This window comes from Nomascus leucogenys, chromosome 14 (genome assembly GCF_006542625.1).
Source record: "Nomascus leucogenys isolate Asia chromosome 14, Asia_NLE_v1, whole genome shotgun sequence".
NCBI classification, from domain to species: Eukaryota; Metazoa; Chordata; class Mammalia; order Primates; family Hylobatidae; genus Nomascus; species Nomascus leucogenys.
Window position 1 is genome coordinate 58443393 of NC_044394.1, and position 143514 is coordinate 58586906.

At 46.2% G+C, this 143514-nt stretch overlaps 1 protein-coding gene across 1 annotated transcript; it reads left to right on the forward strand.

Annotated features, from left to right (window-relative positions):
- Positions 1-14428: 14428 nt before the first annotated feature.
- Positions 14429-121231, forward strand: TET3 (tet methylcytosine dioxygenase 3). The gene is made up of 11 exons (XM_030827703.1): positions 14429-14538; positions 14847-14903; positions 58939-61078; positions 84472-84562; positions 91432-91525; positions 98791-98999; positions 100856-101006; positions 103847-103936; positions 104474-104611; positions 112295-112631; positions 113447-121231. The coding sequence occupies exons 1-11, from the start codon at positions 14515-14517 to the stop codon at positions 115228-115230; spliced, it is 5115 nt and encodes a 1704-aa protein (XP_030683563.1). The 5' UTR covers positions 14429-14514; the 3' UTR covers positions 115231-121231.
- The last annotated feature ends 22283 nt before the right edge of the window (positions 121232-143514 follow it).

The following is a 143514-nucleotide window of genomic DNA, read 5'->3' on the forward strand; positions in this document are numbered from 1 at the left end:
CCCCTGTTTCTGGTTAAAACAGACATCTGGATCACATATGCAGCCCCCAGCCCCAGGCTGGGAGACTTCTCTTTTGCTGGTGTTGGTGGTAGTTATCGTCCTGCAGGCCCAGTGCCCCATGGGTCGCTACTGAAAGCAGGGTGTTATGAAGCGGGGGAGGCTTTACTTCTGGATGTAAGAGCTGGTGCTTTGGTGTAGGGAGAAGCTGCTGAGTCTACTTTGCAAAGCTTGATTCCTTTGCACCTTTCCTTCTAGCATTCCTTTTCTTCCCCAGCCCCCATTATCTTACTCGATTTCTCCCATTATTAACGGGAGGGATGATGAGGATGCTGAGCTTCCTGGGCTACATGTTCTTGGAAGCAGTGGCCCTTGTGAACTAAGTTGAAGTGCTGCTTTTGGCAACAACAGAACATAACCTGAGTGAAAGGGGCTGGGAGTGAGGCCAGGGCCTTGTCATCCTGTGTGTAAGCTGTCGGCCCAGGCTGCCGGGTGGTCTTGGTTAAGATATCGTGGATCTGGGGTGGCTGAGGCTTAGAGACAACCCTGCTGAGAGATGTCTGCATCCCTGTTGACCTTGCCATGGCCAACTGCCTCTCTAAGCCCCAGGGTCAGGTAAGGTGAGGCTGGACGGCCTTGGGTGTCCGAGGACAGAGGGTCTGCATGCTGATCTGTGGATCAGTGGAGTTCTCTGTTTCTAGAGAAACAAAACGGGACAGTGGAATGAGTTTTTTCATAAAGCTAACTTTCTGTGACTCAATGAGCAGTACTTTTTTTCTAAGGATAGGTCCTTTCTACTTCTCGATGTTTAAAATACGCTTTCTTAAAATGTGCTTTATGAAGTGAAGGTATGATAGAAATTAGACCTTTTTTTTTTTTTAAGTCTTTGCTTGGTAAAATACAAAATGGCAACCTCTGGAACAAAAAAGTTGTGTGTGTGTGTGTGTGTGTTTTTTTTTTGGTCTGTGAAGGCTGAATGCCAGAGAGTCACTGTCTAGGGTATACCGCATTTAACGGGCATATCTGTGGCATAATTAATTGAAAAGCTGAGATGTTCCTGAGAGACTGCCAGAGTGGATGAGACCCCAAGACCAGCCCAGCATTTAGCAGATGCTGGGGACTGCTGGGACCATAACCATTAGATCTTAGCAGCCGTGTGGCAGAGGGAACATGTCCTGGGATTGGGGAGGTCATTTTGGCTGTGACTGTTCAGGTGGGGTGGGACGCAGTATCCTAGGAGCCTCTGGAACATCAGACCATCTACCTGCATTCCTGCTGCGTGGCACTTCCTCCTCTAGCTGTGAGAGTGCTGTGCTCCTCTGGGCACTCTTCCTTACTTCCCATCTGTCTCCATCTCTCATAGCTGACTTTGGGGCTTCCTTTGAATTGTCTGTCTGCAGTTACTTTATATCATCCTGTAAGGAGGAGATTATCTTGGGTTTTCCCTCTTCTTTCTCTGCTCCTCACTCTTTTTCTCTGGGCTTTGTGGGTGGGGAGAAGGATGCAGGGGAATCCCTCAGAAAAGAAGTTCAGCATTTTAGGACTAGAGACAGGTCCCCCAGGGATGGGCCTTCCTGCCCTAGGGGGAGGTGACTACTTCTCTGGGTCCTAATGTGAGGTTGGGGCAGGTTGGTAGTAGCTGTGGTCTTCCTTCCTAGTTCCAGGGAGACTTTAGAGGAGGCTGTTTGATTTCATATTCTTTTTAACTGAGTGGTGGGTTGGTAGTACAATGAAGATGACTGATTAGAAAAGTAGGGTTTGGTGAGTATGGAAGCACAGTAGATAGGGCTGAGAACCCAGAGTAAGTGCTGTACCCTTACTCTCTTGGGCAACCAGTGCTCCATCCCTTCTGTGTCCATTTTCTCAATTGTAAGATGGGAGTAACCCTTCTTTGTAGGGTTGTCATGAGGGTTAAATGAGATAAAATATGCATAATGTCTGGCACATAGTAGGTAATCAATGCATGATGACAAAACATTCCTAAACATCTAGAAAATGATGAATCTTTATGCCTAAACAACTGTGCATTAGTCTTTGAGCTGTAAAGATGCAATACAAGGGCTAGGTATGGTGGCTTACTCCTGTAATCCCAGAGCTTTGGGAGGCTGAGGCAGGATGATCACTTGAGACCAGGCTGGGCAATGTAGCAAGACCCCATTGCTAAAAAAAAAAAAAAATTAGCCAGGCTTGGTGGCGTTTGCCAGTAGTCCTAGCTCCTGGAAAGACTGAGGTGGGAGAATCGCCTGAGCCCACAGTGGGCAATATTTGAGCCACTGCACTCCAGCCTGCATACGACTCCAGATGCAATACAAATTAAGTGTTTATCTCAAGGCATTCCCCTCACTTCCTCATAGAAGAACTGTGGGGCAGAACTGTAGAGCCAGGCAGAGGGAGGGAGGAGTTTGCCAGCCTCTGTGCTGGGGGGAGGAGGCTAGACACCAAGGAGTCACTATGGTCCTAGGCCTGACTGAAAAGTTGACCATGAATGAGGGAAGTAAATAACTATTAGAGTAGGAGAATGACCCTTGAAAAAAAATGCATAGAAAAATGTATACATAAGTTTGGAAGCATGACTGAGAATATTATGGGTGAAAATGAGAGAAATGGAAAGATATATGTGATGAGAATACTTTCTAGCCCTCAACCAGGTGGATTTACAGCTTGAAACAGATCTCTGCCAGATTTGTGTCAAGATACCTTGGAATTGGGAATCTTTCAATATCAAACACCTGATGAATCCTTGCCCATCCTGCTGGTAGTTCTATCTTCCTGAAGATGGAGGCTGTGGAGAGGAATGTGTTCAGGCTGGTCTCAGCATCAAAGGGAGAATTGACTAGAGAAGTGGAAGTGATGAGAATCTTTAGAGAAAGGGACCGCATCTGAACATTTGTCAAGCCTGAAAGAAGCTTGGACAGGGAGAAGTGTTTGTATTTTTAGTAGAGATGGGGTTTCACCATGTTGGCCAGGCTGGTGTTGAACTCCTGACCTCAGGTGATCCACCCACCTTGGCCTCCCAAAGTGCTGGGATTACAGGTATGAGTCACTGCACCCGGCCCTATTGTTTTTTTTAAATAGAGACAGGGTCTCGCTATTTGCCCAGGCTGGTCTTGAACTCCTGGTGAATTACAATTTTTATGGATAGTCTTTAGAATATCATCTTTCAAATGCAAGCAGTTTTTAACTCCACGGCCACAGATTCTAAATGAAAATTAGCTGCAGGGATAGAATTGCTTGTTAAAAAGCAAACTCTGGCCGGGCATGGTGGCTCACACCTGTAATCCCAGCACTTTGGGAGACCAAGGCAGGCAGATCACCTGAGGTCAGGAATTCAAGACCAGCCTGACCAACATGGAGAAACCCCGTCTCTACTAAAAATACAAAATTAGCCAGGCATGGTGGTGGGTGCCTGTAATCCCAGCTCCTCGGTAGGCTGAGGCAGGAGAATCCCTTGAACCCAGGAGGCAGAGGTTGCAGTGAGCTGAAATTGCGCCATTGCACTCCAACCTGGGCAACAAGAGTGAAACTTTGTCTCAAAAAAAAAAAAGAAGGAAACGCTGATAGAACATTCGTGAATGATAGCTTCAGGACAAAGGTGTTGGTGGGACTGGGGAAGGACTGAGCCATCTGCCTGGCTGTATGGGCTGTTCTCTAGTGAGTGAGGGGGTAAAAGGCCAAGCACATTATGTGGAAAGTGGGGACATGGCACTGAAGCAGAGTCAGGAGTGTGGTCTGAGCCCCTAAGAGGAGCATCAGGGAGTCCAGTGGCCAGAATGTGCTAAGGCTGGTGGAAAATGCTGATAACAATGTCTTGTATATGGTTCCAGCAAGAGTGAGAAGGAAGAGGTAGGCTTGCAACTTTCTAGGGATGGAGAGAGTGGACAGACACTGGGTCCCTGTGGTGTCAGAAGATATAACCTGGGGAAAACAGAGCCAGCCAGCTACCCTACCCAAGTCTGAGTCATTCGCTTCCTACTGAACACCTGCAGATGTGCTGGCAAAATCACAATCTTTTTTTCTTTTCTTTTCTTTTTTTTTTTTTTTTTTTTGTTTGAGATGGAGTCTCGCTCTGTTGACCAGGCTGGACTGCAATGGCATGATCTTAGCTCACTGCAACCTCCACCTCCCCGGTTCAAGCGATTTTCCTGTCTCAGCCTCCCAAGTAGCTGGGATTACAGGCATGTGCCATCACGCCTGGCTAATTTTTGTATTTTTAGTAAAGATGGGGTTTCACCATGTTGGCCAGGCTGGTGTTGAACTCCTGACCTCAGGTGATCTGCCCACCTTGGCCTCCCAAAGTGCTGGGATTACAGGCGTGAGCCACCATGCCCGGCCCTTGTTGTTTTTTTAAATAGAGACAGAGTCTCGCTATTTTGCACAGGCTGGTGAACTCCTGGTGAATTACAATTTTTATGGAATTATGATGATTGAAAGAGGGCCAAAAGACCAGAGATGGGCTAAAAGTCCAATTTCTCAAAGAGATTTTGAAAATTGTAAATATATAATCTTAATGTCAGTTTTTGACAGTTCTAGAACAGATTGTTTAAAAGGTGTTTTGTGAAACTTTAGAAAGGCAAGTGATAAACTTTGAGGGTGCCTGCGGTTCTTTTCAAAGCAGCTGAGGCAAATGAACAGATCTAGATTTCTGTAAATAAATGATGGCATCTCCTGCCAGCTTGGACAGATGAGAAGTCCAGTTTTTGACTTAAAGTCATCTTGGAGGGCACTGATATGACTGCCCTGTTCAGTCTGTCAACCATGTAGATCAGGGGTTCCACATTGGGATCACCTGGGAAACGTAGTAAAACATGGTGCCTGGGCCCCACTCCCAAGGGATTCTGACTTAATTGATCCAGGGTGGACCAAACTGGTCTGGGGCTCCCAGGTGTACCTAATGTGTAGTTAGCATGGAAACCCTCTGATGCAGATGAGAGACTGTGAGGTGATGGGCATCTACCTGGACTCTTCTATGGCAAATTGCTCACCTGAGACACTTGCATGTTCCACAGCCTCACTTCCACCTTGCTGCTCAGTGGACCAGCAGCATTGGCATCACCTGCAAGTTTGATAGAACTGCAGAATGTCCAGCCCTACCCCAGACCTGCTGAATTGAAATCTGCACTTTAACCAGATCCCCAGGTGATTTGTATGTCTATGAAAGTTTGAGGAGCTGTCTACAGCATTTCTATGATCAGAAGGGCATGGGACACGGAGCGAGTGGGGTGGAGGGTGGGGGCGGTGACAAATAAGCTGTGATGAACAGGCAAAGAATTCCAAGTGCCAGCAGCAAGGGTAAAGAGGATGACCCAACCCATTTCCTGACCCTCCAAGCTGGGAGACAAGGACCTCTTGAGATTTACTGCATGTTTCTGCTTGTTCTTCTGGCATTTGTTTCCTTGTAGTTTAGTGAGTTATCAGTAAAACCTATCAATAAAACTGATCTACAGAGTTATCAGAGAACTCCTGTATTTGTTCTGACAACAGTCAGGAAAGGGCTCTCAGAAGATGTTTGCTGCTCAGCAGCCTGATTCAGGAGGTTGGAGCTCCATGACCCAGTAGTAGATGGTGGTGGTTGTGCAGAGGAAGGGGTGTGTCCATAGAATCTTAGGTCTCATGGAATGATCTGGAAGCTTATGAAGCAGAATCAATGTGTGCCCTTTTCACAAGATGAGGTAGTAGGCGAGTCAGATCTGTGGGTATGGTGGGTAGGTGGGTGGCAGTGATGATGCAGTTATTACGTTGAGTGATAGAACAAGGGGCTAAGGAGGTTGGGGCAGTCAGGTACAGTGAGTCCCAGTAAGACTCAATGGGATTTAATCAGGGCAAATGCAAAGGCCTGTACTTGTTTTAAAAAAGAAATGTATGAACTCTGGCTTCCTAGCAGGTAGAAATAACTGAAACTCTAAAAAAGAATGTTGACAGTCTGCCTTGAAATCTGTCAGAGTGGTCACATGCAGGACAGTTGAAGGAAGCAGGGCTGTTCAGCTGCTGATGAGTAGAGGAACACAGGCTCAGGCAAAGCTTGTATGAAGAGGAGGTCAGTTCCCTCACTGGAGGGAGTATGCAGGAGTTTTATTAGTGGGTGAAAGTTATTAGACAGACTGAACCCACATTAGAAAAAAGAATTGTCTAGCATTTATGACTATTCCAGCACTGAGGAAATAGCTCTGAGAGGTCCTGTGTGACCAGTGCCTGCATGAGTTTGGGTGCTGCCTAGCAGGGAAGTTATGAGGATGTCCTGTGGGTTGCGGGAAGGTTGGGAGGGAGATTCACATTTGGTGGTCTCTTGCTAAGATTATGTGAAGTATATTATCAGGTCTATTTTTTTTTCTTTTTTTTTTTTTTTTTTTGGTTTGTTTTTGATACGGAGTCTCGCTCTGTCCTCCAGGCTGGAGTGCAGTGGTGTGATCTCGGCTCACTCAACCTCCGCCTCCCAGGTTCGAGCAATTCTCCTGCCTCACTCTCCCAGGTAGCTGAGATTACAGGCACATGTCACCATGCCTGACTTATTTTGTATTTTTAGTAGAGACAGGGTTTCACCATGTTGGCCAGGCTGGTCTCGAACTCCTGACCTCAGGTGATCCACTCGCCTTGGCCTCCCAAAGCACTGGGATTACAGGCATGAGCCACTGCACCCGGCCTATCAGGTCTATTTTCATGTTTCTTTTTTTTCGTCTGTTTTGACAGAGTCTCGCTCTGTTGCCCAGGCTGGAGTACAGTGGCATGATCTCAGCTCACTGCAACCTCTGCCTCATGATTCAAGTGATTCTCCTGCCTCAGCCTCCCAAGTAGCTGGGACTGCAGGCGTGCACCACCACGTCTGGCTAATTTTTGTATTTTTAGTAGAGACAGGGTTTCGCCATGTTGGCCAGTCTGATCTTGAACTCCTGACCTTAGGCGATCCGCCCACCTTGGCCTCCCAAAGTGCTGAGATTATAGGCATGAGCCACTGCACTCGGCCTATTTTCATGTTTTTTAGATGACTACATGCAAGAGAGGTATGTATCTTAGACTGCAGCATTTTGGTCACCTTTTAGACTTAATCTTAGACCTAGACCTAATCTCAGACCTCAGTTGGGGTAAGGTCTGTGAACTGTTTTGAAAATTTCAGCCAAATGTTATGTGAGTGTGCAGGCGTGTGTTTTCTCACGGGAGAGGTCCGTGGTTTTTAGCAGATTGTCAAGAGTATTCAGGACCTCCCCAGATTTAAGAAGCGTGCCCTACCTGAGCCATCTAATATAGTTGCCATCGGCCACAGGTAGCTATTTAAATTTAAATTAGTTGAGATTAAATTCAGTGACTCAGTCATACTAGTCGACTTTCAAATGCTTATTAGCCACATGTGGCTAGTGGTTTGTGGCTCATGTATTGGACAGTGCAGATAGCATTTCTGCCATCACAGGAGGTTCTGTAGGACAGTGCTGGGAGCCAGCCTTAGAGTGACCCTGTGTGGTCTCTGAACCCTCACCAAGGGCTCTTTTTAGGTTGGGGAAATAGCTCTCTGAATTGGCAGCTCTCAGGGTTTGAGATCCCAGCCCCCACCCCCAAGGTAAGTGGTGAGGTCTCTGGACAGTACTTTCCTGGGTTCTAACCCACTGCACAGTCCACTGCTTCTCCTTGAAGGCACGAGCATGCTTTACTTGTCTGCTATGGGAGAGCACAGGGACAGGAGTGAGGTGGTGTGTGCCACCCAGAGGCTCTCTGTGGATCCCTAGTGGGGAAAAGGACTCCTCCCCACCTACAGTCTTGGTCAGCAGCCCCACTGAGCTGTGTTCATGTTGACTTCCAGCTCCAAACTTATCTCCTGGGTCCTGCCAGAGTTGTCCTCTCTGTTGTGGGTTTTCTTGTTCTGGAAAAGGCAGTGTGGTGACTGGGCAGGCCGAAAGACCAGGTCCAGGGTCTCAGGAGTTGTCACTAATTTCCCACTCCATTCTCCTTCACTTCTTTACAGCTCCTTTTTGGAATGAGGGGATGATGCTCAGGAAGAGAGGAGGTATTGGAAAGGAAAGAGACTCCTTCATCTTCCTTTTGAGCCCTGCTGCAACCTGGCTGGCTATTTCTGGGAGAGCCCTTTAGAGTTGCTATGGGCCTCTGCCTATGTCTGTGCAGGGCATAAGCACTGCACAGACAGTTGCCACACCCAGGGTGGACAAATCCCTTGGTGGCCTTGTCTCCTGTCATTTGCATAGGAAATCTGATAACCTAAGATTTTTTTTTTATTTATTTTGAGACAGAGTCTTGCTCTGTCCCCCAGGCTGGAGTGCAGTGGCATGATCTTGGCTCACTGCTACCTCCAGTCCTGGATTTGAGCGATTCTCGTGCCTTAGCCTCCTGAGTAGCTGGGATTACAGGCATGCACCACCACATCTGAATAATTTTTGTATTTTTAGTAGAGACAGGGTTTCACCATGTTGGCCAGGCTGGTCTTGACCTCCTGGACCTCAGGTGATCTGCTTGCCTTGGCCTCCCAAAGTGCTGGGATTACAGGCGTGCGCCACCATGACCGGCTTGATAACCTAAGTTTTTATTAACCACTGAGGGAGGGATCGAAAAGAAGGCCGGCAGCCCATTGTGGGATAACTGGCTGGCCTTCAGGTGGCCACAGGTATGGGGGTTTGTTGCCTGCTTGCTTCAGGTAGCACCAGCATGCAGCTGGGGTGCTGTTGATGGCTGTTCCTGCACTGCTGGCTGTGACTTGTACGAATTTTAGCTCTGTTGTGTCCTACCTCTACCACACCTAACGAGGGTGTTAGTGGACAAAATAAGGCATCTCTTACTGCTGCTAGAGCAGCAATTCCAGATTCTCAGAATGGATGGGGAGTTGCATTGGATGGAATTATTTGGTGGTATCGGCCAGACTGTGGGTCCCCCATGCCTCCTGCCCCTCCTAATTACTGCTGGGTGGAGGAAGTCTCAGGAAAGGAGTACAGAGATGCTGGGTCAAAAAGAAGTAACAAAATATTAGACTAGAGTCTGCTCCACTACTGAGTTTTTCTTGTGGGGAGGACATGGGTGGCTCTTTCCTGTCTTATTTTTTATTGATTGATCTGCCATTTAAGGTAAGCTCTGTGTGCCGCAGTTCCCTTAATGATGCTGGGAATGATCCTGAAGCCCTAGAAGAGAGAGGGACGGCAGACTCTTACTGTGAGGGCTGGGTCCCGCCTGTACTGCGTTCATGCTGCAGGATGGGGTGGGTGCAGTGAGGGGAGAGGGGGTTGTGAGGGCCAGTGAGAGAAGAACTGCTGCCAGGAGGACAAGGAGAGAGAGACACCTTCCTGGTGTAACCTGGATCCCAGGATCTACAAGGTCCCTTGTGCTGGAGGCAGCCAGCCCCTCTCTCTGGTGCTGCTTCAGCTTCCCGAGGCAGGACATCATCTGCTTTGACCTATAGACAGGCAGGCAGCCCTCCTGGCCCCATTCAGCAAACCTCGCCTAGGACTAGCTGTTTGCTGGGTGCCGCACTGAGTCTGAGCGGTGGGTAAAGGGAGGCACATTAACTCTGTGTGTCCTTAATGATCTTGCTGTCTGGGGAGGGAGACAAGCATAGAAACAAATAACTACAGTACATTCTGATAGGGCTAAAAGGGAGGGATGCCTTGAGGGCAGAGACTGGCCTTAGTCACCTTTGGGCCCATAGAGCCCAGCCAGGAAGGGAAGGAACATGTCTTGAGAGTGTAGTGACATGTGAAGGATGAGGAGGAGAAGGACTTCCAGGAGGGGGAAGCACCTCCCTGATCTTGCAGTGTGTAGAGATGCTACTTGATGCTGGCGGCAGGGGTGTGGAAGGATGAGGACAAATTGCTGGGTACCACGTGAGAATCCTAGAGGTGGAAGGTTAGACGCTTTGTGTTAATTCCTCTTGGAAGTCTTCTGCTGGGGTGTCCCTGGGTTTCTAGCTCAGCATTCGTGCCCCACCTTCTCAACAGCATCATACAGTCCTTTGTTATTTGCTTAGGTCCTTGAAATATTTGGTGGTTCAAGGCTGTTGAATTTGGGGCGAGGAGACCCTGACGAGGTTCACAGACTATAAGACCTTTTCACAAGCATCTGGAAGGGCATGTAGGGTACAGGCAGAGTGTCACCTGCTACCTATCAGCCTGGGAGGCCCTGGATGCGTGCTGTTTGCTGGTAGGAAGCACGAAGATGGAGTTGTTGGCTGGCCCCGACTTGTTTCCCTCGAGTGTTGCTGGGTGCCTTGGTTCAGTCTGGTTCTGCCGCATCTCCAAGGAGAGAAGCATCTTTTCTTCTTCTGTTGCTGCTGCTGCTGCTCCTCCTCCTCAGCCTCCTCCTCCCTGTGATTGTCGTTGACACAGACTTCCGCTGCCAAAGCTAATTGTGAGGCCTGATCAGTGAATGAAGGCAAAGGCAGTTCCCATGACAACCGCAAAGAGTTTCAAATATAGGGGATGATGTGTGTGTGATGGGCGGCAATTACTTGGGTGGAAATTGATGCGTGGACACCGGGGACTTCAAACATAGGCTCTGAAGGTGGAGGGGGTGTTGGGTTTTTTTTTTGGCAGGATCCTTTGTGTGATGGAGAGAAAAGGAGGTCACAGACTTCCCTCATAGTCAATTCCAAGTGCCTTCAGTGTGTGGAACGTAGGCATAGCCCTGCAGGGGCTTTGGAGAGGCACAACTCCAGTCATTCTGGTTGGAGATGCAGGACACACAGAGAGACAGATAACAGTACCAGGGGTCAGATGAGAAATGTTAGAAGCGCTGTTGGTTGGCAGAAGACTGGAATAATCAGAGAAGGCTTCCTGGAGGAAGCAGGGCTTAAACAGAGCTTTGAAGTAAAGCCCTGTGAAGAGTGACCTCATTCAGGACACAGCCATGGTGAGGGAGGATGAGAAGCCTGTCTCCCTCTACCCTCTACCAGCTCTAGAAGAGGTAGGTGGATATGAAAATCATAGAGCAACACAGAGCAGCCTTGGCTGTGCTGCTGCAAGTGAGGGGGTGGCAAGAACCCTGTGCATTCATTTTCTGGCTGTGTGACCTTGGGCAAGATACTTAGCCTCTCTGTATCCCAATTCTTCGTCTGTAAAATGGGCACAAATATTTCCTGTCTCATTGGTTTGTTTAGAGAGTTAAAAAAGATATAGTATATCATGCTCTATGGGGCCTGACATGGGGTTGGTGCTTGGTTGATTTCTTGTAAATTCCCCCAAGAATGGGTCTGGTTGTGTCTGTGTTCCTTCGTCTTTGAATATCTGTGTGGAATCTGACCTGTGGGTATCCATGTTCCTGAGGTTCTCAGTGTTAGGGCATTTTGTGTGTCCTGAAAGCGAGTAAATCCATTCACCTCTCCAGTGGGGAGGGCTGTGGCTCCATTCCTCCTGCTGGGAGCACAGTAGGGTCTGGGGGTTGTGATGGTAGGTGGGGAGGGGAGGGACCCTTGGCCCCCATGCAGAGGGGTTCCAAGTACCTGTGAGTGGTCACTATGAAGTGCAAAATTTAGAAAAGGGGGCAGATAGAGATGGGAGGAGGATCAAGAGGGGAGTGAAGAGCATACCGGCTGGAGGCACAGTGGCCCTGGCATGCACCTCTGTGACTCCCTTGAGCCCTGGCATTCCACGAGCCTCAGAAGAGGGAATGAGGCCAGGGTGAGATGGGGATGGGAGCAGATGGACTGCCTGGGGGACTATGGGCTCCTCCTCTGGGCTACTTCTCTGGTATAGCCGAGGATTGCTGGAAGGCAGGGTGGGGACCTGTGTTTGGGGTAGGGCTGAATTACCACCGGGAGATGTGTGGAGCCAGGAGTTGGGATGGGAACTTGGCTCTGTAGCTCCTTCAGGCTGCTGAGGAAGATAGGTGCCGGTTGAGCAAGTCTGGGAGTAGATCACAGTTCAGTTCTGGCAGGTCCTGCCCTCCCAGGACAGCAGGTGTCTCTCAGATCCTTGAGGACCTCAGGGAGAAGGCTGACCAGAAGAGGGGCCTTTACATCTCAGTGCCCAGCCCCCTGCCTCTCCACCCTCCTGCCTCTCCACCCTCCTTGTGTAGAAACTTGGCTCAGCACATTCCAGCTCTGTGCAGAGCCTAGGAAAGTAAGGAAGACAGGGCCCCCGCCCACGTGGGAGGACTGCCGTGTAAATAAATAACTGCACTTCATTGTGACTGGTGCCCTGGAAGAGGCAGTACACTGCTCTGTCAGGACCCGGGAGGAGCAGATGTTGCTCATGGGAGCTTAGTGATCTGAGAAACTGGCAGGGGGAGGCAATGTTTAAACTAAGTCTTGTACCACATTAGCTTGCCAGATCGGGGGAGGTGGAGAGGGATCCAGGCAGAAGGAGCAGCACCGGAAAGTCTCTGAGGCATGAAAACATTACTAGATCCATAGCTTAAAGGGAAGTGATTGGGTTCAAGTGACCTTGGTCTTCTTTGTATCTCCCTGGGGTTGGCAGAGACAGACAGAACTTAGAGAATTGGAAAGAGAAGGACCTAGATTTGAATTCCAGCCCACCACTCACCAGCTGTGTTGACAGGTAAGTAAGTTAACATCGCAAAGTCCTTCCGTTGCCCTGTTAGAGATGAGGTTGTATGTGGAGTAAGGCAAATGAGATGATCCTACAACGTGGTTGGCACAGGGCCTGGCATGTAGCAGGGGCTTGATAAACTGTGGCAGCTGCTGCAGCAACCGTACTAGTTGTTACTGTCCAAGCATTGTTTGTCTCTCCTATCCAGCAGCAGACTGTATGGGGGGTAGGTGTGAGGGCAGGGGTTTTGGGGACCAGGATAAAGGAGGGACTCCACTTGGCCTGGTCATTGTCAAAGTTGAGGGGCACAGAAACCCATTGTTCCACCTGAGCCGTGCTTAGGACACTGTTCCTTGCCATGCTTTGCCACCTGCCTCCCTCCCTGCCCTGGGAGGAGCCCAGGAGGGCTGCCCTGTGTTCCCAGGGGGAGGCAGGTGTGGGCCCTGATGCCTCCTGGAGTCTCCTCACTGGAGGCCAGCTTTGCTCTCTCTCCAAAGGCAGCTCATCCTGTTCTGAGTACCCCCTTTGGGCCCCCGGGGAGGGGACAGCAATTAGGCATCTGTGGTGTAGTGGGCAGGAGAGCGAATCACTGGGTCAGGGGCTCTCAAACATCCTAACTAATCCTGTGAGTCACTTCCCCCTGGCCTCAGCTTATTCATCTGTGAGAATGAGAAGGAGCACCCAGTGAGCTCTTCCAGAAATTGATTCACCTGCAGTGAATCTTCACAACTGGATGAGGTAGCTGCTATTTGTAGTTCAGTTTTATAAGATGAGCAAAGAGAGGCTACGAGAGGTAAGTTACAACCAGCTAGGTAGTGATGGAGCCTGGAGTTTGTGGGTACCAAAGTGTGTGGAAGTCACTTCCTGGGAGGTAGAAGCTCTGGGGTGCTCAGCTACAGGGAGGGATTGGGGTAGGGAACGATGTGCCCCTGGTGGCCCAGGAAGTAAATCTAGGAGTGGATTGCAGGGTCTGCCTCTCCCCTCTCTGTTCTTTCTCATCCTGCCCTCCTTTCAGTCTTCTGATGCAGCTTTCAAAGGCTGAGTCTGGAAACTGGAAGGCCAGAGCTCTTGGGGTCTGGGCTACCTCCCCTCCTCTGCCTTTCCAGGAGATGGGAAGCCCTGAGGTCTGGGGACCCTTGGGATCTTGGGGGTTACCTCCTGTAGCCTCTCTAAGAGTGGAGAACCCATTGTGGGGTGTTGGTGGAGAGGCTGTCCTGGATAGGTATGTTCTGGTGGGGCTGGGGGGTGATCCTAAAATGAGGTGTGGGTGTTTGTGTGTGTGGAGGAGGGCAGGGTTGACACAGGAGGTGTGGGCTCCGAGGAGCCTGTTTTCTGAGGTGGGCGCTGGAGCAGGGAGGAGCAGAGAGCCTGCATAGCTGTTAAGAGTATGGTCTTCAGAGCCGACAGACCTGGCTCAGAGTCCCGGCTCTGCTATTTCCTAGCTGCGTCACCTTGGGTAAGTTGTTTCACTTATTTTATCACCTCATTTGCAGAATGGAGTAAAGGTTTGTGCTGCCTGGGCTTTTTCTTCTTTTTTGAGGATGAAGGGGCTATTGCACCTCATGCCCTTGTGACAGGGCCCGGTGCCGTCCTAGCTGCTGCCAGGATGATGCTGGGGTTAGAGAGTGGCGAAGCGGGAATCCCCCCGGCGTCTGGTCCGCTCTGCTCCGCCCGGAGGCGCAGTCTGTCATCTTTGATCCTGGAGGTGCAGAGGACGCCTTCTGGGTTATTACCTTCGGGGTCCCCGCGGGAGGAGGCCGGGGGTGCCCTGGGATGCCCCAGCCTGCCGGGGAGCGGCACGGCGGGCCTGGGAAGCAGCCAGCGCGGCTCAGCAGCACCCTCGGCGGCGCCCCCGCCTCCCGGCTGGGCAGGTCCGCCAGGCGGGGGCAGGGCCGGCTACGGGGATTGGCTGGCGAGCGCGCCGCCCCCTCGCACACCAGCCCCGCGGCGGGGAGGGGAGCGCAGCCGGCAGCTGGCCGCCGCCTCCTCTGCAGTGCCTCCCTCCGTGCGCTCCCTCCGGCGGGGATAATGGGAGGCCCGCCGGCCGATGCACCAGAGGAGGCCGGCCGAGGTAGAGCGCGCGGGGCCGGGGATGGCCGGGCGGACGCGGGCCGGGGGTCGCCGTCCTCTCGGATCTCAGGGGGATTCTCAGAGGAGAAATGAAAACAAAAACACACTGCAAGGCGGAGGAGCCCGTCTGCCGTGATCCGGGCGGCAGCTGGAGGCAGGAAGATGGTCCCTGATAGCCTTTCTTTCCCAGGCTGTATCCCCTCCCGTTCGCCTTCTTCCCCTCCGGCCGGGCTGGGGGCTGTAGCAGGAGGACTTTGCTGCCTTCCCGGTACCCGCCTGGCTCACACGTCCCTCTGGCTTCTTTTGCAGGTGGAAATAAAGGCTGGTGAAGGAGCCGGGCCGTGGGGACAAGGAGCGGCTGTCAAGGTACCTTGTGTATGTGCGTGCGTGTGTGTGCGTGTGTGTGGTGGCGGTGAAGTGTTTGACCGGATTGGATAAAAATAAAGGGTCTCCTCTGGTGATCCCTTAATCTCCCACTGTGTGTGTAGCAGCAGCTGAGGGGGAGGGGCGGCGGGGGTGTGGGCGGCCAATGAATTCTCAGGCCTGTGTGGGTTTTGTTTGGATTCTTTTTGCTTTCTCAGCTGGATGGTTTTGGGTGCAGTTGGGGTTTGGTTTGTTGAACTGTTTTTTTTTTTTTTTTTTAAGACATGCAACCCACTCCCCACCCCTGCCTCTGGAAATCTCTCGAGAATGTCCCTGGCACTGTTGGTTTGCATCCAATCTGCAGAAATCCCGGGGGGGGGGGGGGACGGTGTGCGGGGGGGGGGGGGTGTGGGGGGGCGTAAGAGGGAGGGAGAATTGCGCTCCTGAGTCTGAAGCTGATAGGATGTCATTAGTCATGCTGCTGTCACCATGGAGATGGCTGGAGAGGAGAGGAGGTGGTGGGGGTGAGGATATTTTGGGTAGGGTGGGGGCTGATGCAACATCATGACTGGGAATCCGGCGGGCGTCTGCTGTTACTCTGTGTGACTTGGTGTCTAGGGGACTGGGAAGAGAGTGTTCCCAGGTGCGTGGGAAGCAGAGAAGGGGGCACTGAGCTCCTTGTGGTTGTCTGGGGGCGGGGGAGCTGGGGTATTTGGGGCAGGGGAGGGGAGAGTCCAGTAGAGTATCAACCATTACTAGGAAACCACAGATATTCCTCCCACGTTGGCATGGACCCGATCAGTAGGTTTCCTTGAGCTTGTCCCCCTTTTCAGGGCTAAGGAGCCACCGTGAGTTTGGGATTACTCAGCAGTATCCTCTGCTGGCCCAGGGCGGAGAAAACAGATTGGGAGGTGGCTCTGTGTGGCTGCTTCTCAAGTCCAAGAGCAGAGAGGCTGGAAGGGAGCATGGGGCAGGTGGGCAGGGTCAGGGCTTATAGGACTCTTCCTAGCGGAGAGGAGGCGCGTTCCTGCCCCTGCCTCAGCCCACCTACCCCCTCAGCCGCTGGAGTCTTCAGGGAGCTGGGATCTTGGTTGCTTGGGTAGCAGGTGGGTGAGCTGCGAGTGTCCCCAGATGCCCTTAGTTTCCTCACTGGAAATTCTCTTCCCGCCCCCTGGGAAAGCTGTGGGAAGCTCCATGGAGGTGCTGGAAGTGGCATCCTGCCACCTCACTGACTGGATAGGGATGCTGGTAGGGAGGGGCTGTGCTTCCCACGTGGGGGATAGGGGCTTCTAGGTGAGGCTGCAGGGTGTATCAGGAGGCCTGGATAGTTCCCTGGCTTTGTCCCAAGGAACTTGAGGCAAGGAAGTGCTTGGGGAAGGGTGTGAATTTTGCTTCTGGAGCAGCTTCTGGGAAGGAGAAGAGCCAGGGGGCATCGGCTCCCCTGTCTATTGGGTGTGCTTTGGTGAGACTGGGAGTAGTGGATGATCACCTGGGATGAGGGGGTGGGAGGCCGGGAGGTGACAGAGGGCAGTTGATACGGGCGATACTGTGGGTGGGGAGGAGAGAGCTGAGCTCACCTCAAGTTGGCTCTCACTACACACTCTTTTCTACACTCTTCTCCGGAGCAGAACCCCCAGGTTCCACCTCTGCTTCCTCCCCTCGCCTCCCGCTGCTGGCTGGAGGAGTTGTAATCACCTCATGTGCTGTTGGAGGGGTGTGGGCACAGAGATCGTAGAGTAGACCTGCTCTGTCTCCCAGCCTGGGTAAAGCAGGCCAAGGGGATGAGGACAGATGGACCCAGGGAGGGGGCAGGCCCCTCTCTCCTCTGTATCTCCAGCCTTGTCAGCCTAGAGCTTCCCTCTCTGCTGGGAGAAAGGACGGGCTGGCAGGTTTGTTTACTCCCGAAAGCACCCCCTTCCGCTGTAGTGATGGCTTTCCCTGGCAGACCCGCTTCTCTTCAGCTCTTTCCAAGTGTGTTCTCCGTGTCTCCCTGCCTGCTGGCCCCAGATGGAGGCTGGTTTTCCGCAGTCCTGCTGGAAGCTCCCAGCCTAATACCCCAGCCTTAGTGTTGTGGACATGTGGCAGGGGCTACTTGAAAATCCAGAGGAAGCCTTCCTAACAAGTCTTCCTCCTTCCACCTTCTCAAGAGTAGGCCTGAGCTGGCTGAGTTTTTAGAACTCTGAGGTTGTATCTATGCTTGTTTTTATTGTTCAGTTGTCTGAGAATCATATGCAGCTCAGGCACTGCCAGCAAACACTCAGGTCTGAGTCTTCTGTCCTTGGTGCCACCTCCATACATAGAGTTTCCTTGGGTGGCCAGTTGGCTGCAGTGTCCCACATACCCAGGGTGAGGCAGTTTTGCCAGAGGCCCTCCCATTTTCAGGTCGTGGTGTAAGAAGGATATGTCTGATGTGTGAGCTCATCTTGGTCTGGTGTGAGATCAGACCAAGACTCTGGGACACAGGACAAAGGGGGTGTCACAAGATGGGTGCTGGCTGAGGAAGCCCCGTGGGAGAATGGTATCTAGTAGCCAGTGGGAATAGACACATATACGGTGTGCTAAGTCCTGCCAGGGTTTCCAGAATACCTATGATGTATGTATGAGTCCACATAGTGCCTAGCACGGGCACAGAGCTGAGCTTGATAAATGTAAGTTGACATTTTATTGTTTGATGCATTACATGTCTACCCATGGTATCTCAAGGAACATGCTATAGCAGACACTGTTGCTACCACCTCCTCGTTGGCAGCCTAGAGAGGAGTGAGTGCCCAGTGCCGAGAACACCGGGCCACCCTGCTTTCAAGGCTCCTACACGGCTCCCACACTCTGCCCCATGGGAACCCTTGACTGGCTGAGGATGTCTGGAAACTATTTTGGGATTGTGCCCAGGATCTCTGCCTTCTGTCTCTCCTTTTGACCACTGCAAAAAAAAAAATGCCCTGTTCTCAAGGACCTGTGATCCTGGACTTTCTATACACTCTGGGTCCTTCCCACTAGTTGTTTCTTACCTGCTCTTCCTACTTCCAGCCACTTCTCTCTCAGGTATGTTTATAAGCAGCAGCCAGCTTGGGAAGATATGGAAGCAGGTGAGCATGTCAAGCTAGAGAAGTGAAGGAACTAAGCAAGAGATTTTCAGAGTTGAGTTTGAGGATGGAGAGAAAGAGGGGACTTTCCCCATCCATGATAAGAACTGGAGTTAGAGTCCCAGAGCTCAGCTCCATCTCCTTGGTGACCCTCACCCTTTTTGAATGTCATGGGAGAGGGAGAGAGCCTTGCAAGATATACACATGAGTGAGCTGAAGGGAGAGCCCTCCTGTCCACAGTGGTGCAGGGGCCCTGGAGCTGCCCTCAGGGACCACTGTGGGGATGACTACAGCCCTTTCGCTAGGCTTGGTGAGGAGGGGCCTGGGCACTGGGCTCCCTCCAGCTGCAGATGGAGGTTTCTGCTAGAAATGGGCTTTGTGGTCTTGCCAAGTCCCCTCCCATACCCTGGAGGCTGCAGCAAATGGTTTGGGTGGATGGGGGTGGGGGCAGGGAGTATGGGAGGGGCTATGGTTTGGCTCAGCTTTTGGGTCTCACAATCCTCTTAAGTCCTCTTTCCTACCCTTGACCTCTTGGGCTTTCGGCCTCATTTCCTCTCACACCCGGGCATCTGGCAGTTAGCTGAGGACTCCCCCTCGTTCTCAGCATCTCTACAGCTTCCGAGAAGGAGCTAGATTAGGAAGCCTTTGGGCAAATAGAAGGCAGGGAAAGCTTGGAGGATTAAAACCTGTAGATTATTGTATACTCTAGGACTATTACCCCCATCTCTATCTATTTTCTCCCCCTTTCTTCTTCCCTTTGTTTTTCAACATCCACGAAACATTTATCATGTTCTAGGTACAACATTAGGTCCTGAAAAATAAGAGCAATCATTATTATTTGATTCTCACAAAACCATTGGAAGTAAGAGACATTGACTAAACTGTTACCTAAAATTATAACTCTTGAGTGGGAAAGCCAGCACTGGAAGCTTTTGTGTTTTATATATTGAATACTTTTGACTTCAGCGTTGTGTTTGGGGCTGTGAACTTGCACATGGCAGACAGAATCCTCACCCCAGATGCACCCAGCACTTTACATTTGCTTTCTCTCTGGCTCAGAGAACCTCGAGGGACTTCGAAGGAAGACTCAACGTGCCAAGTTTGTTTTCAATAAGTCATTGTTTCCGGGATCTAGCAATGACAGAGGAGGGCAGTGGGGTCAGAAATGGACTAGCTGGGAAGGGAGCTTAGTTTTGAAAGGCACATGTTGGCGTTAGATGTTTGGGATTTGAGATTCTGAAAGCTGGATGGAAATACTGTGCCTGAGCAATCTACCATGAACCTGAAATTGCCTTAGACTCATTTAGAGTGTGGGTCCCGCAGCCCTTACTGCTTCAGGGGGCTTCAGTGAGACCCAGTGACTGAGAGGAGGAGGGTGAGAAGTACAGTTGTTAGTTTCCTTCCACTCTGTTTTCTACTCTACTCCTACTCTTGGGTTCTGTCATTAGCCATGGGGAGGTCACTTACGGTCTTTGGACTTCAGCTTTCTGGGTAAAGTGAGGGGATTGCCTTCCAAAGTTAAGTTTTTCTCAGACTAAATCTGGGGAAGGACCAGTTTTTGTGTTTTTTTTTTTTTTTTCAGTGTTCCCAAAAGGTTGCAGAACTAAAACATGGTCCCACTTATTTTGTACAGCGAGTTTGCAGCTGCTACACGTGTGGCCCAGCACCATCCAAAGTGGTCTGTGAGCCGTTCAGTGAGGCGAGCCAAGTGATCATGCCCTTGGATGTCGTGGTAGCTTTAAATTGCTATAAAGGTTCCTAAAGGCTTCCTCTTGGTTCCTGTATTTATGTTGTGGTGGATTGGTGTTAAGCAGTTTACGGGCCATATCCTGAATAGCACTGCTTTTGAACTTTTATCTGGGACAGCACAGGGTCTCTGTTTTGATGCCTCCCCACCCCTTCTGGACATGACTTTTCCACTCTTCTATACCCTCCATCTTGGGGACAAAGCCTCCGCTTGAAAGAGTAGAGATCTTTTTGTCCCAGAAGTTCTCTGAGTGCCCCAAAAGATTTACTTGCATCTCAGCTTCTGTAGATAAGGATGCCTCCTGCCTTCTCTTTCACTTCTGCAAGTCTGGGAGTCTGATGGAGGCCCATCAGAGCCCTTGGAGCCCCTGGACTGTGTGTGTGTGAATTGCATGCCTTGGAGGAAGAGAACAGTTGGGGAGGAGGCCAAGTCTCCTGTAGATGCTGGGGTGGACTTGGACCCAGCAAGAGACTAAGGCTCCATTGCCACAGGCAGGGCACCTTGAATTTTGAGCTTTTTCCATGTAGTGGCTCTTAATAACCTAGAGGTATACATACCCTTTTTCCCCTGGGGGTTGATTGCAAATTCTACCCTGATTTCTATAAACACAGACATCTTAATATTTCTGACAGTATGAGTTTGACTATCTCTCCCCTACTTTCTCTTGCTGAGGATCTATGGCCTTTTTATTTGAGATGCTAAAGATTAGACAAAAAGTAAAAATGACTTACTTTCTTCTATTCTGGCTGCCTTAGCTAGAGGAGAGTAGGAAGGGAGGGGTAGGGGAGAGGTAACAGTATCTTGCCACAGAAATATTCCTTAAGAGGCAAACATTCCAAGGATAGGAAGATTAGGGTCTAAAGAAATCTTAGTTACCTCCGTGGCCTGGAACTCTTACGCCCTTGGTGCTTAAGTAATTGGATTTCTCAGCCCCACCTCCAGGCATTTTTTCGCCTGTGTAATCCTAACCTCATGGGCTTTGCAAAGGAAACAAAGGCGTTGAAAGGGTTTGCAACTTGTCCCTGACACTGAGCTCCTGAGCTGTGAGCCCTGCCAACTGAGTTTTCCTCCTTTGCCTCCTCTGCAGCATCCACCGTCTCTCTCAAAATCCTTGTCCCCAGGAGTCTGTTTTTCTAGCCTGCAGGCCTTGGTTCCTAGCCCTGCTAAGCAGATGGAATTTACAGAAGGAGCCATTTCCTGCCAGTCCACCTTCCTGTACCTCAGGGAGGTTCCATCTCTGACCCTGCTGGCCACTCTGCAGATGGGGAAGAGCCAAGGGAGGCTGGTAACTCCTGTAGGAGACAGAGAGAGGCCCTGGAAAGGGATTCTGAGCTGAGAACCCTGCCTGGATCCATAGACCAACTTTCTCTGCTGCATGTTCTCCCTTGAGTGTGACCCTTTGGCCAAGTCATCCTTCTGATGGCTTGAATAGGCTCAGGCTGGGGTACAGAGGGCTGTCCCTACTGCATCAGGCCCTGCTGGACCCAGAGAGAGGAGACTGTGCCTTCACCACATGGATCATTGTTGCCTTACACCCTAGTTCTAGGGGAGGAATATAGAAATGGGTTTTCAGGGGAACCCTGGAGGTGGTGTCCAAGAGACGTCCACCATATTTTTCCTAGCACTGTGGATCTCTCTGCTGCTGTCCTCTCCATCCTAGGACACTCTTCATGGCTTCAGTCCATCCCTAGTCCTGCCCCTTGTGCTTTGATCTCAGCTCTAAGACCTAGACTGAGCAGAGAGGACCTCTAAGGACATGCTTTGTGAAGCATGGGCCCAGGGCTCCATGTCAATCATCCAGGGAACGTGTAAGATGCCAGGGGGCTGCCCAGCCAGGACAGCTGTCTGCTAGAGTCAAACCCATGGGCTCCTGCTGCACAGTTAGGTAGAATGGGCTCAAGATAAGGGTGGCATAGGGGCCTCAGGTATGAGGGCTGGAAGCTCTGGGCAGGTGGGCCGTGTGGTATCCCCCTCTTCACTAACCCTGCCACTTGTTCCTGAGCCAGGTGCTACCTGATGGTTGAGCTGTATGGGGACCTCTGCCCTGTGGCCTTTCCTCCCACTGTTATTTCTCCTTGGTTTCCTGTTTTCCAGCTGTGGGTTCCCAGAGGCGTCATTTGGACCCTGGGTAGTAGTTAGGGCTGAGCTCTGGGGTTGTGTGGTTGGAGCGGCGTGTGTCTTAGGGCTGTACTGGCAAGTGGGCCAAAGCAGTCTTAACACCCTGGCTAGGAGCCAGAAGCCGGGGCTCCGTGTCCAACCCAGGAAGCCTGGGAAGCTCCTCCCCATCACCTTCCAGATGCTGCCGCCTCCATATAGGGGGCGTTGCTCCCTGCTGGGTCTTTGCCCGAGGTCTAGGGGAAGCCGGATGTGGAGGAGGACCTGGGTGGGTGCCAGAGCACTTCATCCCTAAGCTCACCTCACCTAAATGCTCCCACCCGCACAGCCACCACTGAGACAGGCAGGACCATGCTTCAACTTGCCAAGAGTGTTTCCAAGGGCCGGTCCCTCTGGTTCAACGAGTTTGGTGGTTCTCAGCACCAACTGCATATTAGAATCATCTGAGGAGGTTTCAGAAAAGAAACTATCAATGCCTGGTTCCAGCCCCCGAGAGTCTGCTGTTATTGGTCTCGAGTGGAACCTGGGCCCCAGCATTTTTCAAAGCTCCCCAGGTAATTTGAATGTGCAGTCAGAGTTGAAAGCAGCTGCCATATCCAGTTTGGGTCTCCCTGCCTCTCCCATGTCCCTGGGTTGCCCCAGAAATTTTTTCTCATTCATTGATAATTTTAATGATCAATACAGAGTTTGCAAAAGTGATGACAGACATGTCAGACAAAACACTGGATTCAGTGTTCTTTTCCATGAGAGTGTTCCATGAGTCCATAGTTATTAAAACCAGAACTTAAGCGGGAAACTATAGCAAATGATAGAAACTGAATTTTCTCCTCAGTTTTTAATTTTTAAAAACTTTTAAGGCCGGGTGCGGTGGCTCATGCCTGTAATCCCAGCGCTTTGGGAGGCTGAGGCGGCCAGATCATGAGGTCAGGAGTTGAAAACCAGCCTGGCCAACATGGAGAAACCCCGTCTCTACTAAAAATTAGCTGGGCGTGGTGGTGGGTGCCCATAATCCCAGCTACTCAGGAGACTGAGGCAGGAGAATCGCTTGAACCTGGGAGGCGGAGATTGCAGTGAGCCAAGATCGCGCCACTGCACTCCAGCCTGGGTGACAGAGAGAGACTCTGTTTCAAAAAAAAAAAAACACTTTAAAAATTGAAGTATAGTATACACACAGAAAGGCATATGCTGTGTACAGTTTGGTGAATTTTCAGAGTAAATGCCTGTATAATCAGCACCTGGATCAAGAAATAAGTACCCTCACCCCATTCTCATTGCCCAGAATTTCTACGGCATTTGGACAAAGGTCAGGCCAGGCCATAGTACAGTAGTATGTGGTGGCTTTGGGCCTGGAGGGCTTCAGCTTGGCCTCCACTGGAATACCTTTAAATACTTTTCACACCTATATGGGTGCTCCTGAAACTGAGTGGGTTCCCCCTGTGATAGGGCACAGGGTAGGGGCACCCTTCCAGCCCCTCCCCGGTGTTGCTCTCTCCCTTATCACCCTTAGTTTCTTTTCCACCTGGGCCTTAGATGTCCCAGTCCCCTATCTTCAGTGAATCCAAAAATCCATATCCTTTTTTTGCCTCGTATTCTGTTTTTTGATTGTGTAAGTAATACATATTCTTTGGAAAAATTAGAAAATAGAAATAGGGCTGGGTGTAGTGGCTCATGCCATAATCCCAGCACTTTGGGAGGCCAAAGTGGGAGGATCACTTGAGGTCAGGAATTCGAGATCAGCCTGGGCAACATAGCGAGACCCTCATCTCTACCAAAAGGAAAAAAAAATAGAAAGGGAGCAAAAGAGAGGAATTTGTCCATAATTTCACAGTCCAGTTAGTCATTTTTTGTTTGTTTGTTTTTTGTTTTTTGTGAGACAGGATCTGGCCCTGCCGCCCAGGTTGGAGTGCAGTGGTTCGATCTCGGCTCACTGCAGCCTCCACTTCCCAGGCTCAAGCCATCCTCCTGCCTCAGCCTCCTGAGTAGCTAGGACTACAGGCACATGCCACCAGGCCCAGCTAATTTTTGTATTTTTGGTAGAGACAGGGTTTTACCATGTTGCCCAGGCTGGTCTCAAACTCCTGAGCTCAAGGGATCCCACCCCTCCTTGGCCTCCCAAAGTGTTAGAATTACAGGCATGAGCCACCTCCTAGGGCCCCATTAGTCATTGTTAACCGGAGTATCCCTCCAGACTTTATTCTATGTGTATTACATATCTGTTTAGTGTTGTTCATAGAGATGGAGTCATGCTGCATTGTAGCACACTTTCCTCTATGTAATAACTAGCAGTCATTTATTGAGCATTTACCATGTGTGGGGCAGGCACACAGGGATAAAGTTTTCATAGTTCTCTCTTAGTTTTCAGGACAGCTCTGAGGCAGGTGGTAGTAGCCCCACCTTTCAGAAAGGAAACTGAGATTCAGGCCAGGAGCTTGACCAGAGGTTGATGTTTCACAAGGGATGAAGCTGGAATCCAAGCCAAGGATATCTGACTTTAGAGCTGATGCTTGTGTCTGTAGACTGCTGCCTCCCTCCTAGGACCGTCTTTGCATGTTGAATTCATTTACCAAATATGTATTGAGTAGAGGACATCTTTTTCCTTAGTATTTTTTCCTTTCCACTTTAATGTGAATGACTCGTATTTTACGTTTAAGTGTGGGTATTGCTGATTGAGGTCTTCTTGTTGTTGGTTTGAATCCTTCTATATCATGTTTGAAGAAATGGTTTAATTGCATTTTATTAAGAAGTCTTTTTTTCCAATTAGTAGTGGATGTTTGCTTTTGTCATGTCTGTTTAGCATGGTTTGAAGATCAAATGATATTTCTCCTATTGAATTGTCTTTGCATTCTTTGAATATACTATATGTGGTAATGGGGTATTTTTTTTTTTTTTAATTTTTTTTGAAGATAGAGTCTTGCTCTATTGCCAGGCTGGAGCACAATGGTATGATCTCGGCTCACTACAACCTCTGACTCCCTGGTTCAAGGGATTCTCCCACCTGAGCCTCCTGAGTAGCTGGGATTACAGGCACACGCCACCATGCCCAGCTAATTTTTTGTATTTTTAGTAGAGATGGGGTTTCACCATGTTGGCCAGGATGGTCTCGATCTCCTGACCTCGTGATCTGCCCACCTCGGCCTCCCAAAGTGCTGGGATTACAGGCATGAGCCACTGCGCCCGGCCTGATGGGGTATTTTTTTAACATGTTGTTTGATTTGATTTATTAACATAGGCGTTTTGCATCTATATTTATGAATCAGATTGACCTATAATTTTCCTTTTGTGTTTTTGTTGTCAGATGTTAGTATTAGAATAATAGTAACTTCATATAATAGACCGTGAAGGCTTTTTTTCTTTATTCTTTGGTATAATTTAAATAGTACTGCTTAAATAATTTGATTCTTTTTATTGGGGCTGGGCGCAGTGGCTCATGCCTGTAATGCCAGCACTTTGGGAGGCCGAGGTGGGTGGATCACGAGGTCAGGAGATCGAGACCATCCTGGCTAACACAGTGAAACCCCGTCTCTACTGAAAATACAAAAAAAATTAGCCGGATGTAGTGGTAGGTGCCTGTATTGCCAGCTACTTGGGAGGCTGAGGCAGGAGAATGGCGTGAGCTCAGGAGGCGGAGCTTGCAGTGAGCCGAGATCGCACCACTGCACTCCAGCCTGGGCGACAGAGCGAGACTCCATCTCAAAAAAAAATAGTAATAATAATTCCATTCTTTTATGAGGGATGGGTCTTTGCAGCTTTCTGATCTCCCCTCTACTCCCCATAACTAATGTTATCAAATGTTTACTTTGTATTTTCCATAAAAGTGATCCTTTTCAAATTTATTAGCATAATATGTCTACAGTTACTGCTTTTCAGTTCCCTCAGTAGCTGTGATTTTTTTTTTAACTTTCTTCATTTCTAATATTGTATGTTTTTTCTTTTTCTTCCATAGCTTTGCTGGAGTTTTATGTAATTTAAAAGCACACAGATCTGTCTGTTGTGCTGTTTTCTAAAGTATTAATTTCTACTGTAGTCTTATATAAATTGTCATCTTTTCCTTAGGTTTATTTGGTATGTCCTTTTTCTGGGTTCTCAGTTGGATCCTTAGCACATTTTTTCTATTTTTTTCTTCTTTGATAACAAATACATTTAAAAATATGACTTTCTCTAAGTTCCACTGTGGCCTAATTCTCTTGGTTTTGATATTTTATGTCTGGAGTTCTTGGAGAGGTTTCGATGGTATACCCAGCATGAGAATTCTGAGCCCCGATTTAGCCTGACCACCCTTCGCTCCCAGTAAGGGCCCTGAGGAGAGTCCCTGCGCATGGCTTGGTGGCACAGCTAGGCAGTGCAGCACTTGGTGACTCCCTTGGGCTCTGTCTCTAAACCCCCAAGTAGGGACCCTAGTAATAGCTTACCAGCTTAGCCATCAGGACCTGTGGAATTTTTTTTTCTTTTTTTTTTTTACCCTAAGCAAAATCAGTTTGAATTTATTGCCTAGGATGAGAGCATATCCTAGGCCCAAATGGAAGTTTTGGTAGTATTTAGAAAAGCCTCATACATTAGCACCAGAAGAAATGAAGCTATATGCCAGGGGCAGTGAGAGAAAAAAAACTGAGACTTTGACCCAGAGTTGATGGCCTTGCTGAGCTGGTCTAGGCTGCAGGCTAAAGGCTTGCTCCCTGCATCTTTCATGAGCCTCTAGAAAATATGGTCCAATTGGGATCCTTCAGTCCATGAACAGTGTCCCAGGATGGAGAGAACAGAAGAAAGGGATCCACAGTGCCAGGAAAAATATGGTGGACATCTCTTAGACACCACGTCCTGGGCTCCACTGAAAACCCATTTCTGGATTTCTCCCTTAGAGTGCAGAGTATAGGGTAACGGTGATCATGTGGTGAAGGCACAGTCTCCCCTCTCTGGGTCCAGCAGGGCCTAGTGCAGTAGGGACAGCCCTCTGTGTCCCAGTCTGAACCTGTTGAAGCCATCAGAGGAATGACTTGGCCCAAGGGTCGCACCCCCAAGCGAGAAGGTGCAGTGCTTTGGGGGAAGATATTCTTACCCTTTGTCCTAACTCCTTAGAGAGCCATGATGGTCAGGAGAAGGGGATGGGCAGGGAGAGGAAGAAAGGATGGACTTTTGAGTTCAACCTAAAAACCAATGGTAGCGGATTGTTTTTTCCAAACTGCAGAAAGTTTTGAATTTTAAATGAGAATAATATATGCCCATTTAAATAAATCAATATAAAAGTACATAATTAGAAACTGAGAATCCCTATTTCTTCTCCACCCCAGTATAATCACTATTAACAATTTATATATATCTTTCCAGACTTAAAAATGAGTACATGAACTTACTGCCTTCCTGCAGTAATGTGTTTGTACCCTACTTATTTTTGAGTAGTCTTTTATTTGCTCATAAATATGTTGAAGACACCTTTCCATGGCAATACATCTGTCTTTGCCTTTTACATGACTATTGAATATTTCATTTTGTGGCTGTATTGTAATTTAACTTCTTATTGATGGACATTTACAGTTCTAATTTTTTTGCAATTATAAATGATGAGGTTATCAATATATTTGTATATGGATTTTTTTGGTTACTTAAGTGTTTGTATAGAACAAAATCATACAAATGAAATTTTAATTGACATTACCAAGTTACTCTCCCCAAAGGTAATTTGATAACATCTATCAAATTTACCTTCCCACCAACACTGAGTGAGGAATTATCAGTCCTTAATTTTTGTCATTTGGCTAGGTAAAATATCTCATTTTAATATCTTCTATTAGTAAAGTTGAGAATGTTTTAAAAGTTAGCCATTTTGCATTTATTCTGTATATTACCTATGTCCATGACCTATTACATCCATATTACTCTTAGATTGTCTTTTTATTGATCCACAAAAGTTCTTAATATATTATCAGTATATTAAGATATATTATCAGTATTAATTTCTTTAAAAAAAAAAATTCAGGCTGGGCGTGGTGGCTCATGCTTATAGTCCCAGTGCTTTGGCAGGCCAAGACAGGAGAATTGCTTGAGGCCGAGAGTTCGAGATCAGTGGGGGCAACATAGTGAGACCCCATCTGTACAAAAAATGAACTTGCTTGAGCCCAGGAGTTGGACACTATAGTGAGCTATGATCAGGCCACTGCACTCCAGTCTGGGCTACAGAGCAAGACGCTGTCTCTTAAAAAAAAAAAAAAAAAAAAAAAAAAAAAAAAATTCAATGAACTGTTACTTACTCATGTATGCCAGGCATTGTGCTATTAGGTAGGGATAAAGAAAAAAGAGTGACATGATTCTTACATGCATTATGATAAACATTATCCAAAAATGTAGGCCAGGCACAGTGGCTCTCACACCTGTAATCCTAGCACTTTGGGAAGCTGAGGCAGGAGGATCACTTGAGGTCAGGAGTTCCAGCCCAGCCTGGCCAACATGGTGAAACTTTGTCTCTACTAAAAATACAAAAATTAGCCAGGCGTGGTGGTGCATGTCTGTAGTTCCAGCTACTTGGGAGGCTGAGGCAGGAGAATCGCTTGAGCCTGGGAGGCGGAGGTTGCAGTGACCCAAGATGGTGCCACTGCACTCCTGCCTGGAGAACAGAGTGAGACTCTGTCTCAAAAACAAACAAACAAAAAAACAAAACCCACAAACCCAATAAAAATGTATAGGTTCTTCTGTTTTTTTGTTTTTTTTTTGCTTTTACTATTTAATTGATACATAATTATACATATTTGTGGGGTACAATATGATGTTTCAATGCATGTATATAATATATAATCATTAAATCAGGGTAATGAGAATATCCATCACCTCAAACATTTATTAATATTATTTTGTGTGTGTGTTGAAAATATTCAAAATTTACTCTTCCAGCTATTTGAAAATATACAATAAACCAAGCACAGTGGCACACTTTATAATCTCAGCTACTTGGGAAGCTGAGGCAGCAGAATTGCTTGAGGCCAGAAGTTCAAGACCAGCCTATGCAACAAAGCTAGACCCCTTTCTGTATGGCAAAAAATTTAAAATTAGCCCCGCACAACGTTGTATGCCTGTAGTCCCAGCTACTTGGGAGGCTGACGTGGGAGGATTGCTTGAGCTTAGGAGTTTGAGGCTGTAGTGAGCTATGTTCACACCGCTGCACTCCACTCCGCACACATACAACCAAACAATAAATTGTGAATTATAGTCGCCCTACAGCGCTATAGAACACCGGAACTTAGTCCTTCTATCTGGCTGTACTGTTTAATGTGTTAACCAACCTTTGGGTATTTCCCCCACACCCCTACCCTACCCAGCCTCTGATGACCACTGTTCTTCTCTCTGCTTCTATGAGATCAACTTTTTTTAGCTTCCACATTTGAGTGAGAACATGTGGTATTTATCTTTCTGTCCCTGGCTTATTTCACTTAATACATCCTCCAAGCTCATCCACGTTGCCACAAATGACAGTATTTTGTTTGTTTTTTTTTTTTAATTGCTAACTAGTATTCCATTATGTGCATGTACCATGTGTTCTTTATCCATTGACTGATACTTCGATCGATTCCATATCTTGGACATTGTCAATACTGCCGCAGTAAACATGGGAGGGAGTACAGACATCTCTTTGACACACCTATTTCAATTCTTTTGGACGTATACCCAGAAGTGAGATTGCTGGATCATACGGTAGTTCTAGTTTTAGTTTTTTTGAGAAACCTCCATGCTGTTTTCCATAATGGCTGTACTAATTTACATTCCCACCAACGGTCTGTAAGAGTTCCCCTTTCTCCGCATCCTCACCAGCATTTATTTTTTGTCTTTTGCTTAACAGCCTTTTTAACTGGGATGAGATGATACCTCTTCTGTCTCTTTTTTTTTTTTTTGAGACAGAGTTTCACTCTTGTCGCCCAGGCTGGAGTGCAGTGGCGCAGTCTCGGCTCACTGCAACCTCCGTCTCCCAGATTCAAGCAATTCTCCTGCCTCAGCCTCCCGCGTAGCTGGGATTACAGGCATGCGCCACCGTGCCCGATTAATTTTGTATTTTTAGTAGAGACAGGGCTTCTCCATGTTGGTCAGCCTGTTTTCGAACTCCTGACCTCAAGTGATCGGCCTGCCTTGGCCTCCCAGAGTGCTGGGATTACAGGTGTGAGCCACCGTGCCCAGCCTTCTTCTGTCATCTTAAGTGAGAAAATATAGTATAGCTTTCATCATTATGAGAGTTTTGATACTACTGTTACATTTTGAAAAAAATTTTGGCCTATTTGTCTTTCATTGTGTCTATCATAAAAATTTGATTTTTATACAACCAGAATTCATCAGTATTTTGGCTTGTTTTTACTTGTTTTATTTTAGATGTTCAGATTTCTAAGGTGAGATTTATTTTTGCATGTGATATAAGATAGGGATTGAACTTTTCCTAAATAGAAAGCCTATTATCCCCAATGTATGTATTGGGTATTTGTAGTTTCCCTTGTAATGTATGAATTCTACCTTAAGCATTTCATAAATACTCTTAGTCATGGGTGTTTTAAGGCCTCTTTTCACTCCATTGGCATAGTTGTCTGATTCTGTGTATTTCATTGTTTTAATTACCACCATTTTTATATAATACTTTGGTTTAAAACATACTTTTTCTTGCTTTTTTTTTTTTTTTGGCATTTCTTTCTCCAAATAAGCTTATAAACAACTTACCATGTTCTGTGAAAAATACTGGGATTTTTCAGTTGGAATCACATGAAACTTACAGGTTGTTTTGGGGAGAATAAATAACTTTACAATGAATCTTCCTAACCAAGGAAAGGGAATAGACCTTTCCGTTTATTCTAGTCTTTTTTTGTGTGTTCATCAAAGTTTTAAGGCCAGGTGTGGTGGCTCATGCCCCATAATGCCAGTGCTTTGGGAGGCTGAGGCGGGAAGACCGCCTGAAGCCAGGAGTTTGAGATCAGCCAGGATAACATAGTGAGACCCTGCCACCCCTCATCTCTACTAAAAATAAAACAAAACTAGCTGGGTGTGGTGGCGCATGCCTATAGTCCCAGCTACTTGGGAGGCAGATGTGGGAGGATCGCTGTAGCCCAGGAGTTGGAGGCTGCAGTGAGCTATGATCTGGCCACCGCACTCCAGTCTGGGCGACAGAAGGAGACTCTGTCTCTAATAAAAACCAAACAAACAAAATAAATGAAACGTTTTAAGGTTTTCTTCTTACACATTTCTTGTGAAGTTTCTTCCTAGATATGCTGTAGCTGCTGTTGTTGCTGTTGGGAATGGGATCTTTTCTGTTATACTTTGTATCCCATCTTTGCCAGCATATTAGAAATGCAGCTGCTCTGTGCTGCCTCCTCTGACACTTCTGTGCCTTTCTCCCTCAAGTCCTCGTGGTGCATTGTCTGTACCTCCGTGGCAATACTGTGTGCCTGAATGTGAGTTCCTAGTGGTGGGGTGCTCATCTCACTCCATTTCATGTCCCCAGTGCCTGGCACAAAGCCTAGCATGCAGTAAATCCTTTTAATAAATGCCGTGGCATCAGATTGATGAGAGAGACAGTGAGCTTCACCTCTTCAAAGTGTGACAGCCTGGGCCAATGTGAGCAGCAGAATCTCAAGCAGCCCTGGCTCCAAGCCTTCAGGCTGTGATCTGGATAACAGATTGGGCACCCGCCTTGTCCCCACAGGAAAAAGGAGGTCCTGGGCCATTTTCCCACGTGCAGACATCAGGGAGGAGCCCTCTGAGCCTCTATCTCATTATTATTCTGAGACCCACAGCCCATTTGTCATTAACCCTCATTAGTGCTAACTAGTTGGGAGAACTGCTTTCTTAGCTTCCAATCATTTCAAGGTAGCACAAACAAACTTATCTGCAACTTCCCTTAGGGGATGAGGACTCATCAAGGCTGGAAGCAGAGCTTGTACAGACCATTGTGAAAAGGGTTCACACCTATGTGCCCAGTCACCTTCTCTCATATGGTAGTGCCTTTCTTTTTTCTTCTACTGTTCTCCTCCAGAGTATATGCATCCCCCCAACCCAATATGTCCTACGTGAAGTTTATTCCTATCCATGTGCTAATCTTTACCATAGCATTTGCATTTGTTTTTCCCTTGAGACAGAGTCTCACTCTGTCACCAAACCTGGAATGCAGTGGCATGATCTTAGCTTACTGCAATCTCTGCCTCTGGGTTCAAGTGATCCTCCCACCTCAGCCTCCCTAGTAGTTGGGACTACAGGTGCATACCACCACACCCAGCTATTCTTTGTATATTTTTTAGAGATGGGGTTTCACCATATTGCCCAGGCTGGTCTTGATTTCTGGGGCATAAGTGGTCTGCCTGCCCAAAGTGTTGGGATTACAGGCGTGAGCCACAGTGCCCAGCCTTGGTGTTTGCATTTTATATGTAAGCTTTTATTTGTAGTTGGGGAATGGCAGGCACTAGTCCTTGATGGAGCTGTCTGGGGCATGCCAATTCACTCTGTACTCTTGGCAGTGGTTCCAGACCCTCAGGTCCCTGCCCCCACCAGTGTCTGCTGCCCCGGGAGCGAGGATGGTGATGTCTACCCGCCTTTGAGGGACCCAGGAACAAGGGAACTCCCACCTCTTGTTCAAGGGCTCGAGGGCTATGCCCTTGGAGAGAAGGGAATCCTTGCTGTTGTTAAGCAGGGGTCAGGATTTCTGCCTCTCAACATGCATAAAAAGAAGGTGGGAGTGAGGACGTGAGCTGATTTCCAATCCCTCTCTAGCAGTTGTGCATCTGGTTCAGCGTGTCCCGGGGTTTCCCTGGGTTTTGCTTGACCACAGCAGTGAGCTGTTACTCATTTATCCCGTGGTCTGTGCTCACCCTCCCCTTCCCACTCACTCATCTCCCATGCTCAGGGTGGCAGAGGACATAGAAATGCTTCTCTGGCTCCTCTGCTGGTTTGTTTTAATCCCTGGGTAACATTGGAACCAAGAGGACACTCAAGAAATGCTGTATCGGGGAAAAGATCTGGAAGTATTGCTCTGTCTGCCACCATCCCCTGCCGTTGGTTTCTTACTTCATCTCCCAGTGCCCACCTGGGGCCTGTGAGTCTCCCCAGCCAGGTGGCCCTGAGGCTCCCCAAGAGGCCCCGGCTGCATCCACAGCTGCATGTCTGCCAGCTCTGGAGGAGCTGCTTTCTCGGGGTGCTGAGCAGCGACTCTGACAGATGGACCTCCATGAACCCATGGAGCTGTTCCAGATGCCTCCTCCCAGAGCAGAGCGCATTCTGGCAGTGAGGCCGCGATGCAGGGCTGCCTAGGGCTTTAGCTCACCTGTTGGACAAAGTCTGTTTCTACATTGCCACCTCCATCCATGTTTTGGCGTTTCAAAGAGCATCAGCGCTGACCACTGAATGGCCAGGCCTGCATGTGCGTATGGGAGGTGGAAAGAGACTACTGTCCCTGGTCAGCCTGTAAGAACCTCAGTTCACCTGGTTTCTGAACCAGCTGAGGCCTTCCCCTCATCTGCACTCACCCTCAACCCCATAGGATTATGGGAAGGGGTTCTCAAAAGGTCGTTCAGGGGCCACCTGGGTCAGAATCCCTTCCATGGTCAGGCAGGGTTGATCTCTGGTGGGACCTGGGAATCTGCATCCATAACCAGCTTCCTACAGGTGATTCCCACGCCCACTGGAGTTTGAGAACTGCTGGCCTGTGAACTAATGTAACAAAAGAGGCTGCCTGTTTGGGGCTTCCAGTACTTGATCAGGACTGAAAAGACATGCCTTTAAATGCCATGATGGTTTGTGAAAAGGCCAGGTGCTATGCAAACACTTGTGGAAACACAGGAAGACATTTCAGATATGATCAAACTCTAGGAAATAGTTAAAACTTTTTTTTGCCATTGTCTATTACAAAGAATAAAAATTCACTGTAGAAAAATCAGAAAGTTCAGATAAGCAGATAGAGAAAAATAAAAAAGTCCATAATTTTTCTACTCAGAGAGAACTCCTGTTACTATTTCAGTCTTTCTAGGACACCTTTTTTTTTTTTTTCATTTTAAATATTTTTGGTCTTTTCCTTCCATGATTATCAAAATAATACATGTTTATTATAAAACTATTTCTTTTCTGATTGGCATAAAAATGAGTGCAAAATGTTTGATTTGCAACTCTTTCCTTGCTATGTTTAGTTGTGATCTTTTTTTCTTTGTGAATATATTTTTATTTCCTTTATTTTTTTGTGTATGCTTTTTTTATGAATGGTAAGACAGCTTCATATATTAGTGGTATTAACTCTTTATCATGCTTTGGCAAGTATTGCAAATTTCTTTTAATGTACGTTTGGAGTTTTTTTTTTTTTTTTGAGACGGAGTCTCGCCCTGTCGCCCAGGCTGGAGTGCAGTGGTGCAATCTCAGCTCACTGCACGCTCTGCCTCCCGGGTTCACGCCATTCTCCTGCCTCAGCCTCCTGAGTAGCTGGGACTACAGGCACCCGCCACCATGCCCGGCTAATTTTTTGTATTTTTAGTAGAGACGGGGTTTGACCGTGGTCTCGATCTGCTGACCTCGGGATCCACCCGCCTCGGCCTCCCAAAGTGCTGGGATTACAGGCGTGAGCCACCGCGCCCAGCTGAGGTTTTTTTTTATTTGTTTTTTGTTTTTTTGTTTCTTGAGACGGAGTCTCACTCTGTTGCCCCGGCTGGAGGGTTTTTTTTTTTTTTTACCAAACTTTTTTTTTTACATGCTTGTGTGATCAAATCTAGCTCCAGTAGTTAATTGGTTTATTATTATTTTTTTCTTTTGGTTGTGCCAGACAGAACACAGAACAGGCACTGCTTTTGCAAATTAAGAGGAATTGAGGGGTAATTAGGCAGGTATAGGCCAGACCAGTGCTTCTCCACTTTATCTTCTTCATCCAGATAACCTGGGATTCTTACTACAATGCATTTTCAAATTCAGTGAGTCTGGGGTGAGGCTGAGAGTCTGCTTTTTTTTTTTTTTTTTTTTTTTTGAGATAAGGGTCTTGCTCTGTCGCCTAGGCTGGAGTGCATTGGCATGATCTCGGCTCACCGTGACCTCCACCTCCCAGTTCAAGCGATTCTCATGCCTCAGCCTCCCAAGTAGCTGGGACCACAGGCACTCGCCATCACGCCTGGCAAATTTTTGTATTTTTTGTGGAGACGGAGTTTCACCGAATTGACCAGGCTGGTCTTGAACTCCTGACCTCGCTGGTCTTGAACTCCTGACCTCAAGTGATCTGCCCTCCTCTGCCTCCCAAAGTGCTGGGATTACAAGCGTGAGCCACTGCGCGCAGCCTTATTCTGCATTTTTAACATACTCTGAGGTCATGTTGATGCTGCTGTTCCTTGGACCACATTTTTGAGTAGCAAGGGGCCAGCAGTTTCCAAACCTGGGTGACCATCAGAGGTACCTCATAAGCATTGATATTAATTAATTTTCAGATATGTAGTTGTGATTTATTTTTATTTTTATTTAATTTCGAGACAAGGTCTCACTGTGTCACGTAGGCTGGAGTGCAGCAGTGCTGCGATCATGGTTTACTGCAGCCTCCGCCTCCTGGGCCCAATCACTCCTCCTGCCTCAGCCTCCTGAGTAGCTGGGACTACAGGTGTGCACCATCACACCCAGCTAATTTTTCTATTTTTCGTAATGATGAGGTCTCACTATGTTGCCTGAGCTGGTTTTAAACTCCTGGACTCAAGTGATCCTCCTGCCTCGGCCTCCCAAAGTGCTGAGATTACAGGTGTGAGCCACAGCGCACAGTTTAGTTATGATTTTGAGGAGCATTTTGGAACTCAAGAGTTTTTCTGCGCCTTAATCCAGAGACTTTAGGCTGTGGGACTGAGCCTAGCTTGGCCACATCTGGTTGGTGACTTCGAGACGGTGGCTCCCAGTGGCTCTGGTGATTGATATTATCAGTATTTCTATGACTTCTTGAATATGTTTTCCTAGAAAATTGTTCTTTAATTGATGTTTTCAAAGTTTTTAGTAAAGCATTTCACAGGTGGTGGTTATATTCCTTTTATATTTCTAATATTTGTTTTTTTCTTTTTAAAATAACCAGTCTTGTCAGAGATTTGTTTGTTTTATTGGTTTTCAGGAGAGTCATCTCTTGGATTCATTTATAAATACCACTACATTTTGTTTTCTAATCCACTATTTCTGTCTTTATCCCTCCTGATTCAGTTTTTCCTACCTTTCTTTGATTTTATTTTCTAGCTTCTTGGATTGAAGCCTCAATTACTTGTTTCTCATTTAGTAAAAGTATTTATGAAAACATGAATTTTTCTAATAGATACTGTTCTCACTGATATTTAATCTTTAGATATGTAGTTGTGTGTGACTTTGATTATTTTTTTCCTTCATCCTGGAGTTATTTAGGAGACTTGCTTAGGATTTCCAGATGTTGTATTCCTTTTAGTTAGCAAGGGTTTGAAGGCTGTCTTCTCAGGGCCCTACTTGTTTGCAGACCAGGCTATGAGTCTGTGCTCTGCATGGTCTTGTATGCTCATGGTTGGAACTTGTGCAGGTGTGTTGCTGAAGCTTTGAGTTGGCCCTCTGGCATGCACGTGACAGGGGCTGTCTGTGCCCTCTGTGTGTGGAGGGAAGGGGTCTTGGGAGGAGAGTGGGTGGACCCTGTTCCCAGGCTCTCCGTTTCTCCTATCAGCCTTGCCTCTTCAGGCTGTTGCCCAGCCTGGAGACCATCCAGGCGGCTGCCTTCTTCCTTGCCCTCTGATCTGCGGTGGTCATCCGGTACCCAGGGTGGTGTCTGGGGCTCAGTGTCCCTCAGTGTTAGATGAGCTGAGGGCTGGTGGAGTGGGGATGGGATTAAGTCAGAGAACTTGACTTGAGTTCTGGAGCCCCTCCTGCCTCCGACCAGCCATTTGTCAGTGACTGCTTGTTTCACCGTTTCCTGTTCCTCGTTGTAAGATTTGGGGAATGTTACCTTTTCACAGAAACTGGAAGAGCCATAGATACCATACAGTAAACATCACTCTTTTAAAAAATATTTTTTATTTTGGCATAATTTCAGTTTTACAAAAGTTGCAGGAATAGTACACAGAATTCTCTTCACTTGGATACCCAAATGTTAATATTTTACTACATTTGCTTTATCCTTTTCTTTCTCTGTAATTTGTATTTGAACCATTTGAAAGTAAGTAGCAGGCCAGGCGCGGTGGCTCACGCCTGTAATCCCAGCACTTTGGGAGGCCGAGGCGGGCGGATCATGAAGTCAGGAGATCAAGACCATCCTGGCTAACACAGTGAAACCCCATCTCTACTAAAAATACAAAAAAAATTAGCCGGGCGTGGTGGTGGGCACCTGTAGTCCCAGCTGCTGGGAAGGCTGAGGCAGGAGAATGGTGTGAACCCAGGAGGCGGAGCTTGCAGTGAGCTGAGATTGTGCCACTGCACTCCAGCCTGGGTGACAAAGCAAGACTCCGTCTCAAAAAAAAAAAAAGAAAGTAAGTAGCAAATGTGATGTCCTTTACTACTAAAGACTCAAATGTAGGTTTTCTTTTTTTCTTTTTTTTTTTTTTTTGAGGCAGAGTCTCGCTCTGTGGCCCAGGCTGGAGTGCAGTGGTGTGATCTCGGCTCACTGCAAGCTCCGCCTCCCGACTTCACGCCATTCTCCTGCCTCAGCCTCAGAGTAGCTGGGACTACAGGCGCCCACCACCACGCCTGGCTAGTTTTTTGTATTTTCAGTAGAGACGGGGTTTCACCTTGTTAGCCAGGGTGGTCTCCATTTCCTGATGTCGTGATCTGCCCGCCTCGGCCTCCCAAAGTGCTGGGATTACAGGTGTGAGCCACCACACCCGGCCCGAATGTAGGTTTTCTAAAACCATCTCAATAACCACAAAGGAGCCATCAAAATCAGGAAGTTAATGTGGATACAGCATTATTATACCAGCTAACCTAGGCTTACTTAAATTTTACCAATCGTCACAACCTCTCTTGTGAGAGAAACCCCCCAGATCACATGCTGTGTCCAGTGGTCAGTTTGTTTGTTTAAGTCTCCTTTAATCTGGAGCAGATTCTCAGTTTTTCCTGATATTTTTAAAGAATCGTTTTTGGCCAGGCACTGTGGCTCATGCCTGTAATCCCAGTGCTTTGGGAGGCCAAGGTAGGAGGATCACCTGAGGCCAGGAGTTTGAGAGCAGCTTGGGCGGCAGAGTGAGACCTCATCTCAAAAATAAATAAATAAATAAATAAAAATAATTGTTTTTAAGCACATGAGGAAGCTGACTCCTTGTCCTCATAGCTCCCAGTGAACACTCAGCTCCTAGGTGTGTGTCATCAGCAAAGCCTAAGGCAGAGAGGTGAGGCAGGGCCCAGCTCCCCACGAAGCTGCCTTCTGCTCTCCCCTTTGCCCCTCTGTCTTTGTCATACCAGGCCACAGCACCCCACCCCACCCTACTCCACCCATTCCCTGGCTGGTTTGGTGTTAGCCTAGGACGGAGGCCATCACTGGGGGGAGAGAGGGACTTTGACACTGGTCTGCCACTGCCTCTCCCTGAGATCAGGGCTGAGGAACAGAGATCACTGCCTTGGGTAGGGCCCAGCTGCTTCTTTCTAAAGAGTAACACCCTCGGTTTGGGGATGTGGGTTTTAACACCCCTGTCACCCCCCTCTCCCCCACCCCACAACTTTGAGGCCAGTGGCCGGGGATTGTTAATCCCCAGTCAGAGTTGTGTGTCCCAACTGAGGTATGTCCCGAGGGTGAGCCAGAGGGAGCAGGTCGCTTTTTCCCAGACCTCCATGCCATGGAATACCTAACGAGGTTCCAGAGTGGTTATTTGCATTACAAGGGCAGTGCTTAACAGATAATTGACTGTTAGGTTATCTTTTAGTAGCAGAACTCCCTTGTATAATAGATACTAAAAACATGATTTGTTTTTTTAACAAATGATTTGCATTTAGCTTTTTAAGGGCATGCTTATTGCATATTATACATTCTTTGTCTCACTTTATTTTATTGAATCGCTCGCAAACTCTTCCCCTCCAACTTTTTTTTTTTTAATTCTAAGGGCCTTTGAACCAAGTTCCATTTCCTGTTTTCTAGTTATCTGTGACTCTACCCAGGGGATCAGCTGGTTTTAAGTCAGTGGTTCTCGTTTGCAGGCCCCCTGCCCGTGCACTTCTAGAGCTCATCTCTCTCTTCCCCAACCCAGAGCTCAGGGCTGCCCCAGCTTGCTTTCCTCCCCACTCAAGAGTTGTCACCACTCCTGCTGTCCCCTGCAGTGACGTGGGAGGTGTTCTTCCCACCTTTCTTTGATGGAAAAGGGACCACCACTACTTTCCCTGAGATAAGACCCTCCTGTTTTCACTTTCACTTGTAACCCAGTAGGGAAGTAAAAGGAGAGAGAAATGCTGATGAATGAGTTGCAGAGAATGAGTTGCAGAGAACGAGTTGCACCACACTCTTGCCTTTCCCTTTCCTCTGTCCCTGTCTCCCAACCATTGTTTAAGGGTGAGCTCACCAGCTCACCCACCCTCCTTGAGCTTGTGTTCAGTTTCTGCTTTTGCTTCAAAGCTGCTTATGGAGATGCAGGTGAAGGATCAATATGTGCTTTCTCGTTTTCTTAGCCATTTAGACTTTTGGGGTAGAAGGTGGGTGATGAGAAGTGACTTTTTTTTTTGAAATTACAGTTTTATTGGGATATAAATCATATACAGTTCACCCATTGCGAGTGTACAATTCAGTGGTTTTAGTATAGTCAAGATTGTGCAACCAACACCACTCTCTTAGTTCACAAAATTTTTATCTATCCCTAGAAGAAACCCTGTGGCAAATAGCATTCACCCCTCTTTGTTCACCTAACCCCTCAGCCCCTGGCACCCACTTATCTTTCTGTCTCTGTGGATTTACCCAATCCATGCATTTCATATAAATGGAATGTTATAGTATATATCTTTAGTGTCTGGCTGACTTAGCATAACATTTTCAAGGTTCATCCATGTTGTAGCCTGTGTCAATACTTTATTCCTTTTCATGACTGCATAATATTCCGTTGAATGCACAGACCACATTTTGTTTATCCATTCTTTAGTCACTGGACATGTAGGTTATTTTCACTTTGGGCTGTTATGAATAATGCTGCTATGAACATTTGTATACACGTTTTTGTGTGAACATGCCCATTTTAAAATTGGGGTTTTTGGTTAAGGGGTTGTAAGAGTTTTTTATCTCTTCTATATGAATTCCTTGAATATGATTTTATATATATATGTATATGATTTATAAATTTTTTTCCCCATTGTGTGGGTTTTTTTCACTTTTTTTTTTTTTAAGAGACGGTCTTACTCTGTCATCTGGGCTAGAGTGCAGTGGAGTGATCGTGGCTCACTGCACCTGGAACCCCTGGGCTCAAGGGATCCTCCTGCCTCAGCCTCCGAAGTAGCTAGGACTACAGATGTGTGCCACCACCATGCTTGCCTAATTAAAAAAAAAAAAAAATTGTGTAGAATGGGGGTCTTGCTTTGTTGCCCGGGCTGGTCTCAGACTCCTGGCATCAAGCAATCCTTCAGCCTCCCAAAGTGCTGGAATTGCAGATTTGAGTTACCATGCCTAGCCATTTTTTTCACTTTCTTGATTGTGTCCTTTGGAACTCAAAAGGTTTTAATTTTGATGATGTACAGTTTATCTTTTTTCTTTTGGTCTCATATCTAAGAAAGTTCTGTCTAATCCAAGGTAATAAAGATTTATGTCTGTTTTCTTTTAGAGTTTTATAGTTTTAGTTCTTACACTTAGGTCTTTGATCTATTTTGAGTGAGTTTTTATATATGGTATGAGGCAGGGGTTCACATTCATTCTGTTGCAACTGGATATCCAGTTGTCCCAATTAAAATACTGTTCTTTTCCATTTAATTATCTTAGTGTCTTCTGTTTTGTAGATGTTTATAGTAGATGAGATAGCTAGATTGGTCTTTATAGCTTTTTTATTGGTTACTTGCATGTATTGTTTCGTATTAACATTTACATGATGTACATCTTCAAAATTTCTGGTGAAGGACTAAGTTTTAAAAATTTCTAATTCATCATGGACTGATAATTTTGTAAAAATAAGAATGAATTACTAGAAAAATGATCATGTGCTTAGATGCCATGACAATGTGAAATTGTGATACAAGTTTCTAAAGTTAACACTTACTCTTAGCTTTTGTATTTACCTTGTCACGGACTAATGGAGATTGCAGAATAGTGCTAGTCCATAGATCACACTTACAGGAGTCCTGGCCAAGACTCAGCTGGCCATGCTCAATCTGCTTATCTCTTGCTGGGCATGTCTTCAACCAGTGTTTGTAGAACCATGGGCCTTAGGGGTCTCATCATTGTTACCTTGGGGTACTAGAACAGCAAATACTAGTGTTACTACTGCTTCTCCTCCAATCTTGAAAGGGGCAGTTGTCCCCAAAGGCTTACTAGACACGTACCTTTTATATTTGTAGTCACCCAAAGAAGATGAAACCCTTGTGCTAATATGAGTAAAATCCTACCCCTACCTGTTGTTATCAAGGTTGTTTCCTACAGCCCTCAAGGTTGAGTAGAATCCATCCATTCAGCCTTTAGTGCCAAGTTGCCATCCCTGTTCTCAAGGGAATAATAAGCCCAAATAGACATGGAAGGAGGAGGAAAGACACTACTCCAACAGTCAATATGTCCCTTGGGAATATGGCAAACAGGAGAAAACCTAGAGATTCAGCCTCTGGGGCCCTGTGTATGCTATATACATGCCAGAGAAAACAGGACAGCTATTAAAAATGAAATTCTTGAAGAATAGTTAACAATATAGGAAAATGTTTATACAGTTAGGGAAGAAATTAGCGTATGAGAAAAAACCACTGATATACTCAGTCATCCCAGTTTTGTAAATTAAGTGTATGTTGCATAGTTAAAAAAGATACCAAATATAAACTATAGTCATCTTTGGGCAGTGGGAGATTTTTACATCTTTTTTATTTTCCACAGTGAAAAGAACCTCTTGTTCGTCTTTCTCTCTCAGCAACTTCTACTGAAGCTGTCCTTTCTTTTCCTTATTCTATGCCTGTGACCTCTCTTTATTCTCTTGGATCATCCACCAGGGTTTTCTCTGGCTTTATAATGAGTTTGTAGTATGCCTTTGATATCCTATCAGTAACTACACTAGAGGCAGCTTCACTTGGAGATAAAGTCACAGTTAATATCGGTTTTCATTGCTTTCATCACATACTCAAAACCACAGAGTATGTATGTAACATGGGTTTATGTTGCCGTGCACATGTTAGTGATAGTGGTACAGTATCAGTTCCTAAAGGAACTTGCCTTTGAATAGGATCTAAGGCAAATTCAAACATCTAAAAAGTCCCTATCCAAGAGAAAGGACTCTGCTTGTTCACTAGTCTATCCACAAAGAAGTGATGCTGAATATATATTTGTTTGAGAGATAAATGAACGAATACATAATTATGTATGCATATAGGAAAGGAATGGTTGTTGTGCTGATAGCATCAGTGGGTGATGTCTCATAATTCTGTGGGCTACAAATACTTACTTTCACTTTTTTAAAAAGCTACCTAGTTTTCTCATTTGTGTGCTTGGTTTTACATAGTTGCAGTCTAAGCTTCATACAGTGTGGTGTTCTGCTGTTCTTCCTATTTCATCCAGCTTTTTTCCTTAGTGTTTATAATTACAGGTTTAGATGAGTGTATAATACTCTGTTGAATTGTATCATAGTTTACCAAACCAAGCCCCTCATACTGAGTTTTCAGCTTTCACTATTGTGTGGAAAGATTTCTTTTAATGCAAACATAAGCTCAAGTTTCTAGGGCCGGGCGCGGTGGCTCAAGCCTGTAATCCCAGCACTTTGGGAGGCCAAGGTGGGCGGATCACGAGGTCAGGAGATCGAGACCATCCTGGCTAACACGGTGAAACCCCGTCTCTACTAAAAATACAAAAAATTAGCCGGACGTGTTGGCGGGCGCCTGTAGTCCCAGCTACTCGGGAGGCTGAGGCAGGAGAATGGTGCGAACCTGGGAGGCGGAGCTTGCAGTGAGCCGAGATCGCGCCACTGCACTCCAGCCTGGGAGACAGAGCAAGACTCCATCTCAAAAAAAAAAAAAAAAAGTTTCTGGGAACAGCACTGCTTGATGGAAGTAGTCTTTATTGCTCTTGATAACATTTGTTTGTGTGTTCATTTATTTGCTTATCCACAGATTTATTTACTCATTTATTTTTACTGTTTGAACCAAGACGGAAGATGGAAGTTGTGAATTAGAAGGCACCCTGGCCTGGGAGCTGGGTGATGGGGGTTCAAGGCTCAGTGGGTTGAATATGAGTCCAACAGTAGTGTTCTGGGGTAGAAGCAGAGGCAGGTGGCCAGTCAAGGAGCCACCTCCTGAGTTTGTCCTTGTGAGAGATAAATGAGGAGAAAACAAAAAGAAGGCAGATCTGAAATGCTCTACAGGAGCAGTTGGCAGGACTAGAGTTTGCTTGCATATGGAAACATCAAGAGGACATCAGAGGGGATGGAAGGCTTTAGCCAGGATGCCCAGGGGAATGGATCTTAACATGAATTTCTTTTTTTTTTTTAAAGGGATGTCCAAGGGAGGAGTTGCTGAGGAAAAGGAGGCAGGCGCTGAGTTAAGTTTTAAATGTGATGGGCTTAAGTTGCATCCAAGTGGAAGTGTGTCGGGTAGCTGGAAAGCAGTCAAGGAAAAAGGAAACTTTGGGGCTGTTGGTGCAGGCTGAGCTGTGGGGCCTTGATTGGAGGGGAGGCTTCTGAGGGGAGCATGGGGCGATGGAGAGCAGTGAGGGCAAGAGAGTGGAGAACAGCTCTGTTGAGGGGACAGAGGAGGAAAAGGAGAATGGAGGAGGACCAGTAACCGGCAGGGTCACGGAAACCCAGGGTGGGCAGGTGAGTGGGTGATCTGCTGCCACAGACAGGCCAGAGAGACGAGGGACCCCTGTGGCCTTCCTCATCACCCCGACCCTCAGAAACGATAACGGCTGTGCAGATGCCGAGGTTCCTGTTCTGTTTCTCCAGCATTGCACACAGGCCTTTCAGATGAACATGTGCAAACCCAGATTACTGGCATCTTTCAGTTATCTGGGCTAATAAACGAGTAGTGACTGTGGATAATGAAGCTTTACACACTAAGATGAGTTGTGTGACATTTCCAGGAGTTGAAGTTTAGGATAAAGAGAATTAATTTGTGCTCCCCAATTTCCTGCCTTTTGGACAGCAGCAGGCTTCCCTAAATGGCATTTCCTAGCCTACTCTGTGAAGTTGATATTGTGGCTGATAGGTGGATACCCTCTGCCAAAAATTATTTTTCCTCTAGATTTTTGGGTGGTTGCTTAAAGCTTTATTTCTTTGAATGAAAAACTTAGGTCTTAAGTCCTTGAGAAAGGATTGAGTGGGGGCAAACACACAGGGGTTCCTGTGAAAAGCTGAAATCCATGAATAATTATTGAGGCACATGTGGGAGCTCATTCTCCAAAAGAATGATTAGAACCTTGGTACCTGGGAGGCCATGGGCATCCACTATTGACTCTGATGTTGGATTCTACTTTGCCACTCACCAATTCTGAGCTTTGGAGTATGTTAGTTATCTTCTCTGTACCTCATCTACTAAGATGGATGTGGAGTTGTTGGAAGAATAGAAAGGTTACATTTAAACATAAAGGTGCTTATTTAAAGTTTGCACTCAGCACTCAAAACTGTGGGCTGCTGTCCTCCTTCTCTAAACCTGGCCCCTTTGACACACCTGAGCTGTCAGTGGGTTTTGAGGGATTGGGGGCTTCTTTAGGGAAAGTGCATGGAGCCTTTAGTGAAGGACTGGCTCTGCGGGGGACTGTGGTGTTAGCAATGCATGCTTTCTGTTTCTTTAGCCTATTAGACTTTTGGAGTAGGAGGTGGGTGATGAGAAGTAGATCTGTGCTGTTGGGTGGGAGGAGTTGTGGGAATGCCCTGCCTCGCTGGGAACTGATGGGGGCTTTTCTGGCCATGGGACGTGCACTGCAGGGCTTGGGCGATGGCCCCAGTGGCTGCAAGAGCTGTGTGTGTGTGTGTGTGTGTGTGTGTGTGTGTGTGTGTGTGTGTGTGTGTGTGTGTGTGTGTGTTTTAGGGGAGTTCAGGCCCTTGCTGGGTCTGGCTGAGGAGCTGCCTCCGCGTCATGACCTGGTTCTTGTGTGCTGGCAGCTTCAGAGCAGCTGCTGCTGCTTTTTGCCAGGCCTCAGATGTGGTTAGGCTCGATTTCCTCCCGGCTGGCCTCTGGCCGGGCCGCCACCGGCTGCTGGAGGCAGGGGCTTCCGTCAGGAGAGCTGGATCCTGCTCTGGGCTGCAGATCAAGAGGCTGGGGGTGGGGCATGTGGAGCCTGCAGAGCAGCCTTCAGCTCCCCCTTCACCCCCACCTGCTGCAGGGGAGTGTGTGCTGCCCAGGCGAGAACTTTGCATAGGTCAGAGTTGCAGAGCTGTAGTTTGGAGTTCTGGTCCTAGAACAGCAACTTACATAGAACTTTTAATGGGTGGGAGTTTCAGGCTTGGCACCCCATCTCAACTAGGCTCATCTTCACCTTCCAGTGCATCTCATCTCTTAGAAATTTTCTTCATTTTCTTTCTGCATTATGTGTGATCTGCCTCTGTGTTATAACTGCATACGACTCTCTAGCAACAGAAATAGCACAAAAAATACCCAGAAATTTTCCCTGACTGCTCCCTTATCGTCTCATTCACAGACATGTGTAGTTTGCAGTTTCAGGTGTTTTATAGGTGTTCTATTCTTAAATATTTTTCCCCTAAATAAAAATGAAAATACCTATGATAAATTTTGGAAACTATAAACAAGAAAGTTACTCATCCTCTATCACGCAGAGGATAAGCACTGTTAACATTTCTGTATGATTCCCCTTGCTGTTTTGTGTATGTACACAGGCATGCATTGTGATTGAATTGAATTGTTAAATTGGGCAATATTTTGAATCCCATTTTTTCCCCACTTCAAATAGTATGTACTTCCCCCATCATAAAAACCCTCTGAAAGCATTCATTTAGTAAGTACATTCTCAAGTTTCACTTTTTCATTTAATACATTTAGTTTTATGTTCTTATTCCATATAATTTTAAGCAGTTGTGTACATCTACTGATTAAATATTATAAATAGGCATACATTGGAGATACTGCAGGTCCAGCTCTAAACCACTGCAATAAAGTGAATATGGCAGTACAGCTGGTCATGTGAATTTTTTGGTTTCCTAGTGCATATAAAAGTTGTGTTTACATTATATTGTAGTCTAGCAAGTATGTGATAGTATTATGGCTAAAAAAATGTGTACATACCTTAATTTTAAAATACTTTTTTGCCAAAAAATGCTAACAAAGTAAGCACATGCTATTGAAAATGACACCAGTAAGATTTGCCCAATGTGGCTGGGCACGGTGGCTCACTCCTGTAATCCCAGCACTTTGGGAGGCCGAGGCGGGCGGGATCACCTGAGGTCAGGAATTCGAGTCCAGTCTGTCCAACATGGCAAAACCCCATCTCTACTAAAAATACAAAAATTAGCCAGGCATAGTGGCGGGCACCTGTAATCCCAGCTACTCGGGAAGCTGAGGCGGGAGAATCGCTTGAACCCGGGAGGCGGAGGTTGCAGTGAGCCGAGATTGTGCCGTTGCACTTTAGTCAGGGCAACAAGAGCAACACTCTGTCTCAAAAAAAAAAGAAAAAAAAAGAGACTTGCCCAATGTGAGGTTGCCACAAACCTTAAATTCATCATTAAAAAAAAAAAAAAACCACCCCCAATATCTGCGAAACACGATAGAATGAAGCACAATAAAACGAGGTATGGCTGTATTATAGTTTTTATTTTTTTATGTATTACTTGAACCATACTTGACCCTAGTATTTTATATATGTTAAACAGATAAAGCATAATAATAAACACATGCCCGTTCCCCAAGTTAGCTGGAATATTGCCAACATCATTGAAATTACCTGGGTGTTTTCCCCCAGCCCTATCTCCCTTCTTCACCTCCAGAGGTAACCATTACCTTGAATTTTGTTCTTATCATTCCCTTGCTTTTTAAAGCCTTCATTATATAAGTTTGCGTTCCTGTACAATACACTTAATTTTGCTTGCTTGTTTGAGGTTTGTAGACTCAGTAGGACATATGTAGTCCTCGAGCGTTGATTTAAAAAAATAAACAAACCCCGTTGTAGTCTCTGGGATTCATTTATGTTCCTGTGGCTCATTCATTGACACTGCTCTATAATACTCCATTGTCCATTCTGTAGTTTATGGGCCCTTAGAAATATTTCCATGATGTGGTTTTTATGAGTAATGCTGCTATGAAAATTTATGTACATGTCTCCTGATGCATGTATACAAAGCTTTCCTAGGAGTCGGATTGCAGGGCTGTAGGAGATGTGCATGTTTGACATTAAAAGATAGCACCACAAACCTTTTCAAAGTTATTTGTTCTGTTTTGCCTTCCTGCTAGTGAGGTATAAGAAGTGGTTATTGGGGGCTGGGTGCAGTGGCTCATGCCTGTAATCCCAGCACTTTAGGAGGCTGAGGCGGGCAGATCACGAGGTCAATAGACCAAGACCATCATGGTTAACATGGTGAAACCTCGTCTCTACTAAAAAATACAAAAAAAAAAAAAAAAAAAATCAGCCAGGTGTGGTGGCAGGCAACTGTAGTCCCAGCTACTCGGGAGGCTGAGGCAGGAGAATGGCATGAACCTGGGAGGCAGAGCTTGCAGTGAGCCGAGATTGCGCCACCGCACTCCAGCCTGGGCGACAGAATGAGACTCCGTCTCAAAAAAAAAAAAAAAAAAAGTCATTGGGGCTGGGCACAGTGGTTTGAGGTCAGGAGTTCGAAACCAGCCTGGCCAACATGGTGAAACCCTGTCTCTACTAAAAATACAAAAATGAGTTGGGCATGGTGGTGGGTGCCTGTAATGCCAGCTACTCAGGAGGCTGAGGCAGGAGAATGGCATGAACCTAGGAGGCAGAGCTTGCAATGAGCGGAGATCGCGCCACTGCACTCCAGCCTGGGCAACAGAGCGAGACTCCATCTCAAAAAAAAAAAAAAGTAGTTATTGGGGCCAGGCACGGTGGTTTGAGGTCAGGAGTTCGAAAGCAGCCTGGCCAACATGGTGAAACCCTGTCTCTACTAAAAATACAAAAATTAGCTGGGCATGGTGGTGGGCGCCTGTAATCCCAGCTACTCGGGAGGCTGAGGCAAGAGAATCACTTGAGCCCAGGAGGCGGAGGTTGCAGTGAGCCGAGGTTGTGCCATTGCACTCCAGCCTGGGCAACAGAGTGAGACTCTGTCTCAAAAAAAGTGTGTGGTGGCTCCCGCCTGTAATCCCAACACTTTGGGAGGCCGAGGTGGGTGGATCCCTTGAGGCCAGGAGTTCGAGACTAGCCTGACCAACATAATGAAACCCCTTCTCTACTAAATAAATAAATAAGCAAGCAAGCTGGGTGTGATGTTGTGCGCCTGTAGTCCCAGCTACTTGGGAGACTGAGGTACAAGAATCATTGAGCCCCGGAGGCGGAGGTTTCAGTGAGCCAAGATCCCACCACTGCACTCCAGCCTGGGTGACAGAGTGAGACTCTGTCTCAAAAAAAAACACTTCTTACTAAACCCTGTTGGCACTTGGTATTAAACTAAAATACCCTCTCGCGGTGCTTACTGTGTACCTGGTACTGTTATAAATGCTCTTCATATGTTGTTTAATTTTCATAATAATCTTGTGAGGTAGGTACTGTTACTCATCCCCAATTTACAGGTGACAAAACAGAGGCACAGAGAGATTAGCTAACTTGCTTATGGTCACACAGCTAGTAAGTGGTGGGGCCACGATTCAAACTAAATGTTCTTCCTCTTCAGTCCTACGTAATAGGTATAAAATGGAATCTTCTTGTGATCTTATTTTGTATTTTTCTGATTACTGATGATATTGAGTATTTTTTAATATGTTTATTCCCTTTTCATGAAGAAGAAATATAAAATTTAAAACCATCTCCCTACTGTTGGGGCACTCAGGTAGTTTGTAATTCTCTGTTGTTCATGCTTGAGGGAAAATCATTGGCACATGTAGCTTTTTTATGTCTTCTGTTGGCTTGTTTACTTTTACATTTCCAGTGAAATTAAGAGTACTTAGTGGTTAAAATGGCTGTGCTCTTCCACATTGCCTTGTGATCTTGAGGCAATTACTTCCCCTCTCTGTGTTTAGTGTCCTTATCTCTGATCTCCACCTTGGAGGAGCATGTGGTGATTAAATGAGATAAGTGAATGTGCGACAATTCGCATGATACTCCGCCTGTCATAAGAGGGTTCCATCAGAGTCACGTAGAGACTTTTCCTGGTTCCTTCTTTTCGTTTCTTCCTCGAACCCACATTAATTACTGTTAGGTCAGAGGACATGAACAAAGTCCTGTGCTTCTGCCAGATATGGTGACCTCAGGGAATTAGGCCCATTTCAGCTTTTTCCTAAGTATCACCCCAGCCACTGACAGATTTGCTGTATCTGCCCATTTTGTAGTAGGAAAAAAAATTAGATTTTAAAGTGTTTTACTGATATGCATGTAGTAACCACAAAAACAACTGCCTCCCCCCACCTCATATAAGAATACCCTCTGCCAATGTATAATGCTCTCAAGAAGTTAGACATAATCCTGGAGTTGCTGTCTGCAGAGATGGCCAGTTTGGGTATGGAGGGTGCAGACATGGGACTGGGCTAGCCAGTGTGCCCATGGGCACACACTCACTTCTGCAAGAACAGGCAGATGTGCACATCCTCTGCAAGGGTTCCCCTAAAACTCTCTTTTTGCACTCGCTGATTAGTTTTATCAATAAATCTTCCAAAGCGAGAATCCTCTTAAGAAATGAATAATTCATCAACCCTAGACAGAACATGCCATAAATACAACCCATTTGCTATTAGAGAGAGTGGGGCCATCCATTTGGTGGCAAGGAAGAAGGAATTAGCTTTGTAAGGAGGTGGATTCTGAACTCTAGGACTGAGATAAAGGATGAGGCTGGAATGAGCAGCCTTGAACAGCTGCTGTGGATCAGAGTAGCTGAGCTGGTGGTATGTGTGGTTGGGAAAGTACTGGGTGGAGTTTACTGGCTAGCAGGGTGGGGCGCTGCCACCACTATCTTGGAGTCCCATGAGAATTCGCTTCAGGAGATTCCTCTGCAGAGAATGGGCTACTGGGCTCTGAAGGTTGACTACAGGCTAGTTCATTCTGGCCAAAAACACCTTCTTGGACATGGTTCTTCTAATACGGTGTGTAACTGCTGACAGTAAGCAAAACAGCCCTCCAGACTCTGTTCCTCTTGTAACTTCCCCTTTCTTAGAGGCCTTAAGAAGGTATAGCCAATCAGGACTTTGCTCTTTCAAGATAACATTCTTCATCTTCTCTCTTCCCTATTTTCCTTTAATAGAGAATTGTTGATCTGGTTTTGATGTGTTGAGAGTAAGGAAGGATTTGGGAAACCTAGTGCCATATCTGTATCCTTCACTGTGTTGTTGACTGAATGAGGTGTTTGGGGAGTGGCATTCCACACTTTTCCAGCCTTGCCTGGCATCTGAGGGGCTCTGGAGTCCCCTGGGTGGGGAGAGCAGGGTGCTGCTGTTGAATGCCTGCAGAAGTCAGGAGGACCAGCTCTGGGGATTTGGGAGTCTAAGAAGGGAGTGCACTGTAGAGGAGGAGGCAGGGGGCCTTGTGAGCTAGCCAGGCGGGGTGCAGGGTCACCTTCAGCACAGGGTCCCCAGCTCTCTGAAGGTGGGAAATGTGACTGGGGTTGGCGATGCTGTATGCACATATGAACTCTTCATGGAGTATAGTGAAGAGTTATGTCTCTTCTTGGATCTGAGAAGGGCATTTTCTCTGCCTGAGTAATGTTTCCTGCCTCTCAGTCTCCTAGTAACAAATCCTTGCTGCCCCTAGGTGATGGGAACACACCTCCAACTTGGGGAAGACTTAGCCTGGGATGGGCATACCCTCTTTCAGTGATATTGTGAAGCAGGGAAGAAACCTGATGGGGTTGGGTGTGAGGACCCAGCGAGGGCAGGGAAAAGGGGTTTGCACCTGGAAGTTGGCAGTAAGATGTGCAGCACCAGCACCTTGGGCTTCTCTGGAGGCCCCCTACAGCCTTTGCAGACCTCTACCATGTGTGCGTTGTAATGGGTGCCATAATAGCAGAGATCACCAACTCTGCCTAGAGCTTCCATGGGTCATCTCAAAGTATGGGGGTGATGAGGCTTGCACCAGCCAGATCCTTGGGGAGGAAGAAGCGACAGAGCTTTTTGAATGAATTCTAGAGACTCCAGTAGGTTTTGAAGGTGTGGCAGATGCCTGGTTCCCTAGGAGCAAATGGTGTAGTTGACCATACACTCTGATGAAAAGATCCCTAACAGAATGTGGCTATGCACGGTAACTGTAGACTCTGGGGCAGCCTGTGGCGGACAGGACTGGTCAAGGAGGACTTTCTCAGGGAGGGACTGATTCTGTTCCTTGTCTCACTGCTAAATTTAATCACTTACCTCCATAACCACGTTTCATCCCCATCTGTCTGCTAGTGCCTTAGTTCAGGTCCTTATTGTTACTAATCTGGACAGTTGCATAGTCTCCTAACTGGTCTTTGGGTCACCAGCCTGGAACCCTGCAGTCTGTCTTCTGCAGGATGCCTGAATGCCCCTCCTGAGACGTAAATCTGCTCTCTGTAGCATTCAGGCTGTGGTCCACACACCTGCCTCCCCTGCCTTTGCAATCAAGATACACTCAACAGCTTACGCATCTCCAAGCCTGCCAGGGCTTATGATTCTGTGCCTTTGCACATGGTATTCCTTCCATCTGGAACTCCTGCAGAATTCTTCCCCTTCTTCCAAAATACCTGCTACTCTCTCTAGCCTCTCTGAGATTTCTTTGAGATAAAACCTTCCTGGACACCCACCTGCCCACCTGCCCAGATAGCTGTATATACTGAGCCCCCACAGGCCCCTGTAGATACTGCTTTCACAGCACTGATATGATTTAGGGCATTGACTTATAGGCCTTTTTCTTCCTTTTCATCTTAAAACTTCTTGGGGTTCCTGAAATACATAGTCTGGTCTATTGTCAGGTAACAAATCACCCCAAAACACAGTAGTATGAAACAGTAATCATTTTGTTATGCCCAGGGATTCTGTGGATTGGGAAGTCAGAAGTGATAACAGCATAGGTAGCTTCTATATGTTCGTTAATATTTAGGGTCGGCCGGGCGCAGTGGCTCACACTTGTAATCCCAGCACTTTGGGAGGCTGAGGCGGGCGGATCCAGGAGGTCAGGAGATTGAGACCACAGTGAAACCCCGTCTCTGCTAAAAATACAAAAAAATTAGCCGGGCGTGGTGGCGGGCGCCTGTAGTCCCAGCTACTCAGAGAGGCTGAGGCAGGAGAATGGCGTGAACCCAGGAGGCGGAGCTTGCAGTGAGCCGAGATTGCGCCACTGCACTCCAGCCTGGGCGACAGAATGAGACTCTGTCTCAAAAAAAAAAAAAAAAAAAAATTTTAGGGTCTCAGCTGGGAAGGCATAAAAGCTGGAGGTAACTTGATGACTGGGCTGGAATCCTCGAAGGTCTCCTTCACTCACACATTTGGCAGATGATGGCAGCTGTTGGCTGGGACCTCAGCTGGGAATGTCAGCTGACTCCTCCATGTGGCCTCTCCACATGGCCTGGGCTTCCTCACAGCATGGTGGCTGGGCTCCAAGAGTGAGAGTCCCAAGAGAACCAGGCAGAAGCTGAATTGCCTTTTATGATCTAGCTTTGAAAGTCATGTAGCATCACTTCCATTGTCACAAGCCTACCCAGATTGAAGAGGAGGGAACGTAGACCCCACCTCTCCGTGGGGGAAGTGTCCAAGTCACGCAGTAAGAAGAGCATGTGGAATGGAGGGAATGTTGTGGCTATCTTTGGAACACACAGTATGTCACACATATTAAGCACTTGATGCATACGAATGGCATTCTTAAACTGAAGATTGAAGCCAGGGTGGACGATGAGGAAAAGTTATGAAGTTGGTGGCTGGGAATCATAAAAGAGGGTATGTTCAAGAGATTGTAGAGTGGAGAAGAGTGTGTGTGTGTGTGTGCATGCACACGTATGTGTGGTCAGGGAGGGGGCTTGGGGATACACAGAGTTGCTTAAAGGACCCACTGTCAGGTGAGACAATTAAAACGTACACACAGAAAGACCCAGATTGGGAAGGCAGGGATGGAAAGGGAGGAGATAAAATTGAGAGACAGTTCACATTTAGAATTGTTTGGATCCAATGACTGCACACATTGGAAGAATATGGGTAACATTTGGGTTGGGAATGTTGGTGAATGCAAAAATAGGAAAGTTGGGAAAGTTGCTCTCCGGAGGGAGAGTTCAGTTCTATTTTAGACAAGCTGACTCTCAGTGGGCTTACAGCATGGTCTAGGGGTTGGAGCTAGCTGGAGGGTAGTTGAGAAGTCCAGACAGAAAGCAGACATTTAGATGGGGCATGGGGGCTCACGCCTGTAATCCCAGCACTTTTGGGAGGCCAGGGCAGGAAAATTGCTTGAGCTCAGCAGTTTGACACCAACCTGGACAACATAACAAGACCTTGTCTCTACTAAAAATAAAATCAGCTGGGCATGGTGGTGCATACCTGTGCTCCCAGGTACTTGGGAGGCTGAGGTGGGAGAATCAGTTGAGGCTGCATTAAGCCATGATCGCACAACTGCACTCCATCATGGGCAACAGAGCAGCAAGACCCTGTCTCAAAAAAAGGAGCATCTCACAGTGATGTTTGCTGGAGCCCAGAAGGGAATGAGAATTGAGGGGAAAAGCAGAGGGTTTCTGAGCTGGGATGGGTCTGAGCTGAGGCTTCGAAAGGGCTAAACCTTATTATCCTCCCTGCCAATAATTGCCAAATAGCTGCTTGCTTTTCTTTTCCGCATCTCCATTGATAAGAACTTGTTTCCTCTGGTTGTTAGGGGGACTGGTTTCAGTGCGTTTTCTAGTCTGTCTAAGTATTAAGCAAATTCTTCCCTAGATGGAGCCTAAGCTTTTCTCTCTCTTTACACATTTTCTAATTCCATCCCTTAAGGCCACTCAAAACAAGTCTAATTCTTTTCCCAAACGGTAGGCCTTCAGATGTTTAAAGACTTTCTGGAGTTTTATCTTGTTCAGAACCAAAAGGGAGCTGTTCTTCTTGTGGTTTTGAACCCTCATGCTCGCCTTCCTCTCTGCCCAGAGGGTGCAGCCCCACAGGGAAGCCTGCATTCAGGTGAGGACTGTCTGGGTCACAAGCAGGGCTGTCATTGCCTGTGCTGTAGTCCTGTTCAGGTAGGTCATAGCTGTGTGTGTCAGACTGGGTCAGAACCCATTAGTAGATCCCGAAATCAACTTAGAAGGTTGCAACCTGCATTTAAAAATAAAGAAGAAAGATACATTAAGGTATCTGTTAAGGCGAAGTACTGTTTTACAAAACTTGTATATAAGTAGCTAATGGATCATAGTGTAAAATGTATTTCTTACTGTGAATTGTAGTGAAAATTTTTGAAAAAAACTGGGTTATAAGACCCTTTGAAGCTGCCACATCACATCATACTGGGTGTGCCATCAGTTAGCTCTCAGGGTTTTACCTCTTCTGATTCCTAAGACATTTTTATGGGTACCGCTGCTGCTATTATGTGCTTCTCCCATCTTTAATTTATTTGCACAGATGTGGCTTAGGGCCTAAGTATGAGACCCTGTTTAACCCTTTTAGATTTTTTTTCTCTCTAGTCTGTTGACCTTTTGGCACCTGGTTCTGTCACTCAACATAGCTTTATCCCTTCTATTTTCAACATCTACTTATTTATTAAGTGAGCCTTCTCTATCATTATTGATAAATACATTGAACAGGATAGTTCCAAGAACAGAGCCCTGTGGCAGACCACTAAAGACCCTCCTCCCAGTTGATACACCTCTTGTACCCTCTGAGCATGGTCATTTAACCAGTGGTGAACCAGCCCTTTCAGCCTGTAGTTCTCTGTAGCTGGCCTCAAAAGGGTCATGGCAGACCTTGTGAAACTTGAACATCCACAGCCGAAGTTGCAAAGTCGAAGGCCTACAGGGGGTTGGCAGGTAACACAAGTGAGTGAAGTGATAATTAATTCAAGCAATTAATAAGTAATTCCTGACCCCAGCCTTGGTTTCAAGAAGACAGTGTGGAGTGGGGAAGCTGGGGGTGAGTTGGAGTAGTTATATTCTATGTAAGGAGTAGCCACTGCTCAGTTACAGACAAATTTGCCCATAGAAGCATGGATCTTCAAGAAAATCCAGGTTTCATGTGGAATTTGATTTTTGAATGTTGGCAAAACAAAAACATTAACACCATATAGGCAAGTAAAACAAACTTGTGGCAGATTTGGCCCGAAGCTCTCGGCCTTGTGACCTGTCAGCCACAGTGTCTCCCCATTTGCTGTCCAATGACCCCATGACTCAAAGCACTAAGATTGTTTGGATGTTGGTAGGTTAATGGCCTTCCGTGGAACCTGACTCCTTGTGGTTCTTACCTGGACTGTTCTTAAACGCAGCAGACAGAGTTGGGAAGGGCGCTTCTCCTTCTCTTGCCTGTTGGCCCCGTCTCCTGCTGGCAGGTTTCCTCCAGCATCACTGACAGGTGTTGAGAAAGGTATCAGTGGGATCTCTTGGTTGGGAAATGGGAATTTAGAGTTTCTTAAGATCTCCCTATCCATACTGGCTTCACTTAACTCATATCTACATCTACTTTTCCCTTTCTCCTCTTTTTGGTCCAAGGAGCATTTTCCTTCCCAGGGAATTCCGAGGCACAAGAGCCATCCTAGCCCTTCGTTGTTTTTATTCACACACCAAAAATAACTTTTTAAATCCCTTTTAGTTGTCTTGACCATTTGGGGGAAGCCTCCACTCATGTAGCATTAGTCTTCCTGACACTATTTTTGTAAACCTGTGCTACTCTCGGGTGTTTCTTCTTGGTTATGCATGCTCCTTCCGTCTTCCTACATAAGCATGTAAGATTTGACCACTTCAGATTGTATAGCCTTGTTAGCCACATTAGTTTAGGCTTCTAAGAGAGAAGAGAGTGCTGGGTGATCCGCCACATTCCTAGACTTCTGAAAGGTAGTCTCCCACTGGGGTCAGGAAAAAGCTGATATATTCCGTGGTGTGGGCCTTTCATTTGCTTGAGTGTTACTGCTCCAGCTGTGGGCAGGAAGCACAGGAGTCATTGAGATTTGGACCCTGCCTGGCAGGAGCCACCATCTAGTCGGGGAGGAAGGCAGCTGCTTGAACAAGTAACAGTAGTGGCATGTGATAAGTGCTAATGAAGGTGCCCTGGGAACCCGGGGAAGGAGCCACAGATAATTCTGTGAAGTAGGTAGGGGAAGAGGTGACACTGAGCTGATGCTTGAAGGATAAGCCAGAGAGGCCGCTCTAAGAGGCTGAGAAGGGCATTCCAGGCAATGAGAACTACGTGTACAAAGCCTGGTGACGTCAGAGAACATGGCCTGTTAGAAAAGCATGAGGGTCTTTTGTGGCCAGAATGGGGGCAAGGGTGAGGATGAGGCAGGAGCTGCAGGCTGGGGCCTCTGATAACCTCCCGCAGAGCTCATCCCAAACCCTAGTTTCCCACCACACTTAGGAGCCCATGATGGCCTTGTCTGACAGTGTTAGGACTGGCATCATTTTAGCCACCTACTTAAAACACTTTGAGGCCAGACACAGTGTCTCACACCTATAATCCCAACACATTAGGAGGCTAGGGCCAGAGGATCATTTGAGGCCAGAAGTTAGAGAGCAGCCTGGGCAAAATAGCAAGACTCAGGCTCTAAAATAAAAAAAATTCTAAAAAAATTAGCTGGGCGTGGTACATGCATCAAGTCCTAGCTACTTGATAGGCTGAGGTGGAAGGATCGGTTGAGTCCACGAGTTCTAGGCTGCAGTGAACTGTGATCATGCCACTGAACTCCAGCCTGGGTGAGAGTGTGTCTGTAAAATAAATAAATAAAACACTTTGTGTTATACTTGAGGGACTGATTTCTTATTTAGCTTTTTATTTTCACAGAATTTAAAAATTTATAGAAAAATAGCAGGGATCATACTTGGGACTTCACATACCCCAAATGTGTAAGTTTTGCCTCATGTATTTATCATTTTGTCTGTAGAGACATATTTTTCCATATGCATATAGTTTTTTTCTGAATCATTTGAGATTAAATTGAGTACACGATGTTCCTCGACTTATGACTGAGTTACGTCCCAATAAACTAATCATAAATTGACAGTATTGTAAGTCAAAAATGGGCATTTTATAGACATGATGGGATGCTAAAACACGGTACACAATATCCAGAAAGCCCTAACAGCATGGAACACTGTGGAGCCTCAGTCGTTTACCTTGGTGATTGCGTGGTTGACCAGGGGATCTGGCTTGCTGCCACTGCCCAGCATCGCGAAAGTGTTGCTAGCCTCAGAAAAGATCAAAATTCAAAGTATGGTTTCTATTGAATGCCTGTCGCAAAGTCAGAATCTTAAGTGGAACCATCGTAAGTTGGGGACTGTCTGTACTGTCCCTTTACTCCTAAATACTTCAGTATGTGTATCCTGAGAACAAGGGCATTCTCTTACATAACCCATTGTCTAATGATCCAAGTCAAGATTAGGAATGACAGAATATTATCTTATCCACATCCACATTCAGATTTCATGACTTGTCCCAAGTAAAAATAGTATGTTTTTCCCCAGTCTAAGGTCTAACCCATGAACACACATTTAGCTGTTCTTTTTAAGGGAAGAGATTGTTCTCTTCAAAAAATTTCAAAGTCAAGAAAAACAAGCCAGGTACTTTCTAGAACGCCCTTCAATTTGGGTTTATCTGATGTTTACTTGTGAATAGATTCAGGTTATACATTTTGGCAGGAGTTCTGTGTGAGTGGTGTTAAGTCATCCGCAATGTCTTACATCAAGAGGCACATGGTGTTGTTTTGTCTCAGTATTGGTGATGATTATAACTTTGGTCTTTTGGGTTAAGGTGGTGTCTGTCTACCAGATCTGTCCACTACAGTTACTATTGTAATTATGTAATTTTAGAGGAGATGCTTTGAGGCTCTGCATACATCCTGTACCTCATCATGCTTTCACCTGCTGCCACAGATGGCCTTTTTAAATCCATCAGTCCTTCTGTGTTTTCTCTTAGCATTCTACAGTAAGGAAGAGCTTTGCTTTCCTAAGGGATGGGTCTGCAAACTCAATTTCACATCTTTGTATTCACTTTTCACTTGCTGGGCCAGGTCCTCCTGGCCCTCTTCCTCTCATCCTTCCCCTTTGGTGTGCTTTTGGGGATGTGAGGTATATAATGGTGGTTCTTGTGCTTGGGGAGAGGCCTGAATCCTTCTCTAAGCAGCAACTTGCTTGTCTTTGGCAGGACTGACCCGGCATGGGGCTAAAAGCATGCTGTGTCAGACCATTGGCGTTTCCCTCAGGCCTGGGGCTGTGTGTGGGAATGTGGTCTGTTGCCAGCTTTCTGTGCTCAGCCTGGGCTTAAGTGAGGACAGTTTTAGGGGGGTAAAAGAACTATGGGTCCCCACTAGGAAGCCATGGCTGACCCATGGTCCAGGCTGAATTTGTTCATCAAAGCTCCTCTTTCCCTACCCCTACAAACCCACACTTCACTCTTAGAGCACGTGTGTACACACAGGCTTGGTTGGATTTCTTTCCATCTTGACAAAAAACAAAATAAAGTCCTAGTGTGACTTTGATCATTGTGAATTAAGGACCTTTTTGTGTGTCTCTGGTTTTAGGAGAGCCTCATTCATGTGATTGATCTGAGGCTCTAAAAGTTTCTGAGCAACATTAAGAATGTCTCATTAGGATCTTCTCTTTAAAAATACCTTAAAGATCTTCTTTTTATTTCTGCTGGTGAAGCTCGCTAGGGAACCAGAGACATGGGAAGATGAATTGGAGGCTCAAGAAGTACCAGAGAGAGGATTTGCAGGAAAAGTTGGGGGTCAGATATGCACCTGAGTGGTATGAAGCAGGGAAATGCTTTTCAAATAGTGTGGTTCATTTTTTTCCTTTTTCCCCCTTCTCTCTCTCTTTAGACAGGCTCAGAGCTCAGCCCAGTTGATGGACCTGTTCCAGGTCAGATGGACTCAGGGCCAGTGTACCATGGGGACTCACGGCAGCTAAGCGCCTCAGGGGTGCCGGTCAATGGTGCTAGAGAGCCCGCTGGACCCAGTCTGCTGGGGACTGGGGGTCCTTGGCGGGTAGACCAAAAGCCCGACTGGGAGGCTGCCCCAGGCCCAGCTCATACTGCTCGCCTGGAAGATGCCCACGATCTGGTGGCCTTTTCGGCTGTGGCCGAAGCTGTGTCCTCTTATGGGGCCCTTAGCACCCGACTCTATGAAACCTTCAACCGTGAGATGAGTCGTGAGGCTGGGAACAACAGCAGGGGACCCCGGCCAGGGCCCGAGGGCTGCTCTGCTGGCAGCGAAGACCTTGACACACTGCAGACGGCCCTGGCCCTCGCACGGCATGGTATGAAACCACCCAACTGCAACTGCGATGGCCCAGAATGCCCTGACTACCTCGAGTGGCTGGAGGGGAAGATCAAGTCTGTGGTCATGGAAGGAGGGGAGGAGCGGCCCAGGCTCCCAGGGCCTCTGCCTCCTGGTGAGGCTGGCCTCCCAGCACCAAGCACCAGGCCACTCCTCAGCTCAGAGGTGCCCCAGATCTCTCCCCAAGAGGGCCTGCCCCTGTCCCAGAGTGCCCTGAGCATTGCCAAGGAAAAAAACATCAGCTTGCAGACCGCCATTGCCATTGAGGCCCTCACACAGCTCTCCTCCGCCCTCCCGCAGCCTTCTCATTCCACCCCCCAGGCTTCTTGCCCCCTTCCTGAGGCCTTGTCACCTCCTGCCCCTTTCAGATCTCCCCAGTCTTACCTCCGGGCTCCCTCATGGCCTGTGGTTCCTCCTGAAGAGCACTCATCTTTTGCTCCTGATAGCTCTGCCTTCCCTCCAGCAACTCCTAGAACTGAGTTCCCTGAAGCCTGGGGTACCGACACCCCTCCAGCAACGCCCCGGAGCTCCTGGCCCATGCCTCGCCCAAGCCCCGACCCCATGGCTGAACTGGAGCAATTGTTGGGCAGCGCCAGTGATTACATCCAGTCAGTATTCAAGCGGCCTGAGGCCCTGCCTACCAAGCCCAAGGTCAAGGTGGAGGCACCCTCTTCCTCCCCAGCCCCGGCCCCGGCCCCATCCCCTGTACTTCAGAGGGAGGCTCCCACGCCATCCTCGGAGCCCGACACCCACCAGAAGGCCCAGACCGCCCTGCAGCAGCACCTCCATCACAAGCGCAGCCTCTTCCTAGAACAGGTGCACGACACCTCCTTCCCTGCTCCTTCGGAGCCTTCTGCTCCTGGCTGGTGGCCCCCACCAAGCTCACCTGCCCCACGGCTTCCAGACAGACCACCCAAGGAGAAGAAGAAGAAGCTCCCAACACCAGCTGGAGGTCCCGTGGGAATGGAGAAAGCTGCCCCTGGGATCAAGCCCAGTGTCCGAAAGCCCATTCAGATCAAAAAGTCCAGGCCCCGGGAAGCACAGCCCCTCTTCCCACCTGTCCGACAGATTGTCCTGGAAGGGCTTAGGTCCCCGGCCTCCCAGGAAGTGCAGGCTCATCCACCGGCCCCTCTGCCTGCCTCACAGGGCTCTGCTGTGCCCCTGCCCCCAGAACCTTCTCTTGCGCTATTTGCACCTAGTCCCTCCAGGGACAGCCTGCTGCCCCCTACTCAGGAAATGAGGTCCCCCAGCCCCATGACAACCTTGCAGCCAGGCTCCACTGGCCCTCTTCCCCCTGCCGATGACAAGCTGGAAGAGCTCATCCGGCAGTTTGAGGCTGAATTTGGAGATAGCTTTGGGCTTCCCGGCCCCCCTTCTGTGCCCATTCAGGACCCCGAGAACCAGCAAACATGTCTCCCAGCCCCTGAGAGCCCCTTTGCTACCCGTTCCCCCAAGCAAATCAAGATTGAATCTTCGGGGGCTGTGACTGTGCTCTCAACCACCTGCTTCCATTCAGAGGAGGGAGGCCAGGAGGCCACACCCACCAAGGCTGAGAACCCACTCACACCCACCCTCAGTGGCTTCTTGGAGTCACCTCTTAAGTACCTGGACACACCCACCAAGAGTCTGCTGGACACACCTGCCAAGAGAGCCCAGGCCGAGTTCCCCACCTGCGATTGCGTCGGTAAGTCCGCCTGGGTATCAGGGAAGGGCAGAGAAAGGGCTGTGGCCTGGTGAGCTAGGATTTCTAGGCCCTGTCTTTCATTTGGCAAACATTTACTGTGTGCCAACTGCCACACTTGGTTCTGGGAACACAGAAATGAGCTCATAGCCTAGTGGAAAAGACATTGAAAGAAATTGACGTGATACTGTTGGTGTATGCCACGTCGGCTGAGATGGGCATAGGTGCTTTAATACACAAATGGAGTTGAAGGCATAATAGAGGCCTTCTTGTAGGAGGTAGTACTTGTGCCGAGCCCTACAGAGCCATCAGGTAGAACGGACACATTCTAGAGTAGCTTGGGCAACAGCTTAGTGGCTATGAGGGAGTGGAACTTACTTGGACTATTCTTGGTTCAGGCAGGAGCAAAAGGGCTTGGGTATATGTGGGGATGAACAAAAGGTGGTTTGGTGGGTGAGGAGGATGGTGTCAGGGGCTAGATTGTGTAGGGCCCAGGGAGCCAAGGCCAAGAGTTTGACTTGACCCCATAGGTAAATAGTGAGCTCCTGAGGATTTTAAAGCAAGGAATGCCCTGTTACCTCGTGCTTTTGAATGACTTCTGGCTTATGGTGGGGAGGGAAGCTTGAGGGCGCTGAGGAGGCATAGCTGTAAGAAAGGTGTTGTCATGAGCCAGGCAAGAAATGACAAGGGTCTGGCCTGAAAGAGCCGGTGGCAGAGGGAGGGGTTGGAAGGTCTCCAGAGGAAGGCTTGTGGGAGGAGGGGATGAGACACTGCAGGTCTCTGCCTGGGGTGGTGGTGTTCACTGATAACTCAGATTGGGAGGACAGGAAGTGAGTTCCCATTGGACAAGCCACATCTGAAGTGGCCAGAAGACCAGGTTAGGGTCTGAGTTACACGTTTGGATGTAGTTAGCATGCAAGTCATGGTTGAAGCTGTGCCGTGCATGAGAACGCATTGAGGAGTTGAGTCCACTTCTAAGCCTTGCCTTCTGGAATGAGAGCAGGGTGCAGGGCCGCTGAGGACCACTCCCCAGTAAGCGTACTGTCTCTGGGAAGTTCTGGAGGCAGTGGTAAGCTTCAGGTCCACTCGACCCCCACGCTCTGTTTAGGGAGTGTTCTGTACAAGATATGTGTGTTTCAGATGTTGACAGAAAACACAGTGATGCTGGCGGTGAGCATATTGAATTCTTGTGATTTTATGATAACACAGACGGGTCTTGGGAAAAGGCTGTCTTCCCTACTTGTGAAAAATACGTAAATATCAAGTAAGTCATGTGCTTGCTGGGATGTTGTCTCCCGGTCAGTGGGGAGGAGCTGGGCTGTTCTGCCTCCTCCAGCTACCCCTCCCTGACTCCTGGGGTACGAGGCAGAGGAGTGGGTGACAAAGAGTCACATGCAGAGCAAGGATAACCTGGCCCCAGGGCTCTTATCTGGGGGTGAACAGATATGCTGCCAGGCACTCAGAGACACGCTCCTAGATGGTGGTTCCCACTGGCCCTGTCCATTCTTAGATATGACTAGTAATGACATGACTTCTAGGGCCCTCTTATTTACCAGCATATGGGGGAAACTTGTTTTGATCATGGGGTCCGCCTACCTTTTCTCCGTGCGTGTATGTGTGTGTCCCATCCGCCTGTGTTTAGCACCTCGTTTCTCCTTCTACAACGTGGGAAATATACTTACCTAGTGTTTTAAGACATAATTGATCCTTAGCCAATATTTTAATTGTTGAATTTAATTATATGGATATTATGTGTGGTCAAACTAGTTTTTAAATTTGCATCCCAACTCCATCACTTACTAGCTGGGAGTGCTTGGGCACTTTACATAACCCATCACGGTTTCTGCTTCCTCATATGTAGAATGAAAACGATAATAGTACCGGCCTCACCGGGGCTGTTGTGAGGATGAAATTCGTTACTATGTGTAAAGCACTTAGTGCTGTGTTGGCACAAGAGTGTCAGCTGTTATCAAGCCTATCAAGTCCAATAGGGCAAGAAAAGTAAAACCATACCTTTGTAAAGGAAAGAAAAAGTTGGCTGTTCCTTTAGTTATCATATATTAATTACCTAGCCATGTATAACTACCAATAAGGATAAAATTAACAGAAATGGTTCATCACTGAAGGACTTTGCGGTTTCCTTTTTTAATTTTTAGGCAGGGTCTCACTCTGTTGCTGGGGCTGGAATGCAGTGGCATGATCTCCGCTCACTGCAGCCTCCACTTCCTGGGCTCAAGCAATCCTTCCACCTCAGTCTCCCGAGTAACTGGAATTACAGGCGCATGCCACCATACTTGGCTAATTTTTAAAAATTTTTTGTGGAGACGAGGTCTCACTATATTGCCCAGGCTTGTCTCAAACTCCTGGGCTAAAGCGATCCTGTCATCTCAGCCTTCCAAAGTGCTGGGATTATAGTCGTGAACCACTGCGCCCAGCCTATGGTTTACTTAAGGAAAAAATAAATAAACAATAAAATATTTAGTCACCCACTCAACCAGTGTGTGCTGAGTGCCTTTTACCTCCGAGGCCCATGCTGTTGTATGGAAGTGGCTGCATCGCAGGAGTACCCTGTAGCACAGACTTGGTTGTCATTGTGGGAGGTCATGTTTTATCTAGGAAACTCTTGTTTAGAGCTGGGTTTTGAAAACTCTAGTGAACACAGATGAGGAGAAGCAGAAAGGCTTTCCAGACTGAGTAGTGCATAAACACAGTCTTGGGGCAGAAGGAGCAAACTTGTAGGATGGGATGTTGCAAGGGTGACCTGAAACCTCTGTTCTCCTGCATTCCTCGGATGAGGAGCCTCCACCAGAGAGGATACATCTTCCCTTGTAGGCAGTGAGCAAAAACGCAGGCATCTGTCAGCATCAGAGAAACCAGACCTTCAGGAACTGGGAGCTAACAACACTTTGTATTGTTAAATTAGAGGAAAATACTTAGGTGAAAACAGCAGAAACAAATTTGAACGATCATCTCAGTTAAGTTTTAGAAAACGGAAAAAAGACTAGAAGGAAATATATCAACAGTGGATTGTCTCTGTGGTTGGAGTATGGATGACCTTTCCCTCATGTGTTTTTTGAATTTTCTACGATGAAATTTGTATTGTATAACCCAGAAATATTTGTGAAAGTGCATGCTAGCAGTAGCATGGAAGGTGGATTGGTGAAAGGTGATAACCCTGTGGTAGGAGACCCGTTAGGAAGCTTTTGAGAGTAAAAGTGTTTATGAAGCACCTGCTCTGGTCTAGGCACCCTGCCAAGTACTTTATAGTCACCACCTCACTTAATCCTCATAGCAGCTCTATGAGGTAAGTACTGTCAGTGGCTCCATTTTAGCCATGAGGAAACAGATTAAGTAATTTACCAAGGTCATACAAACTAATGAAAGTGAGATTTGAACCTCGGCAGTTGGACTCAACCACCATGTCATATTGTGATTGAAACTGGTCAGTTGGGAAACAAGTCCTCACTAAAACAATGGTAGTAGAATGAAGAGAACCAACGAAGAGATTTGCTCTGAAACAGCTTCTGGAGGGCCTGAGATTCGTGTTAGGAAAACCTATTCTGTTTTCCAGAATTGTCTGGCCACATGCTTCTCACTCTGTTGCCCATACTGGAGTGCAGTGGCATGATCTTGGCTCACTGCAACCCCTGCCTCCTGGGTTTAAGCAGTTCTCATGCCTTGACCTCCCGAGTAGCTGGGATTACAGGCACCTGCCACCATGCCTGGCTAATAACTTCTTGTATTTTAGTAGAGACAAGGTTTCACCATGTTGCCCAGGCTGGTCTCAAACTCCTGAGCTCAGGCAGTCCACCTGCCTCAGCCTCCCAAAGTGCTAGGATTACAGGTGTAAGCCACCACGCCTGAACAGGTGCTTCTTCAGTTGATATGGTAGAATTTGTCTTTGTGAATTCAGGCTCAGAACAAGGCTTAGAAATCAAGGTGCTCACTCTGGGATGACAATGGGAAAATCCCATACTCCAGAAATTCATCCCCTCACCAGTGGTAGGTAGAGAGTTATAGGTTAATATAAGGAAGAATTTTCCATAGAAGTGGGGGTGAAATATGGAAACTCCATGAAGCCACCTAATAGCTGATAACAGAATATGGGAACAACTTTATAAAAGCATACAAGTTCCTATAGCCAAAAAAAAAAAAAAAAAAAAAAAAAAAGGCGTGGGGGAGGGGCCCGGGCGCTGTGGCTCATGCCTGTAATCCCAGCACTTTGGGAGGCCAAGGCGGGCAGATCATGAGGCCAGGAATTCGAGACCACCCTGGCCAGTATGGTGAAACTCTATCTCTACTAAAAATACAAAAATTAGCCAGGCATGGTGGCGGGTGACTGTAATTCCAGTTACTCTGGAGGCTGAAGCAGAAGAATCACTTGAACCTGGGAGGCTGAGGTTGCAGTGAGCTGAGATCATGCCACTGCACTCCAGCCTGGGTGAAAGAGCAAGACTGTGTCTCAAAAAACAAAACAAAACAAAAAAACCTTCTATTATTCAAGTTATTTGGTAATTTTGCCAAATAAGCAATTTAGCCAATATGGGCATCACCACGTAACCAAAGTCCCCAACCCGTTTATATAAAAATGATGGGTTTCTGAAGGTCTGGATGGGACTCATATGGATTTTTTTATCTGAATCTTGAAGTTCTAGAATTAAAGGCACCCCTTAAAGCTTCAAAGAAGTAAACTTATAAGCTATGAAAGGAAATGCCATTCTCTAAAAGGTAATATGATGTTTACAGCTTTGAGAATATTTATCACAAGTTGAATTTCTATGTTGAATTATTGCAAGTGACTTGTGGATGTGGATATTTAAAAATACTCATTGGAGAGTCCCCCCACAACCATCCTATAACACCATTGTCAGAAACAGGACAAGGAGCTATAGAGACTGTTGTTCCCTTCGCCTTTGTGTATTTTGTCTATTTTCAGTAACAGGGAAATTCCCAAGAGGAGCCAGTTTAGGACAGAGAATGAATGCAAATGACTTTTTAGTGGGAAAAGCATCCTTTGTGCTCATCTAGTCACCATCTTAGAGATGAGGAAGCAATCTGTGTTAGTTTGTAAGTGTTGTCCTGATGTCTCCGGGGAGCAGCCAACAGGAAGCTGCAGAGACTAAACCACAGCAAAAGCAAGAAGTTAGGAGGTGTAGATGCTAGTGGTTGCCTTCATAGAAATATGTTGTATTTTTAATCAGTTGATTGTTCTTCCCTGAAGAAGTGGCCACAGGGAAAATATCTCCTTTGCCTGGAGCATGGTGAAAGTCTGGGTGAGGGAGTGGCATTGTCCAGCGAATGTAGCCGGTGGCATGTCTGTCAGAGAATTTCAAATGGGACATATTCCTGAATGGAGGACACAAAGTTATTTGTTTACAGTCGTGTAAAGTCTGTTTTCTACAGTTTTTATTTCTATGAGAATGTATCACACAAACCCCTCACCCCACTGCATTGAGATGAAGAGAAACTTCATATCTTTTAAATATTTTTTGAAACAATGACTATTTGGACACCATATAAAGGATGGGGAATCTGACGGTGAGTAGGAGGGTATCAGAGAAAACTTCCTGCAGGAGAGGATGTCTTACTGAGTTTTAAAGGATAAATAGAAGTTTAATAGAGGAACAGGGAGAAGGGACGTGAAGTTTATGCAGATGAAAGACGTGTGGAAAGACACATGAAGATGTGAAAGATGAGAGAACGTGGGGAAATACAGGTCATGCCGGTGTGACGGGTGTGGAAGATGAAAGATTGGGAGTGGCTGGAGAGGAGAGTTTCAGGGGAAGAGGGGATGATACCAAAGCTAGAGAAACCAGTTTGTAGGCTCAGATGTAGTTCAGGCAAGAAATAATGCGCCTCTGAACTAGAGTGACCTTGAGTAGAAAGGAGGAGGGGAGGGGGCAGATAAAAGAATAAGAAAAGAATTAACTGCTCCAGTGACTGGTTGGATATAGGAGTAAGGGAGGAGGAGTGGTCACAGGTGACTCCTGAGGTTTCAGGCTGGGCGACCGGGTTGATGGTGCTGCCTTTCACCAAGGTTAGAAATACTGCGGGGGCGGGGGGGGGTGGGGCAGCCAGTCTGGGTACCTGGCTTTTGAGATGTCTGTGGGACCTGGCAGTGTCAATCTGGTCAGATCTGTGAACTGGTAGTTCTTTGGCAGACTGATGGTAACTGAAATGTTCAGTCCTGGTCATTTCACCAGGCTGATTGTGTAGATCAAAAAAAAAAAAAGACCAAGAATGGAAGTTACCACCGTTTAGGGGAGAGGAGCTCAAACAGGAGGCTTCGAAGAAAGTGTGGAAAAGATGTGGGAAGAAATTGAGGAGAGGCTGGGTTAAAGAACCAATGGATAGTTTCAAGGTTGGGAGGGCTAACAGCATCAGAAAAGAAGGGTTAGGATTTAATGCTGGATTCTTTCTTGTCTTACATTATTTGTTCTGTGTGCACCAGTCTTTGCAGTTAAAGCCCAGGTTCCTTAAGCACAAGGACTGCATGGTTTTTTTTTTTTTTTTTTTTTTTTTTGAGGTGGGGTCTCACTCTGTCACTCAGGCTGGAGAGCAGTGGCACACTCACAGCTCACTGCAGCCTTGACCTCCTAGGCTTGAGCGATCCTCCTGCCTCAGCCTCCCAAGTAGCCAGGACTACAGGCATGCACCACTATGCCTGGCTAATTTTTTAAATTTTTTGTAGAGGAGATGGGGTCTTGCCATGTTGCCCAGGCTGATCTTGAACTCCTGGGCTCAAGCGATCCACCCATCTTGGCCTCCCAGAGTGCTAGGATTACAGGAGTGAGCCACCGTGCCTGGCCGCGTGTTGTATTTATAAAGCATCTAGACTGGTGTTAAGCCTATGGCAAGTACCCTTCATATTTTTTGGTCAACTGGTCAGCCTTATTCTACCTCCATATTTATACTCTGCGAAGGTGTCAGATGGGTTTAGGAATGATCTCCTTACCTGTAATGTTTATGGTCTTGAATATGCCCATTTTTATAAAGGCCCAGCATGCTGTACATGGTTTCACAGGCAGCTGACCTGAGATTTTAGTGTTAAAAAATTCATCCAGCACACCTGATCCAGAGTAGGACCTAACATTCTACCTGCCCATGGCTGTGGCTTTGTAACTATCAGGAGGCATCATGCTAGCAGTCATTGACTGTCATTAAAATGGAATCTAATTATCTGTATAATCTTAACGCTCTTCAGCGTTAAGTCCACTAAAATTATATCAGGAAACTGAGTTCTGTGGTTTGAATGTTTTTGTTTCCCCAAACTTACGTTGAAACTTAATCCCCTAAAGTCAGTATTGAGAGGAGTGGCCTTTAAGAGGTGATTGGGTGATGCAGGCTTTATCCTCATGAATGGATTAATTCATTCATGGATTAGTGGGTTAATGGATTAACAGGTTAGCATGGCAGTGGGACTGGTAGCTCTATTCAGAAAGGGAAGAGAGACCTGGCACACCCAGCCCCTCACCATGTGCCCTGCACCACCTGAGACTCTGCAGAGTCCCCATCAACATGAAGGGCCTCAACAGGTGTGGCCCCTTGACCTTGGACTTCTCAGACTCCAGAACTATAAGAGATAGATTCCTTTCCTTTATAAATTACCCAGTTTCAGGTATTCTGTTATAAACAACAGAAAATGGACTAAGAAACTGGGGCAATTATATAGGATTGTTTGGAAAGAGTAGATAGGTATAAATGGAACCTTTGTGTTATCTTGACATCTGTACATTAATTGCATACTGTCTCTCTGTACTAATGTCATAAAAAAGAAATGCCTCAGCTGTGCTCCTGTGTATATTCCTGGCCATTGATTCCCCACTGGAAAAATGTGGATGGCTTAGTTTGTGTGTAGAGAGTGCAGAAAGGTGGAAGGTTCTTTTAGAAATTAAACATCTCTCTTTCTGTTAGGTAGTAATGAGTGGTTTCTTGTGTTAAGTGTCTCTTGCTGATAGCAGAAATATATTCATTCTCTCCCCAGCCTAGAGCAGAAATGGAACAGAACATATTTTTCTATTTTAATGAGTATAGAATTAAGTGCACAGGGTTAAGAAAAACACCTAAAGCCGTATAACGAGCATTTTCTCAAAAATTGGATTTTGCTCTCCTGAGCTCTCCCCCAGAGCTTTCTGCCGTGTATTTTAGAAAGGGGGAAAAAAAAGAACCACCTTCACTTCTTCTCTCAGTGATCAAAACAAGACATAAAATAGGTTTTTCTTTAAGAAGAGTTGAGCCATTTCCCAGCGATGCCACTTTACCTTTATGGAGAAGGAAGAAATATTACCCTGGGGACTACAAGGTAAAACAGTGACTTAACAGCAAGATGGTAAAATACTCCTTTCCTGAAACCTGGTGAAAGGAACCAAATCAATAAAAACAGAGGAAAAGCTTTCATCAGCTGAAATTTGGGAATAGCCCCAATCTTCAACCATGAATTCCAAGGGCTGTCTGCCACTTTGAGATCAAATTGAATTAAAGAATGACACACTGAGTATACAACTCCCAGTGTTGGGAATAATAACAGAGGGACCCCACAACTTGGAGAAATGGGCTGGAAGATGGAAGACCACCGTCTAGAAGCCATGCTCTTTGGAAACCAGGGAATGCAGGCAGAGCATGCTCCCCATTTGCTCCAGCTTTTGAAGGGGATAAGGTCTGGGCTGAGGATGGTGGGCTGGAGAGATGGGAAATCATATCCTAAGAGCTGGCTTTGTAGCTGAGGGCCAACAGTACCGAAAAGGCTATTGTGCAAAGAAAAAATATTTGCTGAACCACCAAACAAAAATCCTGTCAACTGTGGGGCTTTATTTTAACTTGACATCTTATCAGAGTGACCAGCTCAGTCCCTTTTGAGGGAATGAACCAAAATCCCAAGAGTGTCTCTCCCCATCAGGACAGAGTACAACCCAACCCTCAACATACACATAAAAATTTAGAGGCATTGGCTCCAACAGACAAAGGGCTTGGAGATGAAATTTCCCAGTCGCAATTGTCCACAGCCAGCCCCAGTTCTCCTATCCCCTCTCAGCCTGCTGAACTTTCAAACTAATAATTGAAACCTCTACAGCATCTAGTTATCTAGCTGAATTTTTAAGGGAAGAATTTGAGCACTGTCCAGGTAAACAGGAGTAAGGAAATTCTGCCCACTCTATTTTTGGGCAAATGAGTATAGACCAGTGGCTTTCAACTGGAGGCTTTCCATTCCTTGCCCCCAGGGGACATTTGGCAATATCTGAGGACATTTGTGGTCATCACAAGTGATGGGGTACTACTGGCATCTAGAAGCTAGGGGTGCTGCTAAGCCTTCTAACAGCCCCTACAGTAAAGAACTAGTTGATCCAAAATGTCAGTTCTGCCAAGGAGGAGAAACTAGAGATCAGCTTCCCCTGTGAGAAGATTGATTAACAAACAAACGAAATCAACATGGTAGCCATTCAAATTCTGTAGGAAAAGCGGAGGGATTAATATAACATTTAATATGAAAATTTATAATTCTTTGTACATTTTCATTAGTGTTAATAAGCTTAGTTGCAAACAAATACTTAAGCTAAAAAAAGAAAATTTACATGAGAAAATACAGGAATTGTTTAAACTGCTGACTTATATCTTCAGGGAAGTTGAAGAAAACAGTCGCTATGAAATAAAAAATGAAAGATGAGGTGCTAAGTTATAAAGAAGTCGTGAGAGTTACGGATTAAATTCCAGAAGAACCATGCCATTACAAAGCACATAAAAAGTGCATTAAGAAGCTACAAAAAGCAGAATCAGAGTTAACAGAAAAAGCAGATTGGTGAGGAAGAGGCATGGTCTTGAAAGTTTACCCCAAAACGGGAAAATGTAGAAATGAACAGTATAGCTGTGGCGTACAGTGAGGGAAGCAGAAGAGAGGGACAGTAGGGACCCCACACACAGATTCATTCTGGTGGGAATCTTGGGAACACTCGGTGTTCTCGGCGAACAGCGTGGAGCAAACTGAACAAACGTGAGAGTCAAAGGTAGAACAGAAAACATTTTTGAAGTGAAAAGGTGTTATAATAAGTTATCATATCCCAGGGAAAATTAGGGAAATTTGACAGATAACAATGCTGATTAACTTATTAAATTTCAAGGGTGAAGAATCACCTACAAGTTTAAAAAAAAAAAAAAAAGTTGGTCACATACATTAGGTTTTTGTAGACAAATGTTTTTTAATTTTTAAATTTTTTTCTTTTTTAAAAGCACTTTCAAAAAACATTTTGTATTGAAATACACATACAGGAAGGTATGTAAATCACAAGTGTACAGCTCAGTACAGTTTTATAAAAGACACACACTCATGTAAACAGCAGAACAGAATTTTACTAGCACCTCAGAAGCCTCCGAAGTCCACCCCTCCAGGCATGTGCCACCCAATCCCCTGAAGCATAGGCTGGCAGCCTGCAGACCAAACCTGGCCCACATTCATGTATAAAAGGGGTTTTTATGTTTTTAAATGATTGAAAAAAAAAGTCCGTTGAAGAATAACATTTCATGACTCATGAAAATAATATGAAATCCAAATACTAGAGTCTGTAAAGTTTTATTAAAACATGGCCATGCTCATGTGTTGATCTGTTGTCTATAACCGCTTTTGCACTACAACAACACAGTTGAGTAGTTGCCCCTGAGATTGCAGAGCCTAAGATGCGTACTGTCTGGTGCTTAACAGAGTAAGTTTGCTGACCCGTCTTAAGGTAACTGTTCTATTCTAACTTCTTACCACACTGATCAGTTTTGCCTGTTCTTGAACTTCATACAATGGAATCATGAATATGTATCATATGCTCTTTCATATTTTGGCTTTTGCTCAATGATGTGTTTGTGAGATTCATCTATATTGTGTTTTTTTTTTTATTTAATTTTTATTTATTTTTTTGAGACGGAGTCTCGCTGTGTTGACCAGACTGGAGCATAGTGATACAATATCAGCTTACTGCAACCTTCGCCTCCCCGATTCAGGTGATTCTCCTGGCTCAGACTCCAGAGTAGCTGGTACTACAGGCATGCACCACCACACCTGGCTAACTTTTGTGTTTTTTTAGTAGAGACAGGGTTTTGCCAGGTTGGCCAGGCTGGTCTTGAACTCCTGACCTCAGGTGATCTGCCTGCCTTGGCCTCCCAAAGTGCTGGGATTACAGGTGTGAGCCACCATGCCTGACCTATTTATTTATTTTTAGAGAGACAGGATGTCACTGTTGTCCAAGCCAGAGTGCAGTGATGTGATCATAGCTCACTGCAACCACGAACTCCTTGGCTCAAGCGATCCCCATACCTCCCACGTAGCTGGGACTACAGGCACATGCCACTGTGCCTGGCTAATTTTTAAATTTTTTTTAGAGACGAGGTCTCTCTTTGTTGCCCAGGCTAATCTCTCACCTTGGCCTCCTAGCGTGCTGGGATTGCAGGTGTGAGCCACTGTGCCTGGCCCTGTGTTATCTGTATGTATGTACATTTGTCATCTGCCCCGTCGTTCATTCTCATAGCTGTACAGTATTCCATTTTTTGAATACACCACGGTGTATCCAGTAGGTCGCTGATGGTCTTTTGGGTTGTTTCCAACTTGGGGTTATTATGAATCGTGCTAATATGAGACATTCTTGTACCTGTCTCTTGGTGCATTTATGTATACATGTGTATACTTAGGTATTTACCTAGGACTGAAATTGTGTATGTTCAGCTTTAGTAGGTACGATTGGTCTTCCAAAGTGGTCGTTACAGTTTAAGCTCCCACCAGCATTGCTCCACATTCTCACAAGCAAATGGTGCCATCCAGTCTTTGCCATTTTGGTAGATGTATAATAGTATCTCACTGTGGTTTTAATTTGAATTTCCCTGATGCCTAATGAGGGTGAGCAGTTTTTCATATGCCATCTTTTGTAGAGTTCCTGTTCAAGTCATTCAAGTTGCTGTTCAAGCCCATTTCTCTATTGTTTTTCTTATTGAGTGGTAAGGCTTCTTTATTTTGGATATATGGGTCCTTTGTTGGATATGTGTATTGCAGTTCTCAGAGTAGAGTATTGAGATTAAAAAGTTTGATCCAAGTTCGACTTACTTAAGTCACCATCCATATGTAAAGTCTTCATAAAAACATTTTTAAATATGTGAGAACTCAAATTTTCTAGAGATGAATCAAAATAATAATAGATGGGGAAGTTGTAGTATGGAGAGGCTGGCAATGAACACTAAATCTGTTCAAATGTTAAGTCTAACTTTAAATGACAGTTATTTTTGTAAAACAAAAGATATTTACTTAAACCCTACTTAAGATATATTTTTATGTTAAACATCTTAATATGTAGCAGAGGGAAATATGTTCCTGAGGATACCAGTGAAAAGCAGAAGTAAAGGAGGAGGTGGGAGAAATTATAGAGGTGCTAACTTTTCTCTTTAGAAGTACCGTTAGCATTTTTAAAAACATACTATAGATTTTCCAGATTACCAGGGGTGGTGCTGGTGGGGGAAATAGAAAATACAAAATCTGCAGCAAACGAAGAAGACAAGGAAGCATTAAACATGGAAAACATAAAATGCCAGAAATATATGTTATAACAATGAATGTAAGTAGGATAAAGTCACCTGTTGAATTTAAGATTGAATAGTATTAAACGGCACCAAGAAGGTTAGTAAACCTTGTCTCACTGTGAGAAAAAAGAAAACCATGTGCTGAAGGATCTAAATACTTGGTTAAGTTCAGGTGAAACTTTTTTTTTTTTTTTTTTTTTTTGAGACAGAGTATCACTCTGTCACCCAGGCTGGAGTGCAGTGGCGTGATCTCGTCTCATTGCAACCTCCGCCTCCTGGGTTCAAGCCATACTCCTGCCTCAGACTTCCGAGTAGCTGGGGTTACAGGTGTGCACCACCACGCCCGGCTAATTTTTGTATTTTTAGTAGAGATGAGGTTTCACCATGTTGACCAGGCTGGTCTCTAACTCCTGACCTCAAGTGATCTACCTGCCTCAGCTTCCCAGAGTGTTGGGATTACAGGCCTGAGCCACCATGCCTGGCCTAAAACTTTTATTTTTTTTAATAGAGTATGCCAGGCTTCTCATGTAAGATCACTTTGAGAAGTCTAATTGTCCCACCGTTGGTGAAGCCCAGTTGTCACTAGGTTATGGTGGTAAGAGCAAGAGCCAGGTCTTGCTATTATATAGTTATGTTTTCCCCCTTGTGTCCAGCAAATAATTTGTCAGGCAATACTTCACTACCATGTGATTATCCAGTTCCCTATCAATCTTTAGTCATATCATGTCTACTGATGATCCTTGTGTAAGTTAATTTTTCATTAGGGATTGCAAACTGATGATATTCTAATTCTGTCCATCCTTTTTTTACATGTAATACCTTACAAAACCTGAAAGATGCTCAGTAATTCAGTCACAGAAGGACAAATGCTGCATGATTCCACTTATATGAGTTTTTGTAAAATAGACTTATAGAAGTAGCAAATAGAATGTGATTGCTAAGGGATGGGGGAGGGGGAGATGAGTTGTTCAGTGGGTATAAAGTTACAGTTATGCAAGATGCATAAGTTCTAGAGATCTGCTGTACAACATACTAAACATACCGTATTGTGCAGTTGAAAGTTTAAGAGGGCAGATCTGGCCTGGTACAATACCTCTGCCTGCAATCCCAGCACTTTGGGAGGCCAAAGTGGGAGGATCACTTGAACCCAGGAGTTTGAGACCAACCTGGGCAACAAAGCCCATCTCTACAGACAAAAAAAAAAAAAAAAATAAGTAAAATAGATTCTAAAAGAAGGGTAGATCTTATCTTTAGAGTTCTTACCAAAAAAAAGTGCTGTTCTTCATTTGATTGCTTTCTAAGTAAGAAAGCCAGGATAATGCACAATTTTCCCCTTAATTACCAGTTGTCAGAATATAAGAGTTGGCTTAATATCACATTTCATCAGTTGGAAGAAGTGTGAGCATATGTGGCTTTATGCCACTTAAAAAACATCTCGAAGCTCTATGAAGTCGGGATATAGCTTATAATCAATGATGTCTTATACTAGTTGTTGGCCAGGCAGCCATTATGGCACCCGTATACACGCATGAATTTGGTCATAGCTTTTCATATTGTTATCTCGGTGAGTTATGAATGTTGTTAGTATTATGTGTGTCAAAATTAAATACTGTTTAAATTGTCTTCAGAAAGAGTACAGTGTGATTCAGTATTGAAACAAAGTTATTGTGTGTAGAAACATGGAAACTAAGCTTCTGAGCATTCCTTTATTATTTTTTTTTGAGACAAGGTCTTACTCTGTCTCCCAGGCTGGAGTGCAGTGGTGTGATCCCCACTCACTACAAACTCTGCCTCCCAGGCTCAAGTGATCCTCCCACCTCAGCCGTTTGAGTAGCTGGGACTACAGGCGTGCGTGCCACCACGCCTGCCTAATTTTTGTTTGTTTATTTGTTTTTCGGTAGAGGTGGAGTTTCACCATGTTGCCCAGGCTGGGCTCAAGCAATCTGCCCACCGCAGCCTCCCAAAGTGCTGAGATTATAGGCATGAGCCACCACAGCTGGCCCAGATTTTTTTTTCAATAAATATACTGGAACATTTTTTGGAGATTTGTAAAAAATTTGAAAAAACTGACGAACAAAATGCATAGCCTAGAAATATTGAAAAAATTTCTTAATAAATGGTAAATATGTCACAAATGCATAAAATATATGTAGATACTAGGCTATGTGTTATCTGTTATCACTAAGACTTCCAGTCAACAGTAGGCTATTAGTAAAGTCTCAGGGAAGTCAACAGATATATACAGGTTTTCAACCACACTGGGAGTTGGTGCCCCTAACCTCCGTGTTGTTCAAGAGTCAACTGTATTCTTGTACAACATGCAACTCATTTACTGTATTTAGCTTGTATTTTCTTTTTATGTGTATATAGTGATAGATAGACCCATCTAAGCAAGTCTAAAAGCTTTTTCAATGAATATGAGATAAAAAGTGAAAGTGATTATGTATAGTATTGCCATGGTTTAAGTGACAAGGTTTATTTTTTAATGGTAACTCATAGAAATTATGCATATTATAGCAGTTGAAATGAAAATGAAGTGAATAGTCACCTTCAAGGACAAAGGAGTGTTTGTTATTTTTTCCTCTTTTCTCTTTTTTGAGCATCATTATGGACTAATGAATATTTATATATTTAATGTGTTTTAGTTACAGTCATTCTTTTTGCTCAGATTGTCCCAAATTTGGCCAGTGGGATGCCCCTTCAGGCCAGCTCCTGTGGTCTTTGGACATACCTCACCCCAGATCATCCTTTGATCATTTCTTTGCTTTTTGTTCAAGAAATATCCAGGGAACATCATACTTTTCCTGCCTCAGACCTTGAATTTAACCATTTCTCCAAGGCCACCTGGTTTCTTTTTTTTTTTTTTTTGGCTTGGTCACCTGGTTCGTCCGTCCTTCCTTCCTTCCTTCCTTCCCTTTCTCTTTTCTTTCTTTCTTTCCTTCCTTCTTTTTCTTTCTTTCTCTTTCTTTCCTTCTTTACTTTTCTTTCCCTTTCTTTCCTTTCCTCTTCTCTTTTCTTTTTTCTTTTCTTAGACAGAGGCTTGCTGTGTCTCAAGGCTGGAGTGCAGTGGCACGATCTCAGCTCACTGCAACTCTGCCTCCCAGGTTCAAGTGATTCTCCTGCCTCAGCCTCCTGAGTAGCTGGGACTACAGGCACCTGCCACCATGCCAGCTAATTTTTTGTATTTTTAGTAGAGATGGGGTTTCACTGTGTTAGCCAAAATGGTCTCGATCTCCTGACCTCGTGATCCGCCTGCCTTGGCCTCCCAAAGTCCTGGGATTTCAGGTGTGAGCCACCGTGCCCGGCCCACCTGGTTCTTTTTAAAGGATAATGGTGTTTAGAAATCAAAACCAGAGAGCCAGAGAGCTAGGGGTACTTAGAGCTACTAGAATGTCATTGCTCTTATGTTTCTCCAGTGGACAGGACCCGAATTCATAATGATATTTATAATTCAGACTTAACAGTACAGAGGTTTTACTTCTTTGATTTTTATATTTGTATCTCCTTTATCTTATACTTAATAAGATACTTAATATCTTCGTTCCTAGCTCAGGATCCTTTAAGTACCGTATATAACATTTATTTGATATATAAAATGAAAACTGTATGAAAATGAGACATTTACATAACAAGAAATCGATGGTGGTAGTGTGTATATATATGTTACACATATGCATGCACAGAAGATAATATATATAATGATATCTATAATATATATCCTCATATAACATATATGAGGATAATTAAATTTGTACATGTATACTAGTTTTATAATTTTGTTGTAAGTCAGCAACTTTGTTGTCTGATTTCTTTTCTAGAATATCTTTTCCCTTATACTCAAGGGAGGAGACATAAGTAAAAGAAACAATGCTTTTAAGAGACTCCTTGGGCTGCCCTGTAAACTGCTGAAAGTGGCTTTGGTTTTGTTTGGCACTTGGAGCTTTCTCTGCCCTTTGTGTTTTAGTGGCCTTCCCAGAGAAACCTGACCAGCCAGTTCTAGGTTGTCTTGGTTTTAGATCTTCGTATCTTGTTTTCCAGCTATTGGGATGGAGTTGCTAAGATTTAGTTTGTGCCTTCTCCTTGAAAATTTCCTTTCTCTGTCCTTAACCATGTAAGTTTTGAGTTTTTGTGACTTAGGGCAGAAGGTCGTCACCAAAAGCTACATGATGTTTCTCTTCCCAGCATAAGACCCTGCAGTCAATTTGTTACTTTGAATTTTCTCCAGACAATAGAAACTGGAACAGAGCCCAGAAGTTCTGGCATATTCTTATGTTCTATTTTCTGTATACCGTGTGGTCTCCTAGCACCTATAAAGAGCTTTCAGACCACTGCCTCCAGCACCCACATTCTCATATTCTCTTTCTCTTCCTCTCCCTCCCCACTCCCCCCTGCTCTCCCTTGGCCTTCTCCTCTCCCCACCTCTACACATGCACCCTTCTGTAATTCTATTCTGTGGTTCAAAATAGTGCCCATTTGGAATGAGTCATTTCTAACTCTTTAGTTGAAAATACTCATTCATGAAATGTTTAAGCACTGGTACCTTGCATCTCATCTAATCTTCAACAATTCTATTAAGTAAAAACATTATTTTAACTACGTTGAGGCTCATAAAGGTTGTGTAATTTGCCCACAGTCACATAATTTGTTTGGCGGAGCCTGGACAACACCTACCTATTGAGCTTATGTTATGTGCCAAATACTGTGCTAAGCCCTTTGTGTATTTTACACATAGAGGCATGAGGATTAGAGAGGTTGGGAAGGTAACTCATTGTAGTTGCCCAGGTTTCCGTCTACAAGATCAGTAGTTGTTATTCTGTGCTACATTAATAATTATGTAACAATTATGTAATATGTATATACATGCCTCGATAATTGACATTGTATACAAGATGCTTTAGAAGTCCAGAGGGAAAACAGCCTGAGAAAGTTCAATAGGGCTTCACAGAAAAAGTGGCATTTAAACTAGGCCCTTTCTTAGAGCTGGAGCTGCGAGGAAAGAAAGGAAAAGAAAATGAGTTTTTCCAAAAAAGATCCAGAAAGGCACTGTTGTCAATGAGAAAACATATTTAGAGAAAACATATTTAAGGACATGGGATACCGAGTGGTTGTGTGGCAGAGCCCTTGGTGGCTGGGACAGGTTGCAAGGCAGGGAGGTGTGTGGAGATGGTGTGGCGGGGACTTTGTGGACCACGTTCTGAAATTTGGATTCTGTCTTCTGTCCAGCGTGGCATCATCAATGGAAAGTGATGTAAACAGATTTCTGTTTGGGGACTATAACTGGTGGTATTGGGTAGGATGACTCAGGAGGGCTCAGACCAACTGTTAGGAGATCATGGCGATAATTGAGGCAAGAGCCTGACCCAGGACAGTAGGGAGGGGTGAGGAGCCTCCATGAGTAGACGCCGTCAGTGGCAAGCTACTTTGATCAGGTCAGGTCATCTGCTTGGCTGCACACTCCGTGGCTAACCGTTTTTTTGTTTGTTTGTTTTACTGGAACACAACTGAACTCAGTTTAAACTTGCTTTTACTCTGCTATTCTTAAGAGTTCGTAATGACATATGTATATACCTTTATGCTTGTACGTGTGTGTATGTACAAATGTATGTGTGGTTGTACACGAACTGTAGCATCTTACACATGCTGTACTGAAATTTTTTTTTCTCCCACTTAAAATATCTTGGAGGTCATTTTCTGTCAGTAAATCTGAAGCTGCTTAATTCCTTTTGACAACTGCTCAATATTTCATTATATGGATATGCTGTAATGCATTTAACTAGTCCATAATAATGGACATTTAGGTTATTTCTGATATTTTTCCATTACAAACAATGATATAATGAGTATTCTTGTTACATAGGTCATTTTTTACATACACAATTATAACCAAATTCCTAGAAATAAATTTTTTGAGTAATTTGAAATTCTTTGAAATTGCTAATTCAAACAGATTATGCATTTGTCATTTTAATGTATTGCTAAATTATTCTTTATACTGCCTGTATCCTCACCAACACAATGACTTATCAGACTTTTTGATAGGGACTCCTCTGAAAGAGGGAAAATGACATCTCATTGTAGCTTTATGCGTGTTTGAGCCATTTGCATTTTTCAAGAACCATTGGTATCTTTTTTTCATTTTTCTCTTGTGTTGTTGACCTTGTTCAGCTATAGTAGCTCTTGATATATTAAGGAAATTAGCCTTTTGACTGATGTGAGTTCCAGATCTCTCTTCCCAGTGTGATGTTTGTCTTTAAGCTTGACTTTCAATAGTTATTACAAAGTTTTTCTTTAGTCGATTTATCAAGGTTTTATTTATTTATTTTTGGGAGTGGCTTTGGAATTTTATGTCATATTTAGAGAAGACCCTTCTTCATGATTATTTTTTAAAACTTCCATTTTTTTCCTTCTAGCACGTGTATAGTTTAATTTTTTTTGTATTTTAATCTTTCAGCCATTTGGAATGGATTTGGGGGATAAGGTATTAAGTATGGATCAAACTTTTTTCCCCCAGTTGTCCTAACACTATACATTGAAAGTTTTATCTTTCCCTATTAATAGGAAATGCCATTAGGTGTCTTATGTGTAGGTCTTGTCTGCCTGGCTAGATCATACAGTTTTTAAAGGCAACAGTCAGGTATTATTCTATCTCGTATGCCCCATAAAGCTGAGCATAATGATCTGGATAAAATAGGTATTAAATTAATTTTTTACATTTAAAAAATTGTGATTTATATAACATAGGAAAGTACCAGAAACATTCACGTAGAGTTTAATAAAATTTTATAAAATGAACCTGTGTGACCACCACCTGGATCAAGAAATAGACCACTTCTAGCCCCCCCAGGAGTCGTCTCTATGCCCTTTCTTTTTTTTTTTTTTTTTCCCTGATGCAGGGTCTTGCTCTGTCACCCAGGCAAGAGTGCAGTGGTGCAATCATAGCTCACTGAAGCCTTGAACTCCTGGTATCAAGTGATCCTCCTGCCTCACCTTTCCAAGTAGCTGGGACTATAGGCACATACCAACAAGCCTGGCTAGGTTTTTATTGTTGTTATTTGTTTGTTTGTATTGACAGGGTCTCACTATGTTGCCCAGCCTGGTCTCAAACTCCTGGACTCAAGTGATCCTCCCCTCGGTCTCCTAAAGTGCTGGGATTACAGGTGTGAGCCACCGTGCCCAGACCTGTATGCCTTTCTAATCACATTCCTCTTCCATCCCCTAGAAGTAACCATTCTCTTAACTTTTGTGACAATGATTTCCTTGCTTTTCTTTTCATTAAGTTGAACCATATAAAATTATCATTTTTTGATAGGTCAAAAATCATTGACTGCAATTTCATATTTCAGCCTAGTAGTTTTTACTCACTATGGATCTCTAAGCAGTATAGTTTGAGTCTGTTATTGAATATCATTTAAATGGAATCTTAACAGTATTCTGCTGTATTAGTCCATTTTCACGCTGCTGATAAAGACATACCTGAAACTGGGTAATTTATAAAGAAAAAGAGGTTTAATGGACTCACAGTTCCACATGGCTGGGGAGGCCTCACAATCATGGTGAGAGGCACGTCTTACATGGCAGCAGACGGGAGAATGAGAGCCAAGTGAAAGGGGTTTCCCCTTATCAAACCATCAGATCTCATGAGACTTATTCACTACCATGAGAACAGTATGGGGGAAACTGCCTCCATGATTCACTCAGTTATCTCTCACTGGGTCCCTCCCACAACATGGAATTATGGGAGCTACAATTCAAGATGAGATTTGGGTGGGGACACAGCTAGACAGTATCATCTGCGTTGTGCTGCTTTTACTCACTGTGCTGTTGTAGTCAACCGTGCTGTTGCAGGTTTCTGATTTTCATTGCTGAATATATTCCATAATATGACTACTGCATTTCAAGAGAAATCCATTCCACTGTTGCTGAATTATGGGTTGTGTCTTTATTTGGACTATTTTAACAAAAATACCAGCCGGTTCCAGTGTCTCAAGCCTGTAATCCTAGCACTTTGGGAGGCCGAGGCAGGCAGATAGCTTGAGCCCGGGAGTTGGAGACTAGCCTGGGCAACATGGCAAAACCCTGCCTCTACAAAAAAAATACAAAAATTTTCCAGGCGTGGTGGTGCACACCTGTAGTCCCAGCTACTCAGGAGGCTGAGGTGGGAGGATCACTTGACCCTAGTAGGTCGAAGCTGCAGTGAGCTGTGATCGGGCCATTGCACTCCAGCCTGGGCACTAGAGTGAGACCCTGTCTCTAGAAAAAAAATCCCATAGTCTAGGTGGTTTAAACAATGAACATTGATTTCTCACAGCTGTAGAGGCTGAGAATTCTGAGATCAAGGCACCAGCAGATCTGGTGTCCATTGAGGGCCCTCTCCCAGCATGTAGACAGCCACCTCCTCGCTATATCCTCACATAGTCAGGAGGGGAGAGGGAAGGGAAGCAAGCTCTCTGGTATCCCTTCCTATAAGGACACTAGTCCCATTCAGGAGGGTGCCACCCTCTTGACCTAATTACCTCCCCAAAGCCCTGCCTCCAAATGCTATCCCATTGGGGATTAGGCTTCAACATACAAATTTGGGAGGGACACAAACAGTCAGTCCACAGCAGGCTGTCTGCAGCTTTGACTCTTGCAGACAGTGTTGCTGTGAAAACCTTTGTATGTGGGTTTTAATGTGTGTGACTAAGATTTCTAAGGATCAGGAAATTATGGCTCACTGTCGGTTTTTTTCTTTTACTTTTTTAATACTTTATTTTGAAATAATTTTACATTTATGGGAGAGTTACGAAGTTAGTGTAGAGAGTTCCTGTATACCCTTTATATACCTCCTCTTTCTTGTAAATGTCTTACGTAATTATGGTATATTTAAAACGAAGAAATTAATGTTGATACAATACTGTTAACTACAGACTTTTTGGATTTCATCAATTTTTCCACCAATGGTCCTTTTTCTGTGATAGGACTCAATGTAGGATACTCTATTACATTTAATTGTCATGTCTTCTTAGATATGAAGCAAACTTACCAACTGTAGTACAGTAGATGCACACTGTGTGTATAGTTTTTTTGTTTTTAGCCTCCTAATATCCAGCCAAATCACTGTTTTCCAAAGCTGCTACTATGTAGCCTTTTGGGTCTGTTTTCTTTCACTTAGAAAAACTCATTTAAAATTCATCCATGTTGTTACATGAATGGTTTGTTCCTTTTTACAGATTGAGTTGAGCTTCACGTAAAATTAACCATCTTAAAGTGAACAATTCAGTGGCATTTAGTACATTCACAATGTTGTTACAACCACATCTCCCTCCAGTTTTAAAACATTTTCATGACTCCAAAAAAACACCCTGTTACCCATTAAGCAGTTACTCCTCATTCCTACCCATCCCCACTCCCCCAGCCCCCAGCCTCTGGCAACAACCACCAGTTTGCTTTTTTGTTTCTATAGATTTACCTTTTCTGAGTATTTCATATAAATGGAATCATACAATGTGTGACCTGTTTTGTATCTGGCTTCTTTCACTTAACAAAATGTTTTTGGCGGGGCACAGCCGTTTATGCCTGTAATCCCAGGACTTTGGGAGGCCGAGGCAAGTGGATCACCTGAGGTCAGGAGTTCGAGACCAGCCTGGCCAACATGGTGAAACTCTGTCTCTACTAAAAATACAAAATTAGCTGGGTGTGGTGGCGCATGCCTATAATCCAAGCTACTTGGGAGGCTGAGGCATGAGAATCACTTGAACCTGGGAGGCGGAGGTTGCAGTGAGCCAAGATCACCCCATTGCACTCCAGCCTAGGCAACAAGAGCAAAACTCCATCTCAAAAAAAAAAAAAAATATATATCTTCAAGGTTCATCCATATTGTAGCATGTATCAGAACTTCTTTTATTTAAATTGTGGTAAAGTATGTATAACTTAAATTTGCCATTTTAATCATGTTTATGTGTACAGTTTAGTGGCATTAATTACATTCACAATATTGTGCAACTGACACCACTATCTGTTTCCAAAACTTCATCAGCCTAAACAGAAACTCTGTCCCATTAAGCAATAACCCCTCATTTCCTGCTCCTCCCAGCCCCTGCAAACCTCTCATCTACTTTCTGTCTCTAGGAATCTGCCTCTTCTGGATAATTCATATCAGGGAAATCCTACAGTATTTATCCTTTGTGTCTGGTTCATTTTACTTGGCATAATGTTCTCAAGGTTCATCCTTGTAATAGCATGTATCAAAACTTCATTCCTTTTTTGGCTGAGTAATATTCTGTCATGGGGACATACACATTTTATGTATCCATCCACCTGCTGATGGATGATTATGTTGTTTTCACCTTTTAGTTGTGGTGAATAAATGCTGCTCTGAACATTGGCATACAAGTATCTGTTTGAGCCTCTGTCTTCAGTCTGATTGGGTATTTACCCAGGAGGGCTTCTTTCACTTAACAAAATGTTTTTGGCTGGGTGTGTTGGCTCACTGGAGGGAAGTAGCTTGCTGACCCCTGGTCTTGAGTGTGTATCTAGAAATGGAATTACTGGGTCAGGCAGGATGCAAGTGTTTAGCTTTATTGGATAATGGTAGGCGGAATCCCAAAGTGCTAGATCACAGCTTTGACAACACTTGGTTTTATCAGATTGTTTAATTTTTGCCAATTTGGTCCATATGTGATGGTGTTTTATTGTGATTTTAATTTGTGTTTCCTGATTTCTAATGGAGTTGAACACCTTTTCACATGTTCATAAGCCATGTGGGTTTCCTGTTTTCTAGCATGCCTATTAACTTTTCTGTTGGTGGTTTGCCTTTCTAAATTAATATTGGCTAATTGATATTCTAAAAATGTTTACTCTCTGTGTTTCTGCAGAACAAATAGTGGAGAAAGATGAAGGTCCATATTATACTCACCTGGGATCTGGCCCCACGGTCGCCTCTATCCGGGAACTCATGGAGGAGCGGTGAGTGATACACAGATGTCCAAGGAGAAATGGGTGTGCTGTTAATGAAATATGGATATTAAGCACCTCTCATTTTTCATTGCCTTGTAATAGACAATATACAGAAAGGAAACCCTGATAGCGGGGTTAGGGAAGGCTGACTGTGGGATCCTCACTTCCATTGTTTCTGGGTTTCTTTCATTCTGTAGGTCTGCCCAATTCATGTCCCCCTGCTTCTCTCTGTCTTGAAATGTTTTTATGGTTATATGGCTCTATGTCCTGTAGAGTTAGTTTCCTGCATCTGAATTTTGCTGATAGCTTTTGCTGATAGCTTTCCCGTGGTATTGTGGTATCATTGAAAGTGTTTAACATGCCTCTGTGTCCTATAAATTGGTAGTTAGACCGAAAGCCCTGATTGAGATCAGGTTATTTTTCCTTTTTTTCCAAAACTACCTCATAGTTGGAATTGTTTACCCCCCCGAAGAGGAATGTAATGTCTCACTCCTGGCCAGTGGAAACCTACTCAGGTTGTCCCCTAAATCCTTTGGACAGGATCGTAGGATTCTTTCACAGCTTTCTTGATTTCTCATATGACAAGATATCCTGGGTTCACAAAGTACGTTTATCCAAGAAGTCCTGGTTCCTTTTATTGGAGGAAAAAGTATTTAGAAAACAGACTCTGTCTACTAGGGGCACTCATGACTACACGGGGTTGTTCATTGTTTTTAGGCTGCTTAAGTAGAAAGAGCTATGTTGAATCTGGATTTTTCATTTTTGTTACTGCATAGTGATTACATACATCATGAGTTTATATTGACACTCCCAATTCAAATTCAGGACTCTAGGGTTTCTGTTTACTAGTTGTGGTTTTTGAGCAGTTCATACAGATACAGACTTGGAAACCCATGTGCGTGTCCACGGCAGGTAGTAAACACTCTAAGTTCGAGTCTGTGGCTCAGGGGCTGAGAGCAGGGACTTGAGCCAGACTGAGGCCCAGTCTTGGCCCTGCCACTCACTGCTGAGTCCCTAGCAAGTTCTGCTCTTCTGTGACTCAGTTTTCTTATCTGCAAAATAGAGATGATGATAAAAACACACTGTAGGAGTGTTGTGAGGATAAACTGAATTGATGTATGGAAACACTTAGTGCTTGTCATGAGTACTACGGAAAAGGTAGATAGTCGTTAACTACCTGACAGACAAATGCACTGATTGCATTTTTTAGAACAAGCATTAGTTTTGTTTTGTTTTGTTTTGTTTTTTGTTTTTTGTTTTTTTTTTTTGAGATGGAGTCGTGCTGTCACCCAGGCTGTATGTAGTACAGTGGCACAATCTCGGCTCACTGCAAGCACCGCCTCCGGGTTCATGCCATTCTCCTGCCTCAGACTCCCAAGTAGCTGGGACTATAGGCGCCTGCCACCACGCCTGGCTAATTTTTTGTATTTTTAGTAGAGATGGGGTTTCACTGTGTTAGCCAGGATGGTGTTGATCTCCTGACCTTGTGATCTGCCTGCCTCGGCCTCCCAAAGTGTTGGGATTACAGGCGTGAGCCACCACGCCCAGCCACATTAGTATTTTTATAATGAAAGCTAAGATGATGTAGACATAAGCATATGCTTGCCCATACATATACATACAGATAAGTGGAAAGCTGCGTGGCTTAGAGTTGTCGCAAATTTGGGAACCAGATTTTGTCTGACCATGGGAGCCAAATACTTTCTTGTTTTTTTTTTTTTTTTTTTTTTTTTTTTGAGACTGAATCTGCTCTGTCCTCCAGTCTGGAGTGCAGTGGTGTGGTCTCGGCTCGCTGCAATCTCTGCCTCTCAGGTTCAAGCAATTTTCCTGTCTCAGCCTCCCAAGTAGCTGCTGAGACTACAGGTACGTGCCACCACTCCCGGCTGATTTTTGTATTTTTAGTAGAGACGGGGTTTCACCATGTTGGCCAGGCTGGTCTCAAACTCCTGACCACAGGTAATCTGCCTGCCTTGGCCCCCCAAAGTGCTGGGATTACAGGTGTGAGTCACCGTGCCTGGCAAGGAGCCAGATACTCTTGTCTGTGTAGCAGGGAACATGATTTTGAGCTGAATAACAGCTTCTCTGAATAAATAAAAGGTAAGATACATGGAGGACAGTGATCTGCAGTCATCACTCTTAATTTCCTAGACCATCTGGGAACATTTATATTCACCAATCTGTAAATTCCAGCCTGGTAAGAGGGCACTTCTGAGTCCATGAGCATGAGACAGATTTGAAGCTGTGTATAGTGTTGTCGTGCTTGCCTGCATGTGCTCACATGCCTGTGTGTTGTAGTTTGCAGATTAGACCAGGCAGCTTCTGGGCCGGTGATTTTTGTAAGGAATCCTGACACTATCATTTGCTGCAGGGGAGTCAAACGTACAAGTTTGATCTGGGGCAGGTTTTTTGTTCTGGGGTATTTTGGAGTAACAATTTTATAAGATTTCCAGACAGCTCTCTTAAACAACTTTTCATTATAGAAAAGTATTTTGAAACAAGGATCAAGAGATCTTTGAAATTTGGTAAGATAAGGTTGAAATATGTCTTTTTTTTCCCCCTGATTGCTTTAAAAATAACAGCCAGCTGTAGATTCTTCAGAAACTGATCCAAGGGAGGAATTCCTCTCAAGACCAGGAATACTTGTGTTTTTCCTTAGCAACTGGTTTATTTTTATCTTAAGGACCTTGCACATCATGTAACAGATTGCAGTTCCATCTTTACGTTGCCTGCTAGTAAACTTGGAGCCAGATTTGTGTACCCCATCAGGAGGAAGATAATTTCTCATCTTTGGCCCATAGAACCTATTCAGGTTCATTCCTCTGGGTTTTTTTGTTTGTTTGTTTTATTTTGTTTTGTTTTTGACATGATCCTAACAAGCCTTTTTTGAATTTCTCATATAACAAGATATTCCAGGCTTATCTCTCAAAAATACACACAAAACCCCACTGATTGTATTTTGTGTACCAGCATACCTTTTTTTTGCCCTTTACTCTGATTTCATCACCTGTTAGTTTTATCTTATAGACATCTTCATAAGATCCTTTCTGGAACAAGGAGAGTAATGAGTGGTTGATGCAGATCCCCTGGGTAGGGGTCTAGTTTGTGAATGGTAGGTCTAGGCTGTCTCTTTTCCTAGACTCTTCCTCAACCCTTTCTCTTCAGGACTGCTCTGCTGTCAGGAGTTGGCTGAAGGCAGGGAGGGGAAATAAACTGAAATCAGGGAAACCTGGTTCTCTTAGCTTTTCCAGTAAAGATTTGGAGAAAGGAGGGGAAGGTTGAAAGCAAATCCTAAAATGTCCCAACTTATTTATGAGCGTCATACTTTGTGGGTACCGAGGTCCTTATCTTCATAGGTAAGTGGAGTCAGTTGTCAAACCCATATCTGACATGTGCACAGCACAGATCCTTGTGTGTTCTGTCTGGGAAGGAGATTCTCTGCAGCCTAGGAGTTCATTAAATGCTTGTTCTAGAAACAAAGAACCAACACTGCGCTAGCAGGTTCTCTGAGATTTGGGGGAACTGGTCTCGTTACTGTGTGATAGAGACAATCCTGAAAAGGCAAAGCCTCACAGCAGTGGTTGCAGACTTCAGTGGGCCTCAGAGTCTCCAGAGGGTTTGTTAAAGCACAGATGACTGGGCCCCACCTGAGTTTCAGACCCATCAGGTCTGGGATGGGACCTGAGAATCTATATTCCATTCCTGCCAAATTTCCAGGGGATGCTGATGCTGCTGGCCCTGGGACCACCCTTGGAGAGCCAGTTATCCTTTAGAATAAGATGATTGGCTTGGATGATTAGTTATCCTTTAGAATAAGATTTCAGGCTATCTATGCAGACTTAGTCGAGGGTCTAATAGTTAATCTGAATACTAGAAGGGCCTCTTCATGATAGGGCAAAAAGTAAGGCACTTAAGAAGAAAGAGCTAAAGTGAGAATTGATTGGCTGTCTTTAAACACAAAGAGACAGTCAGTTCTGTTTTTGTTTTTGTGTGTGTGTGTGTGTGTGTGTGTTTTTTTTTTTTTAAGTCTAGCTGATCAGACAGTGCTTGCCCCTTTTATTTGTCTAATGCGAGGTTCACTGCAGGACATGTTTCTCACAGGGGCGGGATGGTGGGGAAGGACCTGGTTGGAAAGTGGTGGCAGTGTCCTCAGCTCACCCTCCTGCGAGGAATGCGATAGTGCTTCCGTCTCAGCGAGAGGAGTGTGGTCACCTCAGGCTGTTCTCCCAACAGGGATCTCCAGGACACACCAGGGGCCCAGGCCCTGCCCTTATAGGTGGCTTCCTGATAAATGCTTGTTGAAATGAAAGTTGTCCAGGAACCAGACAAAAGCAGCATTATGTGATCTTTTCCTCTTCATCCAGACCACGCTATATAAACCTCTGAGTCCTGTCTCCAAACGCTTTCTATAAGAGATGAACAGAGCCTTAGAATTTTAATGTTGTAATTATCAGAAACACTTTTCACCCTTTTGCTAAGATCTTGAGTGAAATAGAGAACATGGAACTCAGAGGAACCTTAGATCAGCATTTAAAAAAAATCTTCGTGGCCTGACAAGAGCTTGTTTTAAAAAATTAATTCATTAATTAAAAAAAATTTATAAACTCTGTTCTCTTTTTCAATTATAAAAATGAAACAAAGGCTTTAAAAGTCTAAAGAATGAATAAAGCTCTAAAGTTTGATGCTTATTTTTCAATATTTTCTAAGCATTTACAAAGATATTTGTATATATACAGAGATAAATGTATTAATATGTATATAGAGAAGTTTTAAACCCAATGTGGTCCATTATACCCACTGTCTATAGCTTGCTTTTTCCCCCCACTTAATTTCTTTCCATGTCAGTACATACAATTCTACCTAATCATTTTTGATGGGACATGGTTTTTCATCGCATGAAAATTGATATTTTTTTGTGAAATTTATTATAATGTATTTAACCAGTCTCATGTTAGACATATAAGTTGTTTCATTTTTCTATTGTTGATGAGACAGTGAATTATCTTGTTCCTAAAGCTTGGTGCATTTGTACAGTTATTTCTGGGGTGGAGATTCCTAGAAGTGGAGTGGATAAGATAAAGAATATGTGTATTCTGAACTGTAGAAGCTATGATAACATTCATGCTCTATGAAACAGTATATTAAAATAACATGCCATGATCAAATTGAATTTATTACAGAAATACAAGGATAGTTATAGTATGCTGTGTTAATTGCTCGAATAAAAAACATTCAATCATCTGTCTCCTTATGTGTTAAAAATATATTTTATAAAAATAATTCTTGATTAAAAATCCTTAGGACAGGAGACTCTTAGTAGCACCCTTCAAAGTAAGGAAATCTGTCTCTTTCCCGAAGTTAGCCAGTTTCATGCTCAGTGATGAATCGTTGGAAACATTTTCAGTAAAGTCGGGAAGTAAGCAGAGATGCCCACAAGCCCTTCAGAAACTTGGCCAGGCCTGGCATGCGTGGCTCACACCTGTAATCCCAGCACTTCGGGAGGCTGAGGCAGGTGGATCATGAGATCAGGAGTTCAAGAACAGCCTGGCCAACATGGTGAAACCCCGTCTCTACTAAAAATACAAAAATTAGCTGGGCATGGTGGTGGGCCCCTGTAATCCCAGCTACTCGGGAGGCTGAGGCAGAGAATTGCATGAACCTGGGAGGCGGAGGTTGCAATGAGCCGAGATTGCACCACTGCATTCCAGCCTGGGCGACAGTGAGACTCCGTCTCAAAAAGAAAAAAAGAAAGCACCTGGCCATCTCAGAGAGACAAGAGTCAGGCTAGAGCTATAAAGAATAGAAAGGAATAGGTGGCAAATGACCATTATCTGCAGGTGATATGGCATTGCACTTGAAACTAAAAAACTGTTAAAAATAAGAAGATTCTGTAAGATGGCTTTTACATTATTAAAAATAATTACAGTTTACTGGACTGTTCCCTCATGCCAGGAACTTCAAAGCACTTTAAATAATATACTCCCTGTGGACTATTGTTTGATCTTTACCAAGCCCAGGAGGTGGGGACCATTTTAATCTCCATTTTACAGATGAGAAAACTGAGGCTTAGAGAAGTTTAGTAATTTGGCCACAGTTATATAGCAAGACAGTGGCAGGGCTGGCACTCACACCCAAGTCTGTCTGATGTCCAGGGCTGTGCTTAGACCACTTGCTGCCTCTTTGTAGTTGTGCGGCCTTGGATAAGTCAGTTCAACTCCAGGGGCCATAGTTGCACCATCTCTGAATATAGTGTGGTTGATTAGACAGTCCTAGAGAGCTGGGGTTCTGAAGACCTGAGTGTGTGGGGGAGCCAGGGCAGGTGACGTGTGCAGGAACCAGATGTGTTTACTGTCAGGGGAACCTCAGAGCTGGCGTTTGTGCTTAGTAGAGCCGCTTCTCCCCAACCTCAGCTGTTTGTCATCATCATGGTCAAATGTCAGCTGGGGATTATTCAAAGAGAATAAGAAGGGTTCCGCCATTTATTTTATTTATTATATTTATAAATAGTTAACTCTCAGGGTGACTCAGCTAACAGGGCTGGATACAAATGCCCGTGTTTAGCCTTTGGTTTCAGTTCCCTTCTGGAGTTCGGAGGTAATGATCAGGGACATTCTGCTCAGCTGTCCTTCTGCCCTGGATCAGAGGGGGCCCAATGGGCAGGAGCAGAGAAGGGGCAGGTGAACCTGGAAGCCTGGAAGTGGCCGCTGTGTCTTCAGAGCCTTTAGGTACCAAATAACATTTAAACCTTTCTCTTTCTTCTCTGTTGCCCCCGACAGTAACCAGAAACTCAAACAAACGCACACTGAGGCTGCCTTCTAACCAAAAGTTGTTCTCCTTTGGGGTTCTGCTGTGCTAATGGTGGCTTCTGTCTCCCTCTTCAGGTATGGAGAGAAGGGGAAAGCCATCCGGATTGAGAAGGTCATCTACACGGGGAAGGAGGGAAAGAGCTCCCGCGGCTGTCCCATTGCAAAGTGGGTGAGTGTTGAGCCCACTCAAGAGCCACGGCTGTGCCTGGTTCCCCTTGCTGCATGGCCACGGCTGTGCCTGGTTCCCCTTGCTGCATGTAGCTGAGCAGGCGGGGGCGGGGGCCAGGTGGGTGTGTAGGAGACAACATGTTGACTGTCCAGGGGAGCCTTAGAGCTGGAATCTGGCTCAGGGTTAGGGTCATTTCCCCCAGCCTCAGCTGTTTGTCCTCATCTTGTTTAAATGCCAGTCCCCGAGTCTTGGGTTAGGCTTGGAACTGTGTTAGTCTTCACACTCGGCTCATCCTGTCCCCGTGGCTCAGGGCTGGAGGGGTAGGAAAGGGGAAGCTGGGGATGCTGTCATGACCCGATGCTGGGCTCCACTGTGGACTGTCAGACTCCTTGTCCCCTTCCATGTGCCCTGGAGTTGCCAGTGCTTTTGTCTGCTGCCTGGAAGCCAGAGACAAACCTGAAGGCTGGCATGCTGAGATCCAACCTGAGGGAAGAAGCCAGGGCTCCGGGCAGCACTGTGGGCCAGTCTTGCCTCTGCCTTGCTTCTAAGCAATTTCCTACCAGGCAGCCTAGACATCTCCGCAGGGAGAACATCAGTGACTCAGACCCCAAGTCACCAGAGTCCTTCTGACCTTGCCCTCCCAGTCCACAGGGAGATCTTTAAATAGCAGAGCATCTGCCTCTGCAGAACAAGTGCTGAGGAGGAGCAGCCAGGTTCCTCGGGTGCCTGCAAGCTCAGCCTCACGCTGTGCTGGGCAGTGGGTATGGGTGTAAGACGAGGGCTCGGTCCCTGTGTTCAAGCTGTTTGTGCTCTAGAGACATATGAAAAAAAGTCGTGGAGACTGGGGTCATTGAGAGGCAGACTTGATGCTGTGGTTCAGAGGAGGAGGAATGCTCAGGCTAGGTTTCCCGAGATGAGCGTGCCAGGGGCCATGAATACTGGCCCGTTACTAGTCAGGCTGAGGAGAGGAAGGAAGCATTCCCAGTGAGGAGAATCATGTGGGCAAAGGCAGAGAGGCTGGGTGGACAGACCCGTGGCTGACTGTGAGGGAGGCGGGTAAGATAACCCCTGTCAGCATATGTCCATCTGTGCGTGTTGTAGGAAATTCTAACATATGCTACAACATGCATAGGATATATGTGCCTGTTTTTACCTGGTATACACCCTGTGCCTTTGTGTCTTTGTGTTTGGTGAAAATAAAAGGTGTCTGAACTTGAACTACCAAGTTTACTATTTTTAGCAATTTTTAGTCAGCATTGCAGAATTATATACAACCAAAGAATCTGGAATCACTTAGTGTATTCATAAGTATGAAGAAGCAGGCTGCCCCCACCCTCATAAGAGGTGGTCATTGCAGTGAGAAGTCTGATGTGGCTTATCATGGTAGGGTGTTACCTCCCCAGAGAACCCATCAGAGAAAGCTGACAGACGTCAGCTATAGAGTGACAGCTGCCCCTTTCTCCTGCTAATTCATGCAGTCATTGAGGAATTCCAAAGTCTTGGACATAAAAATGAAGATCTTGGAGCATAGGTAGAGTTAGAGACTTTTCCAGCTTCAAGAAAGTTGGCCCCTTAAAGAATAGCTGGTCCTGTGGGTGGCTTAAAGAAGATGCATTTCTAGACCCCGGATACAGTGGTAAAGCGATAAGCCCTGGCCAGGGCTCGTGTGGCCCTGCTGAGGGCTGGGAAGAGCACGTTTGCCTGCAGACCGGGGCCAGTTCCTGGGGCTGGGGAGGAAGGCAGGAGGATGGAGGGGCAGGAACGTTGTCCTCAGTATGCCATTGCTCTGGGGTCTGTGGACGGATGCCCAGAGCAGGGCACATGGGCACAGTGAACTGGAGGTTACATTCAAGGAGGGAACAACTCGTGGGTGTCACTGAGCCCTGGTGGGTGAGCATAGAAGGTGCTGATAGTGTTTGCAGAGGGTGGGACTTCCCATGTCTGATGAGTGAAGAGAAAAGGAGAGGAAATACATTTTTTTATGGGAGGAGCAAATGGGTGGTCAGTCACAGAACTATTGTAGTGGCAAGAAAACGGCAGTGCTGAGGGCTTTTTGTTTTCTGGCCATCTCCTTTAGTGTGGTGGATTTCTGGGGTTTTCTTTTTGCTACACAACTGTCAAATACCCTATGTTTTGGTAAGAGGGCTTGGTTTAAAAAGTTCCACCTTCTTTGGAAGTTGAAGAGGGGTTGAGTGCTCCTTCTCCCTGCCCTGCAGGGAAAGTGACCCACGGATGCTTAGAAGGCGGATTATTCTTGGTGGCAGTGTAGTGTCAGGAGCCCAGAGCCGGTTCTGTGGCCACGGGTGAGTGTAGGCATCCAGTGCCTCCTGTGCATGTCCCCACCCCGCCTGGTCTGGTGTCCAGAGCCTGGCTTTTGTTTTCCAACCAAGATTCGTGCCTGTGTTTCAGCCGCTCCCTAGTCCCCAGCCATACCTTCAGCTTAAAGCAGTGTGCCTCACATGTTCTGCACTTGACTGGCCAGGATGCGGGGACACAGTCAAGGTACATCATGGGTTCCCAGCAAATGTGTATTGAGAGGATGACCTAGGAAGCAGTGGTTCAGCCCAGAGAGCCCTCTGGTCATCTGTGATTTTAAGGTGGCCCGTACAAAATATGGAAGATTCCAGGCATGCCCTGGTTGCACTCTGAAGGCCCAAAACAACAGAGGCATGCCAAAGGCAACGCCTGGCAGCAAGATGGGCTCTGGGAAAGAACTCCAGAGATGCTGCCCGTACCGGTGTGTAAAGGCCACAGAGGTCGGAAGGCAGGTACTTGTAGGCTCATTAGGGACACAGTGAAACAGACTTAGGAAGCCGCAGGTGTTAGAACCAAGCACCGTGGTGGGAGCTGTGGGAAGACAGGGCTGGGGTTCTGCTGGGGGTTGTGTTACTCTTGGTCTGGTGCTCAGGGAATTCTGCCTAGAAGCTGGATGAGCTGTTGAGGATCCTGTGGCTGAGTTGGAGCCGTCTCTCTTGCTCTGCTCAGGTATGGATGTGTTTGTGCCTCTGTCAGCCTTTGACTTTGACATGTTTGTGTGTTTCACCCTGCCAGGCTCCTTCATAGGAGTGTGGGTAGGGAACTCCTCTGTGCTGTTTTTCTTAGGTTTTTTTAGTGCACCCACGGGCCTGCGAGGATGGGCCACAGATAGCTGTCTGCTTGTGTCTAATGACATTGCATGTTTGCCATTTGGGAAACCAGAATGGCATGGCCTCAGTCACAGCCATGACTGGTTGGGTGACTTGAGTGCTCCGAATGTCTCTTCCATGAGTGTGATTGGCTGCGTTTCCCCGGCCAGGAGCAGAAGTTGACCATAGTGCCTCACAAACCCTAGTCACAGAGACCTCGGCCTTATCAGTGTCCACAGATGTGCGTCGATGCCCATGATGCACTCAGCCTAATCTGCAAGAAGCCAGGCAATCACACAGAGAGTTCTAACTCAGTATCTGATTTAATACCGTGTTCAGGTGTTACTGATATCCAAAATACACATTTCAAAAGAGTAATACAATTGATGCTTTAGTGGGGAAGCAACCTTCTTGCTGTGCCTCAGAGCAGGAATTCCTGGCCAGAGGTTGTTTTGTTCAGCATGCAAAGTATCCTTTCAAAGTCTGAAGGAAATTCCAGCACATGCTACAACATGGTTACGACATTACATTAAGTGAAATAAGCAAGTCATAAAAGGATAAATACTGTATGATTCCACTTACATGAGGTACCTAGAACAGTTAAATTCACATGCAGAAAGTAGGCTGGGCATGGTGGCTCACGCCTGTAATCCCAGCACTTAGGGAGACCAAGTGGGCAGATCACCTGAGGTCAGGAGTTCAAGACGAGCCTGGTAAGACCCTGTTTCTTTTTTTTTTTTTCTTTTTTTTTTTTGAGATGGAGTCTCACCCCGTCGCCCAGGCTAGAGTGCAGTGGTGCGATCTCAGCTCACTGCAAGCTCCGCCTCCTGGGTTCACACCATTCTCCTGCCTCAGCCTCCCAAGTAGCTGAGACTACAGGTGCCCATTACCATGCTCGGCTAATTTTTTGTATTTTTTAGTAGAGACGGGGTTTCACTGTGTTAGCCAGGATGGTCTTGATCTCCTGACCTCGTGATCCGCCTGCCTCGACCTCCCAAAGTGCTGGGATTACAGGCGTGAGCCACCGCACCTGGCCTGGTGAGACCCTGTCTCTACTAAAAATACAAAAAATTAGCCAGGCGTGGTAGCACGCGCCTGTAGTCCCAGCTACTCTGGAGACAGTGGGGAGAATCGCTTGAGCCCAGGAGGCAGAGGTTTTAGTGAGCTGAGATCACGCCACTGCACTCCAGCCTGGGCAACAGAGCAAGACTCGGTCTCAAAAAAAAGAGAAACAGAGGCAGAAAGTAGAACAGTGGTTTCAGGAGGGGAGAATGGAGAGTTCCTTAATGAACAGAGTTTGTTGTGCAAGATGAAAAAATTTTAGAGATGGGTGGTTGTAATGGTTGCACAGCAATATGAATATACCTAATGTCACTAAACTGTGTACTTCGAAGTGATTAAAATGGTAAATTGTTTGTATATTTTTCCACAGTAAAAAAATAAAAAGAAAATTGGAGCACTCATGTTTTTGGAGAGGGATTTTATGTAAAACTGGATTTCCATTTTTTTCTTGCAAAATTGGAAGAATTAGCCTCACTGGGCTGGAATTTGCCCCAGGCGGTAGTTGATGGCAATAAGGCCTGGCTTCCCGCTGTTGATGGGGCAGATGCTTTTCACTTTGCCTCGGTCCACACCACCCACTAGTCTTGGATCCAGCCCACCTTCTTCATCCAGCCCACTTTCCTCATTTGTATTGCCTGCCTGGCTACCCCTTTCAGGGTCTCCCAGCACGACCCACTCGTGACCAGGTCTGTCTGCAACCCAGCATCTCCTGACCTCCAAACCCACTCTGGGGGGTATCCTTAGAGACCACTGAGGTGCTCTAAGGCAGTGGTCCCCAACCTTTTTGGCACCAGGGACTGGTTTCCTGGAAGACCATTCAGGCATTAGATTCTCAAAAGGAGTGCACTACCTAGGTCTCTCACATGCGCAGTTCACATAGGGTTTGTGCTCCTATGATAATCTAATGCCGCTGCCGATCTGACAGGAGGTGGAGCTCAGGCGGTAACGCCCGCTCACCTGCTGCTCACCTCCTGCTGTGCAGCCCAGTTAATAACCGGCCACAGACCCAGTACAGGTCCGCACCCTGGGGGTCAGAGACCCCTGCTCTAAGGTACCTCAGCCTCAGGATGCTCCCAGTTAACTCACCAGTAAACCATACCCATGCCCACTCAGTCTCCTGAGCTACAAAGTGTGGAAGTCACTCAGGGTTCTTCCTTGTCCCTCAGCCTCAGGAATCCATTCTTCTCCTGTTTCCTTACCCCCTGCCGTAGTTAGGACTTTATTCATTTTGCTTGCATTATGTCAATGGTGTTCCAGCTGGTCTCCCCGTCTTGCCCTTCTCCCGATTTTCTGTCCCCCCTTTCTAAAGCATGAAACTCTTTATGTAAGCTCCCTGCTCACCATCCTGCATGGAGTCCCCACCTCAAGGCCCTGCCCCTGGGCCTGACACTCAGAGCCCTTTCCAGTCTACCCTCATACTTCCCCTGCCCACAGGCCCTCACATCTTATCTGGTCATGGAATTATCTGGCATTCTCTGGCAATTTTCAGCCACCTCCTTCCCCAGCTCCCAGGCCTCTTGGCCCTGACATCTTTTTATAAACCAGGACAGTGTTTGGGAGTGAATGAGAACCTAGACCTCAGACCTGGATCCTGAGCAGCAGAGCAGTTGATGCTCAGGGCTCTTGCTTAAAAAAAAAAAAAAAAAAAAAAAGTAGCTTTATTGAGATATAATTCTCATACCATACAGTTCACACACTTGAAGCATATAATTCAATGGTTTTTGGTGTAGTACATTTTTAAAATTGTGGTAATGCAGTGGCTCATGTCTGTAATCCCAGCACTTTGGAAGGCTGAGGCAGGAGGATCACGTGAGCCCCAGCAGTTCAAGACCAGCCTGGGCAACATAGTGAGACCCTGTCTCTTAAAAAATTTTTAACAATTAGCTGGGCATGGTGGCGTGTGTCTGTAGTCCTAGGTACTCAAGAAGGCTGAAGTGGGAGGATTGCTTAAGCCCAGGAGTTCGAAGCTGCAGTGAGCTATGATCATGCCACTGCACTCCAGCCTGGGCAACAGAGTAAGACCCTGACTCTAAAAAAAAAAAAAAAAAAAAAAAAAAAAAAAAAAAGTTTGTGTAGAAATAAAATCTAACATTTTAACCATTTTTCAGTGTACAGGTTGGTGGCATTAAGTACATTCACATTGTTGTACAAGCGTCAACATAGTCTATTTTCAGAACTTTTTCAACATCCTATACTGAAACTCTGCACCCGTTAACAGTAATTCCCCATTCTCCCCTCTCCCAGGCCCTGGTAAGCTCTAATCTACTTTCTGTCTCTCTGAATGGAACTGTTCTGGGTGTCTCATATCAGTGGAATCATGCACTATGTGTCCTTTTGTGTCTGGCTTATTTCATTTAGCATGTTTTTGGAGTTCATCCATGTTGTAACATGGATCAGAATTTTGTTTCTCTTAAAGGCTGAGTAATACTTGGTTGTCTGTCTATACCACGTCGTACTTACCTATTCATCAACCAATGGACCCTGGGGGTGCCTCCGCCTTTTGGCTGTTGCGAATAATGCTGTAGTGAACGTGTGTATTCAGGGATCTACCTGAGTCCTGCTCTCAGTCCCTTGAGTGTATTCCTAGGCATGGAATTGCTGGATCATATGGTAATCCTACGTTTAGCTTTTGGAGGCATTGCCAGACTGTTTTCCACAGTGCCAAGCCCCTTGCCTGTTAACTAAAAACACACAGGTATGCAGCATTTTCTCTGCAAATGTTGTAGGATAACATAAAAATCTGACTGTATTTTGGCTTACAATTTTTATATGTATATTTTTACTCCTAAGCCTATGTAAGTCATCAGCAACTTAGATTTTGTGGTAATTATTTTTTATTTCACTCTCAAAATAACTTTTATGTTTTTGTTCCCTAACAAAACATTTGTTCCTAATAATGTTCCCTATTTGTTCCCTATGGCCTCTTAGCTTGTGAGGTTGCTGTCGTCAGGGCATGACATCCCTAGAACCCTGCGCTTAAGACCTGCACCCTGGGTCTGTGTGACAGAGGGAGGGGCGGCACCATGCAGAGGAGCACAGGTACCTGGCTCCTGCCCCTCACACCCTGCGTCCCTGCAGGTGATCCGCAGGCACACGCTGGAGGAGAAGCTGCTCTGCCTGGTGCGGCACCGGACAGGCCACCACTGCCAGAATGCTGTGATCGTCATCCTCATCCTGGCCTGGGAGGGCATTCCCCGTAGCCTCGGAGACACCCTCTACCAGGAGCTCACCGACACCCTCCGGAAGTATGGGAACCCCACCAGCCGGAGATGCGGCCTCAACGATGAGTATGTAGCAGGGGGCTGCAGGGCCAGGGCCCACCTATAGGGTCCTGGGCAGCAAATACAGGAGACTGCGGGCAACCCTGGGGAAGGCTCCTAGGGGCCCTCTCTGCGGCACTGTTTGTCCTGCACAGTTAGGACTGTGGTTGAGGAAGGCATATCCACAGATCTTGCTTGAGCTAGGTTCTAGCTGTGGCTCCAGAGGGTCTGCTAATTTGACCTCACCGTTAAACCCCAGGTCGATATACTGGCACTAATGATGTTAGCGAGTGTGAAGTACCTGTGCCCCACAAATAGAAGGTATCGAAGATATTTACAAAACCTGCCCTTGGCCGGGCGTGGTGACCCATGCCTATAATCCCAGCACTTTGGGAGGCCGAAGTGGGTGGATCACAAGGTCAGGAGTTTGAGACCAGCCTGGCCAATATGGTGAAACCCCATCTCTACTAAAAATAAAAAAATTAGTCGGGCGTGGTGGCACACGCCTGTAGTCCCAGGTACTTGGGAGGCTGAGACAGAAGAATTGCTTGAACTCGGGGGGCGGAGGTTGCAGTGAGCCGAGATTGCACCACTGCACTCCAGCCTGGGCGACATAAGACTCCATCTCAAAAATAAAACAAGAAAACCCTGCCCTTATTAGAGTTTTTCCCATGTTTAAAAATGAAGGTATATTTATTTACAATAAAATTCATCCTCTTAGGTATATAGTTTTGACAAATGTTTACAGTCACGTACCTGCCACCACTACAATCAAGATATACAACAGGGCTGGGCATGGTGGCTCATGCCTGTAGTCGTAGCACTTTGGGAGGCCAAGGCGGGTGGATCGCCTGAGACCAGGAATTCGAGACCAGCCTGGCCATCATGGCGAAACCCTGTCTTTACTAAAAATACAAAAATTAGCCAGGCGTGGTGACTCATTCCTGTAATCCCAGCTACTCAGGAGGCTGAGGCATGAGAATCACTTTCACCTGGGAGGCGGAGGTTGCAGTGAGCCAAGATCGTGTCATTGCACTCCAGCCTGAGCAACAGAACAGAATTCCGTCTCAAAAAAAAAAAAAAAAAAAAAAAAGATATAGAACAGTTCCATCTTCCCCCTCCAACTGCCCCATGCCCTTTATAAGCAAGCCCTCCCCTAGCCCTGGGCAGCCACCGGTCTTGTTTCCTGTTCCTGTAGGTTTGCCTCTGTGAGAATGTCACATAAATGGGATCATACAGGGTGTAGCTTTCTGAGTCTGGCTTCTTCCATTGAACATAGTGTTTTCAGTGTTCATCTGTGTTGATGTGTGTGTCAGTAGCTCGTTCCTTTTTATCACTGAGTCTTAATCCACTGTGTGGATCTATCACAGTTTGCTTATCCATTCCCCGGTTAGGGGCACTTGGGTTGTTTCCAGATTGTATTAAGCATTAATTTTCATCTCAGTATACTTTGTTGAAAGGCCTGTTAGCATCTGGGCTATAGGAAATAGGCACGTTCAAACCCTGGGGCTCACATCATTTCCCTGTTCATATGGTCTGTGCTGGAGCTGGTTAAGATATTAGAGTTAAGGGAAAGTATAAACCTTAATGGGTTTTTACCAGATTCTTCCCCCTTACTTCCGTAAACCCATGTGCTGCTCCCAGCAACAGACTCAGTGTTAGACCTGCAGGCTCGCAGTGGTGCAGGCAGAAGAGGCTGCTTAGATCTGGCTTTCTACTCAAGGAAACTTGAGAAAGGGTTTGGGGGCGGGGAAGGATGAGTCTCAGTCACTGGGAGGCTGATGGGTGCCAGGGCTCAGCAGGGCCACCCCTTGAGGGAGGAGGAATACTCCAGAACGAAGGGATATTGCATCTGTATCCCTGACCTGTGCTGTGTGTTGCAGCCGGACCTGCGCTTGCCAAGGCAAAGACCCCAACACCTGCGGTGCCTCCTTCTCCTTTGGTTGTTCCTGGAGCATGTACTTCAATGGCTGCAAGTATGCTCGGAGCAAGACACCTCGCAAGTTCCGCCTCGCAGGGGACAATCCCAAAGAGGTGAGCAGAGCTGGGCGGAGACCCTGCCTCCCACCCTTTCTCGCCTGGCGTCCTTCATAGTCCAGCGGGAGGTGGGACTGGCACGCCATGACTCAGATGCGCAGGAAGTGGAACTTGTTTTCGTTTTTTTAAAAGCTGACCTTATCTTGCTGTGAAATAAGGGGTGTGTGGAGGGCACCAAATGTGAAAAATTAGACCTAGCAGTTATGGGTGCCCCAGGCTCTTCCAATTTAAACCATCTCTTTTAGGTAAATATTCCAAATATCGAAGATAGACATATTCAAATTGCTTGTCAGAATTTGGCCCTCTCAGAGGTCATTTCTTCCCCCCATCTTCCCAGGACACCTTTCTGGGTGTGAGGTTTAGCAGGAAAGGCAGTCACCCGCGTGTGGGCCATCCTCTGGGCCTTTGCTGTACTTCCCAAGGTATCTCCCACCCTGCCTGGCTGCCGGACAGACGTCTCTGGGCAGTTGTCCGGGCCCTTGCAGTCTCTATGCTGGAGGCCTGGCCTGATCCCTGGGCTCTGGACTGGTGTCCATACAGTACGACCACTAGGCACGGCACCTTCTCTCTGCAGGCTCCTCACCTAGACCCCTTCCCTGCAGAGCCTCCCCCAGCCCCAAGACAACAGGGGAAGGTGCCCTCAGGCCGTGGGGGCCAGAGCATCTGCTCAGGCCGCCTCCCCTCTGTTGTTTGTCCTCTGATGCCTGCATGGCAAAGGCCCTCCCGAGAGGCGGTCTCCACTCAGCTCCAAATGCAAGGAAGGCACAAGCCTATCCAGGCTGTCTGCCATTTTACCTTCCTCCTGCCTGGGCTCCTGAGCGGGTGGAGTGCTGGCTTCCTTTGCTAGGATACAGACAAATATCCAAATATGTGAACTCAAGTCACAACCTTCCAAATCTCTCCAAGCTCCTAGTACCAGAAGGGCTTCCCACTTCCCATGGTGCAGGGACACCCTCTCTACACCAAAGCCTGTGTCACCTTCTGTGCTCTGACTGCCAAGCTTGGGTCCTCATAAGCAAAAGGAAGCATTTTCAAATTCAGAACTCTTTGTTTACCCCAGACCTGGCTTTTAGACTTAAATAGTCTAATAGACCTGCATGCAAATAGTCTAATTTGTTATTAGATTTTTATTTATGGTAAGATTCACCCTCCCCTACAAGCAGCAGATGTGGTTGCTTCAATGAATGGAGCCCTGGGGCCACCAGGTCCTAAGAACTACCAGGAATGGAAAGACATTGGCTTAATTTCTCTCAAATTCTTTCCCTCTTCTACCAGCCGCCACTTCCTGTGCTCTTACGATGTGCTAAGCACTGTGCCAAGCCCCTCACAGGTTTCTCAGATGATTTCATGACCCCTCCACCCCAGTGATCTAGGCAGTGTTACCTGTCACTTTACAGATGAGGCAGATGGCTTCCTTAAGCCCATGTGGCTAGTTCATGGTGAAGGCAGGTTTGAAACTCAGGCCTGTGTGTCCCTAGAGCTCACAAGCCTCACCCCCTGCTGTGCTGGTGGCAGCATCTGGACAGCAGGCAGGGAGGTGGCCCGGCCTCACTGGCCGAGGCTGGCTTGGTCAAGAGTGGCTGGCAGCCCTGGCGACCCCACTGGATGTACAGCTGAGCTGTGGGTCTCCACCTTCCATTTCTCATGCTGTGTGCTTGGTTCTTTTTCTCTTTCCTCTCTTCCTGCTTTCTTCTTCATAAACCCTTTGTGCCTGTGCTCATGGTGTCCTAGGAGCCCTTCAAGCCCTGCTTGTTTTTGGAGGGCCAGACAGAGGCTGTAGATACCTGGAACTCTCTGCCACATGTCACCAGGGGCTGCTGCTTCACGTAGAGCAGTGCTGTCCCACAGTACTTTCTGTGATGGTGGAAACATTCTCTGCTGTCCATACAGGAGCCCACGTGTAGCTGCTGAGTATTTAAAATGGGACTAGTGCAACTGAGGGACTGAATTTCTTTAATTTTTATTAGAATTCAGGCCGGGCATGGTGGCTCACGCCTGTAATCCTAGCATTTTGGGAGGCCAAGGCGGGTGGATCACCTGAGGTCAGGAGTTTGAGACCAGCCTGGCCAACATGGCAAAACCCCGTCTCTACTAAAAATATAAAAGAAATTAGCCAGGTGTGGGCACCTGTAATCCCAGCTACTCGGGAGGCTGAGACAGGAGAATTGCTTGAACCCAGGAGGTTGCAGTGAGCCAAGATCGTGCCACTGTACTCCAGCCTGGGTGACAGAGTGAGCCTCTGTCTCAGAGAAAAAAAAAATAGAATTCATCTGTATATCTGTAGCTGCATGTGGTTTGTGAATAACATTACGTAGTACGAGTCTAGCAGCTGGAGCTTTGAAGTCTGTCCGTATCCCTGTCTTATGACAGGCTCTGGGCTGGGCTGGGCTGGGCTGGCTATGGAATTTCTAGCATGGATCCTGCCTCTCTCTTCCTGTCTGTAGCCTGGGGGGAAGGATCCACAGTTGTTGCTCTTGGCTTTTTCATTCCCACTATGCCACACCTCTGACCTAGGGTGTTCAGCACTCGAAAGCAAGAAACTGTTTGATATGTTCTGGGCTGAACTGGGCGGGAGCCTGAAGGAGCAGTAGTTTAGCAGGCAGGATGACTAGACCTTCAGGCCATGGCTTCCACAGCTTTTCCTGGGAGCCTCAGTGTCCCCAGCTGTGAAGTAGACACAGCACCACAGCCCTTCTGAAGGAAAGGCCAGAAAGACACCTGATGACACCTCCCTCCCAGCCTCCCCCACGATGCTTCAGGAATGCCAATCCACTTTCAGGGTGCAGGGTCTGCCAGGCAGGGCTGCTCTGCATGTGTGACTGCTCCTCTCTCTGCAGGAAGAAGTGCTCCGGAAGAGTTTCCAGGACCTGGCCACCGAAGTCGCTCCCCTGTACAAGCGGCTGGCCCCTCAGGCCTATCAGAACCAGGTAACAGGCCCTGGGCCTTTTGCTGCCCACATGTCACCGTCCACATCTCTGCTCAGGCTCTGAAGGTGGGAAGTGGGAGAGTGGGCTCTTTTGCTCTCTTATGGGAAGAGCCCAGTCCAGAAGTAAAGCAATACGATGTAGTTCTTTGATAAAAACCCCTTTTTTACGCCTGGCTGCCTGCATCCCACACCGTCCCTCTTCTATCCTGGTCTTCTCCCTTCGCCTGGTAACCCATCCACCTCCTCTGCTCTGGTATCCACTGGTGAGGCCTGAGTTTCTCTCACCTGTCACCCTTGTGTCTCCTAGACAAAGCAAGGGGACTTGGGATAACCCAGAAGGAAGTAATTCCTACAGGAGCCTGAAAGTAACTTTTTTGTAGCTGGGGCCTCTCAGCCAGAAAACCTCCCTCCTGCAGTCGAAGGGCAAGGTGACTATCATCCTTAACATCCCTCCTTCCAAGACCTGGCCTCCCCAGGTGCAGAATCGGGGCCACTCACCTCAGGTCATGTGAGCACCTCTCCTTGGCTGTCTACACAGGTGACCAACGAGGAAATAGCGATTGACTGCCGTCTGGGGCTGAAGGAAGGACGGCCCTTCGCGGGGGTTACGGCCTGCATGGACTTCTGTGCCCACGCCCACAAGGACCAGCATAACCTCTACAATGGGTGCACCGTGGTAAGCCTGTGCCCTGTCATAGCCCCACCTGTGGGGCAACTGTGGGAGGGAGTCCACCGTGGTCTTTTCAGAAAGGCAGGATGAGGGTAGGGAGGGACCTGGAGACAGGATCCTCAGAACTCTGGAAGGTTCCCTGCAAGACGGCCTGCCCTTACCCACCTCCCAGAGAAAACCTCACCAGAAAACTCTTGAACAGACAAGGCTGGCTTTGTGTCTGTGTCTTAGGGGGATGCTGCAGGATGTAGCCCCTCAAGCACCTGGAGTGCCCAGTTATCTAAAGCGTGGGCCCTGGTCTCTGTGGACACTTGGATTTAAATGCAAACAAACCCTTGATTCATTCTTTGGACAAATGTGTATTGAGTACCAGCTGTGCCCAGGCACTGCTCTGCACGCTGCGGGATGAAACGGACAAAGTTCCTGCCCAAGTGTGTGTGGGAATGTCCTGTAGCAATGAAGGCCAAGAGGGAAAAATGAAGTAGGGTGAGGGATAAAGCAACAGGAGATGCTATTTTAGATGAGGGGCTGCTCTGAGGAGGGGACATTTGAGTTGAGATGTGAATGGCGCAAGAGAGTGAGAGAGCTACTATGTAGGGGTAGAGTGCTCCAGGCAGAGGGACCAGCATGCGTGCAGACTCCAAGCGGGGAGCAGGCTGGGTGTGTGTTCAGGGAACAACAGGAAGGGAGTAACTTACTGCAAGGGGCAGGGAGAGTGGGGTTGGAGAGGCCGGCAGGGACCAGCTCACAGGGAGCCTTGAGGGCCAGGGGAGGGTTGCAGGGTTTGCTCTAAGTATGATGGAAAGCTGTTGAGGGCTTCTCAGCTGGGCAGCAGTAAGTTTGCATTGTAAAGTTAGACGCACTCCTGCTGCTGCAGTTAGAGAATGAGTTGTGTGATGGTAGGGGCAGAGTGAGGTGAACGGGAGGGAATAATAGGAAGGAGGCAAAGGAGGAGGCTGGGGCAGCCGTCCAGGCCAGAGGAGACACGGCTTGGGCAGGAGTTGGGGGAGGTGCTGATGGGACAGATTTTGGATGATGTGGAAGGGACTGCCCAGAGGATTTGCAGATGGGCTGGATTGTTATGTGAGCAGGACTTGAGGAGCACTCCAAGGCTTTTTGCTTGAGCATCTGGGTGACTGTTGGTAACATGGACCGAGATGTACAGTAACAGGGGAAGGCTGAATTTAGGAGTAAGAAATCAAGAGTCCTGTTTCAAGAGGCCTGCTAGACATGCAGGTGGAGATGTGGAGTAGGCAGGGGGCAAGGAGGGTCTGGAGAGCACATCGTTTATAGTTAGAGCTGTGAGGCCGACGCCATCACCAGGGGAGTAAGTGCAGATGGAGAAGAGAGGTTTGGACTTGGGTAGGGGCTTCCTTGAAGGGATGATGCTGGCTGTCTGCTCTGCCTTTTAGCCAGGTTCTGGGCAGACAGGGCTTCCAGGGGCTGAGGACGAGGCAAGGGCACCAGCACATCTGCCTGGAAAGAGGGCTCCCAGATTCCAAGTGTAGCTTATGCCCCCTGGGGACTGATGGACCCACCTCAGGATTTCATTTCTCCACTTGTTTTCTATCACTGCATCCAAGACTGAGAAGCAAGAAGGGGCAGCTCCTGCTGGCACTCTGTTGTGAGGATTTCTAGGTGAAATACACAGAAAGGGCATGCCCACAGTGTTAGAGAGACGAAGGAGCCGGGGAGCCCTGGAAGGTGGGTGAGAGCAAGAGCACCATGAGGTGATCTGGATCACAGAGCTTCTAGAGTTTGGGGTTGAAAAAAGGAGTATTTTCTTCCAAAATGAAAAGTATTGTTTTTTCCTAAACAATACTCATTTTTAAAAAATTTAAATAATATTAAAAAGGTTGCCTGAAATCTCAGAGATAACCAGTTAGCAGTTTGATAACCATCCATTCAGACACCCAAATGTGTATGTGTGCACGAATGGTTCTATGAAATTTTACCCAAATGGGGTCACATTATACATACATGCTGTTCTATGACCTGCTTTTCTTAAGCTTTCTATGTCAGTGGACTTCATTTTCTGAGGCTGTATGTATGGCTCTGCCATCATTTATTTAACCAGTCCCCTATCAATGGACAGTAAGTGCTTTCAGACATTTCCCTTCTGTAAACCACAGGGAGAGGCCATTCTTCTCACATATTTGTGCAGTGGCGCAGTAACCTCCTTGAGATTGCATTGATGTTTACTTTTACAGGCTTGGGGCACTAATTCTCCTACTTACTTGGCAACACTGGATTTTGTCAGTCTCTTTCATCTTTGCCTGCTGCCTGAGTGGGAAACATACAGGCAAACATACGATCTTATTTTAATTTGTGTTTATTTTATTACTAGAGAGGTTGAACATTTTTTCCTATTTCTTCTTACACATTTGAATTTCATCTTTGCGACTATCCTATTTATGTACTTTACTTATTTTTTTAATCAGGCTGCCCTTACCTTTTGATATTTGTAAAGTATCTCTTGTAGGAAATACAGCTTCTGCCACATCTCATCCTTTGAATTTTCCCTTTGGTCTGTTGTTTATAGCATTGGTCTGACAGACTGGTAGGAAGCAGGGCTGGGGCTGGCCAGTCCAACCCAGAAAGTACACAGGAGGTTGGTCAGAGCAGAGGAAGTCGTAGATCCACACATAGTCTGGGAAGAAACAAGCTGAGTAGGGCATGACACCAAACTCGGAGTGCCTCTAAGTGAAAGGGTTAATAAAGTTAGTGCCATAAAAATATAAGGCTTCTGTTCAGTGTAATAAAACACCATAATAACAATTGAAAGGCCAATACAAACTGGATGCCTTGAGTTATCCTTGAGTTAAGAAAAGCAGGTAAGGCCGGGCGCGGTGGCTGACGCCTGTAATCCCAGCACTTTGGGAGGCTGAGGTGGGTGGATCACCTGAGGTCAGGAGTTTGTGACCAGCCTGGTCAACATAGTGAAACCCCGTTTCTTCTAAAAATGCAAAAAATTAGCTAAGCATGGTGGCAGGAGCCTGTAATCCCAGCTACTCGGGAGGCTGAGGCAGGAGAATCGCTTGAACCCGGGAGGCAGAGGTTGCAGTGAGCCGAGATGGCGCCATTGCACTCCAGCCTGTGCAATAAGAGCAAAACTCTATCTCAAAAAAAAAAAAAAAAAAGAAAAGCAGGTCAGGCTGGGCACGGTGGCTCACATGTGTAATGCCAGCACTTTGGGAGGCTGAGGTGGGAGGCTCACTTGAGCCCAGGAGTTTGAGACCAGCCTGAGGAATATGGCAAAACCCCGTCTCTACAAAAAATACCAAAAATTTGCTGGGCGTGGTTGTGCATGCTTGTAGTCCCATCTACTCAGGAGGCTGAGATGGGAGGATCACTTGAGCCCAGGAGGTTGAGACTGCAGTGAGCCGTGTCACACCACTGCACTGCAGCCTGGGCAATAGACTAAGACCTTATCTCAAAAAGAAAAAGAAAAAGAAAAGCTGGTCACAGAATAGCATGTATATATAATGTGATCCAATTTGTAGTTTTATATAGCCATACATGCACATACACACACACATACATACATTCAGATGTCTGCGTAGTCATCTAAACACTAACAATGGCTAATAATTCACAGAGCTCCAACTGCTACAATATTTGTAACAAGTGATAAAGAAATTATAACTTTAATATGCAAAGATGACTTCGTGATTTAAAAAGTGACAAGTCATATATAGTAGTGGGCAAAAGTCATAATACTCACAAAAGAAGGAAGACAGTGAGAGAATTGTGTTAAAATGGGCCAAGGATTTATTTTAATTGGTTATGGTAAGACATGCAGACCTGGATAATTGTCAGGAAAGAACTTTATACTCAGATCCTAGAAACAGGAGGGCAGGTCATGCTCTGGGGCCACTTGGGGGAGCACCGGGCCGGTCAGGAGGCAGAAGAGGAAGAGTGAGGAGCATGGCCCAGAGTCTTTAGTGGGGTTTTGCAGGGAAGAATGGGTGATGCAGGGTAGTTACACTGGGGAAGTTTAGGATTGGACAGTTTGAATACTTTAGCAGGCTCTGAGCTATGGGGTGGTTCCTCATGCGCAGCCCTCTATAAGGCCAGGGAAATACTGGCTTGGTGTGTGAGTTTGATAAAGGAGATGGCTGGGGCTGTGAGCTCTGGATTTGTTGGTTCATATATCAGAGGCACACTCGCAGGGAGCCATTTGCTATCTCTGGGAATTAAGTAGCCCTGGGAGGGGCAGCCTCTCTGGGATCAAGACCTCAAAGGCCAGAGCATCAAAAATATAGAAAATAAGAAAATATAGTCAACACAAGAGTAGAGAGTAAACTTGAATAAAAAAGCAAATCTTGTGAGAAATGTACACCAACAACGAGATTGATTTTAACAGTGAGCAAAAAGTTTTTAAAGAAACTAGTGGAAAAAATATAGGAAAGTTGAAACAGATTCTGCTGGTATGAGTGAAAAACCGAATCATTTTTGAGGGTAGTCTGGCAGTATGTGGCAGTTTTACTTAACATTCATTCTAAGGAATTAAGAATCTTACAAAATTTAGCTAAAAGGGTATTTCAAAAAGTATTATCGTATAAAAAAATTGGAAACAAGTTGAAATATTTGATAATGATATTAACACACTGATGCAGTAGAATAATATTACACAGCTCTAATCATAAATGCACAGGAAAATATACTGTGTTAAGAAAAAAAGAAGCTATTATATGACCATATGCATAATATCCCCTTTAATTACCAAAAAGTAATTGTGTACTTGTGTATGTACACAATTAGGTGACCGTGATATTTAAAGTGATTACTTCTGGGTGGTGGGATGGGAGATTTTGTTAACTTTTTGCTTGCCTAAATTTTCTACAATCAGCACATAGAGTTTATAATAAAAAGAAAACTTTTTTTTTTTTTTTTTTTGAGACGGAGTTTCACTCTTGTTGCCCAGGCTGGAGTGTAGTGGCATGATCTTGGCTCACTGCAACCTCCATCTCCGGGTTCAAGCAATTCTCCTGTCTCAGCCTCCCAAGTAGCTGGGATTACAGGCTCATGCCACCACGCCTGGCTAATTTTTATATTTTTGGTAGAGACAGGGTTTCATCATATTGGTCAGGCTGGTCTCGACCTCCTGACCTCAGGTGATGCGCCTGCCTTGGCCTCCCAAAAGGAAACATATTTTAAGAGCAAAAGGAGGCTGAGTGTTTAGAACAAGGAAGATAATGGCGGACGGTCCGAGCTTCACTGGACAACGTGGTGCCGTGGCGTCAGTGCTATGCCAGAGGGCAGAGCAAGCCTCCAGGTCCTGGCCAGGCCCCTTGCCAGGTATCTCATCTCTTCTCAGCCTTCTTAGGATCATAGGAGATAATGTGCCTTGATGAGTGGCTCCCTCCCCCTCCCCCTCCCCCTCCCCCTCCCCCTCCCCCTCCCCTCTCCTCTCCTCCCCCTCCCCTTTCCTTTCCTTTTCTTTCCTTTCCTTCCCTTCTTCCCTCTGTTGCCCGGGCTGGAGTATAGTCGGCACGCTGCAGACTCCCTGCCTCCGGCTCCCGTGATTCTCCTGCCTCGGCCTGCGGGCTGCCTGGGATTGCGGGCGCGCGCCACCACCTCTGCCTGGTTTTTGTCCTTTGGCTGGAGGCACGGTTTCGCCATGTTGGCCAGGCTGCTCTCCAGCTCCTGACCTCGAGTGGTCTGCCCGCCTCGGCCTCCCGAGGTGCTGGGACTGCAGACGGAGTCTTGCTCACTTGGTGCTCGGTGTTGCCCGGGCTGGAGTGCGGTGGCGTGGTCTTGGCTCGCTGCAGCCTCCGCCTCCCAGCCACCTGCCTTGGCCTCCCAGGGTGCTGGGATTGCAGGCTCTGCCCGGCCGCCCATCGTCTGGGAAGTGAGGAGCGCCTCTGCCCGGCCACCCATGGTCTGGGAAGAAGTGAGGAGCTTCTCTGCCCGGCCCCCCGTCGTCTGGGAAGTGAGGAGTGCCTCTACCCGGCCCCCCTTCGTCTGGGAAGTGAGGAGCACCTCTGCCCAGCCACCCATAGTCTGGGATGTGAGGAGCTCCTCTGCCTGGCCGCCCTGTCTGAGAAGTGAGGAGCGCCTCTGCCCGGCCGCCCCGTTTGGGAAGAAGTGAGGAGCACCTCTGCCCGGCCGCCCATCGCCTGGGAAGTGAGGAGCACCTCTGCCCAGCCACCCATTGTCTGGGATGTGAGGAGCGCCTCTGCCCGGCCGCCCCGTCTGGGAAGTGAGGAGCGCCTTTGCCCGGCCGCCCCGTCTGGGAAGTGAGGAGCGCCTCTGCCCGGCCCCCCATCGTCTGGGAAGTGAGGAGCGCCTCTGCCCGGCCCCCCATCGTCTGGGATATGAGGACCGCCTCTGCCCGGCCGCCCCGTCTGGGATGTGAGGAGCGCCTCTGCCCGGCCACCCCATCTGGGAAGTGAGCGCCTCTGCCTGGCCACCCCGTCTGGGAAGTGAGGAGCGCCTCTGCCCGGCTGCCCCGTCTGGGAAGAAGTGAGGAGCGCCTCTGCCCGGCCACCCCGTCTGAGAAGAAGTAAGGAGCACCTCTGCCCGGCCCCCCATCGTCTGGGAAGTGAGGAGCACCTCTGCCCGGCCGCCCATCGTCTAGGATGTGAGGAGCGCCTCTGCCCGGCCGCCCTGTCTGGGAAGAAGTGAGGAGCGCCTCTGCCCGGCCGCCCGTCGTCTGGGAAGAAGTGAGGAGCACCTCTGCCCAGCCGCCCACTGTCTGGGAAGTGAGGAGCCCCTCTGCCTGGCCGCCCTGTCTGGGAAGAAGTGAGGAGCGCCTCTGCCCGGCCACCAGTGAGGAGTGCCTCTGCCTGGCCACCCAGTCTGGGAAGTGAGGAGCGCCTCTGCCCAGCCCCCCATCGTCTGGGAAGTGAGGAGCACCTCTGCCCGGCCGCCCATCGTCTGGGATGTGAGGAGCGCCTCTGCCTGGCCACCCCGTCTGGGAAGTGAGGAGCGCCTCTGCCCGGCCATCCCGTCTGGGATGTGGGGAGCGCCTCTGCCCGGCCGCCCCGTCTGGGAGGTCTACCATGGAGGCCAGACGCAATGTGGGGGCTAGACGTGGTGGCTCATGCCTGTAGTCCCAGCACTCTGGGAGGCCGAGGCGGGTTGATCACTTGAGGCTAGGAGTTCGAGACCAGCCTGGCCAACATGGCGAAACGTGAAAAATACAACAGATCAACCAACCCAGCGACAACAAAACAGGTCTACCCTGGAGTCATACTCTAATTTTTTCCATTTTCCTCCCTTTCTGATCCTTTATCCCACTTGCTTTTTCTTCCTCTTCCTTCTCCTTCTTCTTTGTCAAATAGAGGATTGAGTTATTATCATTGATCCATACAAAGTCCCTCATTTATTTTCTTTAATTCCCACCCCCCATTTCTATTCCCCGTCTTCCCATGTGCAACCTTCCTAATATGTTTGATATGTATCTTTTTGTTTGTATGTATTTTTAGAAAATGTTTATTGTTTTGTGTGCAAAAAAAAATTAATTAAAAAAAAAAAGTTGATGAATGGACTGTAAATGCTAGTGATACTGTTGCCCCGTGAACCAAGATCAATGTGCTTTCCAGAAACTCTCGGAAGTAGTAGTGGCTGGTATTGGGATTGTGTGGGGAAAGATGAGGTCACGTGTTTTGGGTGCTCAGACCCCTCTCTCCCAGCACTCGGTCCCCCAACCCCATGTCCTCTCTCCCCCACTGCTTGGGGCAGGTCTGCACCCTGACCAAGGAAGACAATCGCTGCGTGGGCAAGATTCCTGAGGATGAGCAGCTGCACGTTCTCCCCCTGTACAAGATGGCCAACACGGATGAATTTGGTAGCGAGGAGAACCAGAATGCAAAGGTGGGCAGCGGAGCCATCCAGGTGCTCACCGCCTTCCCCCGCGAGGTCCGACGCTTGCCCGAGCCTGCCAAGTCCTGCCGCCAGCGGCAGCTTGAAGCCAGAAAGGCAGCAGCCGAGAAGAAGAAGATTCAGAAGGAGAAGCTGAGCACTCCGGAGAAGATCAAGCAGGAGGCCCTGGAGCTGGCGGGCATTACGTCAGACCCAGGTGTGTGGGGGGAGGGTGCCCGCTGGGAGTCGCATTGGCACTGTCCTCATGGGGGCCCCTGCTCTTCCACGCACCCTCCTGCATCACACTGGAACTGGGGCCTCTGCTTAATTGTCAGAAGGGTATCTGCAGCAGCCACAGACAGCCAGCCTGATAGGAGGCTGTGGGGACGCAAGTACAGCAGGACTTGTTATCTGCTTGGAACTGAGCTTGGTAGAGGGGAAGCACTGGGTTTCTCCTCTAGTTTGCATCCCTCAGAGAATCAGAGGCTCCCCTCTGAGCTCTAGTTTGCTCCCCTCTGAGATACTGAGGTGAGTAGCAGCACTTCAGGGCATGTGGGTGTGTGCCAGGGCGGCAGGGCTTATGGGCGGAGACGGTTGCTGGCAGGCATCTGAGTTCTCATTCTCCTGGCCCTGGTCCCTGCAGTGATCCCGACTGGGCTGGGCACAGAGTGGGTGGTGGTGGTTCAGTACAACTTCTGGAGTTCTCTAGGGTGAGAAGAGGAGTTGGTGGGGATACTGTGGACCCCGCATGAGCTGCTTCTCACCAGGGATCGCCTCCTCCCACCCGCAATGGGGCTGGGGCTGGGGCTGGGGCCTGTGCTGAGCAGGGGCTGGAGCTGGGGCCTGTGCTGAGCAGGGCCCAGGGAGTACGACCTGGTCTGGGCTGGACATGCCTCAGCACCTCACCTGCCTGTCCCAAAAGAGGAAACATCCCTGGGAAAGAGGGAGGGTCCATCCCCAGTCCCCCACCCAGGGCCTCTCCAGGCTGTGGTGGTGTCTGCCCCTCTGCCATCTTGCCTTCTGTTTCCCCAGGCCTGTCTCTGAAGGGTGGATTGTCCCAGCAAGGCCTGAAGCCTTCCCTCAAGGTGGAGCCACAGAACCACTTCAGCTCCTTCAAGTACAGTGGCAACGCGGTGGTGGAGAGCTACTCGGTGCTGGGCAACTGCCGGCCCTCCGACCCTTACAGCATGAACAGCGTGTACTCCTACCACTCCTACTATGCACAGCCCAGCCTGACCTCCGTCAATGGCTTCCACTCCAAGTACGCTCTCCCATCTTTTAGCTACTATGGCTTTCCATCCAGCAACCCTGTCTTCCCCTCTCAGTTCCTGGGTCCTGGTGCCTGGGGGCACAGTGGCAGCAGTGGCAGTTTTGAGAAGAAGCCAGACCTCCACGCTCTGCATAACAGCCTGAGCCCGGCCTACGGTGGTGCTGAGTTTGCCGAGCTGCCTAGCCAGGCTGTTCCCACAGACGCCCGCCACCCCACTCCTCACCACCAGCAGCCTGCGTACCCAGGCCCCAAGGAGTATCTGCTTCCCAAGGCCCCCCCAATCCACTCAGTGTCCAGGGACCCCTCCCCCTTTGCCCAGAGCTCCAACTGCTACAACAGATCCATCAAGCAAGAGCCAGTAGACCCGCTGACCCAGGCTGAGCCTGTGCCCAGAGACGCTGGCAAGATGGGCAAGACACCTCTGCCCGAGGTGTCTCAGAATGGAGGACCCAGTCACCTTTGGGGACAGTACTCAGGAGGCCCAAGCATGTCCCCCAAGAGGACTAACAGTGTGGGTGGCAGCTGGGGTGTGTTCTCGTCTGGGGAGAGTCCTGCCATCGTCCCCGACAAGCTCAGTTCCTTTGGGGCCAGCTGCCTGGGTCCTTCCCACTTCACAGATGGCCAGTGGGGGCTGTTCCCCAGTGAGGGGCAGCAGGCGGCTTCCCACTCTGGAGGACGGCTGCGAGGCAAACCGTGGAGCCCCTGCAAGTTTGGGAACAGCATGTCTGCCTTGGCTGGGCCCAGCCTGACTGAGAAGCCGTGGGCGCTGGGGGCAGGGGATTTCAACTCGGCCCTGAAAGGTGGTCCTGGGTTCCAAGACAAGCTGTGGAATCCCATGAAAGGAGAGGAGGGCAGGATTCCAGCCGCAGGGGCCAGCCAGTTGGACAAGGCCTGGCAGTCCTTTGGTCTGCCCCTGGGATCCAGCGAGAAGCTGTTTGGGGCCCTGAAGTCGGAGGAGAAGCTGTGGGACCCCTTCAGCCTGGAAGAGGGGCCAGCTGAGGAGCCCCCCAGCAAGGGAGCGGTGAAGGAGGAGAAGGGCGGTGGTGGTGCGGAGGAGGAAGAGGAGGAGCTGTGGTCGGACAGTGAACACAACTTCCTGGACGAGAACATCGGCGGTGTGGCCGTGGCCCCAGCCCACGGCTCCATCCTCATCGAGTGTGCCCGGCGGGAGCTGCACGCCACCACGCCGCTTAAGAAGCCCAACCGCTGCCACCCCACCCGCATCTCGCTGGTCTTCTACCAGCACAAGAACCTCAACCAGCCCAACCATGGGCTGGCCCTCTGGGAAGCCAAGATGAAGCAGCTGGCGGAGAGGGCACGGGCACGGCAGGAGGAGGCTGCCCGGCTGGGCCTGGGCCAGCAGGAGGCCAAGCTCTACGGGAAGAAGCGCAAGTGGGGGGGCACTGTGATTGCTGAGCCCCAGCAGAAGGAGAAGAAGGGGGTCGTCCCCACCCGGCAGGCACTGGCTGTGCCCACAGACTCGGCAGTCACCGTGTCCTCCTATGCCTACACGAAGGTCACTGGCCCCTACAGCCGCTGGATCTAGGTGCCAGGGAGCCAGCGTACCTCAGCGTCGGGCCCGGCCCGAGCTGTCTCTGTGGTGCTTTTGCCCTCATACCTGGGGGCGGGTTGGGGGTGCAGAAGTCTTTTTATCTCTATATACATATATAGATGCGCATATCATATATATGTATTTATGGTCCAAACCTCAGAACTGACCCGCCCCTCCCTTACCCCCACTTCCCCAGCACTTTGAAGAAGAAACTACGGCTGTCGGGTGATTTTTCTGTGATCTTAATATTTATATCTCCAAGTTGTTTCCCCCCCCTTGTTTGGGGGGTTTTTATTTTCTCTTTGTTTTTAAAACTCTATCCTTGTATATCACAATAATGGAAAGAAAGTTTATAGTATCCTTTCACAAAGGAGTAGTTTTAAATTCCATTTAAAATGTGTATTTATTGGATTTTTTAAAAGCGACAATAGTAATGGTAAAGGATGGGCAGGAAAGGCCAGTAGTGCTCCCCCGCCCAGTCTCGCTGGGTCCGGCGAGCCAAGCCCCTCGGGCGCTGGCGAGGTCCTCAGCCATCTGCCCCTCGAGAGCCAAGCGTGGACGGTAGCCACCCAGTTCATCCCTCCCGACACACACCCCTTCCCTTTGGGGAAGGGAGCCTCAGGACAGCTTCTGTCCTCTCTGATAGGATGGGAGAGTCTGCAGAAAACCATCTGGGGTCCCTTTTCCAGTCCCTGGCTTGGAGTCGAAGGGCAGATGCACCCCAGGCCAGCCCCCACGAGATGCTGGCATAGCTTTCCCCAGAAACCAGGTTGGAAGTAGATGGCTTCAAGCTTGCTAGTCTCCACACTGAATCCTCTGTCCGTTATTTATGGAGTCACATGATGTCATGGTTCACTAGGCAGCACCTCACGCTGGAGCTGGAGTGCAAGGTTCTTAGGGGCCGCGCCCACCACGTTGCCAAGCCAATGCATGCTGAGCTGAAGGAATTTGTCTTAGTGGCAGTTTTTTTAAAAATGCCCCCAAAGTCTATGCTGACATTGAAAAAGGGCTACTGTATCTTTAAAAACAGGAAGTTGAACCCAAGCTGTGAAAAGCCAGTGGTGCTCTGTGCATGGTGCTGTGCGGAGCCTGGTGCTGTAGTGTTGTGCTGGGACTTTCTTGACTCTTGGGCAGGTCACATCCTACAGGAGCTCAGCAGACCAGTGTAACAACAGTTAATGCATCTATCCTGATCCCTGAATTTCCACATTGGACAATGGTGCATGCCTCACACCTGAGCCTGCTTCCTCCATGTTATCATCGGGTTCGGGGGCCTACACTTAACAATTTTAAAGTGCAAGAGTCAAACATTTTCAACAGGTTGCTATAATTTTCCTCCCTAATTGGTGCCATTTCTCCATTTGATCATTTTCTTTTTTTCCTTTCTCCCCTCTTCATCCACTTTAACATAGCTGTTCTGAAATTCTGGTGCATTCATTCGGTTCTTTGAAATGAGAATGTGGTGCTTAATTTTTGTGACGTTGTTGAGAGAGTTTGGGCCTGATGGGAGCAATACTCATCATCACCACGTCAAACTTTGTTGGAGTGTTGGTTTTTCCTGTGATATTAGCAGAAATGATCTCTTGCTACCCATGTGGATGTGTGTGTGGTGAATGGGGGGCTTCATCAGGACACACAGAGGGGAATGTGGCCACACGGTGGATGACCACCAAGCCCTGAGATGAACAGGTATTTACTGAGCAGTTGTATTCAGATATGGGTCTTCATGAATCATGTTTAACAATCAGATGACCGCTATAGGCAAGTTCCTGAGCTTCCGGGTGCCTTGAGTAAGAGCTGAGAACCGGCCTGCTGGGTGTTTACTGTATCTGTTTGGAAGCACTGGCGGAGGGGTCATTGTAAGATGTCCTGAGCATTTATGTGGTCTGGTTTTAACTGTAAATAGTGAAAGATTTTTTTAAGCACTTTTGCCTAGATTTAAACAGCAACTTGAAAAAAAGTATGTTTTAACATGTAATTGTGGGAGAAATTGTAAATAGTAGCTGAATATTTAATGTGCTTTGTCTATCCTCCACTTTTACCATATTCTGTAAAGTTGCATTTATTTTACAGGACAAAAAAAATGAAATATTATTGCTTTTGAAATAAATACCCAAGAGCTTATCAGGACTTAGAATTATTCAGAACTCAGATTTATAGGAAAACCTCTGACCTTCAGTTTGACAAGCTAAAGGAAGCAGAGTCTTTAATGAGCATGCTAATTTTCTAGTTTTGAGGAAAAATTGGGTCCTTTAAATGCTATTTTGCTTATCGCATCAGTACTTTTATGCAGGTCTCATTTGACTCCGTGCTTAGGTAGATGCGGGGGTGCCTTGAAAACTTCATTTTAAATGATCTTAAGCAAGAAATACAATATTTTACGAAACATTTGGAGAATGTGACCGTCTGTATGACCCGTGGAAGCCCCAGGTTGGCTGTTGGTTTGGAAGGTCCCGAGTGTAACCCAGGTGATTCTGATACTTGGCATGTGTGAATCTTCCTGATGTATGTTAAATAAACTCTTCCCCTCATCACCCTTTGGTAGGAAAGCCATTAGATGAAAGGAGAAATCAATACAAGCTAAAAGCATGCGACGTCTGTCCCCCAGCCCAAACAGCCTTGGTTCATCAGTTTCTGCAGTAGGAAATAGGCTGCTGAGAGGTGAGTCAAGAGGCAGTCTCCATTGGATGTCCCCATTCCCCTCAGAATGGCATTTCCAGAGTTAGGCGGTGTGGTTGCCGTGCTCAAGCCCATGCTGATTTGTACACTACATGTCTAACCTACCTCAAATCTCAGTCATTAAAATTAGCATGCTTTAGACATATATTTAAAAAGTAACTATGCACAGCTCTTTAGCCCCCCCTTGCTGCTGAAGGTTTCTTAAAGAGAAAAATCAAATTTTTATTTTTTACTGGCACTATCATTTTTTAAGTCCTAAAGATGATTAACAGACATTTTTATCATGAGAAGAAAAATAAAGCCATTGCAACTAAAGAACCTAACAGCATGACCAAGTTTGAAGAGTCATATTATAGCAACGGAAATCGATGGCGTCTTAGTCATCTCCCCAGTGTGCCCTGTCCACGGACACCATCCACGTGCAGTGCAAACATTTGGTTCCTTTTCTGCTCTGTTTTGTTTTCCCTGCCTGTTGCGTGCAAGGGAAGTGCTTGTAAAGTTCTGTGCTACGAGATTTTAAAAATAAAAATCGCTTCGCAGCAGGTTCTCACAAATAACTGGTGCTAGCTCAAGAAATCATCATCTGACCATCAGAAATCTTGACTAAAGTTGTTGTTGCATGGATTTGGGGGTTTTTTGGTTTTTGGTTTTGGGTCTGGTTTTTAGCAGGGCCAATGTTTCCCACGCCCCGGCTTCATGGGTACTGCTTTGCCTTCTCACCAAGGTGACAATGGTGTGCGTGGAAAGAGATGATACCCCACCGCCCCCTCTTGGTCCTTCCACCAGCCACTTTTGGAAACAGTAGTTTGCAGAGCAAGGGATTTTTTTTAAAAAGTGCTAAAGCCAAGGAAAGAAGTAGCAGAGCTTAACTGCTTTGTACCACACAGCAGTAGATGTGCAAGGATGGTTGACAGTGAGTCGATGATAACCTAATTTCATTGAGAGAAACCCAGCCAGACTTGCTTCTAGAGGTTTAATCACCATGAGATCTCAAACCAAGGCAAAGCTGGTGGAAAACTATATGATATCCCTGACGTGCCTCAACCAGTATCTCTTTCCTTTTGTTACTGAAGTGTGTTTTATGGACTAGGAAGCATTTTTATGAATTGAAATAGTCTAAATAAAATGGTGCTATGGTGTTTTAATGTGACTGTCCCTGATCCTGTCTTGCTGAGGTGCTATCAACGTTCTGAAACCACAACCAACCAAAAACAAGGTGGGCTCCAGTCTCTTGGCTTTTTTTTTCCCTCCCTCTTTTGGTGCTGTCTTAGACCCGTTTACCGTGCTATAATCTGCTCTGAGCAGTGTTGTGTTGTGTTGTATTGTTCTTCCCTTGGTGGCCAAACAAAGCAAGTCGAGAAGGCAGCTATCTCCCTTTCTATGATCGGGAGTGGGCCTGCCTGGCTTGGCAGGTGCTTTGGTTCCACACCTGTCTTCTCAGGCTTGATGTGAAAGAAAGGGCGAAGGGTTTTTTGAGTTTTTGTTTTTGAGGAAGGGGAGTTGGGTACTCCTGCCTCTCCTAGCATGATAGGCATTCTCATAGCCAGGGACACAGATTTTCTCCTGCAGCCCAGGGTGCTAAGCAGACATCTCTGGGAGTCCCAAGGGCACACCAAGGGAGACCAGATGGATCTCCTTCCTCCCCTGGCACTGGCTGGGACCATGGTGGGCAGGGGCTTCATTCTCTGACCCAGCGTTGCTTCTGCCTCTCATTGGTAACCCCTTATGTTCGAACTAAAGGAAGGAGCTTTCTTTGCTCACTCGATGCCACTGAGGCTGCTTTTTAGTTGGTGCTAACCTAAATTTCTTCTTGGGTCCACAGAAGTTGATGTTTTAAAAACTCACCAGGAAGCTCCATTTTGTGTCATCCACTGTCACAATAATTTTTTTAAATACCTCAAAAACAGGACATCATGACAACTTCAGTAAAGTAGATTCCATGAGGGTCTGATACTTGCAGGTTGTCCGTCTGATGACGTACTTGACCTTGAAAAATCTGGGGTCATTTTGTGTTTCATTCTTCAGTTAAGATAGCGGAACGCCGAAAGGAAGGAGCGTAGTTGGCTGTATTTCATGTTTAAGTTTTGCTTTTGAATAAAATGTGAATTTCCTATGCCCATCTCATTGAGCTTTCTCAGTCATTGTTGCTGTCATTTGAAATGACTCCCTCAAAACCTAGTTTTGTTAGCCAGCTGCCTCTGCTGTAGTACATAGCCAACTTCAACATACCCTGGACCAAAACATTTTTGAGGTGCATACCCCCAGCATAAGTTATACAGTCCCACATCCAGGTGCACAGAGTGCGAGTGCACTCTGCGAGTGCAGGGGGAGGGGCGGCCCCCTCTGGTGCTCCCAGCCCTTCCTCCTGCAGAGCTGCAGGCAAGAGCAGAGCAATAGGCTTCTCCCCTGAGCAGAGACCGCAGCACAGAAATGCAAGGTCTAAAGTTGCTTTTTGCCTAAGAATCAGTGAGCGATTTGGCCTACTTCCTCATTGGCTTCTATTCTGATATCAGGGATGCTTTTTGTAGTGGTATTGTTTGCTCCCTCTTCACGTTTTGACTACCCGTCATTCAGGGGTAACTCATCACTCTTCACACGGGGATTTAAATTAAGAAACTAATTGGCTCATTTGAACATTCCAAATTTTCTTGGTTTCAATACCCTTTTTTTTTTCTTTTGAGGGGAAAAGAGGGGAGAAAAACAGGAGTGATGTCATTTCTTTTTCATGTATTCCAATTAAAGAAACAAGGGCAGGTCGTATAATGGCATATTAATACATTAGACTTAATCTAGAACCCCTGTAGCTTTTTGATGTGTTTTATTTCTTATCTCTTTGAATTCCTGTTTGGTTACTTGGCTTCCAATGGAGGTGAACTTAACAACCATACTTGAATATTCCGTCTTGACTTTGTAAACTGTGGCTACTTGAAATGAAGTTTATCTGGGGTTGATGGATGAATGGTAGATTTTTGCAATGTCTCAAGGCAATAGGATGTGTATTAAACTGTAGATATCCTTAGTACAGTAAATTTATGCTGATAATTTTATTTTGTATAATTTTTACCTTTTTGTTAATATTTTTTCCTTCCACTTTATTGGTTTGCCTCCTGAGCTACCCCTCCTTACCCTCCCTTCTCCCTCAGTGTTTCAGTAAATTTAATTTAGGGTGCCTAGAAATTGCAAGTATGTATCCTTTTTGATTTGTATTTTATTATAATTTACACAAACAACTGGGTTTGTGAACTGTATTACTCCTGGTATCTTTAAAATATTGTGGGTGTTTTAATAAATTTTATATTTATTTTTTGCACTCAAATTCAGTGTGGGTTCTTTCTTTTTTTTCCCCCTCCTTGAACCAGGACTGGAATGTGATGTGTCAGGTACCCTGTAACCTCACCCACCCACCGTATGTTGTAGATGTACAAATGAAGCCCTCACTAATAGCAGCAGCGGAAACTGGCCTTGTCCATTCTGCCACCTGGATAAAGGAATGTTCAAAGGCTATCAGCTGTTAAAACGGGATCTAAAGGGGGAAAGTAGAGATGGCCTTTTTCTCATCTATGTTTCTCTGTTTTCTTTCCCTTTTATGTTTTTTTGTCCTTTTTATTCTTTCCACTGGGAAATACCCCCCTCCTACTAAAATTAACTTCTGATGTTTGTTAGGTTTGCTAAAGGATCACCGAATCCTGCTTGGTTCGGATGGCTTGAACAGCAAGTCTAGTAGGGATTGGCTAATACGGAACCCGAGATTCTGCTGACCAGCGGCAGAGGTTTCCCACAAGATCCCATGCCTGGAGCTACCTTCTTTAATTCAGATTGCCAATTCCGGAGGTGGCTGTTCTTGAAAAGGGAATATGAATTGAGGAAGGAGAAGAGAGAATAGTGAATCTGCTCGCTCTTCCTCCTGCGTGAAACATCTGATTGAAATTGATCCAGTGTCTTTGAGGGACAACCAGCCCAGCTGTTGATAAGGACTTCAGCAATATCCCAACATCCCAAGTCACTCTAGATGGGAAAGTTTATCTCTGAGGGCATCTGAGTGAAAACACCATGATCATGAGTGCCAGGTGATCGGCTTGGAGGCTTTTATCTCCATTTTACTTTGCTTGCAAAGGAACCCACTGGAAATGCCTTGGCACACCTGGCGATCCAGGGATCCTCAAACATATTTATATGTTTTACAAAAGTGGGGTCACACTGTTGTTTTGTAACCTGCTTTCCTCGAGTTGGAAGAGACCTAGTTCTGTCCCCTTCCTGAGCGCCTGTCATGATGGCTGCTGCATCTGCAGAGCCTGAAGGGAGGGGCAGGACATTCCTCCTTCAGCTGGGGCTGGTTTCACTATTGGTTAGCTATAAATATGCTGCCATCTCTTCTTACACAAGTTCCATGTTAAATATAGAAAATTAGAAGACAGAAGTTCTTAAAAGTTATCTGAAATCCCACCACGAGAGAACCGCATATTGGTTGCAAACATTTTCTGAGTGTGTAAATACGACCCATATGTATGTTTTCAAATGGAATACAATAATACAATGTTGTAATCTTTTTGCACTTAAGCTATCTTTATCAGTATGCAGAATAGCATCTTTTTAAATAGTTGCCTAGCAATGTTTTTAGTATGGATACAGAAGCATTTAATCATCCCTGTATCACCAAACTCTTTAACATCTCAACTTGTTGCAATTATAAATTGAACTAATCTAAATGTGCCTCCATGTAAATCTCACTCAGTCTATTTCTTTCTACGCTAAGAAGCGTTGCAGTAAATTCCCCTCTGCCACGTGACTACATTCTTAATTCCATAAACCTTCTTGTAACAGGTCCAGGCCCTGTCCACCACTACTCCCCACCGCACCCCCGTCTGTTCACACCTAGAGCATCATTATTCATATTGGGATCTCTAGAAATGAGCAATTTGTTCCAGATGGGATCTGGCTCATGCAAGCCAAGCACAAAGACACCAAGGAGCCCCACGATCCGGACATGCTATTTTTATAAGTGTACACCAAGGTTTGTTTGTTAGCTTTTTAAGCAGCTGAGTTTTACTGAGGGCTTGTGGCTTGGAAAGAACATGGCTCCCTCACTTCCCAATTGTGCGATTTGATGAGCTGTTTCATCTCTGTGTGTCATTTTGTCAATAAGACAGGCTAATGATACCACATAAGATATAAGGACAAAAAAATTACTACAGAAGTGAAAGTGCCAGGCATTCAGAACATAGCAGGTAATAAGAGCTATCATTATTACTCTTGACATATGCAAAGTTTTAGGTCATTAAGGAGTCCAAGACTAGTCTTGGACAACATAGTGACCTCTTCTGTGAACTTTTGCCAAATCAGGTCCACTAACTCCAGTCTTCATGCAATTTTTTTTTTAATGCTTCACACAGCAGTTGAAGTGTAGCCATCTTAAATGAACTGTTTAACCCACTCTCCCTGCCTATTTTGAATCTTAATTTTGTCAAATACTGGTTTACCCAACCCAGCTATACAACTTGGTCAGCAACTTTGTTGTGTGTTCTGATGCTCTTGTAAGCTTCTTAAGCTTGGAGAGCTGTTAGTCATCTTTGTCTCCCATTGTGCTCTGAAAATAGGCATTCAACATCCCATGTCCATGGGATGGTGCATCCATACATACATCATGTCCATGCAGGGGGACATGAAGCCCTGAAAACATGTTCAACACACATAATCCAGTGTACATTCTTGTCAGAGCCATGAAGACAACATAGAAGACGTGAAAGACAAAGCTTTGTTAAATTCTAGATACCCCCCAGCGCCTCATCCCCACTCCAGAGGTCTTAGCAGAGGCCTGCTTTCCTCTACTGAGAAGCCCAACCCCAGGCCCAGGGAGCCTGCCCAAGTTCCCTCGCTATACTTCAAACCATCTTCCTGTATGTTCGTCCCCTTTACTGCACACACACCCCTGCTGCTCGGTACCCCTGACTCTCTCCATGTGCACCCTGTGCTGCTCCTGTGGAACATGCTTCATCCATTAACCCTTTTCTGTGGCTTTTCCCCATCACGTGCTCTCAGGTTCACCCCAGCCTGACCCTGCTCTGCCTCGTAGATCTTTCCCACTCCTTCCTATCACCACCACATATCTGCAGGTGTAGACAACCTCCTTCCATACCACTCACTTACCTGTACCTTTATTTCTCCAGAAATAGCTTCTGGGCCAGGGATCCTCATCCTCACTGACCGCTGTGAAGCCCTATAAACCCTCTGCTCCCGGACTGCATAGCCAGGAACATTCCATTGTCCCAGGACCCTGCCCTCTTTCATGAGCCCCTTTGTGACCTCTTGTCCTTTAAACACAAATGCCCCCAAGAGAATCAACTCAGTCTTCTCCACAGACTATAAGCTTTCCTTCAAAGGACTTGTTCAGCCACCAGGCCTCAACTATGACCCTAATTGCCAATGATTTCCAAAGCCATGAGTTTGGGCTCATGAGTTTGGGCTGCTGGATAGCTCTGGGTGGCTCCTTGGCAAGGTCAAAGTCTTAAACAAAACTGACCTCTCAACTCTCCACCAAATTTCCTATTCTCCCAGTCATATCCTGACACCTGCCAAGTCTAGATTCTACATCCTCAGCATTCTCAATCCTGCTTCTCTTTGCTACTTTTATTAGCAACCCACATTGTACAGTCATACAGGCTATGCACTGCACAACTCTGGGGAACACCATTCATACAGACTACCATGTGTAAGCCTTCATTACAGATATAGACTCCTCCCTGATATGGACAGAGGCATGTTGAACGAGGACCACAGTATAGCTCTCTAAAGCTGGGGACCCAGGGCAGAGGCCTCTCATATCTTGGTCTAAATGTGAGACCCTTCAGAAAGGTTGAATGGCTTGCTCAAGACCATCCAGCTAGGAAACGGCAAAGCCCAGAATCAACCCAGATGTATTTGGTGCCAAAGTCTGTATGCCCTATCCAAATATACCCGTTTCTTCTGTACCTTAAGACCCACAAACCCAAGGGACATTGTCCTCACTGGTGGGAATCTACCTACCTAAAGCTTAGGGCGTGACCTGAGTCTGTGGGTCTATGGGCACAAGAGGCACAGGTTGCAACAAAGTGGCTCCACAGGAAGACTTGGGCTCTTTAGAGCATCTTCAACAGGTATTGTTATTTGAAAAACTTGAATTCTAGCCCCCATTTGATCTCCCTGCCCAGCTTACCAAAGCCAATCTCCTTACTCAGATAATATTTCTAAAAACCAAATCAGATGATACTATTTCCCTGTAATACTCCTTGATACTCCCCGTTTGATACAGCTCTCAGGATAAGACACATTTTAACTTTGTCCCAGGGACCCACAGGACTTGGCCCCAGCTTGTATCTTTAGTAACACTGCAGGCCATTTGGTGTCTTTTATCTGATTATCTCCTTGGTGCACCTCCCCATGTGGCCTCTCAAATATGAAGGGTCTTCTGATGGTAATGCCAGTAATACCACCAAGAACCCACTCCTTTTATTTACTTATTTATTTGCTTTTAAAGTATCTGTAAGGAACTAACTCCTTTTGAAATCCATTAAAACATTTACATAAACTATAAAACTGCTCCAAATAAAGAAAATTATCAATAAGAACCAAAACATCAGCAAAATTATACTCAAGGAAGTAAATAAACAGGAAACCAAGTTAACCAAGTTATCTAAAACCAAATAAAAAGTTTTACTACATAAAAAACAATATGCAGATCTAAGGGTATAAAAATTTTTTTAATTATTTTAAAAAACAAATATTAAGAACTCAAAGACTAGTAATGAGTGCTTTGCAAGAAATACAAGAGATTAGACAGTGACTACAATCTACTTTCAAAAAGATTAAAAATACCCACAGCAGGCTGGGCACGGTGGCTCACGCCTATAATTCCAGCACTTTGGGAGGCCGAGGTGGATGGATCATGAGGTCAGAAGTTCAAGACCAGCCTGGTCAACATGGTGAAACTCCGTCTCTACCAAAAATACAAAAATTAGCTGGGCATGGTGGTGCGTTCCTGTAATCCCAGCTACTCGGGAGGCTGAGGCAGGAGAATTGCTTGATATGGGACCCCAGAGGCAGAAGTTGCAGTGAGTGCAAATCTCACCACTGCACTCCAGCCTGGGCTACAGAGCGAGACTCCATCTCAAAAAAAAAAAAAAAAAAAAAAAAAAAAAAAAAAAAAAAAAAACCCACAGCTAACATCTTACTGAATGGAGAAAAGCTGAAAGCTTTTCCTCTAAGAACTGGAACAAGACAAGAATGTCCACTCTTGGCTGGGCGCAGTGGCTCATGCCTATAATCCCAGCACTTTGGGAGGCTGAGGCAGGCAGATCATGAGGTAGTTCGAGACCAGCCTGGCCAACATGGTGAAACCCTGTCTCTACCAAAAATACAAAAAATTACCCGGGCATGGTGGTACATGCCTCTAATCCCAGCTACTCAGGAGGCTGAGGCAGGAGAATTGCTTGAACCCGGGAGGTGGAGGTTGCAGTGAGCAGAGATCGCGCCACCGTACTCCAACCTGGGCGACAGTGTGAGACTCCGTCAAAAAAAAGAATGTCCATTCTCATTACTCTTATTCAACTTAGTACTAGAAGTCCTACCCAGAGCAATTAGGCAAGAACTTGAAATAAAAGGCATCCAAATGTAAAAGGAGGAAGTCAAATTGTCCCTGTTTGTAGATGACAGGATCACATATATACAAAAACCTAAAGACTCTTCCAAAGAACTCTTACAACTGATAAATTCAGTAAAGTTGGAGGATAACAAAAAATTACATATAAAAATCAGTAGTATTTCCATACATGTACAACAAACTTAGCTGAAAATGAAATCAAGAAAGCAATCCCATTTACAGTAGCTACCAAAAAATAAAATAAAATACCTAGGAATAAATTTAACCAAGGGGGTGAAAGATGTCTACAAGGAAAACTACAAAACACTGATGAAAGATATTGAAGAGGACACAAACAAATGGAAAGACATCCCATGCTCACAGATTTGGAAAAATTCATATTATTAACATAATAATACTACCCAAAGCAAGCTACATATTTAATGCAATCCCTATCAAAATACCAATGACATTCTTCACAGAAATACAAAAAAAAAATCCTAAAATTTGTATGAAACTACAGGAGGCCCCAAATAGCCAAAGCAATCCTGAGCAAAAAGAACAAATCTGGAGGTATCACACTATCAGGCCTCAAAATATACTAAAAAGCTATAATAACCAAAACAGCATGGTACTGGCATAAAAACAGACACAAAGACTAATGGAACAGAATAGAGAACCCAGAAACTAATCCACATACTTACAGACAACTGATTGTTGGCAAAGGTGCCAAGAATACTCATTGGGGAAAGGACAATCTTTTGAACAAATGGTGCTGGCTTATAAGTGGGAGCTAAGCTATGAGGACAGAAAGGCATAAAAGTGATATAATGGACCTTGGGGACTCGGGGGGAGAGCTGGAAGGAGGGTAAGGGATAAAATACTACATATTGGGTACAGTGTACACAGCTTGGGTGATAGGTGCACTAAAATCTCAGAAATCACCACTAAAGAACTTATCCACGTAACCAAAAACCACCTGTACCCCCAAAATTATTGAAATAAACAATGTGAATACACTTAGTGCCATTGAATTGTACACTTAAAATAGTAAATTTTATGTTCTGTGTATTTTACCACAATAAAATTAAATCTCTTAAAAGTTAAAAAAGCAGGCTGGGCATGGTGGCTCATGCCTGTAATCCCAGCACTTTGGAAGGCCGAGGCAGGTAGATCACTTGAGGTCAGGAGTTCAAGACCAGCCTGGCCAACATGGTGAAACCCCATCTCTACTGAAAATACAAAAAAATTGGCTGGGTGTGGTGGCAGGCGCCTGTAATCCCAGCTACTCAGGAGGCTGAGGCAGGAAAATCGTTTGAACCCAGGAGGTGGAGATTGCAGTGAGCCAAAATCACACCACTGCACTCCAGCCTGGGTGACAGAGCAAGACTCTGTCTCAAAAAAAAAAAAAGAAAGAAAAAAAAGAAAAGATGCTGGGAAAACTGGATATCTATACACAAAGAAGAAAACTAGAACCCCATTTCTCACCCTATACAAAAAATCAACTCAAAATGGACCAAAGACCTAAATGTAAGGCCCCAAACAATAAAACTACTAGAAGAAAACACAGGGCAAATGCTTCAGGACATTGGTCTAGGAAAATATTTTATGAATAAGACCTCAAAAGCACAGGCGATAAAAAGCAAAAATAAGCAATTGAGATATCATACTAAAAGCTTCTGCACAGTAAAGCTGAAACAATCAGCAGAGTAAAAAGGCAATCTACAGAATGGGAGAAAGGATATGCAAACAACTCATTCGATAGGGAACAAATATCCAGAATATACAAGAAACTCAAACATCTTAACAGCAAAAAAACGAAACAATGCTATTTAAAAATGGGCAAATGATTATCCTAAGTTACTCAGGAGCAGAAAACCAAATACTACATGTTCTCACTTATAAGCAGGAGCTAAGCCATGGGATAAAAACGAATATAGAGGGGTATAACGGACGTTAGAGACCAAGAAGCGGGGAGGATGGGAGAGGATGCGGAATGAAAAATTACCTATTGGGGACAATGTAGACTATTCGGGTGAACAGGTACACCAGAAGCCCAGACTTCACCACTGTACGATTCATCCATGTAACCAAAAACCACTGTACCCCTAAAACTGTTGAAATATTTAAAATTTTGTTAATTTGGATAGAGCTAAAAAAAAGAGAGAGGCCTAGTTGAGAGAAAAATGTAATGTTGAAGATGATTCAATGGAATATGCTAAAGGTGCAATTGCTTCTATAAATTAAATAGATAAGCAAACAAAAATAAAAATAAAAAAAAAATGTGCAAATGACCCAGGTGCAGTGGCTGACGCCTATAATCTCAGCATTTTGGGAGGTGGAGGTGGGTGGACTGCTTCAGCCCAGGAGCTCAAGACCAGCCTGGGCAACATGGCAAAACCCTTTCTCTACAAAAAATACAAAAAATTAGCCTGGCATGGTGGCACATGCCTGTGGTATCAGCTACTTAGGAGGCAGAGGTGGGAGGATTGGTTAAGCCCTGGAGGACAAGGCTACAGTGAGATGTGATTGCACCACTGCACTCCAGCCTGGCAACAGTGAGATCCTGTCTCAAAAAAAAAAAAAAAAAGGCCAGAGAGGGTGGCAGGGGAATAATCTGAACAGACATTTCTCAAAAGAAGACATACAAATGGCCAACAAATATATGAAAAAATGCCCAACATCACTAATCATCAGGGAAATGTATATCAAAACCACACTGAGATATTATGTCATCTCAGGATAGCTATTAACAAAAAGACAAAAAATAAATGCTGGTGAGGATGCAGAGAAAAGGGAACTCTTATACAATGTTGGTGGGAATGTAAACCTAGTTCACCCACTATGGAAAACAGTATGGAGGCTCCTCAAAAACTACAAATCGAACTCCCATATGATCCAGCAATCCCACTACTGGGCATTTATCCACAGGAAAGGAAATCATTATATCAAAGAGATATCTAGGAGGGCACAGTGGCTCATGCCTGTAATCCCAGCACTTTGGGAGGCCAAGGCAGGCAGATCACCTGAGGTCATGAGTTCGAGACCAGCCTGGCCAACATGTTGAAATCCCGGCTCTACTAAAAATGCAAAAAATTAGCTGGGTGTGGTGGTGTGTGCCTGTAGTCCCAGCTACTCGGCAGGCTGAGGCACGAGAATTGCTTGAACCCAGGAGGTGGAGGTTGCAGTGAGCCCAGATAGCGCCACTTCACTCCAGCCTGAGCAGCAGAGTGAGACTCCATCTCAAGTTAAAAAAAAAAATCACTATGTACCCCATGAATATGTACAATTGTTATTTGTCAATTTAAAAAAGTTAAAAGAACAAACAAAAAGATTAAAAAGAGCATCTTGCCAGGTGTGGTGGCTCATGCCTGTAATCCCAGCACTTTGGGTGTGACTAGGGGAGCTGTCGGTAGTCCATGGTGAGCAAAGCCCCAGCTGTGCATGAAACACTCCAGGGAGGGAGAAGGGGGCTCAGACACTAAGGGGCTGGCAGGGAAGAGAAGCCAGGAGGGAGGTGAGCAGCAGCCAGGGAACTCAGGGAAGCACCTCAAATGGGCAAGGGAGAGGGGAGCGGGGAGATGGGTAAGGGGTATGTGGAAGAACCCAGTGGGAACTCTGATTGGGAGCAGAAGAGGTGGTTAGAAGGGGTCAGATTGTGCTTGTGTTTTGAAGGTAAAGAGATAAATCAGGATTTGTTTTTGAATTGCAACCTCCACCTCCTGGGTTCAAGCAATTCTAGTGCCTCGGGCTCCCAAGTAGCTGGGATTACAGGTATGTGCCACCATGCCTGGCTAATTTTTGTATTTTTAGTATAGATGGGGTTTCACCATTTTGGCCAGGCTGGCCTTGAACTCCTGACCTCAGGTGATCCACCTGCTTCAGCCTCCCAAAGTGCTGGAATTACAGGCATGAGCCACCACGCCCGGCCTATTTTATTATTTTTTTAAGACAAGGTCTTACTCTTTCTCCCAGGCTGGAGTGCAGTGGTGCGATCCTGACTCACTGCAGCCTCTGCCTCCTGGGCTCAAGTGATCCTCCTGCCTCAACCTTCTGAGTACCTCGGACCACAGGCATGCATGGGATTATAGACCTTTTGATCCTAAAAAATGTCAAATTTATAGAAAAGTTGCACAGATGGTACAATGGGCACCCACATACTCTTCACCTAGATTCACCATTTTTTAGCATTTTGTTATACAGTTGTCCCTTGAGCAACACTGGTTTGTCAAGAATGCATAAAATACATGTAGATATTAGTCTATTTTATCATGTTGTACCATAAAATACACACAAATCTATTATATATTTTTTTGAGACAGAGTCTCGCCCTGTCACTCAGGCTGGAATGCAATGACACAATCTTGGCTCACTGCAACCTCTGCCTCCCAGATTCAAACGATTCTCCTGCCTCAGCCTCCTGAGTAGCTGGGATTACAGGCACCCACCACCACACCCAGCTAATTTTTGTATTTTTAGTAGAGACAAGGTTTCACCATGTTGGCCAGGCTGGTCTCGAACTCCTGACCTCGTGATCCACCCACCTCGGCCTCCCAAAGTGCTGGGATTACAGGCATGAGCCACTGCACCCGACCCACAAATTATAAAAATTAAAATTGATAAAAACCAAGTATCTGCTTTAAACGCCTGTGACGCTAATCATCTCCACGAGAGCAGTTACTATCGCCAGTAAATTGCATACTATAGTAAAAAGTGATCTCTTGTGGTTTTCACGTGTCTTTCATTGTGTTTAGTGCAATGCTGTAAATCTTGAATAACACCATGGGACCCACACAGAGTGCCTCTAGTAATGGTGGAAGTGCTCCCAAGAAGCAAAGAAAAGTCATGACATTACAAGAACAAGTTGAATTGCTTGATATGTACCATGGATTGAGGTATGCAGCTGCAGTTGCCCACCATTTCAGACAGACGATTCATCTTATAAAGACAATTGAAACTTACAGTATCAGTAAGCACAGTACAGTACTGTAAATGTATTTTCATTATGATTTTCTCAATATTTTCTTTTCTCTGGCTTTATTGTAAGAATGCAGTATATAATACATACAACATACAAAATAACTATATTATCAGTAAGGCTTCTGGTCAACAGTAGCCTATTAGTAGTTAAGTTTTTGGGGAGTCAAAATTTATATGTGGGTTAGTCAGAATGTTTAACTGACATTGTTCAAAAGTCACATTGTATTTGCTCCTCTCTCTGAATACACACACACACACACACACACACACACACACCTTTACATTTACATATATATAAACATTTATGTATTACATATATATGGACCATTTGGGAATTTGTTGCAGACATCAAGACACTTCTCCTGTAAATACTTTTGTCTGTATGTCCTAAGAACAGTCATTCTCCTTCATGACTACGATAAAATTATTGCACCCAGGAAACTGATATATTATCTAATATTGAGTTCATATTCAAATTTATCCAACTTTTGCAATAATGTCTCTTATAATTGTGTTTTCCTCCTAAACCAAGACCCAAACCAAGATCCAGTCCAGAATCACACCATGCATTTAAGTTGTAGTTTCCTGACTCTTCTTCGATCTGCAGACTGCTGCCCTACCACTTTGTTCTTTCACAATATTGCCAACTTTTGGCCGGGCGCGGTGGCTCACGCCTGTAATCCCAGCACTTTGGGAGGCTGAGGCGGGATCATTTGAGGTCAGGAGTTTGAGACCACCGTGGCCAACATAGTGAAACCCTGGCTCTACTAAAAATCCAAAAATTAGCTGGGTATGGTGGCACGTGCCTGTAATCCCAGATACTTGGGAGGCTGAGGCAGGAGAATCACTTGAACCGGGGAGGGGGAGGTTGCAGTGAGCCGAGATCGCACCACTGCACTTCAGCCTGGGAGACAGAGTGAGACCCTATCTCAAAAAAAAAAAAAAGATATTGCCATCTTTTAAGAACTCAAGTCAATTGCTTTGCAGAATGTTCCTCAATTTTGATTTGTCTGATTGCTTCTTCATTGATCAGGTTAAGTCTATTAGAAATACTACCCAGATGATGTGTGTTTTTCCTGTTCCTCACACCAGGAGGCACACAGTCTCAGTTTGTCCTATTACAGGAAATGCTAAGTTTGACTTTTGGCTAAGGCAATGTCCAGCAAATGTCTCCATTGCCTGAAAAATTTCCCCTTTATAATTAATAAGTAATCTAGGAGGTGCTACTTTAAGACTGTGTGAATAACCTATTCCCAGTCTTTTCACCTAATAGTTTTAGCTTCCACTGGTGATTCTTGGCTGAATCAATTATTACCACGATTGCTGCAAAATGGCAGATTTCCAGTTTTATAATTCGTATATTTATTGGTTATCATTCTACTGTTTTGAAAAAGCATCTTTACTTCTCTCTCCTTTTATATTAATATTAGTGTAGTAGTTGTGGTAATATGAACCCATGGATTCTTTTTAATTGAATGTTTTAAAATAAATATTTGTCAAATTGTACAAAATTTAACCAACGGCAGCCCCTTCAAACTTATTCCTGTGGCCTTTTGACATTCCTTGGGTGCTTCTTTGTTTTCTGTTACAGGCCTGAGGTGTCAGCAGGAAAGACGTACTAGTGGCCCCTGAAGCCCTGTTACCTCAGGCCTCTAGGACCTTCGATAGGCCGCCTTCCTTAAGAGCCCACGGCTTGGACCTCCAGGTTCTTCCCTGAGTGCTCCCAGGAGGACACTGCTTCGGGCTCCTCCCGGGGGAACTCCATTCCAAGCGCCCGGCTCCCAGCTCCCCCACCCGCCCAACCCCGGAGCGCTCCATTCTCCGTGCCGGGCTGCAGGCTCCGCCTCTGGTCGCTCTGGCCGACTGCCTCCACGGCGGCAGGGGGCGACCTCTCGGCAAGGCTTTCCGCCGGGGTCCCAGCCCGGCAGGAGCTTCCGGAAAGATGGGAGGCGACTTCCGGACCTCTCCGTCTTTCCCTCTTGGGCTGGTGCCGTGGCTACGCCCGGGCCGCTCCACACACCTACCCTGGGGGAACGTGTGCCTGCGCCGCTGGAGTCGCGAATGGCAGGTTACTCACACGTTCAAGTACCCAAGGCAGGCGGCCCTGCAGGCCTCGGCGCGGGTTCCTCCGGCCATCTTGTTGAGGAGGAACCGGAAGGAGGAGCCGCTGAGGAGCCCAAGGAGCAGGGCGGCGGCCGCTAGGAGCTCAGGAGGCAAGGGCGTGGCCGGGTAGGGACCCTCTTCCCTGCCTGGACCTAGAACTCTGGGATCAGTTTGACAACTTAGAAAATCGGTAGTCTTGAGAAATTCATCACATCTGCCAAGGAAAGGACTGAGATTGAACTCAGCTATACAAAACAACTCAGGAATCTTTTAAAGAAATGACAACCGAAAAGGAACTGGAAGGAGAAAGAATACATTACGTAAAACTCTCCTTCCCTCCCTGTGAACAAAATGAGTGATCATGCTGGGCAGCATTAAGTTATCTTCTTTGAGGTCTTGAACTTTCTGATCACCGTGGAGTTACAAGGGCATGTTCAAAACCAAAAGCAGGAGAGGAAATCTCACTTTCATGATGCCCAGAAGGCACAACCACCGACAGAGACTTGATGGAAGCAACTTGAGTCAAGTAAAAGACAATTGAGATTATAAAAAGGCTGCTGAGCACATCAGTATTTTGAGAAAATGCCATATGTTTTAAAAACACGTTTTTAAAAGTGGATGTTGAAAAAGGCACACCACCAAGCTGAGAAAGCATCACCAATGGCAGAAGACAGCAGACTACTCAATGAGAATTGATTCATCAATTCTTTGAGAAATATGACACTGAGCCTCAGGAATTTTACCATCCTAATATTTACAACAACTTCCAGAAAATACAAGAGATAGAGGGAAACAGGATAGTGAGAATGGGAGAATCAGTGAAGACGTATGTAGGGATTGGTCAACAGGTGATAGCAATCAATAGGAGATGCTTGGAGAGAATAGTAAAGGCAACTGAATCAATGATCAGAAAAATGTCACAGCTGGTAATAAAAACTTTCAAGTCAGAGTATGAGCCTCTTGGAGACATTTGAGGACTACACTCTGCCAATAAGGCGCTTGATAATAGTCTTTCAGATTTCTGAGGAGAAGGCAAACCAGGGTCAGTTGTGGTGGCAAATTGAAAGGAAACTTTGGCTGTTCATAAAAATGTATAAATAAAGCTCCAAAGCAGCAAAAGGAACTGATTGGTTTAATGAGCTCATTATCAAATCCAATATTGGCTGCTTCAAAAGTCTGTAATGTAAGCTGGGCACAGTGTCTCACACCAGTAATCATCCCAGCATATTGGGAGGCTGAGGCAGGTGGATCAGTCGAGGTCAGGAGTTTGAGACCAGCCTGGACAACATGGTGAAACCCCATCTCTACCAAAAATACAAAAATTAGCCAGATGTGGTGGTGCACACCTGTAATCCCAGCTACTTGGGAGGCTGAGATGCGAGAATCGCTTGGACCTGGGAGGTGGAGTTTGCAGTAAGCTGAGATCATGCCCCTACACTCCAACCTGGGTGACAGAGTGAGACTCCATCTCAAAAAAAAAAAAGAGTGTAGTGTAAGGGGTGTAACCCCAGAGGATGTTGGCAGTCTTCCACCTCAACTGAAAAGGAAAAAACTACAAGAGAAAGTCAATGAAATAAATACAGATGGAGATGGATCAAAGAAATGGCATAACAAAAATGAAAAACATTTACAAAAGGAATCCTCAAATGGGAGACACAGCCAGTTTGAGTCACAAATTAACAAAATTCAGAGAAAAATACAGAAAAACAAGAGGCCCAGAAATTTGAAGTCTAGCTGCCTGAGGTTGAAGGCAGGCTCACAATCAAGTGAACAGGCCTGACAACAGAGTGAAACGTACAAAAACCCAATCCAAAATCCCAGAGAGGTTTGCACAAGACTGGAAGGGCTCAGAAGGCAGTTACATAGAGGAGCCAGTCAAGAGAGTAGGGTGAGGAGTTCTGGTTATGGATTTTGATAGTTATATATATACGTGTGTGTGTGTGTGTGTGTATTTTTTTAGACAGTCTTGCTCTGTTACCCAGGCTGGAGTGCAGTGGCTCGATCATGGCTTACTGTAGCCTCAACCTCCCAGGCTCAAGCTGTTCTCCCACCTCAGCCTCCCAAGTAACTGGGACTAAAGGCATGTGCCACTACACCTACCTATTTTTATTTTTGGCACATGCTGCCACACCCAGCTGATTTTTTATTTTTTGTAGAGACCAGGTTTCACCTTGTTGGCCAGGATGGTCTTGATCTCCTGACCCTGTGATCCGCCCACCTCAGCCTCCCAAAATGCTGGGATTACAGGCATGAGCCACCACGCCCAGCCTAATTTTTGTATTTTTTATAGAGATGGAGTTTCACAATTTTGCCTAGGCTGGCCTTGAACTCCTGGGCTCAAACAATCCACCCACCTTGGCCTCCCAGAGTGCTGAGATTACAGACATGAGAAACCACACCCAGCCTTGATAATGAATTTGATAAGGAACTGCTTCCTGCCTTAGGGACTTGGAAAACCCTCTACATGTTTGAAGTTCAGAATGAAGGAATCATTTCAATAGTTGAAGCAAAAATATTGTATATTATAGAGGAAAATGAAGGTGCTGCGTGAATCTGCTTTTGGAAAAATGAAGATGAAAAGAGTTAAGTCCCTACTTTGTCAACATTGATTTGGACTAAAATGCCAAAGGTGCTAACATGTATATTTAATATCACTCGGATTTTTTTTTTTTTTTTTTTTTGAGATGGAGTCTCGCTCTGTCACCCAGGCTGGAGTGCAGTGGGCAATCTCAGCTCACTGCATCCTCTGCCTCGCGGGTTCAAGTGATTCTCCTGCCTCAGCCTCCTGAGTAGCTGGGATTACAGGTGCCTGCCACCTGTAGAGACAGGGTTTCACTGTGTTGGCCAGGCTGGTCTCGATCTCCTGACCTCGTGATCCACCTGCCTCGGCCTCCCAAAGTGCTGGGATTACAGGCGTGAGCCACCACACTTAGCCTGGAATTTTTTTAAAGCAGTAAATATAAAGGCTAACTTTAGAAAATATTAATAATATGATTAATTTTAGCCAGAATAAAATAATTTGCCATCTTTATAGAAATCTGGCCACGTAGGAATTAGCATCCTTAAAATTGGCACTGAAGCCAGAGGATGGATAGTGAAATTGGTCACATGCATAGACAGCTACCAAGTCCAGTGTTTAATGGTGCCCAGTGAAGAGGATTGAAGCACGCACCAGAGAAGCAGCTGTAACTGGGTCAGAAGGAAAGTGTCAGGCTGAACCTTAGTTTTAGGTAGAAAAATGAGCTTCTTGCCTCTACATTATTGGCTCATCACATAAACTCAAATCAGGGGATCAGAAGCTGGCAGAAGGGACTGACTCATGCTTGTTGATCTGGATGACCTCTGTTTCAAGGTTCCAGCAATGAGTTAGCTTACATTTTACAAGGTCTCCCAAAGTGAAATGTAGTAGTCTTTACTTAGTGACAGACTAATTTACAACTATGTAATTCTTTTAAGTTTGTAATTAAAATTTCTTCTGAATTATTAATGGCTTTATTGATATGATGTTGATAAAGCCTCTCATCTTGCTGTTAAGATTGTAGTGAGAAAATCAGCTGACCTGGAAACCATGGGGATTGGTTCTAATGAGCCGTAAATGCTTCCCCTCTTCCTTCAGCATTAGTAGACTACCAGCTTTAGGCATTTAACCAAGCGAATTGGAGACAGAAAATATTAAAATCCAGCCATCCTATGTCAGAAGATGAACTCATTTCCAGACTAACTACCCAAGAGAGCAAGTTAAACACTGCAAAAGCCTAAAGCAGGACAAGTTGGGATTAGCTTTTAAGATGTCTGCCTTGAAAAACACATTATTCTGTGAGGTTTTTTTTTTCTTTAAAGTTGTGCAAATTTGATTCAGAAAAATAGCTTAATAGGTTCGTATAGAGCACGGGAGAAGGGGTTGTGTGCATAAATGTATGATGATTATTTTAAGTGTGTGCTTCAGCAGCGAGAACAAACAGATGAAGATATGTGATACTGACTAAACAGGTAAAAATATTTTCTAGTCTCAGTTCTTCTAGTCAATGCCTGAAGTATTAGAAAAAGTACTGAAACAATTCCCAAAGCATCAAGAATTTCCATTTTTACTCAAAATATTGTTTTCTTCCAACAGTTCTGTTAAATAAAAGAAGGAAAAGTTATAAAGTTTTAGAGATATATTTAATGTCACAGGTTAATAATGTGTATAGAAGCCTTCTCTAACCTTGTTTGTAAATCTACCAAACCTCACCTCAAACAATGTTCTCCTTAAACCCATCCTTTTTGTGCAAAGCTACTGCTTCCTGATGTCCATAACTCAAGGCAATTTTTTTTGTTTTTGTTTTTTTTGCTTGGTGTGGTTTCTGAAATGTGATTATTTAATGTTTGCCAAGATGTTTGGAATAGGGTAACTTTCAACTGATCAATTGATTGTGACTTTCTTCTTTTGTGGTTTTTGTTTTTAAAATTGCTTTCTGTCAAACCCATCTATAATTCCCTCAGAATATATTTATATGGACTAAGGCTTACCAAAAATAAGGAAAATCGGAGAAACTGCCACTGCCAGGAGGAGCCAAGGGGACATGATGACTAAATGTAATCTGGTTTCATGGAGGGCTACCTAGAAAAAAGACATTAAGGGAAGACTAAGGAAACTTGAATAAAGTATGGGCTCTCGTCAATAACAGTGTAACAAATTCATTGTAACAAAGTAAGATGTGAATAATCAGGGAAACTGGATGTGGGACATATGGGAACTCCACTATCTTCAAAATTTTTCTGTAAAAGTAGAACTGTTCTAAAACAATAAAGACTATTAAAAATAATAATAAAGACTATTAGAAAAAAAAAAAGACTGGACTTATGCTTGTAATCCCAAGACTTTGGGAGGCCAAGGCAGGAAGATCACTTGAGGGCAGGAATTTGACCAGCCTGGGCAACATAGTAAGACCTCAACTCTACAGAAAAAAAAAAAAAAAAAAGCCAGGCATGGTGGTGCACACCTATACTCCCAGCTACTTGGGAGGCTGAGGTGGGAGGATCAGCTGAGCCCCAGAAGTCAAGGCTGCAGTGAGTTGTGAATGCACCACTGCACTTCAGCCTGAGTGACAGAGTGACAGAGATCGTGTCTCCAAAAAAAAAAAAAAAAAAAGGCTGGGCACAGTGGCTCACACGTATAATCCCAGCACTTTGGGAGGCCGAGGGGGGTGGATCACCTGAGGTCGTGAGTTCGAGAACAGCCTGACCAACATGGAGAAATCCTGTCTCTACTAAAATACAAACTTAGCCCGGCATGGTGGCTCATGGCTCATACCTGCAATCCCAGCTACTCAGGAGGCTGAGGCAGGAGAATCTCTTGAACCTGGGAGGTGGAGGTTGCAGTGAGCTGAGATTGCACCATTGCACTCCAGCCTGGGCAACAAGAGCGAAACTCCATCTCAAAAAGAAAAAAAAAAACCTGCTGGGCACAGTGGCTCATGCCTGTAATCCAGCACTTTGGGAGGCTGAAGCAGGCAGATCTCCTAAGGTCAGGCGTTCGAGACCAGCCCAGCCAACATGGTGAAACCTTGTCTCTACTGAAACTGCAAAAATTAGCTGGGAGTGGTGGCAGGCACCTGTAATCCCAGCTACTCGGGAGGCTGAGGTGGGAGAATTGCTTGAACCCAGCAGGCAGAGGCTATAGTGAGCCAAGATCACACCACTGCGCTCCAGTCTGGGAGACAGAGAAAGACCCTGTCTCAAAAAAATAAAAATAAATTGAAAAAACCTTAAAGGCATTACTTGAACATCAGTTGTTTTACTGTTTTATGTGACCATCTTTTGTGCCCCCAATGACTTTTTTGTTTTTATATTTTCCGGAGAGAGGCAGGAGTCTGTTGTTACACTCACACTGAATTCCCTGGTGGCTGCTTTAACAGCTGGCTTTAGGCCAGGCGCAGTGGCTCACGCCTGTAATCCCAGCACTTTGGGAGGCCGAGGTGGACGGATCACCTGAGGTCAGGAGTTCGAGACCAGCCTGGCCAACATGGTGAAACGCCATCTCTACTAAAAAACACAAAAATCAGCTGGCTCGGTGGCAGGCGCCTGTAATCCCAGCTACTTGGGAGGCTGAGGCAGAAGAATCGCTTGAACCCGGGAGGCAGAGGTTGCAGTGAGCGGAGATCGCGCCACTGTATTCCAGCCTGGGGGACAAAGACTCCGTCTCAAAAAAAAAAAAAAAAAAAAAAAAAAGTTAGCTGTAGTATAGACACTTGGGTTCACAGTTTTGTTTGACCATAGTCACTATGGTTGCTTCTTTGTAGTCTTATTGCAAAAGAAAAGAACCCATCGGGCATCTTTTAGGTGTACTCTCATCTGCCACTCTAAACACATTTTCCTTACAGAAAAAATAAATTACACAAATGCTCTTTTAAATTCACAGCCACAGGGTATCTTACCAGGAGCTAAGAAATGAGGTCAGCTTCCTAGAATGAGGTGCCTAAGGGTAGAGCATAGCCCGACCAGCAATATTAGCGCCAGTGCAGGTACAAATGTTGGCTGATTGGGCAGGGAGTGGAGAGGCGGTGAACGTGCAAGAGTGCGCGCTCTGCGGGTTGCGCTCCTTTAGGTAGCCCGAAGAAGGGACCTGGAGCTTACAAGCCAACGCTGGCGGACTTGAGCCAAGAGTGAGTGTCTTATGTAAGACATTTCTTGCAGAGTCGTGGCGAGGAAGCGCGGACTAGGGCGCGCTTGCTGCTCTCCAACAACGTCTGGACCCGGGGATTGAGGGCGGCGGAACCCCCTCCCGTCCCTTCATCTCCACCTTCTCTGTGCTTGGGTGCACCCTGTGGATAGAGCCGGCCTGTGGGACCGCAGGCTCGTCGGGCTGCTTTCTGATGAGAGGATTAACAGACCACTGCCGGCTGCGACCATTTTCCAGGATAGGCATCTTCTGCGCGCAGGCCACGTCGGGCCTGCCCGGGCTCTGGCTGCCTGGGAGTGCTCCCGCTGTTCACCCCGCGGAATTAGAGATTGGGGGGCAGTTCCCCGCAAATGGGTGAGGGGGTGGAGGCGAGGTGAATTAATGGATACGCAGTAGCCCCATCGAGGGAAAAGGGGTTGGACGGAGGGGAACTGCGGTGGGCAGGGCAGGCCTGGGGAGCTGGTAGGGGATAGAGAGGAGAGTTCCCCCAGTACAGTGACTTACCTGGTCTCCGTGCCTCCGCTCTCCCGTTCTCTCACTAATGAGACTCTTAAATCTTGCAGGGACCCAGGAAGGGATATTTGTAATTATCCCAGGTGGTTCGAATTTGCAGCCAGAGTGGGAATCACTGTATCTTCTTTATTTCAATGCCTGCTTTCTCTTAGCACGTTCTTGCCACAACCCTTCATTCATGACCTTCTCAGTCCATTTGTTCAACTTTGGCCTCTCCAGTCCATTATCTCCACACTTCCCGATTTGGATTCGCAGGTCCGTTTGCCCTGAGCACTCCAGCAGTCATTGTCTGGTCGGTGGACTGGCTCTCCGCGGGTCATTCACCTTTCCCACTCTGGATTCCCAAGAAAGGGAATTGAAACCATTGGCTCCTAACCAGTCTGTGTCTGGGTGGGGCTTTGCAGCCTCAGGTCCTCTCTCAGGTTACTGGCCACCCTGTTCCCTACACTGCTAGTTAGGTGGTCTAACCAGGGCTGAGGGGCACTACAGGAACCCAGGAACAAAATATGCCCACGGGAGGGCTGTGGAGCAGGTGGTTTCCCCTACACTGACTTGCCCAGTCAGCGGGCACCTCAGGGCACTTTGGGTTTTCCACTGGAAAACTGCACACTGTTTTTAAAAGGACACTGAGCTCAGAAGACCTCTCATGTGAACCTAGCACTTTCCACAAGCAACACTTAATCAAAAAGCTAGGAGGTGGCTGCATCCGATGCAATGCTATACTCTAGCCACTGGGATTAAACACGTTCTTCTCCTTTTCTAATCCGTCAATTAAAAAAACCTGTGATTCCTCTCCCAACTTTCCTTTTAATTTGGGGGGAAGAACAACTGGGTGGGGGGGCCCTACTTGTTTCGAGATTTAGAAGCATTTAGGGGATTACACAGTTCACAAGCCCGAAGAGTTCTCTGGTTGTGGGTGGGGTGAAGCAGAAGGAAGAGTTCCCTGTCTTCTGGGGTCCGGAGGTTCCTAGGCGGCTTGGCCCACAAAGCCACACTTATCTTTTCCTCCAGTCAAGAACATCTGCTGCTTTGTCCCAGCCCTTCTTTGAAGAATAGAACCCCCTCTTCTTTCGGTAACGCCTTCTCTCTCCACTAAAAGCCAGAGTCCAGCTAGAGACTGCAATTTTATATGCCCCCGGACTCCACCTGATTAGTCCACGTGGCTCCTAATTCAAGATGAGCCAATCAGAGGCCTTTCAGGAACTTGAAAAAAGTCTGCTCTTCCAACGCGTTAGGCCAGGTGGCTCCTAATTCAAGATGAGCCAAACAGAGGCCCTCCTGGGAACTTGAAAAGAAAGTCTGCTCTTCCCACAGCCTGAACAGGACCTCACTGTGTGCCATCCAGGCTGAGTGCAATGACACGATCACAGCTTACTGCAGCGTCAAACTCCTGGGCTCAAGTGATCCTGCTGCCTCAGCCTCCAGAGTTGCTAGGGCTACGGGTGCATGTCACCACAACTGGCTAATTTTTTTTTTATTTTTTGTAGAAACAGTGTCTTACTTGTTGCCCAGGCTGGTCACAAACTCCTTGGCTGAAGCAATTCTCCCATCTCTGCCTCCCAAAGTGTTGGGATTACAGATGTGAGCCACCACATCTGCCTGGCCTGGACATTAAAATATATAAATTAAGAGGTACTGGCATTCAAGTCACCACTGTGTGGCAGATGCCAATCTAGAGTGAGAGATAATAAAGCTGATCTGCAGAGAGGAAGGGACAGCAGATGAAGGGGAGACCCAGTGGCACTGGTGTTCCTGACTCTTAGCTGGACCTGTATCCTTTCTGCAATTTGGCTCTTTTTCTTTTCTTTCTTTCTTTTTTTTTTTTTTTTTCCTTTTCTTCTTTTTGATACGGAGTCTGGCTCTGTCATCCAGGCTGGAATGCAGTAGCACGATCTTGGCTTACTGAAGCCTCTGCTTCCCAGGTTCGAGAGATTCTCCTGCCTCAGCCTCCTGAGTAGCTGGGACTACAGGCATGTGCCACTATGCCTGGCTAATTTTTGTATTTTTTTTTTTTTTTAGTTGAGACAAGGTTTCACCATGTTGGCCAGGCTGGTCTTGAACTCCTGACCTCAAGTGATCCACCCACCTCAGCTTCCCAAAGTGCTGGGATTACACACGTGAGCCACCGTGCCCAGCCTGAAGTTTGGCTCCTCAACCCGTCTGTCAATAAGTGAGAGGCCCCCGTGTTCCTTCAGTAATGAACAAACATATTAATTATCAATTGCTGCATAAAAATGTAACCCCAAACACTGGCTTAAAAAACAAACACATATATGTATTTCACAGTTTCTCTTGGTCAGAAATTGGGGAGTATCTCAGCTGAGTGGCTCTGGCTCAACCTGCAGTCAGGATGCCAGCTGGGGCTGCAGTCTTCTGATGGCTTGACAGTGACTGAAGGATCCACTTCCAAGGTGGCTCACCCACATGGCTATTGTCCTGGCAGAAGGCCTCATTCTGTGCTGGCTGTTGGCAGGTCTGTTTGACTGGCTGTTGGTAAAAGGCCTCAGTTTCTCACCACATGGACCTCTCCGCAGGCTGCTTGAGTGTCCTCACAACATGGCTGCCTTCCCTCAGAGCAAACAATCCAAGGGAGAGAGCAAGGAGAAAGCCACTGTGCCTTACATGATGTATTCTCTGAAACTGCAGGTCACTTTCACTTTATTCTGTTTTTTGTTTGTTTTTTTGAGACGGAGTCTCGCTCTGTCACCCAGACTGGAGTGCAGTGGCACAA

Excerpts from the sequence above, each read along its gene's own strand:
- TET3 (XM_030827703.1), top strand. The coding sequence starts at position 14,515 with ATGCACCAGAGGAGGCCGGCCGAG. Across the intron at positions 61,079-84,471 it reads CCCCACCTGCGATTGCGTCG|AACAAATAGTGGAGAAAGAT; the intron begins GTAAGTCCGCCT and ends GTGTTTCTGCAG. Across the intron at positions 104,612-112,294 it reads TCTACAATGGGTGCACCGTG|GTCTGCACCCTGACCAAGGA; the intron begins GTAAGCCTGTGC and ends TGCTTGGGGCAG.